The sequence below is a fragment of the Larus michahellis genome, chromosome 1, assembly GCF_964199755.1.
Source record: "Larus michahellis chromosome 1, bLarMic1.1, whole genome shotgun sequence".
Lineage (NCBI taxonomy): Eukaryota > Metazoa > Chordata > Aves > Charadriiformes > Laridae > Larus > Larus michahellis.
Window position 1 is genome coordinate 61,352,282 of NC_133896.1, and position 144,179 is coordinate 61,496,460.

At 44.0% G+C, this 144,179-nt stretch overlaps 3 protein-coding genes across 7 annotated transcripts; 2 read left to right on the forward strand and 1 right to left on the reverse strand.

Annotated features, from left to right (window-relative positions):
* Positions 1–18,653: 18,653 nt before the first annotated feature.
* PAH (phenylalanine hydroxylase) lies at positions 18,654–70,703 on the forward strand. 5 transcript variants are annotated; one of them, XM_074581584.1, is made up of 14 exons: positions 18,895–18,916; positions 19,021–19,067; positions 33,431–33,538; positions 44,328–44,511; positions 51,781–51,869; positions 54,038–54,105; positions 56,885–57,081; positions 57,446–57,581; positions 58,882–58,951; positions 60,595–60,651; positions 61,679–61,774; positions 62,061–62,194; positions 66,524–66,639; positions 67,241–70,703. In XM_074581584.1, the coding sequence occupies exons 3-14, from the start codon at positions 33,437–33,439 to the stop codon at positions 67,282–67,284; spliced, it is 1,293 nt and encodes a 430-aa protein (XP_074437685.1). In that variant the 5' UTR covers positions 18,895–18,916; positions 19,021–19,067; positions 33,431–33,436; the 3' UTR covers positions 67,285–70,703. The 5 variants fall into 5 exon arrangements, with proteins under 5 accessions (XP_074437655.1, XP_074437677.1, XP_074437685.1 ...); XM_074581554.1 differs by having other exon boundaries at positions 18,654–19,067; XM_074581576.1 differs by lacking the exon at positions 19,021–19,067 and having other exon boundaries at positions 18,778–18,916.
* Positions 18,901–20,338, reverse strand: ASCL1 (achaete-scute family bHLH transcription factor 1). Its single transcript, XM_074581611.1, has 2 exons — positions 19,218–20,338; positions 18,901–19,005 (listed from the first exon to the last, which is right to left on the reverse strand). The coding sequence occupies exon 1, from the start codon at positions 19,894–19,896 to the stop codon at positions 19,240–19,242; it is 657 nt and encodes a 218-aa protein (XP_074437712.1). The 5' UTR covers positions 19,897–20,338; the 3' UTR covers positions 18,901–19,005; positions 19,218–19,239.
* Positions 70,704–73,158: 2,455 nt separating the features above from the next.
* LOC141737770 (tyrosine 3-monooxygenase-like) lies at positions 73,159–106,757 on the forward strand. Its single transcript, XM_074572736.1, has 12 exons — positions 73,159–73,356; positions 74,278–74,452; positions 78,177–78,265; positions 82,155–82,222; positions 83,404–83,454; positions 87,186–87,331; positions 92,513–92,648; positions 93,301–93,370; positions 95,046–95,102; positions 98,160–98,255; positions 104,888–105,021; positions 106,598–106,757. Exons 1-12 carry the CDS (start codon positions 73,159–73,161, stop codon positions 106,755–106,757), a joined length of 1,380 nt encoding a protein of 459 aa, XP_074428837.1.
* Positions 106,758–144,179: the final 37,422 nt, after the last annotated feature.

The following is a 144,179-nucleotide window of genomic DNA, read 5'->3' on the forward strand; positions in this document are numbered from 1 at the left end:
TAGCCTCAAGGTCTGACTGACGGGGAAATGCCATGCTGCCTTTTGCTGCTCTCTTTTCAGAGTAGGTGACAGAGGTCACAGTCGCCTCTCTTGTTCTGACTGAGAAACTGTAAATATTTGATACATGCTATTCCTTCTGCATGTGATCTTGGGCTGTGACCTTCTGTGGTGAGCTGTGTCAGGCTTGTAGGAAGATCAGAGCGTATAACAACATAGTAATTCTCTTTTAAGACCTACAACTATGGACGCTACTCAATCAATGAGAGTGTGTTCTTACCTCCACACGACATGCATATTTAGTGATAATACATCTTTTCCCAGGGATGGGTGCCGGTGTCTCCACAGAGAAGTAAAATACAGTATACCTATCTCTTCAACTGGCCCTGGTGCTTCTGCATTCCCATCTGCCATGGAACAGTCCCTGCTCTCAGCTTGGCCTTCAAAACTCAGTTTTGTTTCTGTTTTATAGAAGTACTGTAATTAGAAGATGCTACATTTCCTGTGTTAACATATTCCCCTGCAGAGCTTGACATTAGAGTGAATGTAAATGGTTTCATGAAGTGCAAGATTAAGGCTGTTTAAATAATTGTTGTAATTGAAAATATGTGTATTATTATCTCTCAAGATGTTTTAGATTAAATTAATGAAGTTCACATCTGGAGGAGCAGATCTTAACCCTTTATGTGATTTTGATCCCTTAACTAGGTAATCTGGGGCTTGGATTTACAGTCCAGCCTTGATAACACAACTGTTCTTAGGTTTGAAAAATACTTTGTCTTATCCTTTGCTATATATTCTATTAATTTCTGGATTACAGTACTCGGCTTAAAGCAAAAACTAGCAATTTGATGTGTGGAAAGTCAGAGCCATAGCCCCTTTTAAAACCGACAGACTATAGAAGACCTGGTAGAGATGCCTGTCCTGCCCTGCATTTAGTTAGCAAGCAGAATAAAATATATTAGAAGGACAAGATTGTAATTTCTGGAACATACACCATTGTTCTTCTGCATGACCACATTCCTATTCTTTGCAAAGTCCCTTCCAGATTCTTAGCCATTTTAGCCCCATGACTCCAATTTACCAATCTTTGGCTGTAAAAGTGCTCAAACGACTTAAAAAGAAGCATGGAAAAATGGATTTCCTCTAGAAGGACTGATCACTTGATACTTTCTATTTATTTGCAAGGGTTAACTTCTACCACCTTTCTTTGCAACTGGCTGACGTGCATCCATTTGTAAGATGGACAAAAATGTTGGTTCCCAAGTGAAGACAGAGATACAACCCTGAGCAAGCTGTTCTTCTGTGAACAGGCTTTCTTAGAAATAGCTGTGATCACCCCTGTTTGCCTGTCTCAAATTATACACTCGTGACTTCCAAAAGATCCCATGAAAATGGTGTTTGCAACTGTCAGCCACTGTTTGCCAACAGCCAGCGTAATTGTTTGTTACACTCATTTCAAAGAAATGATCTACTAGCTCAGACTTTCACTGTGTGTTAGTTTGGCAAATAGTCACTGTTATATGTGCCAGTGCTTAAAGTAATTCTGGGTGATTCTGGGGCTGATTTTTCAGCTTCTGACGCAATCAATAGTTTTCTCGGTGCCTGGTGAAAAATTACACACTTGTCCACATTCTTTAAGCTACAATACTTTTACCTAAACTCACTTTTTCTGTCATCAAAGGAGAGGTCTGGCTTAAGTCACTCTCAGATTCCAAAACGTGTTAGTATGTGCCTTGCAGACACGTGTAAAAATCTCTAACTTCCTCAAAACTTGCATCCCAGCACTTGAACTCTGGCCCTCCAGGAGTGCTGAGCCATCACTCAAGACCAGAATCTTTCCTCCTGGAACACATGGACTACAAAAAGCTGCCAAGAGTGCAGCTGGAGTGATTGTTATTCCTCCTGTGTTCATATGAAAGTCATTCTTGGAAAGGAACTGTGTCTACCATATATATTTAATATGAATGCAAACTGATGGTGACCTCAGTATGACATGTCCATATAAACTTAGCTTCTATCTCTTTCATGCTACCAGGTCACTCAGTTTCAAAGAGAATGACTAATTTTCTCTATATTTTCTTTATTGTCCATCCTAACTGTTGTTGCACACTGAGCAGTATGCACAAATATATGAACACAAGCACCACCTGGGAACTTACAGTTTATGAAATGCCTTGGGATGAGAATTCAGAGGAAAGGAAGCCTGCCCTCTCCCTGTGCCAAAATATTTCAAAAGGCTTGGTTCTAGCAGGCTTCCAGGCTGGCTGGATCCAAGGTGGTGTGCTAAGAAACCTGAAGGATAATTCATTTCCTCATCCGTAGTCCAGTTCAACTTGAAGAAGAACATAGTTCATATCAAGCGTGAAGCTGACTCACTCAGATAACTGGCTATATGACCAAATTTGCAAAAGAGCTCCTAAAAAACTGACTAGTAGTTCTGAGTGCTCCAGATGAGATACCTTGAAAAAGCTTGGCTTGCCGAAAGCATTGAAAGCATCCTTCAAGAAAATGAAATTCCTGAAAAGTTCCCTCTTGCATATTCAGCCACTGTGGTTTCAGGCTCACTCATGACCTCTGAAAATCTCGGTCCAGTTCACCTTTAAGCAACAGTTCACAGTGAGGTCAGTAAACACAAGGAACTGAGAGGTGATGACCAGTGTGAAATAAGGTTGACCTCATCACACTGCCTGGCAGGCGGTTGTCTGTCTCACACAACACACATCCCACATTTGAAAGAGCTGGTTCCAGTAGAAAAGCCAAGGACATAACTGTTGTGGTGAGTATGCATCCATCTCAGTGCTAAGCTTTCCACAGAGGGTGGTGGAGGTCTGATGCCAGTGGGGACCCGTGTCTTTCTCCCATTCCAAGTTACTATTCACGTGGATGTGGGGTTGCAGAGCAAGCTTCGCTCACACAGAAAGCAGCGAAAGATTCTTTTGAAATAGCATTCATTTTCAGAATCACGTGTGGGCTCCCAGGCAAACCATTTCCTGTCAATAGACCTGCTCTGGTCCTTTTTTGGTGTTTTGTTATTTTTGCTGCTTTCTGACAAACATGAAGTCAAAGCAGAGGAGTCCCAAACAGATTTGGAGACACCATCTACCTGAGGGGACGAGTACTGATTTTCAGAGGCACAGGCAAGGCTGGGAGCTAGCGGCCATGGCATCCCCGGGAGTGAAATCTGAGAGGTTTAAGGGCTCCCTGCTGCTGCCTTGGCTTCACTCCCTGAGTTAGGAGGAGTGGCTGTTCCTCACAGGCCAATGATCCCACTACAGCAGCAGGTTTTTTCCTCTTTGAGAGGCGGTATCTTCCAGCTACTGATGAGCTCTTGCTGTCCTGCATAACCTCTGCTTCGGGGCTGATAACCACAGGCTAGCAGAGCACCACTGAAAGGTTGTTGACCCCGATCTAGTCCATCCCTTTGCCCTGAAGGCAGTGTCAGCTACACAACCATTCATAGATTAACAGACTTAAGTGCACAGCAGCACTATCATGGCTGTACAGCAGTGTGCTCACAGCTGATTTTATTTATTTATGTATGTATTTGAGGCAAAGATTAGTTAAAAACCTACCAAATAGTGGGACCTCCCTGGTGCGTCGCTGTGGGTTGACTCTTGGCATAAGGGTGAAAGCTCCTATGCAGAAAGGGGAGGGTAAATGCTGCTTTGCTTGAATGTGTTCATAGCCAGAGGTTTCTTACCCCTTCCTCCCCATCAGCAGGAAACCGCGAGAGCGCTGAGCCTTCGAGTAATATATTGTGCATCTCCTATTTGTATTCGGTATTAAAAATGTTTCTTTAAACACTAACACAGGCTTTGAAGCCAGAGCTGAGGAGGGAGGTTGCTGTTGCCTATGGTGGGATCAGAGAAAGCCTTTCTTCCTAAACGGTTTGGAGACATCTTGGTCTTCACTCTGGACATAGACTAAAGTGTGATATATTTGCTTAAGCCTGGATGCAGGGAAGCACTTACGCTTGTACTTAAATCTGGAACCGTGGAGGCTTTCCAAAATCAGAGTCTCAGCACATTATGTACAGGATTGAGAGATACCTTTCATTGTGAGGGTACAATATTACTATGAAGGTTCAGTGTTAGCACAGTGAAGCTCCACCTTTGTTTAAAGCTTTCAGGCACTTCCATAATAATAATAACAATAATAAAAACAATAATAAAAACAATAATAATAATAATAATAATGATGATATTGATGATAATAATAATACTATGATGTGCAGGGCGGATCTGCTACATGCATTCCAATTCCCTTCCCCTCAAGCCAGACAAAAAGGAAACGAAAACCGAATGAATCATTAAAGTGAGCGTGGCTGCAGTGAACTAGTACCAGAGCTGTTTTGGTTATGACTGAATTATTCAGACTGCATCTAATAATTAATAATGAAAACAGGAACATATATAGATTATTCTGTAATTATGTTTCATAAGACAGTTGATATCCCTCTGAAAGACAGTGTGGGTTTTTTTCTGTAGCTTTGTCCTCGCTTTTCCTGTTTGCATCTATTTTTATTGAAAACAACCTCACAAACAAGAACTATGGATTTTCCAAGACGACTCTCATCAGGACCCATATTTTGAATGAAAAAAGTTTATAAAGCAGTTATTCTACAGTTTTTAACCGGATACAAATCCAGTTGAATCTATAAATAAATCCTCATAACCTATTCCTATATGGAAACTGAAATGAAGACAAAGCTTTTGCTTCAAAATCTGCTTAGATTTTCAGATTTCGTTTATGGCATGGGTTTCCAAAGATTAACTTTTCTCTTTCAAACTGCATTAATAGCATTAGGCCTCAATTAATCAGATTCAAAATTTGGAAACAAAGAAAGTATTTTGTCGGTATAATCACTGAGAGGCCATATACCGGGATCTTTTCTTACCGGCCTTTTTAATGATTATTTCAGTCCAGAATTTTTTTTCTTTTTTAAAGAACCGCTGAAATCTAGGCTTTGAATTTTGTAAATGAGCTTGCTGCCCAACGCACTTCTCAGCAAGATAAGGGCAGAATGGCATTTGCAGAAATGCTTAGCTATCTCTCTAACAATCCTGCTTGGTTGTGGGCCCCTTGGTAACAGCTTGGCAAATCTGCAAAAGGAATGCGACTATATAGTTTGTGTGTGGATTGTTGAGTCATTATAGCCTCCAAATTGCACAGCAGATCATTAATCATAGGCCAAGATAGGCAATCACTGCAGAAACCTGATGAAAAGGCTCCAGAATAATGCCTGCTAAATCATGTTTAACATGCAGACCTTGCCTGTGCAGATATGGAAAGGGGGAGGTAAGGAAAAAAATCATTCCCCTTTTAGGAAAGAAAACTTCTACTTATCTTTGATTTGCATTCAGCCCTCCCTCAATAGTCCTTAAGCCTGTTATTTAATTCATTTTGGTGCCAGGTCCCATCACAAAGCAAAAACCCTAACCAGGACCTATGCAGTCTATGACCTCCAAACCCCCTGTCTTTTCTTGTCAGTTCTATGTCATTTGTGCAGTTGAACTCCACCAATTTGAAATGCTGACCTCTTCCATAGACAACCTTATTCTCCTTGAGTGAAAGAAAGGGCCAAGGCCTACAAACCACTCAAGCGAGAGATGGCAAGAAAAGAGAAAAGTGGTTGACTCGTAAATCAATTTCCACAGCCCACCCAAAACCCACACGGACAATAACGACGGTATTTTTAAAAAGTTGTGTTGTTGTGGTTTTCTTAATTGAGATCATTCTCTTTAGAGAAAGTTTCGCGCAGAGTAAAATTGTTTGTTCAGGGTGGAAAATTAGACTAGATCCCGCTCACAACCCACTTCAAATAAGGGTATATTTATATCAGACCTCTGTTCCCACCTGTCATCCCTGCAGAAAAGGATCCCCTCACAAACAGGTCTTTGTCCTTGCTGAAAGAGGTGGCAATATCTAAAGAAAGAGAAACGTTTGGGGCACGAACGAGCGCTCAGACCATGTAGTACCAGGATGTGGGAAGAGCGACGGTACCTGGCTTTGTGTTGCACCATCTGCCCACATGGACATAGCTGTGCAGCTCTGTCTTTGGGCCCCCACCACCCCACACGTGTGTCTGTGGCCTGTACCAAGCCCCTGGTGTACTGTAAGCAGGGAAGAAACATGTGCAAGTATGGGCTGCACCGAGCCAAGCACATGCATTGTGCTTTAGAGACATGCAAGCAAGCATCCAGGCACACAAACCCACCAGAAACCTGCCACCACACAGTGAGGTGAATTTTTAAAGACCCATATTTCACTCCTTAGGGGTCTCATTCTGTCAATGCTACTCGCTTGGGAAGGTTTCCTACTCCTCAGGTGGTCTCACTGGATTACGTCTTTGAAGAGCAGCTGCAGAAATTGTCTGGAGCACGTCATGCCCCAGGCCCCCTTCCCCGCTAGCACCTTTTTCCGAGACCTGGATCCGGCCTCTGGATTTCTTACTGGACAGTCACGTCTCTGGGTTTAAGGCTGGGACATCCTTACACAGCACTACCCATCTTCCCAATGGGAAAGAGCACCCCTCCCCTGCCAGGCTGGTGTGTCTCAGTCCTGCTCTCCCACGATCATAATCCTCTGGAGCACAGGATGACTAGTTAGCTTCTGTCAGAAGAGGCAGGTCCAACCCTTAGGTTGCACGCAAAAAATGAATCTTTTAAGATTTCTCATTGATCGGACTTAGTTTTTAAATGCACCCAAAGCTTAGTGCTGCTTATGACGTATTTAGACAAGTCCATGGGAGGAAAAAGTCTCTGGGAGGAATTAAGTGCAATAGCCCTGCCTTTGGCTCTGCACATCCTTGAGCCGTACATCACTGAAGGTGGTATCACCACATGCTACCCTTTGCTTATTTTTTTTCCTTCAGTATCTTGCATTGGCCATTTCTGGGCTATTCAAACCTTGCCTCCAGCTTCTCTTTGTTGAAACAGAATAAAGGTACCTTGTGATCTAAAAACCCTTAATACCTTACAAGCAAAATACAACATAATGTGTTGTTATGGACACAGGAAAGTTACTCCACCAGAAGAGAAGTCCCTACAACGGCAGACGAACTCCTTCAAGGAACCTGGCCTATTGCATTGGACTTTCTCTAAATTGCTGTGAAAATGCTGATGGGATACAGTCGGTGGGAGGAGTTCCTCATCTGGGAGAGCAGATGCTCCGAAGGAATCTGCCTGTGGAGCCTGCTCAGCCGATGTACCCCCATCGGGTCTGCGCCTGCCTGCCGTGGGGCTTACCGGCTCCGAGCCCTTGGGCAGAAGGGAGATTTGGAGCTGTTTATACCACTTGACCCTCCATCCAGATGACCTTCCATCATCTGGGGCCAGCTGATGCTAAGCAGTAAATTAAATTCAGCGGCATGCTGTCTCACTTCTCAATGGCGTTTTAGTGTGAGAGCCGGAGTCCATAGAGCAGGGCTCATTACACGCTGCTACAGCAGCTGGAGCTAAGGGGACTGTCAAGCTCATTACCTTTCATAATATGCCCACCGATGGAGCTAGGTGTGCTGTAGATGGATTTGTCAGAGGCCAACACTTTTGTCTGGGGGTGAGGCACTGCGTTTATCTGACAGGCAAGACTCCACATTATGCAAAAGGAAGAATTCAACAGGAAACAGATGCATGGGGATAAAACCAATCAATGTTTTCACAGCCTGCACCTCTGAGTGCAGCAGCATCTGTAGCAGTTGAAGGGACATACCCTCTTATTCCTCATCTCTTTTCCTCAGCAAACCAAGGCTTATGGCAAGCAGTTTGCTAAGTTTCACCCCAATTCAATGAAATCCTTACACGTTACCAAAGTCTTCAGCAATAATTTTGTTCACTTTCTTAGCCAGCTCTGTGTATGCCATTGTCTAGCCCAGTAAAACAGAGATGATTTTGCTCCTCGATGTCCGAAGTAATGCACCAAAACCTGTATTTAACTATGCTTATTAGTATTCTAGCACACGCTTCCGTGGAAAGCTAACCTTGCAACACCATTTTGTTTGGAGTGTGGTGCAACATATTTCAATAATCAATGTGCATTCACCTAATTCACCATAATCCAGGAAAAAAAGTCATATGCCTGTAAAGGAGAGAAAATAGCAAAACTAGAGAAGAAAACTGGCCTTGCCCAGGCTCCCTGGCTAGATAATGCGTATTGCCAATCTGTCCATTAATATGTAGGTCTTTTGGGAAAAAGAACCTCAGATGTGCAATGATGATGAAGTGAGAAGAACAAGGACTGTAGTCTTGCTGGCTACTGTCCACACAGTACAGCAGTGGACAGCTGAACTGGCAAATTTAAGAATAACCCATTTGTCATTGCAGACCGTCTTCCTGGGAGCTTTGTTGCTTAATATCTTGAAGGATAAGAGGCTGTTTCTGAATTTCTGAGCTCATTAGCACTCATTGGTTATGGCCGCTGGGTTACCGATGGTGTGCAATGTCTCTGCTGGCGTATAAAGAACAGTTTAGAGATCTAGGAGGAGGCAGACTTAAGGGAGTGCCGTGACTTTGTCCTCTCTGTGCCCCTTGATTCACATTTCACACACCCTTGTTAGAAGAAGTAGACTGTTGTATGGTAGGTGGGAACCTTGCACAAGCCCATCACTGAGGTAGCCAGTTTTAATTTCCTCTTTTCTTAAACAGGGAGATGGCAAGGATATGTGTGCGTTGTCTCAATTACAGCCGTAGCAGCTAGCAGGCATGCATTTAACAGTGGTGTTAATAAGGCACATGCTCCTGGTCGTGTCTCACAGAAGTAGTTGCGCAGCTCTTGCTTCTTTTCACGCTGTGGTGGCATCTGGCATGGCTAGATCCTTGTTTGGGTTATTTAATTGCTTCTTTGCCTGCCTTATGCAAACTACATTTGTAGCTAGGTCTGACGTGGGCTTTTGGGCACTCGGACCCATGACTGCAGTGCATTTAGTAAAGCACTCTGCTCTGTCCTGTAGGCAGTATTTCACATAGTCATCCAGTGACTTTATTCAGTTCGCTGGTCCCCAACATTATTGTCACTCTGCATCATTTACCAATACAATTTTCACAAACAAAATTAGTCATTGCAATGTAGGTGTATGGAAGCCGTCCCACTCTGGAAGGATTCATTAAAATTCCCATAATAGTCTCCTTGTCAGGACTCTTGCCTGCTGTCTGGGAAGTATTTCAACAAGTCTGTCCTACTGTTGTGTTAATTAAACATTGTTCTATTTATAAATGCTCCATTGGTCAGTAGCAGTTCCCCACACAGAGAGTGAGAAGGAGCAGTGGTAACTAAAAGTGATGTGCCAAGAAGACAGGATTTGGCCATGCAGAGAAGCCAAGGGACAACCCAGACTGAGCAAAGTGCCCCTTGTGGACCTCTCATTGTCCTCATCACCTGCCCCTGCAGCCGCGGTGGTCTTCGGACAAGAAACTTTGGAGCAGAGGAGGAAGGGAGGAGGTTTACTCACTGCTTCTGCCAGCAGCTATTTTATTTGTGTTTGTCTGTACATCATGATCCCTTCACGGTGCTTGCCACGGGGTGTTGTAGAAGGTAGGTGAATGGAGGATAAAGCCATCCTCCTCCTCCTGTGCTTGTCTGATGCTCCCTCCAGCCTCCTCTACCAGCCACTTGCACAAACACCTCTCTCTTCTGACACATGTGTGGACACGAGGAGAGGGAGCTGCAGGAGCCCCGGGATGCTTCTTGCTGCGACAGGATCAACTCCTGGAGCTGGCACTGCCTGGGTCTTGGGGCTGTCTGCCCAGTGCTGCTCTGTCTGTATGATCCTATCTTCCTCATCAACCACGCTGCTCTGTGCTGACGTCCTGCCCAGCAGGACGTGACATGGCTGTTTGGTAGGGACCCACTCTCTCTTCTGTGATTACTGTGAATTTCTGCTATAACATCTTGTACTGCATCCTGTGATACTGCAGGTCCATGCCATCCCCCTTTCTGCACATGTGGGGGCAATAGCCAGCTTTTTTACATATAGGAGATGATAGCTCCTATATGCTCGGTGGCCTCAGAGACAGAAGGAGGCCACCATCCCCACCAGCAGGTCCCTAAGAGGCAGAACCCAAATCTTTGATGAAGCCCACGGGGATTTAGAATTCAGGTGGGTAGTGTTTGCAATGAGATGCTTCTGAACGTCACGTCTGTGCTTTCTCCTTGGTTTGCTGGTCTCTTTCCACCCCACACTTGTTCTCGCTATATCATGCTGGTGAGGGATGTGAGAGTGCCTGGATGAAGATGTAAGCAAATAGATGCTTACCCTGGAAGCTGGTTCAAGGTGTAACTTTTGAGCTGCTGCAGCCCCAGATATGACAGGCAAGAGAGGCTAAAGAGCAGACCAAAGTGGCGGAGAAGGAAGAAAAAATTTGACAGCAGAAAGTGTAAAGTGCTGTCAGGCTCATCCATGGACTTACATCTGTCTAGAACCTTACCTGGGCGCTCAATCCAACTTCAAATCATCAAGCATGCAAAATCCGTGAGGACCACATGAAACATTGGGTTTCATCTGAGTAGCAGCACAGTCAGTGAGAGATGTGAGAGACAAGTTGACCTTTTTTTTTTTTTTTGCAGAATATTAAACACTGTAAATCTCCTTGCTGAGTCAGGGCCCATAGCCGAGCAGACCAACCTGATGTGCATTAAGGTAACCTAAAATGTGGTTTGCTACGAAATTTAAAGCAGGATGAAGCAAAGTGTGTCCCACTGCCTATTCTTCAGCCTCTTGGGTCAGCAGCTCCAAATGCAGTTTGTACGGCGTGGAGGAGTATGCGCAGACACTGATTAGAAACTTCGAGTAAAAGTCTCAGGTCTTTAAAGAACACCCTTCGTCTGAAAGGCTCGGGGGGTAATTAATAACCAGTGACCCTTTGCTTGGTAGACCAACAGCCTGACGTTGTCCCATATATTGTCTGAAAGCCGTTGCTGTCCCACGGTGACACAGAAGTGGATGTGGGAGAGGCTGTAGGTTTTGTGTTGACTGGTTATACCATCATTTGCTGGTGTACCCGCAGAGATGCAACAGCGAAGATCTCCAGTACAGTGAGACATTTAAGCACGTGCTTAAGTGTTACCGACACTTAAGCAGGCAGGGTGGCCTCCTGCCTTGCTCAGCGAAACCCCTCATCACCTTGCAGGCCCTGGGCAAAGCAGGGTGTGGAACCTCTCCACGATATTGCCCGGGCCATGTTTGTCCTGGGTATGATGCAGGACTTTGCTCTCCCGCGCTGTCAGTTGGGCACCTTTCAGGAGCACCGTGTTCACTTCTCCGACTGCACACGTGAATTATTGTTTACTCAATAACAAATCAAACAAATTCCCTCTCCTATTCAAAGCAAACCGCAATGATAAAAGAGGGCTGGTTTCCAATATTACTAGCGCCGATTAATGTCTTCCCTTCACATTGCTGTCTTTATTTCACATACAGGTGGCTTTTTTTTCTTTTATCTTTTTTTTTTTTCATTTAGAAATGTCATCGCCGCTTAATTAGCAATGCGTTGTTACCTGAAAGTAAAAGCAAGCTGGCCATATGGCAAGGTTTTAATCTGCACTGTCACGGTATAATCCTGTAGAAATGGCTTCCCTTTTCAGTCAAAACTGCATTTCACACTTTACTAATATGGGGCTTTTCCTTTCCTGTTCCAGGGTAATATAGACCTGCCGGTGCAGCAAGTGCAAATTAAAATAGCTCGCAGCTCCCACCAGCAGCAGGAGGGGAGAGCGAGCGAGAGAGAATGGTGTGGCTGGGGAGGGGGGGAGGGAGGAGGACCCCATCCCAAAAGGGGAACGCAGGCTCTTTCTGTAATCTGCTTCTGTGAAATTGGACCGAACGAGTTTGGGCTCCATTTCAGAAGACAATCTCCACCCCTATCACAAAGGCCTAGGCTACGCCACTGGGGCTGGTTGTAGAGGTCTTTCTGATTTTTATCTTTCCTTCCTCAGTGCAATTAGGAGTTTATAAAAGCAGAAAGCAAGAAAGCAACACGTTACTGCAAAATAGGAGTGACCAGCAGAAAACCTGGGCAACTTGGCTGCTGCGGTTGTTTACAGGGTCTAAAAGGGTTGAAATACACAGCCTGGTGGGTCACGTTTTCAACAGAATTTGCTCCCAAGCAGCTTCCAGGTTACATAAAGGACAACGTACAGATGTTTTTTCTGATGTTTTAGGGGAAGTGAAGCTCTTCTGGGAAGAATATGTGACTGCCCCTTTCTGAGGTGGTAGACAAAGAGCACAAACAGGATTGAATCCCGCTCACAATGGGGTGAAAGAAAATATGGATTGTCTGCCCCCCAGAAAAATAAACCAGATTATTAATATGCACTGGCTCTTCCCAACAGCACTTTCCATGGGAGCAGACTCTGGAGCAGTGACCCACTCGCTCTTGACAGCTTTCTCTCCTTCTCCCAATGCTGCATATCCCCGGGCACCTGTAGGGAACTACTCTATTTAACATTTGTGGGTCTCAGCCTAAAATAGATTGAGACAGGAACAAATCACAGCCAGCATGGAATCCAGGTAGCTTCAGTCTAAGATCAATGCCTTGTCACCAAAAAAAAGTATTTTTCCTGTAGTTACCCTTCCCTGCATTTTCACCCAACCTCTCCCCTCGCAGCTAGCATAGTAAGTAGCAGGTAAAGGGAGAAAAGTGACTTCAAGAAACTTCTTCCCTCTTCTTCTGGTTGCTTGTGTTTGCCCAGGACAAAAGTGTCAGAGCCAAGGAAAGTACCAGTGCTCAGCGGGCATCCTCCTTTACTTACATCCTTCTGAGGACACATCTGGCTCCAAAGCTACAGGAAACACCTGCCATTTCTGAAGGGGGACAGCAAGCACCATATTGCCTGGATGCACCGTGCTGCTGCTCCAGGGTGTGCATGGGATGGAGGGATGGGGCTCCCGTCCCCAAGGCCAGAGCTCCTTCCTTGTGGGATGTGTAGGAATCACTCAGCTCTCTAATCATGGGCAAAGTCTGACTTGTCTTTCTTTCACATGTTGTCTGAGCAGTGTTGCTGTGTCCCTTTACCGGTATAATCCCCTAGAATGCCTCAGATGATGACATTTGGAGATACTCCTTTTTTTCCAATCACTTCATATTTTGCTGTAATTTTATTTTGTCAACCCACATGTGAATACAATACACAGCAGTACTCTCCCCTGCTCGTCTTCCTCCTTCCCCCCCATAGAAGCTGCACAGTAGTGATCTGATCCTTATCAGATATTAACACACACATGTATTTGCAATGGGACAACAAAGGCAACAAGGGGGGAAAAAAAAAAAGGATTCAAGTGGTGGTCTGAGTTTTACTTACAGTAAAGAAAGGAGCAGAGCTCTCTTGTAATTGAGATGCTTGGGAGAAATCCATGCTTTGGCCAGGAAAGTCAAAGCCGAGATGTTCACTTACAGGCGAATGTAAGGGAGGGTTTAAATAGTCTGGTGTCTTTGCCAGTAGGTATGTCACTAGGGGAACGGGCTCAAGCATGTGGGTAGTAGGTCTGGGTAGTTAAATCTGTACATTTGAAATATGTTTTCCTAAAAAAAATCAAGGTACCTCTTGTGCTATACATGAGCACAGCTCATCTGACATGAGGTCCTTCAGCCCAGTTGTGGATCAGCCACACTGGACATCTGCACGGCCACAGACACGGAAATTTAGAAGTGCGACTTTGGAGAGAGCAAAAGGTGGTGGCAGCTCTGCTGTGCTGCTGTTTCACCAAGCACCTCACAAGTGCTTTGCAGGACCGATGGTGTGAGTGCATGTGGTGGTCCTGAGAGGAGCATGAAACAGAGGGATGAATATCAAGAGAGAACATCCAGCTGCAGGTCCTTTCCCCTTCTTTTTCCAGCTTTTGGATGAACTGCAAAGCCGAGGGGGACTGTTAACAGCCTGGGCCTGTCCATTTGTCTCTCTCTCTCCTTCTCTGTCCCTAACTCCCCCCCACCTCCCCTCCCGCAGCTCCGGAGGGTGGAGGTGCGATTCGCTATGCCAGTTTTTTATTTCCAGCACGCTTGACAGGCTGGGCGAGGAAGGCGTTAATGTTTTCTGACAGGCCCCCTCTAATTGTTGGAGCTTTTCTTCTCTGCCTTTTCTGTGAAATTCTGACTTAGGCGAGCAGCATAACAAAATGCTATGGCATTGAAATGTGCGCTTGCACTACACTGGGCTCGGGGAAACAGCATTATTCATGAAGATTTTCAGCTGTTTTTGTCTTTTAACTAACCTTTGAGTTTGATCAGAGGCTAGCCGGGCTCCCTTTCTCAAAAGGCGGTCTTGGCAACCCGACAATGGAGCCAAACTGTTTTCCCTGTTAAAGAGATAACTATGCCGTTGAGTTGGTACATGGGGGAAATTAATCTTCAGGCGCATACAAATGATAGCTTTACCTCGGTCTGCAATCGCCTGCATGGGATTATTAATAGGACGAGGGTAAGGAGCAGGAGAAATTCAGTGTGGGGCAGGGAACTTAAAAAAAAAAAAAAATCCCAACCCCAAACCCATCATCCCTTTTGATTGCATAAAGCCTGCGATTGATTCCTCACCACTTGCCTTTTGCAGCAGGAATTAGCCCTGCATTGTGCGGCCTGACACGCTAAAAGCGAGCTCGCTTGGGAGCAAGAAGTTGCTGTGCGCTGGGACGGACCGGAGTGGCGGCCGGGGGGACTTTGGGGAGGGGGGTGTCGCCCTTCTCCCCGCTCCCCTTCCCAAGAGGCGGGGAGGGGAGGGAGACGCAGAATCCCCCCCTAAACTTCAAGGCGAGCTAATCCCTTGAATGCACTGAGTAATAGGCGCTGCATTATGGAGCTGCGCGCAGCGGCGAGCCCCCCCTCCTCTCCGCCGCCCCCCCGGCCCCGGCCGTGCCCGCCTCGCCTTGGGCAGGTGCCCGCTCTCTCCTCGCCTTCTGCCCGCCCCGCGGAGCGCGGGTGCGGAGCGGTGCGGAGCGGTGCGGGCGGCAGCTGCGGGCGGGAGGGTGCACGCCGCCCCCCGATCCCGGCGGGCCCCCGCCGCGCCGCCCCCGCCGCCGCCGGGATAAAGGGCTGAGGCGTGACACGCGCGGGGGCAGCGCTGCCCGCTGCCTGCCCGGCCCCCGCCAACCCTCCCTTCAGCCCCCACCCCCCCCGCCTTGTCCCCCGTGTGCCCGCACACAAAAGGCAGGACCTGCGCTGTGGGGGGGTGTGGGGTGTGTGGGGGGAGAGAAAAATAAAAGAGAAAAGTGGGCGGGGGGGGGGGGGAGAAGGAGGGGAAGAAACAAACTAAATTTAAAAAATAAACAAATAAAAAGGAAAAAGGGGAAAAAAGTTTTTTAAAAGGGAGGAAAGCCCCCAGGCCCCCCAAAGCCCGGTGTTTGCGGGGCTGGGTGCGGGTGGGCGCCTCGCTTCGAGGGGATGGTGGGAGAGGCGGGCTGGGGGCAAGGGGAGGCTCTCCGGGGTGCCCGCACCCCTTTCAGGGAGCAGCCCCCCCCCCCCCCCCCCCTCCGCTCTTAACCTGAGCACCGGAGGAGGGGCGGAGGCGCGGACGCTCCTCGGGGCTGCGCTGTCCCCGCCCGCGGAAAAAAGTTTGGGCAGCGGGGGGGGGGGGGGGGGTGTTGTGGGGAGGGGGCAGCGGCGGGAGGAGGGATGGGGAGCGAGGGGAAAGCCCACGCCGCAGGGAGGGTCCCCCCGGCTCTCCCCTGGCTCCGCGGGCGCGGACCTCGGGGTTGGGCGGGCGGGGTTGGGGGGGGCAGCGCTGCCCACCTCCGCGGCCCAACGGTGGGGGTCTCGCTGTGCTTCCCCGTCGCTGCCCGAGGGTCTTCATTTGGTGCGGGGGGGGGGGGGGCGGGGAGCCGGGACGGGACGGGAACACGCGCACGACTCGGGAAGAGGCATTTGTTAACGGGACACTTTTCCATCATTACAATAAATACATACATAGGTAAATAAATTAATAAATCTGTGGCCCGGCAACCTCCGTCTGCATCCATCCCCCCCACTCCCGTTTCTCTTTTCCCCCCCCGCCCCATCCCTGAGTAGCTCTAAAACTTATACTGTGCCCAAAGAAGTCCCTGATTTATGGAGTTTACTAATGCTAACTGAATACTGTCTGTCAGGCAGCGCTGAAAGGCTCTCCGCACTAATACAAGAAAAGGCTTTGTGTTGCTAAGCGATTAGAGCAGATGTAATGAGATTTACCCCAATCCTGCTTTGCCCTTTCCCTATCTTCAGTAAAATTGTGTGTGTGTGTTTTCTTTCTTTCTGCCTTTCTTTCTTTCTTTCGGGAGGGGGCTGAGGGGAAAAGAGAGGGAGGAGGTGGTGAATTTCTGGGCCTGCCTTATACATTGTAGCGAACAACAGCGTAACTTTGCCTTTAGTTTAATGAGTCTGGATATTTACTATTCAGAAGTGAGCAAAAAAGAACACCTGTCTACACAAGGAAGAGAAATTTCGCCTTTGTAACAGAATGAAACATTATCCTAATGTTATATTCATAGCTATAAATTACTCGCTACGCTTTCTTTGCATACCTTATCTGTACACTTGCAAAAGTGGGTAAATAAAAAAGGAGATGCTGTAAAGGGAGAGCGGATGGAGGCATATAACGGTTATTATTTTCATAACTAAACATTAGTTCCACGAGCGGTTAAAACAATGAGTGTTTGTGCTGAAGTAATGAGGGATTTCTTGACCCCAGCGTGTCCCGTCCCCGTCCCCCAGTCCCGTGTGTTCGTTCCCCCCCCCCGAGTAAATCACATATTGATCATTTCAGGGCGTGGGGGGAGGTTGTGAAGGGGCAAATGTGTGTATACTTTTAAAGCCATGCAGAAATTGGTTGATACCCACACGTACATGTGTCCACCTATGCATATGCCTCTGTGTGTGTGTGTGTGTATATATATATAGTTACACATACACACACAGAAAATTCCGGGGTGCTCCAGCAAAGTTTTTCCCTCCTCTTTTTGAAAAACAGCGCATCCCTCGCAATTCGACGGCACATTTGTAGCAGAGGAGGCTAGACCTTTTTTAACTCTGTACGGCACACTGGCTCTCCCCGGTCTTTGTTGGTTTTTTTTTTTTCTTGTTGGATTTTTTTTTTTTTTTTTTGTAAGATGCATTTTGCGCTTTGCTTTCCGCTTGGCTTGGTGCACGCAAACTGAATTTGCAAGTGATGTAGGAGCCAGGCGAAAAGGAGAAGGCGAATTCTGGTCACGTCCTTGCTAACTGACAACAAGCAGGCTAGCCAAAAAAAAAAAAAAATAGCGTGAGGGGGGGAAGAGTCCAATTTCTTTTTGAGTCTTGGTAATTGGGTACTTTTACAGGCAGATCACGCTATTTGGGTAGAATAACAAGCTTAGAAAGACCAGTGTCTCTAAGCTGCCACCCATTTCTACTACTTTATTTATTTATTTTACTTTATCTCCCTTCGCCTCTCGCTTCCCGTCTTCCCCCGACGGTTTTCTTTACCCAGCCGGTACCTTTGCAGAGGCAACACAGCAGCCCGTGTTTTGGGTGGCGGCGGCTGTGCCTTCCCCCGCGTTTTTCTGCCCCGTTGGGTCAGAGCCGCGGAGGAACGGGGTCACAGCGCCGAAATGCGGGATGGAGCGCCCTCTTTTTTAGGACTTGGGCTTTTGGAGGAATTCTTTAATGTGCAGTGATTTCAGGAAGGACAATGCAATCATTAATCACCCCTCGCCTTTGGATTTGGATACACATTTGCAACACAGAAGGGCAAGAAAACAATGGTGATACCGCTAGATCTTTGCATATTTATATAGAGATAGATAAAGAGAAATATATGTTACATCCATCAGATACAAACACTTCATATGCAACTTAGCTGCGGCATAACATCATTTAACATTTTGTCCTTACATTCATCGTTGTCAATGGCAGAAAGAAAAAAAAATTGCATGCAGTAGGCAGCCGATCATTTTAATTAAAAAAAGTTTTATTACGAAACTAGTTTGTATAAAACAGGGTTATACAGGACCTTTGTAAGTTTGTAATAAAACAGTAAGAAAAGGCAGTGGCATAGGGGTTTTCGTTTGTTTGTTTGCTTGTGTATTTTTTTTTCAAAGGCAGCATGTATAAACAAATGGCTACCATTTTGCGTTTGGACAATAGCTGCATAAACTTTGTTCACTTTGAACATTGTTTAATAACATTATTAATACATTAACAAAGTTTCTATAAAGTAAGACACGTTGGTGCTAAAGTACATCTGGAGGAAATCCAAGTCCTTTACAAAACCACATACAAAAATGGCAGTTGTAAGTTAACGTCGACTACAAGTCTAAACATGAAGAGGTAATAAGCATTACATATTAAAAAAAGTATCAAGATATACACATTTTAAACGATTTGTACAAAACCTCTATAAATCTCTCTCTCTCTTATGTACAAAAATAGCTTAATATATCCCCAAACTGGGTAGGATAGATACAAATAGATTTTCTTATAATAAAAAAATTCACAAAAAAGATTGGAAGCATTCTATGATGGAAACGAGAGGGAAAGCTCGGAGCGAGGGGAAGGAGAGGAGCGGGGACGTGGGGACGGGGCTCCAGGGGCTTCTTTGAGTACAGCATAGCTTAATTTCGACATCTCCACAAACATCGGGGAACTAACTTTGTCCACAGAGTGATGAACGCCAGTCTCTGAAGCGCCGCGGCGGGGTGCGGAGGAGGAGGTGGGGGGATGCTGCCTGGCTGCTGGGGAGGGGGAAGAGCTCCTCCGCAGGCCGAGGAGCGCAGCGCCCTTCCCCGCGGCTCCCCCGCAGGACACCCGCTCCGCCGGGGCTCAGTCCGGGGCGGGCGGCGCGACGGAGTGCAAAGGCCGGCGGGGCTCCGGGGCTGGGGGGCGGCCGCCCTACCGCCCCCGCGGCGCGCAGCGCTGTGCCCGCCCGCCAAGAAACGTGCCCGCACCGCCCTCCGACGGCGGGGGAGCGGGAAATGCAACAGGTTCTTTTTTCTGGGTGGATTTTTTGTCTGTCTTTCTGTGTGTGATATATTTTTATTTAATTTTTTTTTTTCCCCTTTTTGCAACTGTCCTGTAACAATAAAAGAGAGAGGAGATCAGAGCCGCGCCGGGACCAGCGCACCGGAGCCGCTCGTAAGTACCGCGGGGGCACCCCGTCTGCTCCCCCCCAGCCCTCCCCGGCGGCTGCACCCCCCGCCGCCCCGCGTCGTCCCCGTCCCCGTCCCCCCCCCGCCCCGTCCCCCCTTTCCGCGAAGCCCAGTCCCTGCGCGGGCGCGCACCCACCTGCGGCGGGGGCCGGCGGCGCTCAGAACCAGCTGGTGAAGTCGAGCAGCTCCTGCTCCTCGGGGCTGAGCGGGTCGTAGGAACCCTCGTCGGAGGAGTAGGAGGAGACGGGGGAGCCCGCCATGGAGTTCATGTCGTGGGAGTAGCTGGGCGAGATGGTGGGGGAGAGGACGCCGGCCTGGAAGGCGGCGCTGACGGCGTCGTGCTCGTCGAGCAGCTGCTGCAGGGCGCGGATGTACTCGACGGCCGAGCGGAGGGTCTCCACTTTGCTCATCTTCTTGTTGGCCGCGCCGTTGGGGACGTGCTCCCGCAGGGTGGCAAAGCCCAGGTTCACCAGCTTCACCCGGTTGCGCTCCCGCTCGTTGCGCCGCGCCACGGCCGCCGGCTGCTGCTGCGGCAGGCTGTACCCGAAGCCGCTGAAGTTCAGCCGCCGCTTGCAGCGCATCAGCTCCGGCGAGGCCGAGCGCTGCCGCTTGGCGGCCCGCGGCCCCGAGGGCTTGCCGCCCGGCGAGGGCTGCCCGCCCGCCGGGCTCAACTGAGGCGGCGGAGCCCCCGCCGGCGGCCCCGGCGGGGCGGCGGCGGCGGCGGCGGCCACGGCCGCGGCGAAGAAGCAGGCCGGCTGCAGAAAGGGCGGCTGCCCGGCGCCGCTGGCCATCCTGGCGGGGCTACCGCTGGCCATGGGCGCGGGGGCGTCCTGCGAGGCGGCGGCGCCCGGTCCCCGTCCCCCCCACCACCAAAAGAAAAAAAAAATATCTAAAAAGAGGGATAAAAAAAAAAAATAATTTGCGGCGGTCGCTTAAAAAAAAAAAAGGAGAGAAAGAGGCGACGGAGGGCAGGGGGAAGGGGCAGCGGCGACCAAAGGGAGCGGGCGGCGAAGCCGGGCGGGCGGCCGGGGATGGCGGGCGGCTCTGCCCGCCCCCCTCCCTCCCTCTCGCCCTCCGTGCGGCGGCGGCGGCGGCGGCGGGGAGGCTCGTGTCGCTCGCGTGTGCGCGGGCTGCTTTGCAAAGCCCCTTTTGCAAAAAAGTGGCTGGGGATTGTGTCTCTTATAAGGGGGCGGGCGGGGGGCTCGGCCCCCCCGCCTCTGCCACACGCGCGCGCACACACACACACACACACACACACACAGAGTCGTGTCCCCCCACACCCCCCCGCCGCCCCCCCTCCGCGCTCACACACACGCTCTGCACCTTGCGCCTTACACACACACACACACACACACACACACACACACACGACCCCCCCCCCCCGCCGCACACACGCGCGGCCCCGCCTCCCGCCACCCCCCCCCCCGGTGCCCGCTCCCCCCCTCCCTTCCTCGTCTCGTCCCCCCCCCCCTTCCTCCCCCCCGCCCCTCGCGGGTTTGTTGTCGCAAGTGCGTGCGCCCGGCGCGTGCCGCGCTCCCGGCCCTGAGCAAACACCCGCGCCGGGGCGGCGGCGGCGGCGGGCGGGGCGGGAGGCGGCGCGCGTGGGCCGCCGCGGGGGGGGGGGGGGGGTTGACGGGACGGGACGGGGCGGGCTGGGAGTCGCGGCTCCGTGGCGAGTGCAGTCGGAAAACGTGGGGAGCCCCTGCCCGAGGGAGAGGGGTCCCCTCGCGGCGTTCGCTGCTCCGGGGTGCGCTGCTGCGGCGGGTTCCCCGGGGGAGGCGGAGTGGCTCCCGGGGGGTAGGCGGGGTGCGGGCGGCCGCCCCGGGAGGTGCGGGGCATCCTCTGCGCCGGCTGCCGCCGGGGGCCTGGCGGGTTAAGGGGGACCGTCGCGGCACCTGGTAGGGTCGGGGAAGGGAGGACCGCCGGGCAGAAGGAAAGGGAAACTTCTCCGTGTGCGGGACCGCGACAGGGCGGTTTTGTTCTGGTCCCTGGGAAGCACCGGGATGCCCGGTACCGCTTCCTCCGCTCGCCAGCGGCTGCGAGCCCGAGTCCCGTGAGTGTCCCCGGGGCTGCTCCCCTCACGGCGGCTGGAGCCTCCTGTGCTGGGCGCCGCGCAGGCCCCGCGGGCGGCCTGATGTCTCTATTAGCTTGCGACAACGGCGGGGGAGCCGGTGCGGGGGTTACGGGGCGTGCTGCTCGGAGCGGCAGCGTGCGCAGCCTCGGGAGAAGTCGCCTTGATTTACCCCCCTGAGACGCCGAGTGCCAAGGGGCTGTCTGGGGAGAAAGGATGAAAGCCCTCGGGGTGGTGGATGTCACCCATAGGGTCCGAGTGACACAGTACTGCTACCGGCACGGGGCGGGGGGAGAAGGTTTGTCTCAGAGGGCGGCATAAAGTCTGGGTGTGCTCAGCAGAGCAAGCAGATGTGGGGTCAGCTCTCCGCTGCCAGAGCCCGTTTCCCAGGTCACACTGTCCGCCTGCTGGTCCCAAGGAACTCTCCAAGCCCCTGCTGCTTTCCATGGCACCTTGCAAAGTGGGAGCAGGTCACTACCTTTCCAAGCAGGCGATGGCATTTGCTTGTAACTGGGGAGTTGGGATGTACCTGGGCTGTGCAGGGGAAATTACTCCTGCTGCCTGGTGAAGTCTCACCTGTGGCTCAGGGCCAAATGTGGAAAAGCAGGGCTGAGGTGGTGAGAGCTGCCATGACTTGGTGGTCACACTGACCCTTGGGGTAGTTGGGGTGTGGGCAGGCTGGGAGACATGGCCAGGCTCAGCAGCAGGGCATGCTGGTGGCCCTGCTGTTGGCATGAGCGGCAGTGAGGACCTTCTCTCCCTGCTCTCCTGCCTTTCACTTATCCACACATCTGTGCAAGCTTTCACACATTTTCTGCCTTCAGCTCTGTCTCATCTCCACCTCTCTCTGCACCTCTCCACTCTGAAAACTCAGAGGTGGGTGCTCTGTAGCTCCCTAAAAAAAGCAGAGCCATGGTATGACAGTCTTGCCATGGGTGAGATGATGGCTCTAGGAAGTCCTTGGCAAGTGGCTTTCATGCCTGGTGCTCACAGCAGCCCCAAAGCATGGAAGGAGGAGACCTGCACAGTCCCTCTTCAGGTTTCAGGGTAAATGCGTGCAAAAATAAGCCCCACTCTGCTGCTGGCCTCCATTACATCAGGCTGGAGCTGTAAAGATCACTTCCCACCTGCCACTGGATTCCTGACCCTGGCTGGGCACATGAGTTTAAACATTGATAAGCAGCAACATCAGATGGCAGAACCTCAAGGCGCACCTGCTAACGAGTCTTTTAGAGATTTTTACTGTGGCAGCTTTTAATGCACATACATGATGAAAAAGGTGAAGTAGTTCTGTCTGGTCTAACCTCTGCCATATTTATTTCAGGGCCCCCTTCACTGGTCACTGAGTTTCTTTCTGATTTTTAGCCTGCTGTCTTGTTGCATGTGAAACCTATTAAATGATTTTAATCTCTCTTGGGCAGGACAGCCAGACCCGAGCAGGATAAAACATTTGTTTTTATTTTCTGTTTAGGGAGCTCTCCCTCTTTGGTTCCAAGTCTTCTGGATGGTTTGTTCAACATCCCTTGTCTGACATCAGAATCCTCTGCGCTGGAAATAGTTGTTGCATCATCAGCTCCACGTTGTGACATCACAGGAGTAATGAAGAGTAATAGATCAGTGCTGCAATTCAAATCCCAGTGCTTTGGGAAGCAGCAACAGAATTATCAATATAATTGCAGCCCTGTAAACTATATGCATATTTAAACAGAGTAATTCTTCTGGAGCAGCTCACTACCAGAACTGGCGTGGATACACCACGTAGGGAAATTCCTGCCCTTTTTCCCTGAAATGGCAGAATGAGACCGGAGGTTTTGGGTCCCTCCTTCTCGAGTCTCAGAGGGCTCTTAAAAAGGCAAAAGACGCGAGTCCCAGAGGTCACCGAGCGTAACTTGCATGTAATTTTGCCTCCGTGGCTCTGTCCCCGCTCGGCTCCCCCGGCTCCGGGGCCCGGGGGCTGGGTGAGGGGGGAGGCAGAGCCTTTTCCTCCCTTCGCCCAGCACGTCTCTCGCCATCCCCTGCCGCCGGGGAACAAACTCACCCCTCGCCTTGTCCGAGGTAATGCCAATCTTGCCAGGTTCCCTCTCCACTCGCTGCACAGACTAAGGGGTCGGGGGCTGCCAGATTTATAGATAATAAATATTGTTTCAAGGTCCCCCGCCTCCACTCGCTCGTATGCACAGTCCTGCACCTGCACTTTGAAATTCTTAATTCTAACATAATGATAAATAGCCCTTGCCCTTTTCATTGGGCTCCCCCCCCTTTTTTTTTCTTCTCCTTCTTTTTTTTTTTTTTTTTTTTTAAATCTTGAACTGTCATTATTTTATAGTGGCTTTTTTGTGTGCCTAAATTGTAGCCACACTCATGAGGTCTTTTGAAGTCCTTGCTTTTTTTTTTTTTTTTTTTTTAAACTTTGGTACGCCTTTTTTTCCCCCCTTTTCTTTTTTAAAGGCCATTTACGTTATGATTAAATGCCGTCTTGGAAAAGCAGAACGAAAGTCGTTAATCTATATAGATCTTCAAAGAATCGATACATTCGGGACTTCTGTAGGATTTGTTACACTCCATTTTGTTACAGTAGGCAGCTCGTCTGGATTTGGGCACATGTGTTTCTCTCCCTCCCCTTGCCCTCCCCCTCCCCTTTCCAGCTTCCCCCCCAAGACTGAAAATAAAGTAAAAGGTCTTTCATGGTAAACAAAACCAGCTTATTCTCCACATAGAACACATGAATAGCTGGAAAAAAAACTTACAATAAATGGTGCATTTTTTTCTCTGCTGGGTATAGCATTCAAGATCAGTCCAGTATTCAAGAAGCAGTCCATTTTTTGCTCAGCAAGAGAGTTTAGAAAAGAAGCGTGGGGTCTATTCAAGGATCTTTTCCCCCTTCACAATTGCTGGGCTTTATGAAACCTATCTTCCATGCCTTGTCAGAGTATTTCTGGGGACCAATTAGTGCTTTGTTGCAAGGCTTCTTTGCTGAATCTTTGAGCAGCAAGAAAAAGCTCTCTTGAGTCTCCCCTTATTTTGACTATTTCAGTCATTACTCAGTGTAATAATTAATATGACAACTGGACGCTGAAGTTTGTATAGAAACACCTCGGCTGCAGGAGAGAGCGTGCAGTGGGTGGTAACAAGCTACAGATCAGACCGAGAAGCCACACACACAAGGAAGAAAAAAAAATGAGAGGGAGAGAGAATAATGAATGAAAAGAAAGAGAGAAAGAATAAAGATAAATAAATAGTTGGCGCAACCTGAAGAAACATAATACAGACTTGGAAGGGGGAAAAAAAGGCAATTAGGAGGGAGGGGAGGGCGACCCCGCAGAGGTAAACTTATTTTGAAACAGTTTCTATGTGAATATAATTTTCAAAACTTTGCTACTTTCAGAAGGCAGGAAAGCGATTTTTCCCTGACGTCTAGCCCCTTCGGCTCAGTAATTTTCAAGGAGCATCTGCCTACACTTTTGCATACTTAAAAAACTTTAACGTCTTTTCATAAACGTCCCTTCACGGAAAGAAGGACTTTAAATCGTGTTCGTGAGTAATTGTTGCCCATCTTGCCCAGGGCGGACGGAGGCTAGTTCTTGGGCTAGCGAGTTGTACGAGTTTCTTAGCGTTGTATCGTGTACGAGAGGAATAAAGCCTGTGCCCGGAATGAAGAATTGAAAATGACGTTTGACCAGGGACACTGCTGAATTCTTCTCCAAAGGCGTCTTGGGATGAACACTTATCACTTTGCAGACATTTCTTGGGCTGCCAATTAGGGCATAATAAATAATTAGAGGTTTTAAGCATATTAGATACAGCTCATGCTAATGAGCTACATCAGGTCTTGTGCTAACCTGAAGTGACAGTTTGCATATAAGGCTGCAAAAAAAAAAAAAAAAAGAAGAAAAAAACCCCAACGAGCAGCCGCGGCAGTCGCCCCCCCGCCTTCGTCCCCGTCCCCAGCTCCGTCCCCGCCCGCTCGCCCCTCCGCCGCTCCCGCGGGTCCCGCCGGGCTGCGCGGCGCCCCCGGCCCTCCGCGCCCGCGGAGCGGGGGCCTTCGCCCGCCGGGTGTCCCCGTTGTGCGGACACGCGTCCCGCGTCCATCACAGCCCCGGGGGATAAATCACACCGAGCTGCCCCCCCCCGCCCCCCTCCCCCCCCCCCAGCAGCCGCCTCCCCACATCGCCACGTTTTTGGCTGGGGGGTGTGTGTTTTTCCCGGCGGCTCCGCCGTGTCAGTCCCCAGGCAGGAGGGGTGGGAGGGGGGTTTGGGTGATGCCTGCCGCAGCCTGGGAGGCGGACAACCCCCAGTCCCCCGGGAGGGGAGGTGGGGGGGACAGTCCGGTGTCTGTGTGTGTGTAGTCGCCCCCCACCCTTCCCCGGCTCCGGTTCGGCGGGCGCTGCCGTGAGGACACAGTGCCACCTCCCGGCCACGCCGCGCTGCGGAAGGAAGAGGAGGGGGGAAACGCATCTGGGGAGGGGATGGGGTACGGCCAAAAAGCATTTAGCAGCGGCCTGCAGGGGGTGATTCTATGATTCCACGATTTTATGCCGGGGAGTCCCGGCTCTGCACGGATGGGGGATGCGGTTGGGCGGTTTTGCAGCCGCGACGCAGACCGGGGCGTGGGGAAATGCAGCCTGGCTGGCACGAAACGGGGAGCTGCGGCACCCGCACAGCTAGCGATATCGATAAGGGGACACCCTCCCTACTCCCTGTCATCTCACACACACACACACACCCTGAGATACTCACTGAACCCTCATTTGGGAATTTTTCACGAGCTTCTGGTTTTACTAGAAAAGCTTCTCTCCATTTCTTACTGCTCCCTCAAATCGACTGGGACATCCTGAAGTGGCAGGGCAGGCAGGGACCTGTAGGCCAAAGACAGTCCCAGCGTCTGTGCACGGGAGGGGACATCCCTGCCCAAACCAGAAAACACACAGCTCTGGGGAAGCTGCTGCTCTGCAAATACTGGCTAAAGGCAGAGGCGGGAAAGAGCAGTCTGAAAAGCAGCCAAAGTCCATGGCCCTTTGAACTTGCAGGGGAACATGCCAACTTTCAGTGCTAAGAGCCCTCTTAGTTGTGGCTGAGCAGCACAGCCAGGAATGGATGTGTATGGAGGGGTGCGTGTGTGTGTGCCCCAAGAAGGTGTGTGTTTCTGAGGGTGAAAAGGTGTTTTTAGATGGAGGCGATGTGGGACGTCAGTGCATGTCTGCATATGGTTGAAAGGAGTTGGGTTGCACAGTGCTGCAGCAAGAGCCCAGAGCAGGATTAGTGGACCCAAAGCTGAAGTGCTCACCCACAGTATGGAGAACTAGACACAAGGGGCAACTTGAAGCCCGAGTGGGACATCCCAGTTAGCAATGTCACTGCAGGGGGATGAACCTGTATGCTGAACTAGTACTTCAAAGAGGACAGGGAAGCTTAGACAGCTTGGACTCTGAAATGGTCCAAGGTAACCAGCACTGATGCAATTGTGTGTTCATACTGTCATGGCACTGGATGGACACACACACACCACTTTGTTCCAGAACTAGAGAATTTGGGAATTCCTCCTGGCAAGAGGAGGAGTAATTGTTGCCCATCTTGCCCAGGGCGGACGGAGGCTAGTTCCTGGGCTAGTGAATTGTACGAGTTTCTTAGCATTGTATCGTCTACGAGAGGACTGGCTGGGCACTCCCAGCCAGTGCCTTTTGCTACCAGGCAACCTCTGACAGTCCAGGCTGATTAAACAGTGAACTGGTGGCAATACACTGGTGATATTATTATGATTACGTAGCAATAAGAGTAAGAGATAAGCTTGCAACACCAACAGAAAAAACAGGGGGGGGGGGAGGAGGAGGAGGCAAAATAGATAATTACGAGGATTTGGAATGAGCAGTATTTTGCATACCTAGTATTTCACTTTGCCTTGCCATTACTGTCAGGGTAGAGTGAACAGAGGGTGTAATATATAAGATAAAGCATGGAAGAAAGGAAAAAAAAAAGACTAAATGCATGTAAAAGCCACAGAGAAGGTAAAAAGATTGATCAAAGGGTAATGAAAAGAGAAGGAAAAAAGAAAGAAAAAGGAAGGCACAAAATATGACAGAAAAAAAGTAGTTCATGACTTTGTATGCCATAGTTTCTTTGGCCAGCTTTAGGACATGCATTTCAGCCTTTTAAAATCTAGTTGAAAAATACACCAGGTAGCGAGGCATGGTGTGTGGGGAGAGTAAACACGACCAGTCGCTGGAGGCTGTCTTGTCCTGCACAGGGACTATTATAATCAATGTCACCACCCTCATCTCACTGTTTGGTTTTTTTTGCAAGGTGGCCTTCAATGTCTCTGTCACGGATAGGACTGTGCCTGGTGCAGCATAAACACAGGACACAAAATACTGCCTCCTGTGCTGAACTTATTGGCTGAGCAGTTCAAAAATAGTAGTTTTTAAGCTGCTGGAAATTACCAAGGTTAACCTTCCTTCTCTCCTTGCCCCAACCTGCTGCCATGGTGTCAGCAGGACCCAGTGTGTTATGTGTGTATCACATTCGGGGGCCTACCTTGACCTGCCAGCCAATACCACAGGTTTGCTGGTCACTTCAGAAAGTAACTTTCTACCCCCACGTGCAGCCTCAGGATGCACAACAAGCAGCTCTTCTGAAAAAGGTATGTATTCACACCCAAATCACTGAGCTACTTCAGATGTACATTATACAGTTGATAATTTCAGTGGGTTGGATCCTGACTCCACAGTCATGGGGTTCAAATGGATTTGGACTGAGATCCCCCAAAGTGGCTCCACTCAGTTTCCCTACTATAATGCTGATCGGATTTAGCAGCTACTGGATTTTTTCAGTACCGATAATTCACGGTAGGTCTTTGGTAGTATTCACCAATCTGCGTTTGCACTAGTGCATGCCGTAGAACTTTCCTCAAGGTTAAAATAACTGTAAAGAGATGATTTCTCTATTCCACAGAATTTATCTTCATCACAAAAATATTGCAAGATTACCTGCCTGACATAGTTTGTCTCAGTACAGGCTTCGTCTTTCCAAATAGCAAGATAGATACTTGATCAGATGTTTTTGTTTGTTTGTTTGTTTGTTTTTTGTTTTACCTGTCCTCCTGTGTTGGGCTACAGCTTTCCATTTTTCCCTCAATCCGTTTGATGACTCTTTCCAAACCAAATCTGGGCTCTTTGGTACCAACACTTTACCAATGTTTTCTGAAATCTTTTACACTCCCCACCCCGGTCCCCTTGTAGGTGTCCACAACTGACACTACAGACAAGCACACCTACATCTGCATCCTCCTGCCCCCTAGCTCTGACCTGCTCTTCCCTGCTTCTTTTCCTCCTCTACCTTCTTCCCTTTCTCCATGTCCAGGCTCATATCCCAGTGTGAAGTTCATGCAGCTAACTCCTGTTTCACGCTTCCTTTACACCGTGTCTTTCTCTCCAATGTCTGGTGTGTGGAGTGATGTCTCCCGCTCTCTGACCTCTTGGATGCAGCCCAAAAGGTCTTACTAAAGGACAAATCCCTCAGCTGCTGCGCTGTGCCACAGCCCTCCCTGGCTCATGTTTGGCATCCAAAGAGCAGATCCTGGAGAACATCTGATCTCTGGTCACGTGGAGTGAGCCCCGGTGGGAAGCCCACCTGAGGCTGAACACGCACGCAGCAGTGGGAATGGACGGGAGGAAGGCTGAACGGGAGACGACACGTTGGCGTGCAAAAATGAAAACAGCGGCTGATGTTGATCAGGAGGAGGAAGGCTGTTAATTCAAAGCATGCCGCTGGTCCACGTTGGACGCAGATAGAAACAACATGCTGGAGAGCCGCTAAACTCCAGGGTGGGACTTCCAGGGGCTGGACTGTGGCGTGGAGAGGCTTGTCCATGTGCCAGAGGTGGGTGGGGGGGGGAGTGTAGGGAGAACGCCCCCTTGGCACGGTGTCTGGGGGAGGGAGCTGGGTAAGGGCGGGGGGAAAGGGGATGGCTTTGCCTCGCTTGCTGCACTTTAAATACCTTTGCACAGAGTTCTGGCCACTGTAGTAAGGTCAGAAGGCTTCACCTGTAGCGGCAACGGGGCCCCCCTGCGTGGGTATCACTGCCTCTGCAACATGGACGCGCAGCACTGCAAAATGAATGGTGACCCTTTCCAGGTAAGAGATGGGGTCTGTGTGACCGCTCTTCTCAGGGGGAGCTGTGGCTGCCTCTCTCCTGCCCTCCCCACCATGCTTGCCAATCTTGTCCCCTGCTCTCTGAGAGGCAGTGTGACACAAGATGGGAGAAAACAACGCGCCTGTCTGGATGCTTTGCAGCGCCTGGTTGCCACCGTTCTTCCTCTTGGCAGCCGGCATACTTGTCTGTTGTTAATTGTGCTCGCAAAAGTGCAGCGGGAACGAAAATGAACATTGCAACAGTATCCTTACTCATGTGGCAAAGAGAAGAAGCAGCAGAAAAACCCAGCAGCTAATTAGAGGTCCTAAACCCGTGTGTTTAAAGGAAGCTGTCTTCTTCTGTTAAAGGAGAGAAGCTGAAGTTACATGCTCTTCTGATGGAAACATTTGCTAGATTTTGGGACTCCGATGTCCCCTTTTTTAATGTTTACTGACTTATTTTGAACCCTTTGCTTTGGGAAATACAGGAAAGTCCTGAAGCCCACACCTTTCAATTGCAGGCACTATAGTTACCACCGGGGCAAGCGACGTAACCCGAGGCCAGCGTGGTTAATTATTAGGACCAAATTTTTCATGTATGTGTCCTATGTAATGCTGCTGCAGCCAGAGACAAGCTGCAGAAAGTGTGTAAAAAAGGGCTTCACTTTCTACAGACCTTTTTAAGAGCGGAACAGCTAAGGAAGCCCAGTTTCCTATTGCTCTGTGTGCTGAGGCTGAACGCCCACAACAATTCTCTAGAGTCCCACCTTGCTACTTTTCCAAGTTGTATAATTGCTTGGTCCCAATGACACCTATAGGAGCTGAGCATCTAAATGGCTTAAGAAATCTGACTTGGAAACTAGTTCTGTTTTCAGAAGTAACTTAGGAATCTTATTTCCTTTGAAATATTTTCCCCCTTCTTTTTTTTTCTACCCCCCCCCCCCCCCATTTTGTATGTCTAGTAAGTCTGGAATTTATGACACAGAGGTGAAAATTTTCTTTCACTGAAACGGCAAGCAAAGCTTCATCTGGCTTAAACAGTGTTGGAATTGACTTTGAAGGGCTTTATCTAACCAGCTCAGAAATAGATTAGAAGGCTGACACGTCCGTGTTATTGATCTCCAATACTGCCGCATGTGTCAGAAGGGCAATATCAATCTGTTTGTGAAGTGGTTAACTAAAAATGTGGATTTGCCTTGCGCTCAGGTAAACCTGTCCTTGCATCTACACATCACCTATCTTTGAGATTGTACCACGTCAAGGAATGAATGTTCATGTTTATCAACTGGTTCTTATTTTACTTCCTGAAAAAAAAGGAGCTGTAAGAAAATCAGAGCTTAATTTATTCCACACTACATCTATAAACCACATATACATGTTATACAGGCAATATTTCAATGACAATGAAACAATTTGTTCATAACCACAGTACTAAGACAACAGCAGAACTGCCTCAAAGTTGCAATTCCTCTTTATATGTTGAAAAACAAGAAATTAGAATTAGAACTGAGAATGCATAAACCGTGATCAACAGTTAAATTGTGCATAGGTACTACAAAAAGCTCAGCAATAAATGTGAGTGCCTGTGTTTATGTTGATGTGTATTACCTCCAGAGTACATGTTGTTGCATATTGTCTCCAGTGTGTATTGATGTATATTGCCTCCATATATATTGACAAGAACGGGGTACCAGGGAAACCATCATTTTACTCTTATTTTCCCTTGCAATGAAAGCAAAGTCCAGTGAACTGACTGCATATGCAGACATGCAAGAAATTAAGCAAGTATCACTCTGCAGAATTAGTGCCTACTGCCTGCTGCGATGTGTCTTGCTTTTAAGCACCAACATAAATAAATTTACAAGAGTGAGAAAATGAGTGAGGACAGATTGAGTGGCTGATCTCAACACATCAAGGCTAGTGACCAACGAGAATCTGCCTGTGCTGGAAAGAAGGTTTTAAAGGTTTTTTTGGGTAATCTCATGGTATAAAGAGATCAATTGACATCACAATTACCTTGCAGGACTTGAGTCTTGTATTATATCTCCTGCATGTGTCCAAACCGCAAAATCTTCCTTTGTCACGTAGATTCAAGTCAACCTGCCATAGAAGTTGGTCCTCATGGCATGCATTGGCAAGCGTATTTTAAATACATAACTGTATGGCTTTCAAAACGGTTCCAATGAATACCAAGAAAATCAAATTCCATCAGGAATCAGGTCCATCAGGCAGACCCTGGTGTAGCACAGTTCTGCCCTTAAGATCAATTTTGGTTGTGGTGGGGGAAAACAGAAAGACAAAACAATGCATGGAGAGTATTACAGATGACAGTTTTGGTCACACTGTCATAAAATTTCTGGACTACTGACATCTGGTTTGCCTTTTGACAGACTCTTGTCATTTTTTTCCCTTGTGGTTGCTTGAGGTGTAAATGGGTTTCATTAGCCAGCTGCCACACCACTCCTGATGGCTTTTCCTCTTGGTTCCCACCATGTAAGAGCTGGGCCACCTCCCTGGCTGGATGAGGATGCAGGAGGCACAGAGATGCTGCGGGAAGTGTCACAGCTGAGCAGATGACAGCCTTCCCTCTGGTGCATAAAATCAGTATTTCTACTACAGTTCCCACTGGAGGATCCCCATAAAGGTGGAAAATATTTGGGTAACCTTTGCAACCCCTGGAAATAAAGCCAGATAGAAAAATCTGTTGCCAGTTTTTGGCAATGAATTCTCAGGTTAGCAGCAGCCTCAGAGACAGCCTGAAACATCAGCAATTATTTACTTTACAAAAGACGACTGTTCCTTAAAACACTGCCTCAGAAAATGTAGTCCCACCAAGAACTTTATGGCTTCAGGGCAGCTGGATTTGATTATTAATTTGTCTGCCACAAAGGCTGTCTTTTCTGAGGGCAATATTTGGTAACTGAGACTCTTTATACTCTGATTTATATGTTAAATCAAGCAATAGCTATAATGAGGACAGACTCTGACTGAAAATACCTTGAGACAAGTTTTGGCCTGGGGCTTGTTACATCAGTACCTTCTGTGTTGCAAATATCTGGTGTGATCTTTGAAATACCAACCAGGGGCAATTTGCCCAAGGCCAGAAGATGTTAAAAAAAAAAACCAACAAAAAAGGCATTAATGAGACTTCCAAAAGTTTGTGATATTTGTGCATCAAATTTACTCTGTCATCAGAAAAATTGAGCTATTCTGGAAATCTCAGCAGGAACCTACCTGCCGTGTGAGGTACTTGGACAATTTTGAAAATCTGGCCCCACTCCAGCACTTGGTTTCCTGTCTCTGAAGTGGTAAAATAGCACTTGCCTACTTAACAGGGGGTAGTGAAAAGAAACACATGTACAGAGACGTACTAAGACATTCTGGTTATGAGAACCATGAAAATAATTAAAACAAACATTCTCCTTGCTTGGGAATACTGGAAATTGTCTTTTGGAATTTTTAGAGCTGAAAATCAGTAAGAGAAAGGGAGCAAGCATAAATGAAAACATGTTTTGCCCTAACTGAGTCTTCACTCACTGTGGGATTTAGGGAAGGTCTAAATGTTTGCACCAACATTTTCCCTTTTTTTTTGTTGGTTGTTGTTGCTACTTCATTTTTAAAGGACCTTCCATATCCCTTTGGCGAATACCACCTCTCCTGGGGCTACCTGGAAGGTACAAGCAGAACTGAAGGGAAACACAGATCACGGCCTGCATCTCTGCACAGAGCTCATCTACGTTGCTCTGCTTAATCCTGAGTGTTAATGAAAAGAAAGCCTGAGGGAAGGTCTTTGTACTGCAGCTGAAAGCAAAGTGCAGTAATGTTTCCAGTCATCCCTGAGCTTCGTACATTGTAGAGGTGAATGAAGGCAGAGATGATATTAGACTATTTTCATGTCCTTTTTGACTACCTGGCTTCCACATGGGCCCTAGTTTGAGAGACGGGGTTTTGTGCTTCTAACAACATAAATCAGAGCAGCGCCAGAGCTGCTCTACTTCTGGCAGCAACAGTTGCCTTGATTCCCACTTCAAGACTTCAAGCAATTTTATACCCTCTTTACATTACTGATGCCATGCAAAAGGGAAATGGAACAAAGCAAAACTGACTCCTAGGGTTAATGTAAATCTTTTTTTGTTGGTTTTCTTTTCTTTCAGGAATCTATGTACATTGAAGAGTCCTCAAATAAAGATGGTGTGATTTCTTTGATTTTCTCTCTGAAAGAAGAAGTTGGGGCATTGGCTAAAGTTCTGCGCACATTTGAGGTAAATATTTTCCTTCAGGAGACCTGACCAGGTCTTTACGCTTTTGCATTGCAGCAACATTTGCTCGGAGTATTTGTAGTCATGTTTGTGATTCCACTTCATTGCCATAATGGCGGAAAGCAGCATGCATTTCTTTTCTGGGGTTAAAATCCCTTAAAGTCTTGGAGCAGAAGTAGCCCTTTTAAGTTACAATTTGATTTCAAGCTTTTAAATTAAAACCTCTACTTCTAACTGATGTGAGGGTGGGAAAAAAGTATTTTCTCCACTTAAGAAGGAAATATTCCACTGTAACTGCTTGAGTAAGAGGCAGAAGTGAATTGGGCGGAAACCTAAGATTGACATCTGAGTATGTGTATGTGTGTGTGCACGTGTATATGTATATGCATATGTATATGTATATAAAGGCAAATATAATGTGCATGTGAGCCATGTGACTCATAGTCCACATGTTGCATCAAATATTTCTACTGGGGGAAACTACCATCCTCTTAGCCCTTTTCCACCTCAGGAAATCTGATATAAATATGCCCACCATCTCCCACCAGTAGTACTTCTACAGAGGGGGTAGAGGGTACCTACAAAACAGCATCAAAATGACACACTTTGTTTACACCAAAGCAACTTGTACCGACTGATTTGGAAAGCTTTTGGGGAAACAGGGAGACATTTACCTTTCAGGACATTGTGTGCCTATTTATTCTTGCAGAAATGTTTCCCAGATGTCATGGATGCTGTTTAAAAAGCATGAAATCCTTGCAATTCAGGACGGTTGTGTCGCAACACACACAGAGCTGTGTACTCTGTGCTCCCATGCAAATACACTGTTATATTGGTTTTGTGACTCCTTTTTTTTTTGTTGTTTTAGAACATCATCATGTAGTAGTTGTGCCTGAAAGCAGCTCTTTCTACAGAACACTGTAAAAAGTCGTGGCCTGCATACTTTCCATTTGTAAACTGAATTGACTAAGAAATGAAAGGTTTGTGTGGCATTAGTACAAATGAAAAATAATTATGAGTTATAGGACATATTTGATTCATTAAGATGAAGGGAAATTCATACCAGTGACAGCAGAGCTTGTTTAAGTCTGTGAATTGTCCACTGTAATACAGTCCTGCAAAATGTCCGTATGTTGGTGGCATGCGTGTCTATAAGTGAATTAAGGAGGCGTTGACATTCTCTAGTTAAAGGCATTGCTCTCTACTAACCAAGTTGCTGTCAGCTTGAAAGGAAAATCTGCAGGGGAGCTAGTATATGGAAGAGAGAAGCAGCCACTTCTTGGATGTCACTCTTCTTGCCTCAAAGCAGGTACCTAAACTAGACCGGCCGAGTTATGGTTTTCCCCAGTGACCCTGATGGCAACTGAGGGGATGGGGCTCAGCTAAAGATGTCTGCACTGGTGGCTGGGTGGTTCCCCATCCCAACGAAGCCAATTCTTTCTGTGCAAACTTGCAGTCTCCCCCAGCACCAAGGCTTGACAAAAGACCTGGCATAGCCACTCTTATATCAATTTTACGTGCTGCTGGCAATGCAGCAGGGAAATGGATGGGTAGCTGGAAGGAAAAGATTTGATGGTAGAAGCCTGACCTGCAGCTTCAGCTCCTCAGGGCTGTCATTAGTGAACTCATGAGCATGGGGATGTGTAAACCAGAGCACCCCTGGGGCTGTTCTAACTCAGTGCAAAGGACCTCAGTCCATGTACAGCTGTGTAAGACTCAGGGGCATGCATAGCTGAGATAACCTCCACCCTTTCCCACCTGTGCCATAACCATGGTGCCTCAGAGACACAGGCTTTGTGCTCAGTGACATCCACAGCAGAGACAGGGAAGGTGGTGATACGCAGGTGAAGGGTGGGGACCAGAAGGAAGACCTTGAGAGGACTTTTTCCTTTTGTATCCCTTCCTTGCTTAATAAAATCCACTGTGAGATGCAGATTAGCTACAGGAGTTAGTTCAGGCTCTCTGTTGGTGGGCTTCTCTGGACAAGAAGAACCCTTGCCTTGTCCCCAGGGTTTCTGTTGCCATCTTGGTGTTGGCCCGGAGAAACGCAACGGGTTTGTCTCAGAGGGGAGGCACAGAGGAGAGACAGGAGATGTGGGGATGGCTGCTATGGCTGTCGTTGCCTCACACAACCACATGAAGTAGGAAAAAGGAAGACACAAAAACCACAAAATATGATCAGACTGTTCCCTGGAGTGAACATGGCATTGCAGCCGTCAATCCCCGCAGAGGGACAAACCTTGTGCAGCCACTGATGGTGATGGCCATGCATGGCGCATTTGGAGCCCATCTGATCCTTGCTGAGGCTGGGGGCTGTCCAGGCTGCCAGGGTCTCTCTGGGCACTCATGCGTGGGAATGCAGGCGGAAAGCACAGCTCAACCCTTCTTACTCTTGGGAATGATTAAAGGACAGTGCCTCCAGCACTGGCTTTGAGGATTTTGCCTCTTCTCTAGCCAATATGCAAAACTACTCTGGGACATGAAGGAAGGAGGAGGAGGGTTGAGAGCTGTAAATATGAAAGCCTTGAAAATAAATCCTCTCTCAAGACAGGGGAGAAAGCATGGAAGCAAGATCCAGACTGAGACACAGGGGACTGAGGGGATACCTAAAGAAAGGAGAGATCTCGTGGTGCCATCATCAGCCATGTTGCCTTTTATGTAAAGGTGTCTGTGTGGACTTGGGGAGGTTTATCCTCTCCTTGGTTTAAGAGCTGGAGAAAAAAAACTCTGTTACTCTGGGAGAGCTGTTCAGTCACTCTTGTGTCCCTGACTGCAATGCAGGAACAGCTCCTCATTCCCAGGTTCACATCCTGCCCATGTCCTATTTCTGTGCTGGGGTGAAACTTGGACAGGCATTAGCCCCCATCACAGCTTGATCTCCATGGAGAGCAAGAGCCCAAAGGGAGCTGGGCTGTGCTCCATCCTGGCCCTGTACCTGGATAACAGGAGGTCCAGAACTGCTGGCTCATGAGGCACCATGGCTGCTCCCCAGTCTGTAATCTGTACTCACCCAGGAGGCAAACCTCCCAGGGAAGGAAGTAGTGTGCAAACACAGCCCAGATGAACTGGGTAAGCCCTCATTGTGGGCCAGGATGGACTGAAGGTTGTGGAGCCTCCTATCCAGGCAGGTGAAGGCACAAGGCCAATGACTACAGAGAGAGCACTTATGGCACAGAATTACATTCTGTAACTGAGACAGCAAGTTTAAGAGAATTTCAATGTGTTTTGGGGAAACATTAAAGTTTGTCCTACTCAAACATCCCTTAGGGTTGCTCATGCAGTTGACAGCTAGCTTCATGCTCTCACGCTTGTTTTTTTGCTCAAAGACCCAAACTCTTGTTCTCTGTTCACACAAGTTGCACACAAGTATGTGGCTACAGTGACAACTGTTGTTTTTTTCTATGTAGCTTGAAGGCTTTTTGTCTGAGGAATCTCCTCTATGTACTCAACTCCTTATGTCTGCCGGCTTTATGTCCAAAATGCGCTTGATTTTATCCCCTTTTTTCTTATGTTTATTCTTGATTCATATTCTCTCTAATGTGTTTCAGTGTTGGGCCAATGCACCGTGTCCAAAAAGAGCAAGCAGTCTGTAGGGAAGAAGGGCTGGACCCTCAGAAGGGCAGGCACATATTTAAAGAAAGACTATATGGCTTTTTAAGCTGAAAGCATTTCTGTCTCTAAAAGCAAACCCAGACCATGTCTATGGAAGGGTTCAACATCCACTTTGGGTGGGAGGAGAGTCTCACACACACAAAAAAGTAGCACTCAGGAAGACCTCCCCCAAACACCAGACTTCATCAAGCTCCTAAGCTCTTCTGACCACTGGGTCTTGTACCCTCTCTGTTTAGCAAATCGTTGCCTGGCTGTGTGAACCTGCTCCTCCTGGACTGCTCTGTACCCAGGGTGCCCTGTGCCACTGTTGGCAGTACAGTCCCTGAAGTCCCTTCTCCACCTTCCCCGTGGAAAGGCAGTGTCCCCAGGGCCAGACTTGCACTCTGACATGTGCTGTAATGTAATAGCTGCTCAGTCATGCCCAGCAATAAGCAGATTGTTAAAACTGAATCCACTTTACTTCCACCGTACGTGCTCTCCGTGTATATTGGGATGTGGTAAAGATTCATTTTCTGCTTATCAAACCCAATTATTTTGCACTTGAAAAGCCTATTTGTCCATAACCTTTATCTGTCCTAGTGTGCATACAGTTTCCTTATGGCTTCTGCTTGGGCAACACCTCTGTCCTCACTGCATGGTCGAGGGTGGCCATAGAGATAGCATAAACCCACCAGCAGAGACTTTATACCAACTTGATTTTAACAGGACCTGCTGAACATTAAGGCTCTGCTTGGTGCAACTCTATTCTGTTTATTTGTCTCATGCTATTACAGAAGATGATAGCTAGGAAACCAAAACTCGAGTAAATAATTTAGTCTGAAAAAGAACATCACATGTAAGTAAAATATCATGCTTAAAATCAGGAAGACAGAATGGACACTGTGGAATTACATTTCTTTTTTGGTTCGCTGGACACATCAAAAAGATACAGAGTGTAAGTCCAGGCCAGAAAAAGACAGAAATCTTCCAGGTTTCTTACCAAAACGGAAAAAGCAAAGTGGAGCATTTCAGGTTAATCCAAGTATTACACTTGATGGGAATGTTTATTTTTCTATGTAGTAACAAAAACCTACTGAAATTGAGATCACTTTTTTAAACAACAGCAAAGTCCGTTCTGAAAGAAAAACAGTGAAAAGAAAAGAAAAAAAGTTGTCCCCCCCTCAAAAGTTGGCATTTCCAAAGTTACGTGCGTCATTAAAAATATCAGAACTAAACATTTCAATATGTAAACAGGATTGCCCTCGGTTTTAATTGAAATTTTTCCACATGAATTTGTGGGTCAGTTAATCTCCTGTGAAGTTCTTTACAAGTAGTAGAAGATGCGTCAGCTGTAGTATGTGGCAAACATTGGGCTGGAATACATTACAAGCTTGCTCAACACGTTCTCAGAGAGGAGGCTTCCATCTTCTCTTCGCTGACGTGACCTTCCCAAATACAGAGCAGGACTTCAGTACAAGGTCCAGCCGTCAGTGGTATTACTCACAGTGGGTAGGGCTCTAGCTCAAAAGCAGCCCTATGGATTTGCACTGAGTAGTACTCCTGCTCCCACAGTAAGTTGCTTCTTCGGGGGAGGACTGGATGGGAGTAACAGGCTGTACTAAATGAGACGCTGCATTTTTTATAATCAACAAAGACGACTGCTCTGTTTTTCTGTTTAGGAGCTTACTTTATTCAACAGAAAGTCCAAAGGGACTGTTATCTCTTTGTCCCTTGGGAAGGTATTGGCTCTGCAGTGTTTTGGGTTGTTTCCAAATCAGGAGAAGCGAGCAGCCACTTTGGCCAGGGGGTGTGTTGGAGATGTCCGCAGTGATAGGTGAACAGGCCTGGCATGCCTCTACCAAGAGACTTTTTTTTTCATCACAGTATGCATATGCACAGCTACAGTCATTTTGTTAACCTGAACTCACTGCTCCAAATCTGTGTCCTCAGTCTGAGCTCTTCTCTTTCCAGGGCCAGGAGAGCAGGACTCCATGATCTAGTAAACCAACATGAGTTTAAAGAGAGGAGTGTCCTCTTGCTAGGTGCTTTTGTGGTGCCAAATGCTGTCACATATGCTTTTTGTTTTGTCCTGCTCCACGTGTTTTGTGGCTAGATAGTGCTGAGTGCCTCACACTGAACTTTAGGGTTGGAGCATAATTGCGGAGTGATGGACACCAGGGGCTGCTCTAGGGCCAGCTGCCCTCTGGAGATATTTTCTGGCTGGGGCCAGGTCTGGGTCCCGTTGCTTCTGTGAGCTTGTCATGTGAGGAATACCCTAGCAGGTGTGAAGAAGATGGGGAAGCACCTTCTTCAGCTGAGAAGCAGGCCCTTAGACAGTAAAGCGGAACCAGATATTTGCCTTTGGGAAACTACATCTGAAGGCATCGCTGTAACTTCCTAACTCCCCTGATCTCCTGTGAAAATTAGACACCGAGTTTCTACTTGTGCTTCTGAAAGTGTCCTCCTTCAGAAAGCCCTGAACTAGCCTGCGACAAGGGTTAAAAGAACATGCCACTTTTTTTTTCTTTTTTTTTTTTTGTATCAGGAAAGTGCAAGTAAATCCTTGTTTTGGGAGATTTCACCCAAGTTCTCACTGCATGTTGATCAGCAGCACAGTAACACTGCCGATGGTTCTTCATCTGGTAACAATACGGGGTCTCCTGATGAAGGCAAACTTGCTTAATGACAACAGTCATGAATGAGAACAAGCCGCTGATGGATTTCACAGCTGTACTTAGTTTTAGCAACCATGTACAGGAGCATTTAGTAATGCTTAAACAGAAGGACTTATGAATGCCATGGGAAGTGTATTCCCAGAAAACATCCATCTCCACTGAATGCTTCACCATGTAGCTATGAAAACACAACTTTTCTTTTCCAGTGATCAGGCCGTTAAACTCTCTGAGGGTAAGACTAAACTCTCTTGGCGGTGACCTCTGCAAGACTGCCGACATACTGTAACACCAGTCTGGTTTGATCCCACCCATGTGGGGCAGCTGCAGCGCAGGAGACACTCAGTTGGGATGGCATAACTGGAATAACCTGGGGAAGGGGCCGGAGCTGCTTCACAGCCTCTGAGATGGAGCCAAGGCTGAGAACCAGCACTATGGGGTATGGCGGGAAGGGAGATGTGCAATCTCCTCCTGCATTCACCATTGCCTCTGCTGTAAATTGATATCTGTATCACTAACCCCTGTCATTCAAAAATCATGACTTACACAAAATGGACTTTGTTCTAACTTGAGTTTTGAGCTCTGAGAATATGTCTTGAGACTTATTTCTCTAATGGGGAGTGATAGAGACACAGTTACCTTGGATATCCAAATAATGGAAGTTGAGATTTGTCACCCTCAGGAGCGGAGGTTTAAAGAAAAACAAGCAAGAAATTTGGAGTGACTTCTGCTAACTTCAAGGCATCTGGCAGTACCATACTCCTGTGATCTCCATTAGGTGTTACACCTCAGCCCTCAAGGGAAATTATGTTCTGAATTGCTAATACTTGCTAAAAAGTATATTAGAAATGGTCTGCTATGAAATAAATGCAAGGTGAACAGTTACCCCTCCTCTACCAATAGAGAAGCACCCCAGCAGATACGTGGTTGTATGATAGATCGTGCAGGAGAAAATCAACCTCTATTCTGGTCATAAATCTGAGAAGAAGTGGGGAAGCACCAACCTGCTGCAAGTTCTTTGCAGCTGCAGTGGATGATGGGGTGAATTCATCAAAGGCACGCCTAATCTCAAGCCATGGGCTCATCTGATTCCTACCAGCTCTAAAATAGGAAAGGCAGAAGGCACCAATGTTAATAGTTCAGGTTTGAATCCAGCCAAAAACATGTGACAGTTTTCAAAACCAGTCAGGTTAGGAGTTAGGTTCCATCAACAAAAAAATAGCTCAGAAATCATGAAGTCCCATAAAATAAATACAGAATTTTTATTAGCTGTCTGTTGAGGACATTCATTGTCAACATTTCAAGCTCTAATAAAAAAAAATGCAGAGAGACTAAAAATAAGCAACTAAACCAAAAAAATGCCCCCATTCTCCTTTCTCAGGTAACCATTTGTCTCCAGAAGTTGGAGCTTTAAATAAAGCGTCAACTACTGTGGGAAACCTGAGTCAATTACAAGATTTGGCAATACTGATACAAAAGTTTTGAAAAATGTGAAACTATGAAGATTAAACACTAGATGGAGTAGTTGGACTAGAATGAAATTGAGATTTGTAAAGCAACTCTAGTAACAGAGCCACTGTAAATATTTTGAAATTCGGGGCTTAGTAGCAAGGCACGGCATGTGAGAGCATGTTTCTCCAAGAATGCCAGTTCAGGGAGCTGGACGAGTGCTGCTGAATTCTTGCTTTGACAACAGTCACCAGAAGGCTTCTCCCTTCAGCTTCTCTGCCGCAAGGTCCTGAAGCCTCAGCACAAAGAGGTAATAGGTCAGCTCTGCCCATTGCTGAGCTGCAGGCACCCCTCAAATAAACAGCAAACCAGCTTCACGCTCTGCGGGAACCTGTCTGCTTATCTCGGGTGTAAGAAAGGAGGCGACTCTCTCCATGAGCTCCTTCCTCCTTCCCTGTCTTTTTTTTTTTTTTTTTAAATTTTTCCCACTCTCTTAGGTTGTGGCAATACTTTGGGAGGCATTGATGCTCCTGCTGCCTTAAGCATGCCTTGTGCCCACCCTGCAGCTTGTCTCCTCATTCCCAACACCTGCATCACTCCTTTCATTTTGTGGGCACCACTGTCTGTGCAGTTGCTTGCTGAGCCAGGTTGGAGAGCTGGTACAGCAGAAAAGTCACCTAGAAAAAAAAACAAAACCAAAGGATATTGTTGAGGTACCCGTGTGATCTCTCAAACAGCTCTGCTATCTACAAGGGGAAGGATGCTGAGGCAGGGATGAAGACTTGTGGGAGGGGGAGGGAAGCAGGAGATAACTGCCACTGAAGAGAGGTCCATGTTATCACAGCCTCTGCAAGAAGTAGAAAGCCCACCAGTGCCCAGGACCCCATTCCCCCATGAATCTACACAGAGGCAGAATACAACAGCCCAACACATCCATGCAAGGTGAAAGTAAAGCAGCACCCCAGTGTGCCTGAGCCGAGACTTTGACAGGGGGAGATTTCACACGTGCTCCCCACCTTTGTGAGGATGGCCCTGGGCTTGTCCTGCCAGCCCCAGGTTACCGCACTGCACTCCATGGTGCGGCCGCAGCCAAGGGGCCGGCAGCACCCCGCGCCTGCTCTCCGTCAAAAGCTTTCCAGCCCCGAGTCATTTGCCCCACCTCCCTGCTCCTCAACGAGTGGAGGGTACAATGTGCGGTCTGTTTGTGAAATGGGGGTTTTGGAGGCCTAAAACAAATTGTCCGCGGGGCCCAGGACAGAGGCGGCCATTCTGTCCCCCCCCCGACGGCCCCGCGAGGGCAGCATCTCTCAAGAGCAGCAGTTGGCGAATGGGCTTTTGACCTTTTCAACTTATTGTATTGGTATCTAGCCAAACAATTTAAGTTCATCTGTAGTGTGCGACACTCAGGAAACAGAGGAATGACGTGCATGCTGTTTCCTACCAAGTAATAAACTGCCTTTTGTGGTGGAGTGAATGAGGCTTTTGCCGCTGATGGCCAGATGCCCCCCTGTGCTGTGCAAGCACTGAGAGTAGCAAAGAAAACTGTAAAGGGCTTGAGAAGCTCAAACTGGAGGGAGGTACAGATAAAAAGCCTCCCTCTTTCTTCCCTGTAGGTCACAAGTAGGTCCTCACAGCATTTCTTCATGGATGAAATCCTGACCCCACTGCAGCAGGGGGTTTGACCGACACCAGCAGGGCCATCATTTCACCCCGTGTAGTTTGGGGTCTTCTTAAGCCCGAAAGCAGCAAAACAAAAACTTCTCCAGGGCTGACAAGTGCCGTGTGTCAGCTCCTCTGACTTTTCTGGGGTTGATCTTCAGGCCCAAATTTCCACCAGGGGTTTGTCTGTTCCTCCCAGAGGACAGAAGCCCAGACCTGGCCTCAGCATGCCGTGGCATGGCGACAGTGCGAGCCTGACAGGAAGGTCAGGCGGTAACATCAGCACCAACTGAAATCTATTTAAAAGGTTTTTTTCAAAAAACAACCAAAAAAAGAAAGTAATATTTTCATATTCAAATTACTGTGCTTTGAAAACATTTGAGCTCAGATAAACTGAGGTAGGTTTTCCTGGACTTCTGTTTCAGTGACTGGGAAAACAGGATTTTTAGCTACTTGTTGCTTTACACATTGACATGGTGGCATGTCTGAGATCAGGTACCCACTGGCCATAGTCATAAAGACTATAGTTGCCAATGATCCTTTTCTTCAGAGCTAGGAGGCACTGTTGCTACTCAGTGAAGATATTTGGAGATGGAATTTGAATGTCTGTGCTAAAGAAAAGACTTCTTTGCTGTGAGAGCGATCAGATTCTGGAGCAGTTGCCCCGAGAGGTTGTGGTACAGATACTTAAAACTCGACAGGACCTTGACTGAGCAGAATGTTGGCCTAGAAGATCTCAGAGGCGCCATCCAACCTTAGCAACTCTGTGATTCTGTGATGTAGTGATTCTGTGATTTAAAACACCCACGTTTTTATTTGCACAAACCTGGGTTACCTTTTTGGTGTAGGTCTACGTTTCCCTTTGGATGTCTGCCCAACACCTGCTCGCAGCCCTGGAAACTGTGCAGGTGGCGTTGCAGGTGACTGTGCGGTGGCTTGGCAGAAGCTTATCTCACAGGGTGCTCAGCTGCTTGCTTTTTCAACCTTCTTTTAAGATGCTCATAAATGCAGCATTCACTTTCTATTGAGAGGGTTCTCTCCAGGTGGAATGCTTACTTCCCGTGTTGATCCCCATGGACAAGCTGCCATTATGTACTTGCGGTACTGGAGTCACCATTTACAATACAAAGCCTGTTTGCCACTTGTACCCTGCTTCCACCTTTTTCAAAGGTTTGTGTAGTGCATAGGCTTTATGTTGGTGACCTGCACAAGGGTGAATCCCTCATCCTTCTCATTCTTTCTTTTTGTCTCTCTCCTTGTTCTGAAAGCCCTCAGTTCAGTGGCTGCCAGAGGCAAGTTTCTACTTTTGAGTTATTTGGATTGTATAGTATGGGTTGTTGATTGACACATGAATTTTAGCTAGTCTTTATGTCATATTTCTTCCCCAAGTCCCGTGGGACCAAAATCTCTCTTTCTTACAGGAAAAAGGTATAAACCTGACCCACATTGAGTCACGACCCTCCCGTCTCAACAAAGATGAGTATGAATTCTTCATTAACTTGGAAGGCAAGAATGTCCCAGCGCTGGACAAGATCATCAAGTCCTTGAGAAATGATATCGGCGCAACAGTCCATGAGCTTTCACGAACAAAGAAGAAGGACACTGGTAAGGATACACTGACAGTGATAATATTGACAAGGAATATTTACATCACATACTAAAATGAATTCATTTTCCTGTAGCAAAGGAGTTCCTCTTGGATCTGTATGGCTGCATTTCTGTTCCTTTGCCTATTTCACCTATTTGTAAGCTTTTTCATTTGGAGATTTTCTCTCAGTGTAAACTGCCATGGTCCATCTTTTGCCATGCTTTTGACTAGGTCTCCTGGGAACTGATGTTATGCTGCTGTGTTGTCATCTGTCTGCTTGGTTGGCAGCACTCACAGTCTCTTAAAGACAGTCTTGTTGTGGTAGCTTGTTACACTACCTGCAGAAGCTAACAGGGATCAAAGAATGATTGGAGTTACAGGCTAAAGGCTCAACTTGTAAATCTCTAAGCAATGGTTCAGGAAGCTGTAGGTGCATCTATTTTCTACTCTGAGCCTCTTCCCTGTTTTAAAATAAGCAGCATTTATATACACAGCTTTTTGGCAAGTTATGCAGGGTGGCAACTTTTGTTCTTGATACACACCTGTAACCTGAAGGAGTAACAGGGGTGCAGGTGGGACCCATGCCACCACATTTAATACAAATTGGTTAGCTTATCAAGCCCAATGACATGTCCCCTGAATCTCTGACTACCATCCCATAGGCTTTGGACCACTGAGCACTGAAAGCCACTACTGGGCTTGTACACTTTTATCCTTTTCCTACGTTATCTGCCCACATGAGAACTTAGAAGAAGAGAGACAACGAGGATCGCTATGTGGGATGCACTACATCTGTCTAGTTACTGTCTGCCCTGACTCAAAAACTGCACATAAACCTGATCACAATTTAAAGCATCAAACTTTTCCAGCAAAATCTGCAGCTCTATGCATGGACTTGGCTTGTAGATGGTAGATCAACTCCCCTGAGAAACCCCCCCGCTGCCCACTCTTCTTCACACAGGTGCATGTGAGTCCAACACCACCCATCTGCCTCTCCACTTTTTGGGCTTGTGGATGCCCCTCACTCCTGCTGTTGAAACTAGAGAGGCTCTGCCACCCACTTTGGTCGGAGCAGGAATAAATCTCGATTCCTGCAAGAAATCCCAGGGAGGTCAGTTGTAATTCTGCCTTCAGAGGGAAATAAGGAAAGACTTTGTGAGTTGTCCGTGCTCCTAATACCGAGAATTTTGCTGGAGTTGAGGCTTCTCAGTACAGTGGTGGCTGCATAGCATCCAGTGTGAGACATACTTGAATGCCTCTTCAGATAACAGATGTGATTTTAATAGGATTTCAGACTTTAAATACTTTAGGTCTGGATCTTCCTCTTCCTTCCTAGGAACAACATGAAAGGACATTAATACCTTCTTGAGCTCAGTGCTGGTAATCCTTTTACCATTTCCTTTGTGTCCTACCCATGACATTACATTTGAAGATGAAAAAGAAGAAGGCAGATACTCTTTGGAGTCTGTTCTCTCCATTCATAAGACGAAGGGACAAAAGGTTGATTAGGTGATTTATGATCACATCAAATCAAAGAGGTTCTCTTTTGGGGGCTGCTTTATTTCCAGAAGAAAGCTACAGGCCCTAGCAAGGCTTGCCATTACTTTCATTTTTCTAATTATTATTAAGAAGTTAGTAATAAACTTCATTAAATAATAAATCTGTATAAGCATAGGTCAGAGTCGGATAGAGATGCAACTCTCAAAATCAGCCAAGAAAGGCTTGTGGGTGAAATTCTGACCTCACAGAAGTCAAAACTCCCCTGGTCAGCTGTAGGATTAGGATTTCACTGCATGTTACTGGGTTGATCAAAGGTTTTTTAAACTAGATTATCCTGTCAGTGCTGCAGAAAAGAACTTGATCCCCTTCTGTCTGAGAGGTTAACTTGTGTTTGTTTGTTAGTTTCAGTAATTCAGAAACAGTATAAAGTGGGAGCAATTTATTGCCAAGGAAAGAGAGGAAGATTGATATTTCTTTTTGCTTTTTTGCTCTTTCTCTTTTTATTTTTTTTTTTTTTTTTCAATTTCAACTTCTCTCATGAGTAGTAAGGGTCCAGTCAAACTGAAATCCCTGAAGAGCCATATTTTGAAAGGTCGAACAAGCCCTGCTTAGGGGATGAACTGTGGGTGGCAAATTCTGGGCTGAGGCAGCTACAAGGGCAGAGTGAGATGGGAGCAGCCTGAGCTGCAGAAGTGTGGTAAGATGCTGTCCTTTACCAGTGGTGGCATTAACAAATAACAGGCCTCATGGTGCCTTTTAGATCAGCTTGCCTTTCTAATGTATCTTCCTGGCAAATCTGGTCATAATCCACAGATGCACTTCTGTGAAATTTTATTCCTAAAATATATAACACGAACAATATGCCTCCAGGGAGCAAAATCTCAGAAATGTGGTTTATGGAGATACTGTCGCACTCTTCTTAGTGTGCAGGTAAAGTCTGGGAAGGTTTTCTCCTGGAGGCAATCTGGGCTTCCATGGGACGGATTCTTTCACTGCTGCCTAAAGATGCTCTCAGCCCTTCCTTGCTAAGGATTCATTTGGCTCATGCTCATTATTTGAGAAAAAAACCCCAAACATTTTGCTCAGTTTCCTGTAGGAAGTGCCATTCTTTGGCAGTGCACTGCTTTGCGGACAGTCAGAGGAAATTTCTGTATTCTGCCCCTTCTGTATAGTTCAGTGTTAAACACGTGTGTATGTGCTTTATTGGGCAAGGGATAAATGAATGGCTTTTTCAATTATTTTTTTTGTCTGGTCACTTTAACTGCTTTTAGGGTCTTTTCTCAATTAAATGCAAAATATAATGACAGATGCAAACAGTTTAAAATACCAGATTTGGATCAACAATGTAATTTTAGCTGAGAGCAGGCCAGCAAAACACTCTAAATCCAAAGGTAGTTTTAGAGCTTCAGATGAGATGGGCTAGCAGTCACTAGGCCAAAAGCCCTTTGTAGAGATGGAAAGACTTATTGTGAAAACACAGTGCATCTCTTCATGGCTCTTTTTGGAAACAAGCTGTGTATCTGCAGTCCTCTCGGAGCCTATGAATAAACAAAATTAAATATTATTCTCTTGCAACATTAGGGAAATGCAGACAATTTATTGCATTTCTGAGACAGACTGTGAGCTGAGGTTCTGTAGGGGCCTTGTTTGCTAAACCCTGAGGCTGGTCAAAGCATTTGGGACTATTTAAAAAAGGGCTAAACCTGGCCCTCGAACTGCTATAAATTGCATAGACCTGTCTTTGACCCTCCTCACAATGGTCCGAATGGAGGAGTTCTGCAGAAGTTCTCGCTGCCCCTGCTTTGCTGCCTCTCATATAAATGGCTTATTAGCATTCTGCTAAGCATTTGACCCCATGGTAATTTGGTCACCACTTGGGTGTCCAGCACGATCCCATAAATGCTGCTGTTTCACTTACAGACAAATCAATATTTATTACTGATCAGCCCACGTTTGCTCCTCAAACCTTCACAGAGGCCCAGTGTTGCAACAGCTTGCCCTGGCAATTCATTAATGGCCATGCAGACAGACAGCGAGTCTGGTGAACGGGCTGGAGGAGGATGCTGCAAACAAAATATGGGATAGATTCAGCCAGGGGGTAATTCGATTTGATCTTTTAAATAGTTGCTGGGAGGGTTGGGGACAGCCTCCTGGCACAGCACAGCTAGGCAGAAGACTCAGTAGCCCTTTTGCACCCTGGTACCTGGTGCAAGGGCTGTAAAGACTTGGTGCAGGGCCTGCCCTGGGCTGTGCTCAGGACCTTTGGTTCTTGTTTCCATGAGAGCTGAGAAGGCTCAGAACTTTCCAGGACCCGACTTAACATCAGCTACGCTGGTGCAAATAGCACCAAGCATCCTCAGGATTTCCCTTTGGCAGCCTGCCTCTTCCATCCAGCCCTGCGAGTTCAGAGCTGCTTTCTCGTAGCTACCGCCGGTCTCTGGGGGGACCTGGGAGGAAAGCAGAGATCTGCTGAAAATATGTCAGGTACCTATAGGGGCTGCATGCCTAGAAGATAAAGTGCTGCTCCTACGTAGGGGAAATACAAGCCACTCCTCTCCATGCCTGGGGCTGGCACTGCATCAGCCCGGGGGTCAGTCTGTCCCAGAGTTTATCATGACCTCTGCACCAAGTACTTTGGGAATCTTGAGAATAAAATATATTTAACAAAAGTAAGTCATTATTATATATCCATTTTATCCTTTCTTGAAGTTGTAATGATTCAAACCCTGCCCACCTAGACCTTTCTGATTCAGGGCAGCAAAACCCTACAGACATCACTGCTGAAATCCTCTGCAGACTTCATCCCCCACCAGTGTGTCTGCACAGCCTGGACCCTCCAGGTCATGGTGCATCCCTGAGAATAGCGGTTATTCCCTCTAACACTGACAAATCCTTTGCTGTGGGGCTGCCAGACAGTTTTTTTTTTTTCCAGTGCCTGATCCAAAAACATGTTATCAGTGTGCCTCACCCCAAGCAGACAGTGGGGAGTCTGAAACACAAAACAGTGAAGCGATTGCCCCACCATCATGCAAAGCTCAGTGGCAGAGCTAGGAGATAAACCTGGTGCCCGGCTGCCCACATAGAAAATAGGGCAGGGTGGCTGGGTGTGCTCACTCTTCACGTGATGGGAGTAGTGACTCCTCTCTAGGACTCACACACACCTTTTCCTACTCACTAGTTTAACTCAAGGGGTTGGAGGTGCAGGAAGGTTGCTAACAGCCAGGTGAGAGAGTATTTCTGGAGAAACTGGAGAGCTGGAGGTACACCCAGCAAATAGTCATTTAGAGATCTTCCTGGGGCTGCTGCTGCCACCTAGTGACTTGTTCAGGTCTGTCTTTTAGGGCAAAGCAGAAGAGCGCGCAGCTCGGAAAGTGGGGGACCAAAACCCACCTTGCGGGAGAAGGGGAGGCACAGCCGGGAGCGTTGTCGAGCCGCCGGGACGGGTCTCTGCAGCCCGGGTAGACCGGGACCTCTCCCGGCTGGCAGCCACCAGCTGCCTGCTCTCCCTGACCTGCCAGTGGGAGTGTTGGATGGAGCCAGGCTGTTGGTGGGACAGTAGGTCAGGGGAAGTGAGCACTCTGCGTGGGGCTGAGATTCAGCCGCCCAAAGCGTGCCCCGTAAATCTGCTGCTGTTGCTCCGGCCCCTCTGTGCAGGTGCCTCGCAGAAACCCAGCGCCACAAGTGCCCTCCGTGTTGTTAGGCTCAGCAGAAAGCAAGGCTGAATAGTCCTGGAGACAGAGTGATCCTCTTATCCCGTAGGTGGTCCATCAGATCTGGGATGAGCCCCATCAGCAAGGCACTGCAGGGAGCTCATGCAGCAGCTGCCGGCTGGGGATCAGGTTCACTTGGCACAAACCCCAAAATCAGATGGGGAGGTATGGCTGAGTGACAGTGCTCCCAGCTGAGCAGAGCCACACAAGGGAACGAGCTGTTTTCCAAGCACTGACTGAGCAAGCGACATCCATTCATGCAAGAAAGTCACTAAACGAACTGCAAACATTGGTAGACTGCGGAGAGTCCCTGGGCTTGGATCAGCAGACCTTTGGGTGATATTAGCCTTGAAGTCCGTGTTGTTGACTTGTACTCAGTGTGGGGAGCATAGGGGACATGATTGCATGGCCTGAACATGGGGTACATCTGTAAATGTAGGTCTTGTGCCCTTTCCTTAGAAAAAATATGGTAGAACTGGAAGTGGTGTGGAGAGACGTGATGAGAATGCTGAAGGTTCCTGTGCCTGAAAAACACAGGCAAAGTCCCAGCCAGGAAGATGGATGGTAGACAGAGGATCTGACAGGGAGCTATAAAATCCTAGGTGTCCTGGAGGAGGTGAACAACAATAAATTTTGTTTGTATGCAGGAGCTAATTAACATCAAAGGAAATAAGTTTAAAGCAAAAGGGAGTAATTTTTCATACCATATGTAAAGAAATGATAGAGCTCAGCGCTGCAGAGTCTGCTGGAGATAGATGTGTACATGGGCTCAGAGAGCAATTAGTTCTATTTGTGAGAAGCAGGGGTCAAAGGCAGCTAGGGTCAAAGGGCCAAAAATGTAAGAATAGGGCAGCAGAAGGGAAACCCAAGCAAACTGAACCCAGCAGCACTGGCAGCTCCCAAGATGTGCCCAGCTGCCAGTGGTACCTAGTGGTGGTACCTACTGGCGCACTTCCTGAAGCAATGATGAGGCAAGGGAGGGGAAAGGGCCCACGGTCCCTGCACTCCCTCCACTGAGTTTCCCTTTCTCAGTGTCGCAGAGGGCTGGGGTAGCCAGGCCCAGGGGTGGCTGACAGGGTGGTCTCTGGCTTGGTATGCAACTGGATCCTCCTGGAGGAGATGGAAGAAGGGGCTGCAGCCCGGTACAGCCATTATATGTGTGTGCTAGGCCTCTTGCTGTTGGGGGAACAAGTGGCAGGGGACTGCCTGGACTGCTGGGTGAACTCACTCGTGGCTCCAGGAAGGAGGTCTGACCTGGGATGACTGCTCCATGTACCTCACAAGCTGCAAAGAACGTCTCCTCATAGTGCAATTGTCATGAAGACACTTGCCTTCCTCTATCTGAACACATTGTATCTGGAAAGCTCTGTGGTTCTTCCTTGCCTTCCACCTTATGTCCTTCTGCAAAGGGAGGGCCACACAGGCATTACATGCTGTGTAGTCAGTGTGGTCCCATTTCATACCCTGGCTGTGCTGTAGGCAGTGTGTATAGTGTGTGAGTTACAAGGCAACAGAGAACCAGGCTCAGAATGTTAATTAAAAGAATGCATTATTGTATAATGACTGCAGAAATACAATGCTCGTCTGAGGTATTAGGGTGCCATTTATCATTTTATTTCAGCATCCTAGCTTCAGTGAGGCCACCAAGTAGGTCTTAGAAAAAGATTTTCAGAGGGTCCCTTCTTGGTGTGGGATTTCTTGCTGGTCCTTTGAAATCACTGATTCTAGCTACTGCGAAAGGAAGGATACTCTGGAAAAAATCCTACATTTTGGTAAGCGAAGACACCAGCATAATAAACAGAAAATCATAAACATTACAAGCCAGCTCTGTGCCAAGGGCTAGACATTCCTGATGCTCTGTATTCTTCCAACAGTGCAAACCAGCTAGAAATTCAAGACAACTTGCACGGTTTTCTCTTGCCTCCTACTACAGGGAAAGGTCATCGCTGCCCAAAGAGTTTAGCCTGTTGTGTATGTTTGTTCACATTCATGATTAAAAGATGTGAAGACTCAAAGAAGGCCCCAAATCAGGTAATGAAGAAGCATACCAGTCTCTCTTTCTTTTCTGTTTTGCAGTGCCATGGTTCCCAAGAAGTATCCAGGAGCTGGACAGGTTTGCCAATCAGATCCTAAGCTATGGAGCAGAACTGGATGCTGATCATCCTGTAAGAAATAGAGCTTTATTTTTTATCAGGAGAGATGTTATTGGCACAGGTGTTTCTCTCATTTACATTTGCTCTTCTTTAAGACAGATCTAGTAGACTAAGTCTATAGACTAAGTCTGTATAGACTAACCCCTTGTTATAGGACAAGAAGGGTACCACATTTATAGGGTTAGAATCAGCCCAAATCCCTGGTTATCAAGTAAATCAAACCAAAGGTTGCTTTAATTTGAGCAAATACCAGGAGACCTTAAAAATCATAGTGGTCACCAGACCACAGGGCCACCACAAGGACACTTCTAGTTTTCCCAGGTGACTGATGTGGTGACTTCAGACTCATTTTGTGAATCACTAGTAACAAAAACTTCAGAAGCAACATATCATCGCCCAGAGATAGGAATACTGTTTTTTTCATCCTTGATTACATACACACGATTGAGTTTAGTGCCTTGTTATGTGGTTGTTAAATCTGACATGATTCTTGCATGGCAAGACACAACAAAAGAAAAGGTCCTTGTTTCAAAAAATTTGTGGTTTAAATGGTAGGGTCAGAAAGTTTTGTTCGTTGGCCTAGCTGATAAAAAAAAAAAAATTATTCAGTGGTTTTTCAGCTCTTCCAGATACAAGAATACTTTCTGCCTCTATTCCCTCTCCAAGCAAACAACAACTTATTTTCATTTGTCAAAACACACTGAGTTCCATGCAGTGCAACAGAAATTGCTGCTATTAGTTTAATTGAGATAGGGTGATTATAAATAAATTACATGCAGTGCAACAAAAATTGCTGCTATTAGTTTAATTGAGATGGGGTGATTAGTCATTCACTACCTATTGCTTAATTCGAGATGTGTTATGTATCATGTACAATGATTCATGATGTTCAGTGTGGTCATATGAAAAGCAGAATGAAAGGAGATACACTGAGTCAATGGCCCCCTTGTGTGTCATGTGGGAATAGACCAAGATTGTATTTGAAAAAAAGAAACCAACAACAACAAAAAAAGGATATTAAAAGGAATGAAGCCTCTCTGCTCCAGTTCCTAGAATTAGTGAACAGTTTATGCCTTAAAAAGGAAACCCAGCTGCTGGAGTAAGTAGGTGTGACAGTACATAGAGTGCAGAAAATGAGAAATTAAAGGAGCCTGTGTTTTTGGTAGTTAAGTGATATAGGATTTAATCACAAATACGTCTATGCCAGGTTAATCTTGGACAGCACATTTTTTAGGCCTTTTTGACTCACGCTCTTCAATCTCCACTCTTATGTCAGCTGCCTCCTGTACTTGGTTGTGTTTTGTGTCCCCTCAGTCCAGTTGTGCTGTGCACCACTGAGATGCATTCACGAGCTGCCGCAGTGCCCAGTGAGTTGTTGCTATTTGCCCCACAGAAGTGTGTCCTAGCTTGGAAGGAGACTTCTCCGCTCTAGGTGGAGAAGACACTCCTAACCCCAAGGAACTTTTAGTCTGGGATAGGAGAATGGTTATCCTAGATGAAGATTTAGACATTATCTTTCTTATCCGTGGTTTTATTGGTAATTAGCTGCAAAGGTCAAGCTCCCAACCACAAGGTCTATTAGACATTCTCTGTAGTAATTAAACCATCTCAAATGGTTGAATTTGTAGTGCAAATAGGGCTTTTTGGCCTGCTAAGTGCCTACTGTTCTTCTGACAGTTTGAAAATGAGCACCTTTAAGTGTGGTTCATGCTGAAAATCCACCTAAAAAGTCTGACTGAGTTAATGAGGGTGTTTCTAATGTGGTTTAACTCTGCTCCTCTAGATAAGCCCAGCTGTGCCAGGAATTGCAAGAAGCTTCATGACAAACCAGTAGGACATGGTTAACCGAGTGCTGTTACTTCAGCGCAATGCTCTTGCAACTTATTAGCGCTCTAAAGGAGCTTGTTTCCCTTTGTTGTAGCAAGGGGAAATGAGAAAATGAAAGGACTTTGGGGGTGAGAGGTGCTGCGAGGCTATGGCTGAATGGCTGCTCTGGTGGCCCCACAGCCAGGAAGGAGTGGTGCCCTACGTGAGTGGAACTGGGCAGGATGGAGGAAAATTCCCCATTCACCCTGCTGCACTTCTTGGACTGCACCAGCCGTGCCCCAGGATGCTCGGTGAGAGGAAGTCTGTTCACCCCTGTACTTACACAGGGACTGACCATCACTGTTTCTCTTTAGGGGTTCAAAGATCCTGTGTACCGGGCCCGGAGGAAGGAGTTTGCGGATATTGCCTACAACTACAAACAGTGAGTGCTTAGGGCATGGGCAGAAAGCAAGCCCACATCTCCTGGTCTCTCCTAGGGCTCTCACCCTGCTGGCAATCCCACAAGCCTCCTCCTGCTGTTGGCTTTTCTCTGCCATGTGTTTAAATCTTCCTCTTCATCCATTTATCCTCAAATCACAGTAAAACAAAAGTAAATTGTTCCAGGCACACATTCAGAAGAGAACATCGCCTCCCTTCTTTCCCCACAACACCCCTCTTCCCCAGCTTTGTTGTCTAATTGATCAGCAGACTCCATTGCTACTACAAAGACCTGAGCGCTGAATAAAGCCGCTTCTGGTATTCTCCCCATTAAACCAGGGCTGGAGGAGGAGTGCCTATCATTTACATTAAAGCAGGAGCTGCATACACTATTAAAATAATGAATAACTTATGGTTCTGATGCTAATCCAGCGCCTGATACTCTACTTTTATCATGTCTGACCCAGCTGCAATCAGCAATTTGGGCTCTCATTTCCCAAGAAAAATAAATGAATAGAGATGATAAATTCAGTTAGAACAGGCTTGCTTGATTGCTTTCAGTGATCAAATCTGGAGGAGATAAAATTCTGTTCCCAGAGCCACTCACACATTCACATCAGTACTACTGGGCCTGATTCTTGCTGAGACTGGTAAAAATTGTAATTGCAAAGGATAAAGTAACATATGTTATACATTTAGGGCTCCACTTTGCACAGCATTGTGATGAAAAGAGTCCCTGAGCCAAAGAGCTAATGATCTAATCACAAATGAGAGACAGAGTTGGACTGATTGATGGAAAGCGAAAAAAGTCAGGTGAAAAAAGTCAGGATCCCAGTTTATAGCTAGAAAATTTGGATAAGACTTTGTGGCCAGATGTGGACTCATTTAATGCCCACTTATAGGTATTCCACAGAAGATTTACTTTTCCTGCATAATAGATAGCAAATTCTGGTCTCTAGTTTGCAGGCTTTCACTAAATCCTACACAGAAATCAAACAAAAAACATGTTAACCACCCCCTGCCCCCAAAATCCAAACTGAAACCATCTTATATTCCAAGATGTAACTTAAGTAATATTTAGTCTGTTATCCAGATCCTCAGGCACATTGGAAACAGAGCATATACAGACCTACACCTATGTCCCAAAAGCACTTTTGTGTGAAGTTCTTGGACGTTCCAATTAGGTCTTTCAGTAATGGAGTAGATAAGTAGGGTGCGAAAGCCTATTTCTGGGGCTCCTGGAAAGAAGGCCTGTGTTTTTTGTGACTTTGAGTGTTGATTCAGGAAGGCCCAGATGGATCTGTGAAGCCTTTGCCCTGGGTGCCACACCTGGCGGACATGCCTTTCAGGGTCTACAGTGGGGAGAAGAGGTCAAGGGGGTGTCTCCAGCATGGAGGGACAGAGATGCAGAGAACTGGGCAGGAGGATAGGGACAACCAAAGTTATTGGTCTTCATTGGAAGTATCTGAAAAGGCAAATATGTTTAGCTTGTGAAGGTGCTACCGAGCTACAAAGGTGAGGTGGGTCTGTGGTTCCTTGTCTCGTACTCTTCTTCCCACCATCAGTTTAATCTTCTGTGTCCCTTCTTTTGCACCTATTTTGTCCTCTTTCCTCCTGCTGTTTGTCTCTCTACTCTGCCTTTGCTCTTTTGCCTTCTCTCCTGATACATTTACCCAATGTCTTTGTTGAATGCTCAGTTTCCCTGACTTCTCTTTTCTTTGCTTTTAGCTTGCCTCTTCCCTCTTCCTTCCTTTGCTTCTGGCCCTGTTGATCCCTGATTTTTTTTTAATTGAAATTTGAAAGGCTTTTAAACCATAGCTTCCCCCTGTAACCCTGGAAGGTGGTTGAGGATTACTTAACAGTGCTATAGGAACAACAATCCCCCAACAATCCTCATAATTCAACATGAAGTTTAAAGCTCCATAGATCAAGGAGGGCTGATACAGAGAGACAGAAAATGACAGCTCTCCAGAGGAGCTGCCCTGAGGCTCAAGGAAAAAATGAGGGAGTGGGAGATGGTGGGGTGTCATCAAGAGTTTAACAATGGGTCTCTGGGGCTTGTAAAGCTCCAGTATTATTCCAGCAGTGATGTTAACCCTATTAAGTTACTTAAAACCCTTTGATTTCTCAAAGCTGCTGGATTCACCTATGGCCCTATCATTATTGCTAAGGAATTGACTATTCACAGGAGGCCAAACTACATTGCTTGTAATTGTCTTATTCCTGCTAGCTCCAACATGAGCTAAGCACATAGAGGCCTAAGGGTGGGATTTGACTGAAAATTACTCATTACAATTATAAAAAGTCGAACTGACTGGAGTCTGCATCTATTACAGCGTGAAGCACAGATCAGAATTTCTCTACCCATCCAAGAAACAGTTTTCTGATGGTTTCCCTGTTGTAACCAAAACAATTAATGTATTGTGTATTAGAGCAAGAAATACAACAGCTGCTCCATATCTAGAAATGCAAATAAATTGAAACTAACAGCCAGCAAATATTTTTAGAAGAACATCTTGATAAGCCAAATAAGCACTGATTTATTTTTACCATAATAATGTAAGTCATTTTCTAAAGGCAAGTATCTCAGATGAGGTCAGTAGAGTCCTTCCCAGCCTGTGCCTAGGGGCAAGTGAGGCTCCTTTTGCACCTGCATATCAGACCAAAGGCATCTCCTCTCCTGCACCAGCAGCTCCTGGCCAGCCCACGTAAAGCTCCTGAGTATGATGCTGATGGCATAGGACATTTTCTCTGTTGCTGGAGGGTATTCATTTTTGTTCCAGTGGCCAACCTATTCCTCGAGTCACCTACACAGAAGAAGAAAAGAAAACATGGGGCACTGTCTTCAGGGAGCTGAAGAGTCTTTATCCAACTCATGCTTGTTATGAACACAACCACGTGTTCCCACTGCTGGAGAAGTACTGTGGCTATCGGGAGGACAACATTCCCCAGCTTGAAGATATTTCAAAATTCTTGCAGAGTAAGTTTGAAGTGTATGAAAGAACCAAATCAAATTAAAGTCTTCAGCTGTCAGTGGGGGTGGTGCTTCCAGAGATGGTAAAGCAGTCCCTGTTTTATCACAGGCTCCCTGTGGTGCTTGGGCACATCACTCGACCTATGTCTAAGGTCCCTCTCTAAAACTTCCATGCGTACGGTGGTACAGATGCTTAGATACTGTGATGGTGGTACACATGGGTAGAAAATTCCCTGCTCTTTCACAATTAAACTCTGTTTAATGGGGAGAGCAAAGAAAACAATTAACAAACTTTTTCCACTGTGAGTCCAGATAAGGATAAATCAAACACACTAGCTGTTTTTAAGATGCCATTTTTTTATCCTTTTAGCCTGCACTGGATTTCGCCTGCGTCCTGTTGCAGGTTTGCTCTCCTCTCGGGATTTCTTGGCTGGGCTGGCATTCCGAGTATTTCACTCTACACAGTATATTCGCCATGCGTCCAGACCCATGTACACACCAGAGCCGTAAGTACTTTGGCACAGAAAGTGTGTAAAGATGAAGCGGACTAATAGCAGCATCAGCCCAACTGATAATAACCATGTGGGACTCTGAAGCACTCCTGGGAACAGAGCTAATGGAGACCAGCCAAACGGCTGCTCTCTTCTGAAAGCATATTCAGAAGATTTCTAGTCTTTTTAACAAGCTGTGTCCTCTTCTGCAAGTTCTTATGGGACTGATCAGACAGTTTTGCTACTGAAAGCATGCTTGTGTGGTGACTGGGACACGATAGAGCAGTGTACAAAGACATTTAGCTTAGCTATTAGCACCCAAACAGTGGTGTGAAATCTTGTGCAGGAATGACTCAACATGTTGCAAGCAAGCTTCTGGCAGCAAGATAAAGGAAGCCCAGATCATTGATCCCTTCTCTTTTTCAGTTTTATGCTGTAATGTTTCTCTCTGTCCCTGGCCATTGTCCTTTTTCACTTGCCATTTTCATCCTCTGCTTTCTATTTTTATGGTTTTTCCTCCCTTCCCTTACCATTTCTTTGCTTCATGCTTCTTCCCACAACCTCTTTTCCACTCCATTTTTCTATCCCTCATTCTTCTGATTTTCCTCCTTGCTTCTGCACACCCCATTCTCATCCTGCAGAAAGCCAGGCTGAAATGTCTGAAGGCCACAGATCTGGCTTTGCTGGGAGCATCTTATCCCTCTCCTCTTTCCATCTTACCTAATCACTTCTCTGTCTTTGAAAAATCTAGCAGTCCTTAGGTGAGTTCTTTCCCAAACATCCCTGTCCAGCTGCCAACTTCAGCTTGTGATGGAAATAGTCCTACCTGAGGAAGGGTGAGCTTCCAGCTCTCAGTGGGAGCCTTTGAGCTTGAACAGGGACTGGAGTTGACCTCTTGAGGTACATGTAGACACCATGGTAAACTGTCTTAGTAGCCTCACCTCCATCTAAACAGGTTTCTTGTCCTTGAGACTGAAAAGTCCATGTTTTCTTTGGTGGGGTGTTTTCTTTCTGGGCTTTCCTGAGGTGGGTGGGCAGTTGAATGGGTGGTTTTCTTCCATAAGGAAAAACAAATAATGCATCATCCTTCCTCTGAGGGATGTATGATGATAAAAATACTGAAAATCCTGGAGTGTGCAAGCTTTTCTACCACAAGAATAATTTCAGAGCAAAATATTTTCCCATGAGTCCTGAGCATTGTTTGCAAGTAGGAGAAAACGCACTACACTCCTGCCTATGTGCAGACTCTAGGGCATTCATCCAGCATTGCTGGACTTCTAAATTAAAGTTATTCAGATGTCATGTTTTCCTGCAGTGATATTTGCCATGAGCTGCTAGGACATGTGCCTCTTTTTGCTGATCCCAGTTTTGCTCAGTTTTCCCAGGTAAGTTGCTCAGTGGTTTTACTATTTTTTATAATTGAACACACTGGAGACTAGGTAACTCAGAAGATGAACTAAGAGCTATGAGGGGTGGGGTGTTTGTTAGCGTATTGTTTAAGAGTGGCTGAGGCTGATTTATTTATTGCTTGAAATCTTGACACAAGTCACTTAGGTGAACTCATGCACCCAAACTCCAAATGTCTGTTCTGTGTGAGTTGTTTTTTGCAGGCAAACCCTTTGTGAAGCCATCATCTGAAAAATTTTTTGTAGATGTTGATCCTACTGAGCAAAGTTAAATGCCTCATGAGTCACATGAATTATTGCCCCACCCTGCAGTCCAAATGTTAGGGAAAGTGAAGATTTTTCGTTGTTTTCTATTGAAGCCACAGAGGAGGCTGAGTAAAGTGGGGAACTGTCCCAGCTGCAAGTATGGGAGAAGGCTGGAGAGGAGCTTTCTCTTTGGTGGTGTTAATGTCTCTGGAAAAGAAGCCAAACCTTGGTGAAGGAGTAAACTTTTGGCTGCATCTTACCAGAAAATGTGAAAAGACAGAAAAAGAGAAAGTCAGAAAGTCAAAAAGACAGGGAGAAAGAAAGAAAGAAGGAAGGAAGGAGAGAAGGAAGGGAAGGGGGAAAGGAAAGGAAAGGAAAGGAAAGGAAAGGAAAGGAAAGGAAAGGAAAGGAGAGGAGAGGAGAGGAGAGGAGAGGAGAGGAGAGGAGAGGAGAGGAGAGGAGAGGAGAGGAGAGGAGAGGAGAGGAGAGGAGAGGAGAGGAGAGGAGAGGAGAGGAGAGGAGAGGAAGAAAAAGAGACAAAGAAGGGTGAAAAGAAGGATGGAGGACAGAAGGGTGGAAGGAATGGTGGAAGGAAGGAAAGAAGGGAAAATGGACTTGATGTAACATCTTCCTCACAAGACAAAAGTCGACTTGATGTAGTTAGCAAGCATTCAGTATTGCCCTCAGGCTCTACCCTTTCCAAAACTGGAATTTCCTTCAAAATAAGCCCTACTGCACCTTGGCTTATTAGGATTTGACATGGTGATGGCTGCTCCCATGCTGTCGGTATGGGTGTGGGGCTCTGATTTTGCATTGAGCAAACCAAGTAAGGTACCTGGTTCTATACAGTCTTGTGTAGGCATCTTCTGAATCCAGCTATTGCATGCCTACTGGGAAAGTCTCCATTGGCTCCTAAGGTATGAATAAGCTCTTTCAAATCATGCCCTGCTATTCAGAAAAAATAATTAATTCAAGGCTTCAGGAAAACTCCTGCAATCAGGGCCCACGAAAACAAAAAGAAGTATTTAAGGTGTGGGAATGTGACTGATTTACCTCCTTCTGACCGTATCATTCTCATGGGTGTGCATTGTAGACTTAATAAAAAGCCTGTCAAAGCAAGAGGAAAATTTTATTTGACCTCAATGAGCTTTGCACCAAGGATCATGCCTTGTAAATGACATTTGGACAGGACCCTTTGTTCATTTCTGGAGAGATTTCTGGTTTAAAATTGATGTTGCACGATAGGAACATGTCCTGTAAACATTTGTGTGTGGTAGTAAGCGATGGTAACATTTAAAATGTGAGAAATTACATAAGACGAGACAGGAAGAATGTTTGCAATAAACAGCTTGAAGAATAATGGTTTATTGTTACAGGAAATTGGACTGGCATCTCTGGGAGCTCCGGATGATTTCATCGAGAAACTCGCTACGGTAATTTAATAAACGAAGGCTCAATTTTCCAAAGCACCCTGTGTTGTCTTAATTCTGCTGCCACTGAAGCCACTGATAGAACTCCCATAGAGTTGAATGGGAACAGAGTGAAGTCCATGATTGGAAAACCCCACCCTGAAACAGTTGCATTAAAGGAAAATAACTTTGGCACCCCTTATTCAAAGTGACAGTTGTGATTAAACACAGAAGCCCAAACAAGATTTCCTCCAGCACAAACATATTGGGCAAGAGATTATATGTTACTACATCACCACAGGAAATTTCAGGAGGCAGCTTCAGTAGCTGTTCTACCTATAAGCGCCCCTTCTCTTCCACCCTGCTAGGCAGATAATGTCCTCTGCAGCCAGTATGGCTCGCCTGAATTCTATTCTGAGACTACTGAGACCCAGAATTGCAAACTTCAAACAAAAACAAGTATATGCCTGTGGTATTAGTGTCCCCAGCGCCAACACACCTGGGCAAAGCAATGCACCATCTTTGCTGTTTCTGATATCTTCTGAGCCAGAACAGGTATCCCTTCAAAATGACAGACCAAGAAGTCAAGCTGGGCCACACACCACCTTCCTTCAATATTGCACTAAGAGCCCATTCCCTCTCCTGCTGCTGCAGCTAGACGCCCTCTATGTGAAACAGGACACAAACTTCTATCAACTAAAGTTCAAACTTCTATCAACTAAGGTTCAAACTTCAACTGGATTGGCCAGCCAAAATGGAATTTAATTGCTATAGTTTCATTGTGTCTGCTCTGCTGACAAATGTAAGCACAGTAAAGCACAACTGTGTTTGTCAGGAAACAGAACTGGTTCCCAGGCACACTGAGTCTAGCATTGTGCCCCTTCCAGGAGAAGAATTTCAGTCTGTGGGGACATTTATTGTATTTATATAATTGATATTTGACACATGGCAAAATTTTAAATGGAAATGTGAACCTTAAATGTATTCAAATCAACGATGTGCACCTACTCTGATCAAGTAATCATATGTTTCTGTCTAATTTTCTTGCTAGGTTTATTGGTTTACGGTGGAGTTTGGACTATGTAAGGAAGGTGATTCACTCAAGGCATATGGTGCAGGGCTGCTGTCTTCATTTGGGGAGCTGCAGGTGTGTCCTATAGAATAAATTTCAAAGTTACTGATAATTGCTCGAATTTCTCTTCTGAATGTCTTCAGATCCTTATTTTACTTCATACGTCATACGTAGAAGTAGCACAAAACATCATATTTAATTGAAATACTTGCTTCTTTTGTAGTAAGTGACATTGTCATTGTATTCCACGGGAGCAACTTTCCTGTCTGAAACTGAGTGGCATTCAGTAGCGCTGTCTTTCTTTCACAGTAAATTCAAGCACTTTTTAACCAAAACAAATTTCTTACCCTTTTGCTCATAGTATTGTTTATCAAGTAAGCCTGAGATTCAGCCTCTTGTCCTGGAGAAGACTGCCGTGCAGAAGTACCCTGTTACTGAGTTCCAGCCTGTCTACTATGTTGCTGAAAGTTTTAAAGATGCAAAAGATAAGCTAAGGTAATCCAGTCATTCCATATAAGACCCAATTTCTTGTCCATTGCCAATACCTTGGATCCCATTGCCATAACAGGTCTTGGGTTGACAGTAGCATTTTGAGAGGCATTAGAAAAAGTTGAGTAATGCTTAAAAAGATTAAACAGTTGTTACACTCAAAATCTTCTTATGGGCAATAAGGGGAAGATACCTTATACAGGAAGCAAGGAATTTGTGGTTAAGACTTTAATCTGTATAACCAAAATGCAACAAAAAATTATTATTAGTCCCATTGCAATGACAGAATCATAGAATCATTTAGGTTGGAAAAGACCTTTAAGATCATCAAGTCCAACTGCAAACCTAACACTGCCAAGTTTACCACTAAACCATGTCCCTAAGCACCATATCTACAAGTCTTTTAAATACATTCTAATGCTTGACAACCCTTTCAGTGAAGAAATTTTTCCTAATATCCAATCTAAACTTCCCCTGGTGCAAGTTGAGGCCATTTTCTCTTGTCCTGTCACTTGTTACACGGGAAAAGAGACTGACACTAACCTCGCTGCAACCTCCTTTCAGATAGTTGTAGAGAGCAATAAGGTCTCAGCCTCCTTTTCTCCAGACTAAACCACCCCGGTTCCCTCAGCCACTTCTCATAGGACTTGTTCTCTAGATGCTTCACCAGTTCTGTTGCCCTTCTTTGGACATGCTCCAGCACCTCAATGCCTTTCTTGTAGTGAGGGGCCCAAAACTGGACACAGTACTCAAGGTGCAGCCTCACCCCTGCTGAGTACAGGGGGAGATGATTTCCCTAGTCCTGCTGGCCATACTATTCCTGATACAGGTCAGGATGCTGTTGGCCTTCTTGGCCACCTGGGCACACTGCTGGCTCATATTCAGCCAGCTGTTGACCAACACTCCCTGGTCCTTTTCTGCCAGACAGCTTTCCAGCCACTCTTCCCCAAGCCCGTAGCACTGCATGGGGTTGCTGTGACCCAAGTGTGGCACTTAGCCTTGTTAAATCTCATACAACTGGCCTCAGCCCATAGATCCAGCCTGTCCAGATCCCTCTGCAAAGCCTTCCTACCCTCAAGCAGATCGACACTCCTGCCCAACTTGGTGTCATCTGCCAACTTACTGAGGCTGCACTCGATCCCCTCATCCAGATCATTGATAAAGATCTTAAACAGGACTGGCCCCAATGAGCCCTGGGGAACACCACTCATGACCAGCTGCCAAATGGAATTAACTCCTTTCACCACCACTCTTTGGGCCTGGCCAGCCAACCAGGTTTTTTACTCAACGAAGAGTACACATATCCAAGTCATGAGTAGCCAGTTTCTCCAGGAGAGTGCTGTGGGAAACCGTGTCAAAGGCTTTACTAAAGTCCAGGTAAACAACATCCTTTCCCTCATCCACTAAGCGTGTCACCTTGTCATAGAAGGAGACCAGGTTTGTCAAGCAGGACCTGCCTTTCATAAACCCATGTTGACTGTGCCTGGTCACCTGGCTGTCCTGTACATGCCATGTGTTGGCACTCAAGATGATCAGCTCCATAACCTTCCCTGGCACCGAGGTCAGACTGACAGGCCTGTAGTTCCCTTGATCCTCCTTCTGGCCCTTCTTGTAAGATGGGCATCACTTAGGGTCAAAGCTAGCTAATTAATGCAAAGCAAATCTCTTTAACAATACTACAGTTAAAAGTTCTTGTATAAAAAATCCCCTAGTATCCACTCCTTTTCCTCTGACATTATGCTGACCCTTACACTTTTTTCTGTGTCTTAAGTGAACAGTTTCAGTCTAGTGGTGGGGGATGGAGTTGTCAAGTATTCAGCATCTTGAGGTCTTCAGAGCAGGACTGTGATGTTAATGAATGGAGTTTCTGCCTCTCTTTTGTGAGGGGGTGGATGATGTTGATGCTTCCTTTCTTCACCCTCAGTCCAAAGTTTCCTCAGGGATATTTTGATGTTTTCTAACATGCTTTACATCTTGCTTTTTCTACATTGATCTGCAAATCTGTGTTATTTCTGATATTAAAATTTATGTTAAATATTTTTTTCTTTGTCCCTTTTTTTTTCCTCTAAACCATTTTTTTCCTCAGCTTCTAAGTTTGCTTTACTGTTAATAACCAGCCAGTGGGGAGTTGATGATAGCCCAAGGACCACCAGCATCATCCTAGGCTTGTGCCTTTAGGACCTCTGTTTTCAGCTCATGCTGGTACTCCTTTATGCTGCATCATTGCTTTAGGATCAGACTTAGTTCACCATGTACAGGGTAACTACTTGCTATTCCTGCATGTATAAAAATTATTAACGACAGGCATTATAGCACACAGTTATTCAGAATTAAACAAAACTGAAACTAATTAGGTAATAGCTACATGGTCATTAGCCAATTGCTATTACAGCTAAACAAAACTGCAAGCAAACCTAATAAACCCAATCCTGAGGCATGTGTGGTTAGCTTAATACAGAGCCTCCAGCTTGTTACCAGCAGTGTGTTTACAAGACTACAGGGCTACACAGTAAATCTTTCAGTCATCTGTGACTGAAATACAGATTCAGTTCCAGTTCAACAAGACTTGGAAATAATGGTCCAGGTTCAGTTCTTGTTCTTGAAACAGGAATGGCGCAGATTTTGTTTGGAGTTCAGCTTGGGTTCCACCTCACAGCAATATTTCTATTTCTGTTTAAAAAAACCACCACCGTATTTGTGGATGTTAACCAATACACTGGGGGTTAGCCTTGGTTCACACTCCACAAATTTTTCACTTGGAGATACCACACAGGGACTTGTCTCAGACCTGCAGTCTCCTCTCTCTCTCTCTCTCTCCCCGCCATTCACAGATAAACACATACCGAGACTCAAGATATTCTGCTGCCCCAGGCTCCCCAGCTCCAAGATCTTCCTAGTTACCTTTCCTGCTGTTTCCTCAGTCATCATAAGCCTGAAGCCTCTCCTTTTGCCCTTTTCTCTGGGGTAATACCTGAGAAAGATGGCCTTCTCTTCTGGTTTGTGCTATTAAAACCCTGTACGTGGTTCCTGTCTTCTCTGTATAGTTCTCTAACTGAGTAGCAAGTTCCTTGAGAAAGTGGAAGATGGTGCCTTACTCTATAAAAACAATCTTGGAGCTTCTTTTATATGGTTCAATGACCAAATTGGAGAAGTGATTAAATTGAAATAGAGGTCTAGCAGTTGGTTCAGTGCGTGTGTTTGTGGCTTGCACCTGGATATGTTTGTTTGCGTGTAATAGAAAACCTCCCTGAAAAATTATTCTGCGGCTGACCTAAAATATTTCAGCTTAAGGCACTCATCTTCTAATTAGGATCTTACCTTCAGTTGAGATGTAGGAAGACTGTCTTCTAATTTTTTCCTCCCCTTAGAAAAAAATGGACTGGTGCCACTAAACACTTTCGTCCTAGCCAACAAAATATTTTCCACTGTCACACCTTGTGGCCTGCTCACACTGAACTCTGAGACAATGGCCTTAGCTGACAATAATTAGGACTAAACTGAAGGAGCAATGTGGAGGTGGCATCCAGCACATTCCACAGTTCTGGGCGTATGGGACTTACCATGCCGGGTCACAGTCTGTATAGTGGGGCTCCATAATCAACTCCTGCGTGCTTTCCTTCCTCTTTCAGCAATAACTTCGGTAATCTGAAGCAGATATATAAGACAGTATCCTGCTGGGGTCTACAAGGAGCGTGGAACAATAGCTCTCATCCCATTCAGAGTCCTCCTTTCCACAGTTCTGTGGTTATGCAAATTAATGCTTTCCCAAGATACTAAAATCTTAATGTTTCTGCCATGGAATTAACTATTTTGCAGCAGGGAAGGCTGCAAATAAGGGGTGGCAAGAATGCTGCTTCACTCCATTGACTGTCTCCTACTTTGCAGTGACCTGGAAGGCACTACCAACCATGCCAGAAGTTAGAACTTTGTTTCCTCCTTGTTATGTCAGGATGGCATGGGTACTTGACCTTACTTTCCCAGAAATTGCAAATTTGGATCAGCATTCCTGTATTTTGCATTATGGAAAGGAAAATGAAATTTTCAAGCTTGGCAAATCTCGATAACTACATAGTTGGCCTACACCAGGAGCAGTGTTGCCATGCCAATAGCATAATTAGTCCTGCTTGGAAAAAAACAAAGGTAGTAAAGACAAATCCAGATTCAAGTGTGTTACAGAATGCTGTATGTCTCAGATCACTCGGCAGGAATTTCAGTTATTTCCTCTTGCAGATTTTCTTATTCTCCTCAGCAACAGATGCACACACCAAGAAAAGACTGAGTTACTGAAAACAGGAGATTTGTAAGTTTGTATGTGTTTTTGTATTTTTGCCTCAGGAAATTTGCTCAAACGATCCCTCGCCCTTTCTCTGTTCGGTACAATCCCTACACTCAGAGGATTGAAGTCCTGGACAATGCAAAGCAGCTGAAGAACTTAGCCGACACTATCAATAGTAAGGAACCACAGATTTGTTACCTTGAATTCCTCAAAACTTGGATCAGAATAGCAACCACAAAGCAGATTTCCTCTGGTTGCATTTAATGCTCTGAGCCTGAAAAAAATCAAGCGGCACACATCTCCTTTCTGGTGCAAAAATTGCTTTCTAATTCTAGCCAAGATTCAAAAGAGCTTTTCCACCTGACTGCAGCTTGTTACAGTTTTAGCGGAGGTGCTAGCAAAGGCCAGAAGGCCTTGTGGGAGATTCTGATGTGTGGCTCTAGCTGTTCTCGGTAAGGAAGGAAAGGAACAGCTTGGCTTTAATTACATTTTCTTTTGCCACTCTTGCCTTTTTCCTGATACTTTTTCCCCCTAACATTGGTTAGCTGGCTGAGAGCCAGCACATCTGGTCCTGTGAGCCATCCTTGTGTCGCTGATGAAGGCAAAGGGCTGACTCTGAAGACCTTACTCCACTAAGGCCCTAATAAATGTGTCCAATCCAGCACTTCTTTGTTCACCTTATTCTTTCAGGGAATGGATATAAAGGGTAAATATATACAGGAGTGTTAGAAATGGGCTAGCTATAGGATTAACCACCCTAATTATTTCTTTTGCAGGTGAGATGGGGATCCTTTGCAATGCCCTCCAGAAGATAAAATGAAGATTCACTGTAACTTGCTAATCACTGGCTACTGACTAGAAGTTGCCATGTGCAAATGCCAGTATTCATCTAGCCTCAGTCTATTATCTTCCTGTGTACTGCATGAATGCTTATGTTATATATCTTAATTACTATAGATTAGCAGAGAAAGAGACACCTGCAAGTGACCCTTGGCTCTTTTGGCCTTCAAACACTAATCCATTTTTTCTCACTAAAGCATAAAAATTACCTTAGTTCTGGGAATTTGTGGAAAGTCTCCACATCTGTTGTGCCAAAGAAGAAGGAGATATCCACTATGCAGAGCTATAGTCTGCTGTAGATGTAAGGCTGCATTTCCATTCTAGGCCCAGGGACAGGACGGCAATGACTAACAGGCTAATCTACTTCACTTTCTCCCATAGTCATTCTTCCCTCAGTCCTTCATATTTGTGCGAGGTTCCCATTGAGTCCCAAACTCTACATGTTTCGGGGGGTATACATATACCTCTTGATCCTCTGTACCTCTACTTTTACACATAAGCACCTCTACCCTGAAATATATATTTTTTTCCTAAAAATGCAATGTTGCCATTGATCCAAAGCACAGATGCTGTCAGAAAAGACAGCAAGTATTCTGCAGTCTCATTAACAAAGATTTATCACCATGAATAAATATACTATATTTGAACAAGCACCAATCCCACAAAGGTTTGTGCAGGCCAGGAATGCTGTATGCTGTGATGTGTCATTGGTTTTCAAAGCAAAGACTCTGAGGCTGCCTATCCAGGGCTTGGAGTCTGTGCCTCAATACAGTACCCACAAAAAAGCCCCTTCAGAGGAGAGTTACCTAAAGGCAAGTCCGTGTGCCTTTTTGCAGTTGGATGTGATGTCAGCCTGTCAATACTTTGTGCAAGCAAGAAACCATGCAGATGTCCTAAGGACAGGACAGGACGTCAAGGCGTTGTTAGTCCAGACTCAGAGCTGTACTGGCTGTAATGTTGTGTAACATCATGGATTCAGAGATGATTCAGGAGCAGCCAGCTCACAGAAAGGGGAGGCGTCTCTTAATAGACATACTCAGCTACTCACCTTGGAAGGCTGACATGTGAAGGCTACCTTGTGTTGGGTGTGTCCTTCTCTGAGAGTGCTTTATGCAGCACTGCTACAAGGTATCTCCTGATTTTCTGGACACACAATCCAGAAGGTGGATACCAACAATTTGGAAATGGAGAAGAAGTGGTTCTTACAATGCAGCTGAAGACGTCAGAGCCTTCCAACTCCTAACTCACTGTGTCTGTGGCTAGAGTCACCACTAAAGCTAGGGAAGACCCAGGTTAGCTGAGTCCCAATCTGAGTGCATTCAAACCCAAACACTGTATCTTTCAAGACAGCTCCTAAGTCATGATACTTTTTGGAGTCTCCTTCCTTCTCCAACTTGAGCTTAATCCCTCTTTTTTGGTTAAAGCATTTTTATTTTTCCTGGAGTATAGCTTGACTGAGGTAGCAAATGGAAGCAAGGGTGATTCCAGCTTAACCCAATGGCTGAGCCATGGAGAGAGGAAACCTTTGCCATTCAGAAATCTATTTCTGTATTTTATCCAATAACTTTCACTCAAAGCAGCTAAATGACCTCTTAGGCTGGTCCACACTGTATAATGCCTCCCTGTAGCTCCCTAGTTGAAGGAGGAAGGAGATCAGCACTTGTACATCGGAACTGAATGGAGCAAAGCAAAGCAAAGCAGAACAGTATTTCCAGCTTGAAACAGTTCTGCATCACGATACTAACATGATTCAGGAATCACATTTCTGTTAGAAGGTCCAAAGATGGAGAGGGATTCAAAGGTCCACAAATCTCACACCTACTTTCATACTACTCTTGTATTTATAGTTTGAAAATCAATGGAGTTTTAACGTAAGCATCATCCTTTAGGAAGATAGGAAGTACAGCTGTTTCCATTATATTTATGGTGGGTAATAACATTAATCTAAGGATACCAGCTGCAAGCCTTTTCAATAGACATACACTTATGCAAAATGGTATCATTTTGGTGCTTTGAAGTAAGCTTTTTAATCTCTGTGTCTTTTTTCTTCCTTTTTTTTTTTTTCATGACAATGTCTGTGTAGATCTTTCAGTCCTGCTTGGCATGTATTTTAAGTGTGAAGTAGCCCACTCCCTTTCTCTCTTTATATAATAGGACCCATAAGGTAACTGTGTACCACAAAGAGACAATTTCATCCCAAGGGTGCAGTCTTTCAAACTAATCCTCAGACAGCTTTCCAAGCTCTTCTGCTTCTGGCTGTTGTTATGAGTGACAGCAGCAGTAAATCTATAGTGATATTGAGAACCCAGGATTCATGGTTGTGTTTTATGTGCAAGTGGAATTGTTAAAGAATATTGATGGCACAAGTCTGATTCTGTGTCCTTTAATGCAGATTTAAATGAGCAATAACTCCAGCCAAAGCAGCATAATATAACGGTTCAGCGAGACTGAGAGACAAGAAAAACTTAAATGCTCAGTATTTTAAAAGCAGAGGAAATGTACTGAAAGTAGATTTTCTTGCAAAATAAATTAGCTTGTGCATATGTGCTTTAAATAGTACAAATAGGTTTCATTTTAAGTAGTACTTCTTAATGTTTGACTACTTATTTCCATGCTAAAGAAAGGTAAAGGTGGGTAGCAAAATGCTTTTTGCATTATCTGGCCAGTGTAGGTCCTCTTTGCAATGTATCCACACAGGTTTATCAGAATTAAATACCCCGGTAGGGAGAAATGCCCATTTGAAGTGGGTTCCAACTCAAAAAAGGCTGTGTTGGACTGGTTGAGTATCACTCATCCAAACTAGATGATGGAGCTTGAACATGAAACTGATATTAAAAAGAAATAAATCTCTTGATGTAATTACCTCAAAGTGTACGGCAAAGCCTTGATTGCTCTACTTCTTTGTATGCTATTCTGACTAACCTATCCCAAGCTACTCTTTTAAGAAACCTTCCTCTCTTCTATACCATTCCTCTCTTCTATCCTACTATGATCACATTTTTAAAGTCTCCATTTCCAGCTCTGTTTCAGGTGACCAAAGAAACCCTTTCATAAGGCCCTTTTCCTTTGCAGTGACCTTGGCTGAGGTCAGCAATGGTGATGAGGGAGGAGTTGCCAGCACAGGTTACACAGGGAGGTGGTCTCCTCTGGCTGTCTTAATATGCCTAGATATGACAGTAGTCTTGGAGTAGGGATGCTTTATTCCCCAAAGGATGCAGAAATTATTGGAAGAGGGATTAAGCACAAGAGGACTCCACAGGAGAGCATTCTTTTAAAGCCTGTCTCTTCACTGCTTCAAACCACACTAGCAGTTGGCAGAAAAGACTTTTTAAATGTTCAAATGTAACCATTTAAATTAACCCAAATAAACAGAAATATTAATGCTGCATCCATCACAAATGAATAGTACTGTGCTCATAGAGGGTGGAGATATTTGCAATGGGAACAGATGAAAAAAGGGCAGGTTGGTTGTGGCAATCAGCCATGTTCTTTTAAAGCCATGTCCATTCAGGGGCTGTGTGAGAGGAGATGAGCCTATTCTTGGGGTGGGAGATTCCCCCTTCTGCCTGTCCCCATGGGAAAGGATGACACACTGTGCTCCAGTCCTTGCATAGCCCTTTAAACTGCAGCACCCACCCTGAGACCCCTCCTCCTACTCTCCCAGAGGTCCCCAAAAGAGCTGAAAGCAGGACTCGGGGATGTCTCAGCAGATCTGACTTATATCATGGGTGAGGTCTTCCTGGGCCTTCTCCAAGTGTGGATTCAAGGTGGTATTGCAGTGTCCTCTGGCTGAGGAAGCACATTTCATCAGCTGGAGAGTCAGGGCTCTCTGTGCTGGTTCTGCAATGGGCTACAAAGCTCTGGCTAGACTGCTTCAACTGTCACACTGGCTGATGAGTCCAGTCTGGCTCTGTAGCAAAACCTCAATTCTCAGTAGAGAAACCCAAAGACCATTTTGCTTAGTGCTGTACTAGCACCTAGAAATGGGACTCTGACATTATAGCATAAAGAGTGCCACAGGAGCGCAATGGCCCTGCTCTGCCAGTATTTGTGACCAGTGCCTTAAACATGCACGGCAAGCCCTAGGGCTTTCACCTACATGTAGCTGGAGTAGGAGACCTTGTGCCATTTGACATTCGTGCCATGCCTGTGGACTGGATGTGGGGATACATGCACCCACCCTTCATGGGAAAGGCCATCTGGACTCAGATAGTCAGCTCAGCTTTTTCTCCCGTGCCCAGCCTTGCCACAGCTGTTGGGGGAAAGTGGGAGTGGAAGAGCCTTTTCCCCGCCTTAAAGCTCACTTTTCCCCCCACCCCGTTCAGTTTGTAGCTGCAACTCTGTCACCCTTGCCCTCCCGGAGCTCGCTGGGACATGAGCTGGGCCAGGGCCGAGGGGCGCCCGGGGCAGCCAGCGGAGCGGAGGGTGCCGCAGCCCCGAGCCCGTCAGGGTTCAGCACCGCGGACAGCGGCTGGCCCTGCCCTGCCCGCGGGCGGCGCCGAGCCCCGCGGCGCCCCGGCCCGGGCCAGGGCTGGGCACGGCCGGGGGGACACCTCTTTCCGGGCTGGCACTCGCCACGTCCTGCAAAGCCTGCAGTGCCCGAGGTCTGGATGGGTCGATGTTCCTCAGGACGCTGAGACCCACCTGTTGGGCATGGTGCTCTAAAATTTGCCTTGGGTTTGTCTGTGTCAGACAGGCGATGGAGGGGGAAATTGAGACCTTCCCAGTGCTCCGTCTTGGGCCAAAGGAAAACACGGTGCCATCATGGTCTCTGGAGAACAAAATTTGGCTGCACTGTCTTTCTTCCCTGGCCAGAGGGAAGGCAAGAGCAATACAGCACCGGGCTGTGTGGCCCAGTCAGAATCAGCTAAGGGGCACATCAGAAATAGCTCCACCTGCAAATGGAGGACAGAGAGGTCACCTTCCCTGTGGGCCTGCAAGATGACTTTCAAGGGTATTCCAGCACACTGTAACTTGGGGCATTAAGACAGAGGTGCTCATACCCAGAAACATGTATATGGATGTCAAAGGATGCCATGCCCTGGGAGGAGCAGAGCTGAATCCTCCCTGAGCTTGCCCTGCCAGCTGTGAGAATGATGTGACTCTGGACTTTTTGAAAGTTTATTTCACTGGAGCAAAAATCATGACAGAAACAAATTCCAACAGAGGAACTTAGCCTGGAGGTAGCTCTCAGGTCTTGTGGGGCTAGGGTGGGACAGGCCAGATCATGTGGGCAGGAAAAGTTCAGAATAGGCGATGAACTTTGACTCTGGCTCAGGTCTCTCTGGCACTCCCACAATTGTGTCTGTGCAGAGAGGACACCACCTGGATTGGGCTTGGTGTTGCAGAAAGAGCATTTTTGGTTCCCTGTGGGCATGGTCAACACAGAGAGAGCCCCAGTGAGATAAGAGAGGTTGGGGAGGAAGGGCAATCTCAGACATTATGCAGGGCGATCCAGACTGGGTGATGTAAATGGGGCTCAGGCTAATTGCCTCTCCACAAAGGAGCGCATCTCCAGGGGTGTACAGCTTGCAGACACCTTCAAACAGAGCAGGAGGGCCACGCTTTGAAGTTACCCAGAGGAGGAGGGTTATCTTGGGCTCTTGCGCATATCCTACGCAGGCAGTTTCCCTTGATGTGTCTGGCATGGCCAACATAAATGTCCCCACACCTAACACAGTAGCAACCACCTTGCTTTGCTGCTGTCTGTCAGCTCTGATCTCACTACCCACATAGGCGCCCTGCATCTCCAGTCCCATCACATCCCCTGGACATTGCTCTGGGAGAAGCACTCACATCCTCAGGCAGTTTCCACTCAACATCTGTCAATTGCAATCTGCTCCACTGTCTCCCAATGAAGACCAACTTGGTGGGGATCTCAGGCCAAAAGGAAGAGGCCAGCAAGGAGAAAGAGATGCATGCCATAGAGTCCTTGAACAGGCGAGGCAGCCTGGACTCCAACAGGGAGGATGGCACAGCCACTCTCATCCTGACCTTCGCCCTCTGCAATGTGAAGAAGACTGAGCTCTCTAGGGCAGCCAAAATCTTTGAGGTACAGAGCTCGTCATTCCCTTCCTTCCATTGAACCCTCTCTTCTGTCGCTATTGCCTTCACCCCTCCCACTCTGCATCTCCCCTTCTCTCACCCTTCTCCTGCTCTCTGCATGACATGCCTCCATCTGCCTTACCCCTTTGTCTTTGTACCTGTTTTGGTACAGCTGCTCAGAGAGTTTGGCTGGCCTCTCCGGGTGAAGAAGGGAAGTGGTATGGAGGGAGGGAGCAGCTGGACACAGTCATTTAGAAGAATCATCATTTTATGCAAGGGCTGTTCAGAGCAGATTCCAATCTATTGTTTCTTTCTAACAGTTGTATTGGCCAGCCACCTCTAAACAACAGGCCAGCACTTCAAGCATTCAGATTGTGGGGATGTTAGGAGCCAATGAATTTTCTCTGCATATTTGGCAGGAGATATAGAGAATACAAGAGCTGTAAACCATACAGGCATTATATATTCTGGACACTTGAAGTATGCCTACCAGGTGCTCACTCTCATCTTTGAAAATGAATAACTCAAAAGAAAAGTATTTTATTTGTTACTTATTTTTAATCATTCCCAATTATTTAATGATTATGGTGTTATTATACATCAATAGATCTGCTTTCATTCTGCCAGGGCCTTAAGAGTTACCCAGCCAGTCGTTTGTTATTTCTGAACAGATGAAATGCTACAGTCAACAGTATTTTGTCTTTCATCTCCACCTATCTCTACGTAATTCTATAGTGTTCAATCTTTAACTCTGCCTGTATTTTAGCTCCTTCTAAACTGGGCGTTACTACGCGTCATTGCTTAACATGCGCTTCTTGTTAAGACCCCTTTTAGTCACCTTTTAAAGACATTGCAGAAGTGTATCTAGACTTACCTGGATTTTCAGTCTTTGGAGAAGCTTCATCATATGAGCATCTGTCTCTTGCAGATGTTTGAAACTCAGATCCATCACTTTGAAACCAGACGAGCCAAAAAGCCCAAGAACTCTGCTGTTGATCTCGACATTTTTGTTGAATGTGAAGTTCACAGTGCTGATGTTAGTATCCTTATCACCTCCCTAAAGAGAGTAGGAGAAGATGTGAAAACTATCAGAGAAGACAAAGGTAAGAGATGTATACATCTGTTAGTGCTGTTTTGTTTCTTTCTGGAGTATGTTTTTTAGCATTAGCTTCACAGTAGTAATTTAATTAGTCTGGAAAATAGTGAGCGTGCATTCATTTTTCTTCACTGCATGACTGTTTCCCCTGAATTGGGACCATTCCCATTAGTGTGGAAAGGGAGGCACTTTGTCATAGCCAGCCGTGAGAAGGACAGAGCAGCAAAGCAAGAAGTTGAGGAGAAACTCTAAACTCCCCAATGGTAGGAAGACTGTGGGCTTAGAGCTGAGAGCGGTATAGAGAACTGACTTCTCTGGAGCTCTGCAGAGTGAACACAGATACTTGATGGGAACACAGTGATATAGCAAAGGGTCTGAATGTTTCATTCACTTGTAGCATATTGTGTTGGTTTTGTTAAAAGAAGCAGTAGCTGTCTGTTTATGGTGTCCTGGGTACTGCCATCTGGGTCCAGTAAGACTGGAGGTAGATTGCTCCTTCACTGAGAAGAACTGAATGCAACAAGCTGTAAGAAGCTTCAAGAGTGCAAGAGGGAGAGAGGGTCAGGAGAAAGTCTGCAGGTAGTAGGAGAATCAGGAGATGAACTTCTTGTAGAGAACAGACCCATGGCCAAGTCTGGAGTAACAGAGCACCAGGCATTTTCCTGGCCACCTGAAAAGCTTGTTTGGAGGTTATACAGCTTCCAAGGTGGAACCTTAGGAACAGCATTTCACCTGGCAAAGTGTTGCAAGTGGCTACTCAACTGACTGTCCTGTATTTGAGTCACCATTCCTACCAGTCATCAGCATAAGAAGTGAGTTTGCCAGAGGTAGACTGGTATTTTTCCTGTTTACAGGCAGGTAGGGGATTGGTGAGTACAACAAGCTGTTAGAGACCCTTAAGACAATGCTGAGGGTGCCAGAGGTGCCCCTGATAGATGAGAGGGCTGAGGGTCCATCTCAGAGGTTGAATTCTCTGAATACAGAATTGCCATGAAGTTTCCCACCCTTGACAAGGCCAGGAAGAAATCCCCAGGGAGCTTTCTGATAATACATTCCTGTTTGGACACCTTTGGGTATTGCTTGAAATTCACTTTCAGGCTAGTGATGAGAGGCACTCCATGCCAAGCTGTTATCAGGGACTGTGTGGATATCAAAAAGGTATCACTGTCATTAGGGAAACTGGAGAGCCGAAGAGCATTTTGGAAGTGAAGCAGCATGTCTTTAGGATTTTCTTGGGAGTTGAGAGGTTTGTGCTCAGAAGTAGCAGTTAGATTCAGGTGTGCTGGGGCTGGGATCTACAATAGAAACAAGGGACTGTTAAAAGAGAGTGCGTTTATGGTTAAAGCAGAGGAATATTAGGGACATAGTTTTCTTCACATTTTCCTTTTTCTTATGGTTTTGAACAGCAATCGTAAAAGTAATCAGGCTTATTTTGGATGTAATGGTGCTAGAATTAATACACTTGGCATGTAAATGGCCAGAGTCTTTCCATTTTAAGTTATCTCAGACTTACACACAGCACTCCTTAGTTTGTAAAGACTCTTTTCTGTGTGTTTCAGACTCCCGAATTCAGTAGTGCCCTAAGAAGTTAGTTTGACTTCAAGATGAAAGGGTCAGAGAGTTGGTATTTGTAGCCCTCAGAGACGCCTTAGGTGTGGGCACCAGCAAGAACCGGGGATTTGGAGGTTTTAGCCTTAAGACTCTTTTGGTCCTATTGAGGTGAATTTGGGGGTGCTAGAGTGTCAGAGGACTTTCAGCTCAGCTAACCTCTAGGTCAAAGATTGGCTAGTGGCCCCTTTTACTGGTATATCTTATTAAAAGAGGCTAGCTGCAGCTTCACTTTCTAGTGGGGTTAGCAGATGCCTGTGAGAGCATATTGGTAATTAGGAGGTATCTAAGTTGTATAAACATGCTTACTGATCAGCAAAGATGCAAGTGTGTACATTCTGGCTACCTCCACCACCTAAGGCTCCAGGTCCTGGATTAATCTATTTTTTTCCCATATGGACTTTTTATTCTTTTCTTTGGAGATTTTAGGTGAGCCAGACGGGCCTTTCCAGGCAGTTTGCTGAAGGACAGTGACAAGACAATGCCCTGCCTATAGTAGCTTTAACCCAAATTAATTTGGTACTCAGTTGAGAAAAGCAGCGGTTATCCCTGCTTCCATGAAGCAGAGGCATTTGCAGCCAAACTGGCATCTGTCAGCACTATACCTGTTTTATTGTCTGCATTCATTTCTGTGACCAGGCCAACGGTTCTGCCATGGTCCTTCTCCCCCTCTCCTTTAGCCTGTCTACCCTCTCCCAGGACTCAGTAAGGGCTAGACAAGATGTGTATGAGGGACATACACTGGAGGACTTATGGTCATTTACAGTTTTTGAGGAGATATGGCCATAGATGGAAGGACAGGCATCTTGCATGCAGACCATTGGTACAGCCAAAGGCAAAGCCTCAGCAAAAAATTCTGGGTAGGCATAAGACATCTGTTAGACTAGTATTTCTTCCTTTTTACTTCAGAATTGCCCATAACGGCATGAAAGAATTGGAATTTCCTAACATTGGTGTGCATTTGTAGTCTTGTACCCTTGTGAAATGGCTCTGTCTGGATAGACTATAATAGGGCTAAAGCTAAATTTGCCATTCAGTACAGAGATGCCTGGTCTCCTCTTGTCAAGTACGAGATTAAGGTGACCCCAAGAAGACCTTTTCTGAGCTGTAACACATTAAGTCTGACCACGGTACCAATCTGACCTCAGAAAGCAGCATTAACTTTGTCTTTTTTCAGGTGGTTTTTTTTTTTTTTTTAATTCATTGGTTATAAATGCTGGCACCAAAGTTAAAATGGGCACACTTTATGTTTCTTTTAGTCACCAGAAAAAGGTCCTCGCTTCAGGGGAAGGAAACTATTTGGAAATTCAGCTAATTCTAGAATAATTTTGCCGAATAAAATAAAAATGAGCCAGAAGTAAAAACCCAGAAGTCAAGATACTTCTTGGCCTGTTTTTTCTCTAGAAATTTTGTGTTTTCCTTTTAAAATGTTGTTTTCACTTTTAAAGGTACGAAAATCTAAGACTACTCTTTAGACATGATTACATTTTTTTTTTTTAATTCCAAAGTGTAGAAATAAATTTCATAGAATAATAGGTTGGAAAGGACCTCAAGGATCATCTGGACAAAAGCATGGTCTAGACAAGATGGCCCAGCACCCTGTCCAGACGAATCTTAAAAGTGTCCAATGTTGGGGAATCCGCCACTTCCCTGGGGAGATTATTCCAATCGCTGATTGTTCTCATGGTGAAAAATTTTCCTCTCCTGTGCAATTGGAATCTCCCAAAGAGTAACTTGTACCCATTGTACCTCATCTTTTCCATGTGACTCCTTGTAAAAAGGGAGTCTCCGTCTTCTTTGTCGCCACCCTTTAAACACTGGAACTTGTATTGTGCTGTGTCAAATGACACATTTCATTTGGCCTAAGAGGAAGTGGTTTTGCCTTTAAAAAATGTTTCTACTAATGAAAACTGAGAGATTATCACTGCAAGTCAGTTTCAGATCATTTTTCATCCAGTCTGCCAGTTTGGTCAGCAAAGTCAATTACATACGATATGTAGATATGAATATTCTTAGATATTGATGAAAAGAAAGCTTGTAATCTTCATCATGACTTTTATTTTCTGTGTTTTTTAAAAATTATTTGATCTTATCTCATTTCATTCTTGCTGCTTTCTCTCCAGTGCCCTGGTTCCCCAGAAAAATCCAAGATCTGGACAAGTGTCACCATCTGATCACTAACTATGATCCCAGTTTAGACCACGGCCACCCTGTAAGTTTAATGTCACTATTATTTCATTTTTTAAAAAGAATCTCCCTGTAGGGAAATTTTTGTAGGAAAATTTCAGGAGTAAAGAAATACTCATGAAAGGACAGAAAAAAAGGAAGGATCAGATAAAGGCTGATCTTCAGTGGAATTAGGGAGTACAGAATGAATAACTCAATGAGAAAAGCTTATGGGTCCCCATTCATCAAGGTACATATGATTAGCATCAGATACATGCTGAAGTAATTTCTATTCAACATATTCTTTACTGTGAATTCATATTTTCATTGTTTAGTTTAAAAAAAAATCTCATTTATTACTTCACCCCAGATACATTTGAAGTATGCCCCCTTTGTACTAGCTGGTCTACATAAGAGTCAAGTTCCCCAGCTTTCTGCTTTTTGTGTTTTCTATGTTCTGACCTTTGATATATGCCATATTTGTGTTTTAATTTTGCATATGCCACAAATCTCATTCAAGTGCAGATACACAGAGGATGGTAATGAGGACAAGTGGCAAACAGCTAGTAACTAATAAATACCAGATCCTCAGATCCGTCAGCGGGGAGTATTATCCTTAAACTTGCAAAAATTGTCTAGACAGAAATTAAGATAAAAAAGTGGCAGCTCTCATTCATGGATATAATACCCACACTGAGATTTAAGTGTGACTGCAGAAGCTTAAAAGGTCTAGTGATTTCAGTCAAGGTAAACAGCTGTTGCAGTTTGGGCTGGGTTGGCCAATGACAAGACAACAGATGCTCTCCCCCCACCTCTCACTCCAAGGAGAGGAAGAAGAGAGATAAAGAGATTTATGAGTTTAGAAAAAACCTAAATTACTTTAATGAAGTATTAATAATAAAATAAAAAGGAAATAATGAATTAGATACAATATATATAAATATATACAAAACCAGACCAAGTTCATAGGAAGATATCACCAGCAGGCACTGGGAAAGTTCCAGACTGGACTCAGTGACAAATGGGAACTAGAATACACTGACCAGGATCAAAAGGCAGATGAGCTGACAGGGTCCTCCTCAGACATCAGCCATTGAAGAGAGCCATTCAAGAAGCAGCCCACTGAAGGGAATTCCCCAGAGAGGGGCCAACCTGACCCATTTGCTCCCTGAGCTTTTATACTGAGCATGGCAGATGGGATGGGACACCCGATTGGTCAGTTTGGGTTACCTGACCTGTCCACTCCTCCCCACAGGTGTGACACCTCCATGGGGTAAACAACCAACGCAGCTGACCCTGGCTGCCACAGCAACAAGTGTCAGCAAGAGCCTCTCACTGAACAGAGAGTTGGCCCTGTTTCACCCCAAACCAGGACAGCATCTAAAGTATAAATATGAAGCAAGTTGGAAAGATTATAATCCGAATTTAAATCTGACTTTTCACAAGGTCTTTGGAGCCGGGATCTTAGCAGTATTTATTGATAATACTCGGCAAAATATTGTTAGAATGTTTGTGGCGGGTTTTCCCTTGGGTTCAGGATTCCCTTGGATTCAGCGGGCTGCAGAAAGGGCTGTACTCATAATAGTTTTTTGTGCATATTCTTAGCCTTGCCCTAATCAGAAACTCTAGAGAAGGAAGAGGAAAAATGCACTGTAGAGTCCTGCTCTAGTGACGATACTAGTAAGGCAAAGTACTGGAAACAAACAAACAAACACTTGTTTTTCATCAAAGTTTTCCAACTTTAGTGCAGATGGGATATGAGTTAGGTACAGACAAATAAGCCAAAGGGCCATTCGCTGATTGACAAGGGAGGTCATGGAATTGTTGTGAAGCATTCTGCCAAACATCCCATAGAAGTGATGCATAAAAAGGAAAAAAAGCACAGACTGCACTGAAAAATGCAAGGAAGACTTAGATGGGTGTCAACAGAATCTACACGATTTTGTCATTGCCTTCTCTAAATGTCTGAGTTCTATTTAGACCTTTTTATTAACCTACATGATGTTAATGTTAGCTATGTACAGTTCTGTGTGGTACAAAACCATTTTCCAAGTTTACCTTCTGTTTTTGAGAATCACTTATTAAAGACTAATGCTCTAGGAGAGCTTCATATTCTTATGAATATGAAGCTTCATATTCTCCTTAACCAGGACATCCTTCATTTTCCTCACATCTTTCTGATAGAAACAATCCAAGCATTTGTCATTTTCCTGAGGTAGCTCTGAGGCTGTTTCTCATGAGATAAATGAATGCGCATTGGGAATTCCTTGAACTGGACTAAGTTCCCCTCCTACTTTGCCAGTGTGAGCACTGAAGAGATTAGAGAAAGCACAAGTGGTGCAGTTACCAAAGTATTGAGTGGGGAAAAGTCCACACTGCAGAACGCAATGTAATGTAAAAATACCTAAACTAGCTTGAAACAAGTTAGCTCAGGTGCTGAGAATCATTTGTCTGTGGCAGGAGCAAGCACAGCGCAGGCTCATTTACTGTGCTGCTGAGCATGGCTCAGAAATGGACAAGTTGGAGGGAAGTACCAAATACGCTGATGTACAGGTAGCTCAGCAGAGATTTTGCATATCCATTTACTACCAAATAGGCAGTTTGGGCTGTCCAGCCCAAGAGCTTCACTTTGTTCTTTACCGTCTCTTTAATGGCCAGAAAAGCAAACAGATGACACTGTGACACCAGGCCCTGGGGCACCCTGACACTGGCTGCAGCAGCCCCCCAGGGAGGCTCCTGCTGCTCAGAGGGTGGGTGCAGAGCCCTGGGAACAGCAGGCACAAAGCTGAGAGGTCACAGCATCAACGCTAGTCTGGCCCAATGGCTTTTCCATGTGTTTTGCATGGACTTGTTACAGCTACTGACAAGCAAGGGTGGCATCTGAATGAACATATTATCCATAACACATGACAAAAATAAACATGCTCTCGGGATCCAGTTCTTTCCTCAGATTCACGCACACAATACTCATTAACTGCAGTATTACTGGTATTATTGCTACACTGAAAATTATGTGAATAAACCTAAGGGAGAAATTTGGCTTGTAGTATGCAAAGTGGTTCCAGTAAATTCTGAATATTTTAGAATACTAAATATTTGTACAGTGATGCTGATCAACGCAGCTTTATGAGTTATATTAGTAACACAGTGCCAGATTTCAGATTTTATTCCTATTATGAATGATGTAAAATTCAAAGGAATTTGATTCCACATCCCTATTCATATTTAATAGCTGGAGAAGTCTGCTTGAAGCTCAACTTCTAGTAAACACTGAGGGGCTAAAAAGAAAACTCCGGTACTTAATAAGTAAACTGCCCCTTTAAAGCGATACCACTGAATCTGTCTTTATCATAACATGGTAATAAATGGGCAAGGGGGGATTTTGCTAAAAGCCTGTACTTTCTACAGATTCAGGGGTGGCTTTAATGATTTCCAGCCAGTGAGGAGGACTCCTGAAGTGGAAGGCATCGTGCAGGCGCAGTATACTCTCTCTGGCAAGGTGGTACTAGCTTTGGTACCATCATGGCCATCACAGCCCTATATTGCAACTGTCATGCTTAGGGCAGGGAAGAAATGATTCAGAGATTCAGCTTTTCCCCAGCAGAAGTGACACTCCTATTGCAATTCCATTTTTAATGTGATTTGCATTTAAATTTGACTGTGAGCGTAACGGACTGTGATGTAGCGTTTAAGAACAACTCCAAAACCTTCCCACCAAGCCATGTTACTTTTCTTTCTGGTCACAGGCCCAGAATTTTCATCAAAATGTCGTGGGTGTAACTGAATGCAGACTTTGGCTTACCCTGTTCATAAGGCTCAAGATTCATTGCCTCGGAGAAAACAACCTGTTTGAGGCTTTGTTTTTCTGAATAGCAAATTTATTTATGCCCACAAATCTCTCTTAATGTAAAACTTTGAATTATTTTCTAACTCAGGGATTTGCCGACCTGGAGTATAAGAAACGGAGGGCATTCTTTGCTGACCTTGCCTTTAATTACAGAGCGTAAGTACAAGGCTGCTGAAGAGACACCAGCAGTTCACATGTGCTTTCAGATATCTTTGAGTGCAAGAAATACCAAAGACTTGATTTTTTGTCAATATATCAATGGGGCTATCTTTTAGAAAACAGAATTCAGCTACAGAAGCTTTTGCTCAATATGAAATAGACTTTTCTCACAACACATCAAATATAACTTAAGATAAAAATCCTAGGATTGCATTCACATCTCCTTCAGTGCTGTATTTTGTCTTAGCAGAGGTGATTTCTCAATTCTTCTATTTCAATTTTGCAGTTCCTTTTAGGACTAGCTCCTGAGGCTAATCTTTTTCAAGGAACTGTAAGGAGCAATGTTTAGGAACATATTTTTGACAAAGAAAAGCAATTTCCTATTTTTATTATTTGTTTCAAAAAATGTCTCTAGTCATGTGCATTAGCTACCTAAAAACCTCTCAGGTCTCTTGTGGGTGGGCAAAAACGGTTCTGCCTTTACGTGCAAAACTTCACCAGAATCACACTGCTGTCTGACAGAGTCAATCAGATGTATACGTAGAACTGGTTGTGGATTATCAGGCTCATGTCCAGGAACTGGTGAAATCTCCCAAGTCTTGAGAGGCTTCTATTTGAGTGCAGTTTTCTCACCGCCACCATATATCACAGTTAGTGCAGCACAAAACAGCGCAAAGACACACGCTTCACTGACTCAGAGGTACTGAAGAAGCAACAGTGAGGAAAAGGAGAGGAGACTACCCATCAAAGAAGTTATCGATAGCCACGCAGTGTACGCCTGGCCAGGTCTCTGCTGATGAATTTATGAATCGTTCTCTGCAGTGATACTGTGCTGATCACATCCTCCAGGGATGAACCCTCCAGGCACACACTGCATTTTCATTCCTAGACTGCCTTCAGTGGGGGTAAAGGTAAGCCTGAAGGCCTCTCTTTTCTTCTGTAAAGCAGAACATGGCTCCCTTACTTACTATATCCCTCTGTTTTCTCCCTGCACTGGAACAGAGGAGAAAATGCACACGTTAGAACCTACCAAGACAAAGCTGCTGCTAATCTTGTACTATTTTGCCATTTCTGTCTTCATTACAGCAAATATTCATGGTGCAGGCAAAGAAAATAATACTTGGAAACTGAAGGTGAAACCTGCTTTAGACATGCATTATTTTCTCTCTTCATTACAGAGGAGACCCTTTGCCTCACATCGAGTACACAGAACAGGAGACTGCAACTTGGTGAGTTTGTTACTTATACTCTGACTCCTGAGCCATTCCACTGCAGTCTCAGGAAAGACTGGCAATGTGAGACGGTCATAACATTTTAAAACCATATTTACCCATCTCAAATTTTACTCCTTGGCTAAGCGTCACCTTTTGGTCATTTGTTTTGCAGAAACCCATTCTCAGGGCTGGCCTTAACTATTCACTTTCTAGAGGAAAATGCATTTTCCTGACCATCTCCCTGCCTGACAATCACTTCAAGATATCAGAAGCCAGAAAATACCTGGTGCTTATAGTATAATTTCTTCTAACTGACCTCTAATTAACCATAGCTATGGTGGTGACAGAAAGATCACCTTTCTAAATCTGTTGCCAGGAGAAAATGCCCACTTGCAGGATGGAAGTTCACTCAAAGGATGTGACTAATCCAGTGTTCATAGGACAAACCAGCCTTGCTTGCTCTCCTGCAAGTATTCATTACTGTTAACATGAATAGGCTTTATTCTTTTGAACTGAAGGTAAAGAAAATTCTGAAGTGCCCTTCCATGATACATTATTTACAATGGAAAAAGGCCTTTGATGTCATATGAAATGATGGCAAGTTACTTTTACATGACTGCAGATTTCTTCACTGGGGCTTTGGGCTTTGTTTCTCCTGAAGATTTGCCACTCAAAAAAACCCCCAAAAACAAAAAACAAAAAACCACCCAAAAGCAAACCTCAAAACCAACCAACCAAACAACCCAAATTAATTCAAAGTATGTTTGCAGACATTATGTGAAGTATGTAGCAAATTTGAAATAAAGCAGAGTTCTTATTTCATATAACTCTGTTTCCACTTTCTCCCACTGAGTTTAACAAATCTCCGTAAGCAGCAATAATTACACATCTCTGTGATAATACAAACATAAACATGTCCAAATGTCCCAACTAAGACCACAGTCCCAGGATTGTGCAAGGTGCCACATGTGCTCATAATGAGGGAATCTTTGTTCAGAAAAACTTATAATTTAAATGGAGAGAGCCTAAAGGTGGGAAAAAAGGAGGACGATGACAACGTTTTATAACTGTGGAACTGAAAAAGCTAGAGCTTAAGTGATTTGCCCAAAATTATACACAAAGTTTATGTCAATGCCAGGAATTAGATCCATACTCTAGATGTCTCGTGCCATAACCTCAACCACAGGGCCACCCTATCTTTTTCAGTGATTATTTTATTTTAAATAAAATCTACTCTGCCATAGAAAGCTTGAGGGGTGTTGCCTTGCATCCAACTCATCCAGGCGATCACATTTTTATTAAGCTCTAATAGGTTTTTATAGCATCTTTCAATTGTTAAAGATTGATGGTCGGTGTCATGCTCATGATTGCTACCACCAGCCAACAATCTTGGCATGGGATGGTGTGTGGGAATGTCATATTTAAGAAAATTTAATTTTGTGTTCTTTCCTGTTTTTCCCTTTTGTTGCCAACCTCCGTCATTCCAGCCCTTCTCCACCTAGAATTAGTCCCACTGTGGTAACGGAATAGGCCTTTAAAAGAGTATCTGCCCATTTCCCCAAACAGCCAGCCCCAGCAACCCAGGTTGTCTTGTTGTGTAAAGCTGTTCCCAAAATTAGACCTCCCAATGGTTATCACAGCCCCCTGGGGCTGTGCCCTGAGGTCAGCTGCATTACAGCACAACTTAATTGAGCACTGTGCAATTGAACGGGAAATTTGTAGCGCAGACAAAATTCCCTTGGTGTTCACTCTGAAGAGTTGTTGGATGCCTTCAGTTTGTAGCAACATGGTTATAAAAAAGAAAACTAATCAAGTGAAGAAATATGACTTTCAGAAAACAGAGGGTACAGATGATCCGAGTTTCTGTTTTCAAGCAGGCTTTCTGGAAGGCCCTGAAACTAAGTAGTCATAAAAGATGTCGTATGGGTAAAAGCTATATAAAAAAAAGGGAAAATCTAGGACAAAATTATGGGGATGCACCTGTCACATCTTTATAATAAAGCTGAATAGTGCCACCTTTTTCTAAAATAATAAGGAAATTTATGTAAAATAAGGTGATTGCCTTTAAAGTCTTTCAAACGGCTAGCTCCATCCTTCGTTACGAGGCTCCTTTCTAGAGCATTTCATAGCCCACACTTTCAGCAGCTTTTCTTTCCATCTCTGGACTGAAGTACCATCAAGTAGCAGCCTAATAGTCCTAGCATCTCCATATGGTGGAGATACTACCTTAGGGCAAGCTAAATTGTTGTCTGGAAATATCTGCTACTCTATTGACTTTGGAGTGGACTTAGATGGTTGCTTTGGAGGTATGGTTGCTTAGTGAGGAGCAACACTTGGCTTCGGATAATTCATCAGTGGTCTCTGAGTCTGCCTACGTTTCTGTGGTAGTCAATGTTTGGCCACAGACTAGAATGATGCTTTGGTAGAAGAGACCGTATGTTCAGAAGTGTAAACAAGCCTGCCCTCTCTAGACTTCAGTCGGGGGATGAACTGTGTACTGGTTCAGATCCTATGCGATTGCACTGAAGTCAGTAGTATTCTATGGGGAAATAAGCCAGGGCAATGCTTGAACTCTAGTCCGCCTCATTTTTTCCTAATTCTTCTATGGAAATGGCCCAGTCTCCTGCGGCTTTTGCAACAGTGACAGCAGCCACTGTTTCCCTCTGTTCTTTTAAATTTTTTTCCTCCTAAAGTTTCCCTCCCCCCGCTTCATTCTGGTTCATTACTCCCACACTGTGTAAGACATTCGTACAAATGAACACAGTCATTACCAGGGACTGGCTATCACCTCCATAGCAACAATAGCATCACAAAAAAAAAAATACAATACAAAACCAACAAAAGGTCATTTTCCGTAGCCAGCATTTCCAAGAATGATCTCAATTTTCATAAAACGATATTTATAAAATTGTTAACACCCTAGGGCCATGTCTGAACAAAAATAACCATTTCTATAAGGTTCTTTGCCATCCTATTACTACTTGTTTATTTTGCAACAGCTAAATATATTCCAAACCACAGCTCTAAATCCAAGCTCCATCAAGTTTGGGAGAAGCTTGAAGCCTGTGCCCAAATCTGGTTATATATATTTTTCTTCAGCTGGTCTCTTTTTGTATAATGGGCTAAATGCTTCAAGAAGTTGGCATGTCTTTCAAAAACGTAGCACATGCCAGGCATTTTGAACCGCAAAAGTATGAACCTCTTTGCCTCTCCAGATGTTACTCTTCAGTATCAGAAAATGTGCTTTTTTTAGGAGGAGGTTTGTAAGAGTCAAACGTAGACTAGGCTTCAGCATGGAGATGGAGGGACTGGCATTTCAAGTTGTATCCTCTCGTGGAGAAGGAGGGAATACCTGACTCGTTCCATCCCTAAACTGCATTAAATAGTGAGGGCTACGGCCTCAGCTTTCTCCCTGGGATTTCCCTGGCAACTCCAACACACTTATACCTAAGCAAGAAACACTTCTGAATCAGGATTAGGGTCCTGTTACTTTAAAGGAGGGCATAGGAAGGCATGAAACAGGTTTGCTGAACAGAACCCACCTTCTGAAGGAAAAGCAAAACAAAAACCCCTTATGCTCTGCTACATCCACCCAGCTACGGGCTTCCAAGCACCAGGTGTCCTGAGTTCAGATTTTCAGACTGTTGCCTGTGCTGCAGGTTTATTTCTCTCTGTGGAGCTGAAGATAGGGCAGAGCAGTACTGCCTTATTGAGGTGGGTCATGCTGTACGGCTTTTGTTTTTCAGGAGAGAAGTCTACAGGAAGCTGAGCAGCCTTTACCCTACTCATGCCTGTACACAGTACCTGGATGCTTTCCAGCAGCTGGAGAAATACTGTGGCTACCAAGAGGATAACATACCTCAGCTTCAGGACGTCTCCAGATTTTTGAAAGGCCAGTCATTACGAACCATGGTTTACGTTAGGGTTTCCTGTGTATGTATATACACCACATACACACACAAGCCATCTCGTAGGACACAAGCTGGTGAGAAGAGCCGATTCGGTGTAGCATTACCTTGTGCAAGATGAGCTGTAGCACAGAACGTTAATACCAGGCATATCTAGGGAGCAAGCTCTGTTTGCTCTGTGAGTGGCTGCAGCTGCTGTAGCACTAACAGCTAATTCCAGTAGTAGCAGCAGTACAGCCATAGCAGCACACTGCTCAGCATGACTTCCACACACAGGTATTCTATGGGTTTGGCTGTATTTTATCCTTCTGTAGCTATGTTGCTAGTAAGACCCAAACACACGTACAGGTATATACCTCTCAAGTTCAATTTTTTTCTGATGCATGAGACAGGATGGCAATGTGTGCCAAAGATGATGATTTCCCAGAGGTCCTGCTACTCAGTCAGCAGCTGCCTTGAAACAACACTGCTTCTTTCTGTCTCTGTGGCTCCACTTGCCAGACTAAACTCTTTGGTGCCTACTGCGTGGCTGACAGGAGAGCAGAAAGGCTGTGGTGTGGGTCTGTAAATGCATAAAGATGTGGCCTTAGATGAAAGCACATGTAAGACTGCTAGGCTGACCTACCTGCTGTTAGCTGGGGGCTGACTAGCAAAGGGCAGGAGAGGGAGGGAGCCTGCATTTTTTTGATGAGGCCATGGACAGCGTGGATTCCTAAGGCCAGGTGCTTTGGGTCAACCATCTGATTTCCTACCTTTATCAAGAATGACTGAAGAAAGGCAGTCTTTAAAGCTTCTCTGTTCCTAAACAGTGACAAGGAGATGTGCCAGAGAGTGGAGGACAGATGATCACTAGGCTGAAATCAATAATAAAAAGTATGGCTTAACTTTACATAAACTCAATTTAAATACAATATTCAGGAAATCAAGCAACCTACTCCCTGTATCAGTAGGTGATGTTAGTAAGCTTGCATGAGCTTTCTGTTGCTGAAGAGGTTTTTAAAGACACTGACGTTTTTAGGGAAGGTTAAGATGTTTGATGACAAAGTATTTATTACACCTTTAGTGTAAGGGAATGGAAGGCTGGCATGTGAAAAGCATCTCTCATGAGCATACCAGCACCATCACATCCAGCTGCAGGAATTTTTCTGTGTTTGCATTATGTATTTTCTCATGTATTTTCCCTTCTATTCATCTGTCCTTCTACTTCCCTCCTATAGTAACTGAGATGATAAATATTTTTTCTTGTGAAGTACTTGATCTCATCTCATTCACACAGTAGCTGACAGCAGGGAGCTCCAGAAATCATGTGATGCTGATATGCAGATATACAGATATACAAATTCTTTAAGAAAATCAAGGGATTTCAAAGTGGGAAAATTTAGGATAATGTGAGAATATCCTGTCATAATACAAGTTGTATTGCTCATGTCAGTTGACAGGATTTGGTGCCTGGTGTCTGGGCCTGTTCACTTCTTATGTAGGCTCTAGTTCTAAATTTTCTCTATGCCATACAAATTATCCTAAGCAAAAAAAAAAAAAAAATGCAGTAAAAATGGTCATTCTGAAAATTCTGCTAATAATGGTTGGAAAGATGTTCACGGTGAGTTTCCACTCATCTACTATAAACACAGGGTGTCTTGTGTAAGATAATTGTCTGCACTATTCTATTCTATTCCGAACAATTGGAATGAGAACCAGGCTATTAGGAGGTGTTCTATTCCATCCTGGAATGGATGTCTAAGGAAAATGGAAAGAATGGCTCTCGAAAGCACTGGTCCTACCCTTCTTAAACTGTAGATAAAACCCAGATTAGTTTAGCCTAGAGGCTTTGTAAAAGATTACTCATAGATAGAACAAAGTCGGTTTGCTCCTTACAACTCATCAACCAACTGTGTGCTTAGGCTCTTTCCTGTATTACGGGTGTCCAGTGCTCACCCAACCAAACCTCAACCAAACTACAGGCTGTGAGGTGTCTCCCAAAATTCCTTGGCATACAGTGGATGTGTTTCAGCTACTATAACCTATGTGGAAATGCATAGTGCAGTTCCTCCTGTTGTTGGTTAGCTCTGTGTGAGCCCTGAACTGTCCCACCCTCCCGGTTAGGACATAAATCCCAGCACATATCTGGGATTGAACACTGCCTCGAAGGATTAGGCCATTCTTTATCATAGGTGATGATAAGTCTTTGTATAAGTAACCACAGGGATGCAGAGAGAGAGGAGTATCCTGAAGACAAAGTGATCATGCTATACCCAGGGCTGGGTATAGCATTTGGCTGAGGGCTCACAGCCAAATAAACTTCCATTGTCTCTTTTACTCAGCGGTATCTGTGAACTCAAGCAAGCAATTCTTTTTGACTTCAACACAAGTTGAACTAGAAGATCCATCTAGTGTTACCTGGCCTGCTAGTGAGGCTCATTTGAACAGAAATGAACTCTGCATCATAAGTATTTCATAATTACTTAAAGGGAATCTAAATGGTTAACCATTCAACCATTTAAGATGGCAAGTGCTTTTCTAAAGGGTTAACTAAACGAACCTAGGCACATCATTCTTTCGAGGAAAGATGTTTGTGTTTAGGCAATCATTGTCGTCCACAGCTGGAAGAAATTACAGCTAGTGAACTCCAGCAAGCTCACACTACAACGCACAGGCCTGTATACAGGAGTTTTTTAGGCCAAGAATTAAGCGTTACAGATCACTTTAGGTCAACTGCCCAAGACCTTCTCTTCAAGTCATTCTGGTTTCAGAGATCTTTGGACAACAGGTCCAATCAGCCACACCCCCCATTCTCTACTGATTGCTGGTTTTATTGTGCAGTAATGAAATAGAAATTCAGATTTTGCAGATGCTACCTTCAGCAGATAACTTTTTCCTATGGCTTTTCAAAGCAACTGGCCAAGTCTGTTCCATCAGCAGACTGTCTGATTCACTGCCCTATATTTAAAAGGGCATCTCAGGGAACATAAGCTGTAATTTTAATTTTGCCTCCTGCTCCTCCAACATGGATGCTAAAGCAATATAAATTTCCCTAGGCTTTTTCATAGTCCTTCCAAAACGGAGGTACTTAGGGCTTGGTGCTCGTCTGATATATTTTTCAGCTGCTGCACTTTTCACTTCACTCAGACTCAGAATTTACTCCAAAGAATACTGGATTCTGAGCTTTTCATGTTCCTCTGTATTGTCTTTGTATGGCATCAGCAGCAAGGGAGTACCCTTCTGTGCCAGCTCCTGGCCTGTACCTAAGGAGCGTAGCGATGGTCTGTCTATTCCCCCAAACACCTTGCTTTCTTAATTGGGGAGCGGGGAGAATAGGAATCTGCTTTACAACAACTTCCAATTTCCTGGTTAACTCTGAAGCCTTTGCTGAGCATAAAGGCAAAGATAAAGACATAATCTCCATAGGTTTATTTGCTGTTGTTCAGCTTTTACGCAGTTCTGTACCCATTACCTCTGAATTCAGTGCAGCAATAGAAGATAACCATGGCAAATGCTAATAACCTAGTCCCTCATGTTGTCAGGTAGAAGCATTCCTTCCTGCCCACTCTTCTTTTGTCCTGTATGGCTTCAGATGTTTTGTCACTTCTAGTTCTTCCAATGAAGCCTTTTTTTTCCCCCTTTTCTTCTCTCTCTTTTTTTTTTTTTTTAATGAGAAAAGTGCTAATAGCCAGACAGAACAAGGCAAGAAATGCTGGAAGAAACATTGAGAACCAAACCAAAACAAATCTTGTAAATGGCTTGGTTTCTGGGTGGGATTTTTTTTGTTTGTTTACATAAAATAAATTAGGTTCCAGGCTTCATGACACAATAGAATATGGACAGAGAAGGGAGAATAAAGCCATTTCTGATTTTTTTTCAAATGTAGTTTTATACTTTTAAGAAGATGAAATGTCATTTATGGGAGCTGAGAATGCAACACAGATTTTGAATATAGGACTTCAAAAAATTATCATTGGCTCTGTTTTAAAGCAGTGATTTTCAATTTTCTTAGCTTTGCAGACCACCAACATGTTTCCCATGGAAATGCAGATTATGTAGTCTCCTGACCATAGGACTTGTTATTTTGTTAATTGTCTCTCACAGACCTTTCTTAGTAATGTCCTGGGGTAACACTGATAGCACAAGCTGAAATCACTGTGCAAAAATATTGCATTTTTCTGTCCTGTTCTATGGACATATGCGAAGAAAAACACGTATGATCACATCACTGGGAGGCTGTGTAAATTAGTTCTATACAAACATAATGGCGAAAAAAAAACAGAGGGGAAAAATAGGTGAGAGCACTGATGGAAACTCTGACGTTAAATGGTAAAGGGCCAAATTCCAGCACCCTTATCTCTGACGAGGACCTGTTTGCTCTTTCTCCTGCATGTTCCCATTCTAACGAAGTCCAGGCAGAAAGATAAAATTGATAGCAAGTTTTGCCAGTGCTGAGCTAGTTTACACATGTAGAGCATACACTGGCAAAAGGAAATAAAGTTGAATAGTATGCTCCGGTTCTACCTCTGGGGTATGTTGAACTAGGCCCACTGAGGAACAGGATTGGCCAGGCTGGAGCAGACCCATGGTCCACCTGCTTCTGTCTTCAACAGTGCAAGGTACCAGGGGTTTCAGTGTAGGGAATAAGGAACTCTGCAGGCGGGGCTAAACAGTAACCTCGCATCAGGAAAGAGCCAGGTGCTCTCAGAAAAGTGTAGGGGTGGGGTGTGTCCCTTGTCAAACTTCTGTTTATCTTTTATATATGCTATAGAGGAAATGAATGAAAGAGTTAATAAACTAGCCAGGACTGAAAATGCAGGTTCTGTCCCCTACTTGATCATTAAGATCATGTGTGACCTCAGATACATCACTGACATGTGGGACATAGTAGATAAATCTGTCTCAATGTGCTAAAAAGGTAAACTGGGGTAGGTGATACTTCCATACTTTACATCATTGCTGTGTGAATATATGTAGGTTGGATGATTAGGTGATTTAACGTTACAGTAATTGGACCCATGTCAGTACATGGAACTTCGGTAACGATAAGTCAAGATGTTCCTACTATCCGTAGGTGGAGGGAGCTACTGTAACAGAGCATGAAGGCCCTCTGAAACTGCTTACTTGAAGTGTGCCATGTAGTTAACCTTAGAAACTCCTAAATTTGGTCTCACTTGCCTTTGCAGAAAGAACAGGTTTCCAGCTGAGACCAGCTGCAGGACTGCTGTCTGCTCGTGACTTCCTTGCCAGCCTGGCATTTCGTGTCTTTCAAAGCACACAGTATATAAGGCATTTCTCTTCTCCTATGCATTCCCCAGAACCGTAAGTTGGATGCCTTGGTACAATCCCATCCTGAATGTGTTGGGGATGATTGTCTAGGGAGCAACTCTGGAGCTCCATCCAGTAGTCCACAGAATGAAACAATTTGAGAAACTGGTAGCTGGAGAGTTAGAAGGGGAAATCATGCATGAGAGGGTGTGGGTCTCTGTCTCTCTTGCAAAGTTGTCTGGGGAAGGAAAAGACTGCAGAATATCTGGTTTAATCTTTTCATCCTGCCTTCATTTACCATCTGCTGGGGTTTGATTTCCTGCTGTGAAACTCTCCCAGTAAGTGCTGGCCAGACAACAGCAATTACATTTCATGAGAAATTACAAGTTCACACAGACACTTTTGTTGTATGCTGGGACAAAACAGGGGCCTTTCAAAGATGTTGTGACATAGGAGACTAGTGCCTGTGCCATCCCAAGTGAGACAATAGCCAGGGTAGCAGGGGGCAGCTGGCTCCCCGTGGCAGGCAGAAGGGAATGTTCAGTCACGCTCCCTGCAGAGCCAGGCCAGGTATGGGGACAGCTACTGTGGAGCACCCCTCTCTCTAGCTCCTGTTTAGGGTCTATTGGCTCAAGTTCTCCATGGGAAGTTCACGTAGGGCAGGAAAAGAAACCTCTATTAAGTATGAAAGTCACTTGTTTTCCAGAGACTGCTGCCATGAGTTGTTGGGTCATGTTCCCATGCTAGCTGACAAGAAGTTTGCCCAGTTCTCACAGGTAAGAAGCTTGTTCTCCTGTTTGTTTACTCAGCTGCCCCAGACAGCAGGCCAGATGTGCCTCAAAGGCGTGCAGCTCACCATGCTTGAAATGCTATTTTAAGACTTGATTGTGCCTGAGTTGCAGCCTCCAGGGGTGGTGGGCTAGCAGCACCCCGGGGAGACGTTTACTCCAAGGGAGTGGTAGCACTGCTCCCTACGGACATGGTGTAAAAGGAAGGGCAGGCAGTGCTTGTGGGACTTCCCTGTGGGAGGGCCGTGTCAGCCTGCAGACGGATGCCAGTGGAGCCTCTGCGGCGCTGTGTGTTTGAGCTGTACCGACTACGCTGTTCCTCTGGCTTCCTGTCCTACACCACATGAACATAACCAGCAGCAGCCATCGGGCCCCCAGGCTGGTTCTGTCTCTGGATGTACATTTTTATCGCACATGATACTTTAGTTGTGTCCATGACCATGTCATTCATTAGAGATGTTTTTCCTTTTACAACTTGCCAGATTCTCACAGCATTGCTCACACTGGTGAGGAGGCTCCAAAAAGCAAACAGGGCTTCTTTGTACAATAAGGGGCTATTTAGTATGGGCAATCAGTGTCAGACCCAGGTCAACTCAATGACCTCGTATAATTAAAGACTTCAGAACCATGAATATGCCTCAAAACCATAGCAGAGGGAAGAAGATAACTCATATTCTAGGCTTATCAATCAGTGGCCAGCGTGGAAACTGGCAATAAGTGCAGAGAATTTACATGATGTAGGTCCCTGTCAGAATACCTTGAAAAGAAAGCCAGTTCACCTCATATAATGTGGTTTCCAGTTGTAATGACTTGGATACATGCCAGTTTCCATTTTGGTCATAAATATTTGTTATTATCAGATTTGGATGAGTAGTACTTAAAATATCCTGGTGGTCTATAATTTATTCTGGAAGAATAAACACCAGAACTGAAGATACGTTAGAAATAAGAAATTATAGCAATTTCAAAACTTTCAGTCTTCCTCTTATCCCATCTACAACACAGACCATACAACATGGGATCACATTAAATGAATTTTCACATTTCACTTTGTTTTTTCACAAAGTGTCTTCATAGTTTAAATTCACCCCATGAAAATTCTTTTTTGTTCCATTCAACATGAGACAATGAATGGTGAAAATGCCTTAATTCTGTTCGCTTGCTGCATGGTATGGTTCCCAGGATAGCTAAGTAGAGACATCTACAGATTTCTATTGTGAGAATAACAACAGGGAGCACAGATGAGAGTAAACAGAATCCTCCCTGCATGGATCTGACCCACTCATAAGGGCTGTCAGAAAAAGAGTGAGAGACAGAAAGGTAATGGCAAAGATAAAACCCACCTTGCTGTCCTTCCTTCTCATGCCTCCCTATAAATCTCTGCCAGGGACAGTCAGCATTATGGCAAGAGATGGTTAACTTTACACAGAGAATGCTGAGGATTAAGCACTCGTCTAATGTGTCTCCCAGTGGTATGTAGCTGGGGGCCAGGGAGAGGTAGGCATCCTGGAAGCCATGGAAGGTCATTTTGGGTGATAAAAACAATGAATAGTTCGTGCTATTCATGCTAGAAATGATGTCGTCCTCCCCCTTCCCCTCTTTCTCTCCCTTGGGCTGAATAATCACACTAGTGTAACACTGCCTGCCTGCTTACTTGCTTTAGGATATTGGACTGGCTTCTCTTGGATCATCTGAAGCGGAGATTGAGAAACTGGCCACAGTAAGTACAGATGGCAGTTTAATATCAGAGGCAAAACCCAAACAATTCACTGCATATCCCTTACTGTGCAGGGAAGGCTCTTCTCTCGTGTCTCAGATTAGCCACAAAAATGGGAGCATCAGCAGGATTGTCTCTTTGCCTCATCCACAGGTTAGGGAGGTGCCGGAGCAGGGGCTGGAATACCTCTAGGGGAGCCCAGAAGCACATGGAAGTGCTTATACTTTTTGCTTCTATTAGAATACACTGCTGAAGCTGAGTTTCTACAATTTCAGCCACAGGAGGGGCCCAACTCACTTTCCAGATTCAACTAATAGGCTGGATACCCCATGTGATTTCTGCATTTTCTCCTACACAAGGTGCAGGGGACCATCAGAATTTGGTGCATCCTGTATTCATTAGTCTCACAAAATAGATGAGCTCTTAAAAGCAATTTGACAGCAGGTACTGTCATTTGGTTCTGAGTCACTAGGCTATATACATCTGCCCAAACAACTCACACAGCCCCTTGCTGCCATCTTAACTTGTTCTGAAAGTGGACTGGAGGCCAGACGATTTTTTTTCTGATAATGGCAGCCGTTTCCCAGTCTTGATGATTTTTTCAGGAGAGGAACCTTACCCTCACTCAGCTGGGTGAGGCTCATTTGGGAAAGGGAGTCAATGGGAGGAGACTATCACTCCTGAAATTTCTCACCCAGCCCACAGCCCACTCATGGGGAAGTGGAACGAAGCATTGTGTGAAGGAGATTATGGCTCACCTAAAATCTACCTGCATGTATCTGTCCTTGGGTAAGAACTAGGTAAGGCTAGCAGTATTTTTAGAGGTGGGAGAGCAAAAGGTCCCATTGCTGGATTTTTTGTAGCATCATCCAGGCCCTGAGCTGGATGTGAGAGGACGGTGTGTGAAGAGGCAGTGACATTTCCACATTTCCTCTTCAATTACCCCTCTCCGGGTCCAGAGAGGCTACAGTAAGATCAAGATCCATGCTTTTGTTAGGTTAAAAGCATTATGGGTCCTGGAGAGCCATTTTGCAACCTTATCCAGGTCTTGATGAGATTGGGTAAAGGCCAGTGGCTTACATATCATTCCTCCGCAAGCACTCCTCTCTGACTCTGGACTGGGTAGGACTAGATTAGAGATAGGGTTATGGTTAGAAGAATGATGGGTTCAGATTTGAAATTGTCATAGTATCATGTAAGGTTTGGGGAGGCAGAATAAGGGAACCTTTTTGAAAAGTCTACCTGCAGTTTAGGATCTGTGAGAACACAATTTTGTAAGCGCCATTCAAGTATTCTGAACAGTAAACGTATTCTGGATTAACATCTCAGTCTTCAATTGTTTAAAAGTTAGACATCATTCTGGTTTTATTATTTAGGTTCCTTTTCTAGAAAGTGAAGATAGAGAAGAACCTGTAATGTATTATCTCCTGACATAGATGTCTAACATAAATTCTTTTTTCTCTTTGGAAGTCTCTGTCATGCTCTGCTCATTATAAAGAGAATGTAGGTAACTAGCTTAGATGATATGACAACATTTAAGCTAACTAAAAGTTTATTTAAAGAATCTCAATTTTGCTTGTTGCTATGGTCTATAACATTTGTAAGACAAACTTTGAAATGCCATTATTTCATTCAGTCCCTGGACCTCTCTAGGCAGGTGGATCCATGCACAAGAGAAGGGAGATTGCCAGTGTTCATGTCATCCGCAGAGTGCCACTACTACCATGACCTGTACCCTGTTAAGACAGTGAGAGCCGAAAGAACCTCACTAACTACAAATCTCACAGGATATCTGAGAAAACACTAAAAATAATTCCTCCTCCTCCCATGTCTCATTTTCCAGTCAAAAAGTCCTTCTGGAAAATGAGGAGATACTCGAAAGATTTTTCACTACAAATAATAAGAATCAAGATTATTAACACACTAACAGTGCATAATTATTAGTTGAACTGTAGAGAAAGCAGCTCAGGACTCTGCAGAAAGAAAGATCCTGACTTGCTATTTCTTTAGTGGTAAATTTGCAGGCTAAACCCAAGTCATCAAAATTATAAGACATACGAAAGAGGGTGGGAAAAAGAAAAAGAAAGTAAGAGGCGGAATAACATAGTGTTTCACATTATTTTATGAACTGCCTCCAGTTCTTTGAGAAGGTTGCTGAGAATGCAATACTTATGGTTGAACTGAAGTTGAGGTACAGTCCTGTGTATGAGGCAGCAAAGAATTATGTATCCCTAAAAGGAACCTTGAAGAGTTGTGACACAAAGCCGTATTCTTGAAATGCCTCATGTTCCATGTTTTTCATTTGTACAACACTTATCCAGCAGCTCAGGGGCCAGGCCATGTCCACAATTGGTCCTCCACTGTCCATTTCCTTAGATTCTATAATAAGGGAAGGGCTAACAGGTTGGCAGAGCCAAGAGTTGCTTTTATCCCACTGTTTTCCAGCAGGTAAAGGAAGTATGGCCCTAAGCGTGCTTTATTGCAAGAAAAGCCCAGAGACATGTATTGTTATTTTCTGCTGGAGCATGACAAAGATGCTACTGGCATAATCTTAAAGGGTACCTTGCTGCTAAGGGATAAGTCTTTCTTCAATTCTTCTGTATGCTATCACATGGACACATAAGGAGGGAATCTGTCCTTTCAAGTACCTTTCCTAGGGTCTTGACCCCTCTGTGGGGGTCTACCTGTCCTTCTGGGGACTATGGGTTGAAATCTGTCAGCTTCCACTGACTATAATGAAGGTAATAGCTTGCAGGGTAATTTGTAACGTCTTTCAAAGAAAGAAGGGGATAGGACTCTATGGCTTTATTTACCCATGTAATTATCATTAGCAATTTTTTTCTGGGAATGGGAAGGATGGCAAATTTTGAAAAAACATGTGTTATAATCCGCATTAAATATGTTGAGAGAAAAAATAATTTTCTTGAAACACACAACTATAAAATTTGAAGATGCAAAGACATTAAGGAATAAGGATAAAAGAAAATGAAAGGAAAAATGAGAAGCTTAAAAATGAACTGCCTGTTGAGATTGTTTTTCACAAATTGTTCTTATTACCAGCTTTATTGGTTCACTGTGGAGTTTGGTCTCTGCAAGCAAAACGGATCCATCAAAGCTTACGGGGCAGGACTGCTTTCGTCTTATGGGGAGCTTATGGTATGTGTCAAACATATCGTATTGAAAGATTTCTGTAATGCAGCTTTCTAAACTCTCTGGTAAAAACAAAATACTGTTTCCTCACACAAAACTATGTGATTTAAAATACTGATTTTTCTCTTGCGAGGAAATTTCTTTGCAAAGAATTTCTTTTGCCCAGAGGCTACTGAATAGGGGAAAAACTACTGTAGGATTGTACCTGTCTTTCACCTAAAGAGGTGAAATGCAACAAAAGCAACCAACCCTATAAAGTATTAGATTTGCTTCTTACTGCTCCTGTCCACTAGTAACAGTTGACTTTAATGTACGTTAATAAACTCATGTACGTTTCTGAATTACTCACTAGAGGGCAATATTATGCCTATTATGAACTCTGCTATTTCCTCATGCACATAAGAATCAGAAAGGCACTGGCTGACTGGACCAAATAAAGTGTGGAGAAACTGTAAATAGCATGGACACTGATAAAAAGATAACGCTTTAGAATTTTACTTCCTAAATAAGTTTCGAAACTAATCCCAGCTCAGGTTTTATGTAGATGAAAATCTGCGTACATAGGTTTGATACTGCCCTTAGGGGTTCCCCCTCCTTCAGACAAACAGTTGGTAGGGGAGATATTAATTAATTCTGAGTTTTGCAGAGCACTGAAGCAGGTGATCAGTTTCTAAGTGCAAAAGCCCTAAAACTGGTATCAGTAGGTCTCAATTGCTCCAGGTTGTGCAGACACTGGATGATTTTTTGGAATTAGTAAGAGCCAAAGGAAAATAAAAAGCATTCCTTTCAAGCATTTTTATAAACCAGAAATAAATTTTTTCATGGGAGATAGATACATTTTAGGCTTAACATATAGACACAATAGACACAACAGCTTGGACTCCCATAATTGGAAATAGTTGGACTATTATGACAAAAAAACCCATTGCAAAACTCTGCTAACGGTCTACAGGTGACCCCCCTTCCCAGTTAAGTGTCGGAAGGAAGAAACAACAATGTAACCGAAGACATTTTTAATAGGAATCCCAACAGAGGGGCAGTTGAGACTTAACACAGAGAAAGGGGAACTCTCCCAGACATCAACCTCCATTTTGCCAACTGCCAAGTTTAGCACTGGTTTTCTCCCAACACTTGCAATTGGGAGAGTTTTGTGAGAAAACTCTGTGGTATGTGATTTGCAGAGCTTTCTCTCTTCAAAAACTGAGAGATCTTCATGCTCATTAGCCCTCCAGAGAAACAGACATGCCTTCCTTTCTGCATAGCAACCTTATCTTGTTTCTGACTGCTCATGAACGTGAGCTAGCACTATCGTGGCACTCATCTGTAGAGCAGTAAAAGGTATTGTTTTGAAACAGCAGATCAATGAGCTCCCCTACAAATTAGGTTCCAGTGCAGTGCATTTGTTTCATGTGTCTGTCTGTTCTAGGATAAGGCTGAAGCTACTGTTTTTCTGAGAATCCTTCAGCACTTGCTATATTCACAGCAAACAAACAGAAAACTTAGGCTTGTTTTTTTTTACCTGGTGAAACCTAAAAGATCCAATATCACAGTACAGTTCAAGGCCTGAGTACTTTATAGTTTTACACTAAATGCATTTGCACATTAAACAGGGTACTAAAGGGCAGAGGTAATAATTTCTCCAATACTTATGTAGCTTTCATAGTAATATGCACCAGAGAATCTATCTGCATGGCTACCTCCTTTTGCATTTGACACTGATGAAGGTAAAAGTTGCGTTGGAAATGCTCACTTTTGGTGCTGGAGTTGAGTGTACCAGACTTGTGCTCTCTCTCCTCTCTTCCTAGTCTCTTCTTCACCAGACACCAACAAGCTCTTCTACTTTTGATTAAAGTAGCAGACAAGACCTGCTTGTTCACAAAACTGTGCTATATAACACAAAAGTATAATTGCATCTCAACTTCCCTACCTCTAAGGTTGACAATGGAAGTAGCAACTGTCCTTGAGTTGATAAATGGCAGATTCTTGTCATTACTTTTATCGTCAGTAGTTGTCAGGTAATGCTGCTGGATAAACTTTTGATACATCTGGGTCCACCTAGGTCTTCATCCATCATATTACTGAAATTACATGCAGATGTGATATTTATAGTCAATAGATAACAAAGAAGGATTCCCACCCTTCCAAAAGTGTGTTCGTCTTGCATGTTACACCTCAGATAGTCTGAAGATGAGCAAGTAGTTCACCAGCAATGCTGCTGTGTGCCCTGTACAACCCCTATGTGAGCCCTGCAAGTTCATCACTCTAGCTTTTGGGACGCCAGCTTAATGGGTTCTGTGCACTTCATCTTGAGCATCTGAAAATTCTTGTACACAAATTAATTATACCCGTTGCCTTAAGTGCTGAAGTTTCCTTTTACGGTTGATTGATGCATCTCACGGATTTTATATGGAACAAAACTGAAATACAGATATGTTTCCATTTAATCATTCTAGTCTGCCTAAGCATCTGATTGTAACTTCAGTATAGACATTGGCAGCGTGAGTAAAGTGCTGAGGTCCTATGCCTAAGCACCTGCTAGCAACTTGAAAATATATACCAACTGTTTCTTTTACAGCTGAAAAGAGGAAATATGTGCAGTGTAGTGTCTATTTCATAGAAGGGTTTTTTTTTTAGAAAAACAGCAGTGGCAAGGCCGTTTTGTTAGAGAATATGAAGATTGGAAGATAGCGAGGTTCATAGTAGCCTTCAGTTTCTTGCAGAGCTCATTTTGCAGTCTTAGGCTGGCTCTTGAGAGAGCTCTAGATAACTTTTGCTACTGCTTGAGAGAAAGCCATTGTCCATCCTGATAATTATCTGCCAGTCTTCTCAGTATCAGCTCAGATGTGGACTTGCAGATGGAGGCTCCAAACTTGATTCCATATCATTTAGTGATCAGCATATTTGTCACAGGCAGACTCACTGCGACTCATGTGACTGAGGAGACACACAGCAGCAAAGGAGGCGTTTCCTCGCCACTGAAGGCTTCTGAATCAGGAATAGCAGGATGATTTGGTCTCTTAGGAGGCAATAAAGGCATGAGTTACTAAGGCGAGGTGGTTGGCTGCAAGAAGATAATGTCTAACCAGCTGGAGAGGGTTACCAGCATTACATCCAGCTAATGTTAGGTGAGAACTTAACATCAGCAAGGAGCCTAGGAACATCCCTGAACTGCAGTCGGCTGATGGTCTGTGGGTGTGTGACTGTAACCCAGGGAACCACGTCCTGACTATGAAATCTTAAAAATGTTTTCCTCTTCTCCACAGTACCCACTCTGACCAGTATGAATTCAGTTTCAGGTAGTTATTTTATGTGGATAAACTGATCCTGCCCAAATTCATGAAAGGCAGGTCCTGTTTGACAAACCTGATCTTCTATGACAAAGTGACCCACTTGGTGGATGAGGGAAGGGCTGTGGATGTTGTTTACCTGGACTTTAGTAAAGCCTTTGACACCATTTCCCACAGCATTCTCCTGGAGAAACTGGCTCCCCATGGCTTGGATGGGAGCAATCTACACTGGGTAAGAAACTGACTGGATGGCTGGGCCCAAAGAGTGGTGGTGAATGGAGTTAAATCCAGTTGGCGGCCAGTCACAAGTCGTTTTCCCCAGGGCTTAGTATTGATGCGGTTTAAGATCTTTATCAATGATCTGGACAAGGGGATCGAGTGCACTGTCAGTAAGTTTGCAGATGACAGCAAGTTGGGCAGGAGTGTCGATCTGCTTGAGGGTAGAAAGGCTTTGCAGAGGGATCTGGACAGGCTGTATCGATGGGCCGAGGCCAGTGGTATGAGATTCAACAAGTCCAAGTGCCAGGTCCTGTACTTGGGTCACAGCAACCCCATGCAATGCTACAGGCCTGGGGAAGAGTGGCTGGAAAGCTGCCCAGCAGAAAAGGGCCTGGGGCTGTTTGGTTGACTGCTGGCTGAATATGAGCCAGCAGTGTGCCCAGGTGGCCAAGGTGGCCAACAGCATCCTGGCCTGTATCAGGAACAGTGTGTCCAGAAGGACTAGGGAAGTGATCATCCCCCTGTACTCAGCACTGCTGAGGCCCCACCTCGAGTACTGTCTCCAGTTTTGGGCTTCTCACTACAGGAAAGACATTGAGATTCTGGAGCAAGTCCAGAAAAGGGCAACGAAGCTGCTGAGGGGTCTGGAGAACAAGTCTTATGAGAAGCAGCTGAGGGAGCTGGGATTGCGCTTGTTTAGTCTGGAGAAAAGGAGGCTGAGGGGAGACCTTATCGCTCTCTGCAACTATCTGAAAGGAGGTTGTAGAGAGCTGGGGGTCGGTCTCTTCTCCCAAGTTACAAGTGATAGGACAAGAGGAAATGGGCTCGAGTTGCACCAGGGGAGGTTTAGATTAGATATTAGGAAAAATTTTTACACTGAAAGGGTTATCAAGCAGTGGAACAGTCTGCCCAGGAAAGTGGTGGAATCATCATCCCTTGAGGTACTTAAAAGACAGGTAGACATAGTGCTTAGCAATACGGTTTAGTGATGTTTTTTATCAGTGTTACATTGATGGTTGGACTTGATGATCTGAAAGGTCCCTTCCAACCGAGGCAATTCTATGATTCTATAACTTGGGACAAAGGCAGAGGATGAGAGGTAGACCTGAACGCCCTCTGCATGAGACTTGCACTTGAATCCTCGTTATCTAACAAATTATTTAGTGACAGCACCTAGGTATCAGAAGGCAAAGGATAACCATAACCAAGTCTAAACTAAACAGTTGTAATGGGTCTGACTGCTGGCCAGCCTTGCCTCCTCTGAACTGTAAGTATTCCTCCCCAACAGCTCTTGGTATTGCACTGTTTATTTCACTACGTTCTGTCAGCTGTTCTACATTATCCAAAATGCTTCTCCTGTTAACACTCAGCTGGACTCTGTCCTACATACTGTAAAATCTTATGGCTCATACCACACTTCTGGCAGCACTCAGCACTACACATGCTTTTCTTGCAGCACAACAAGTACTTAACTTGTAGAGGACTTAAAGGCCATCCGGTTTCAAGCTGAACTTCCACTGAAATCAATGGGATTTCGGTTCTGCTTCAACACTGACAGTGTAGTGGGACCCCTGTCAGATTTTGAGTTTCTAAAATCTTTTCCCATTAGTCCCCAGAGCTTTTAAAATTACAAGAGCAGCCTTATGTTTGTGTATACCATCCATCTTTGATTGTATGAGTGCTCTCCAAGGTTTACTCTTCATTTAGACACTGTGAATGAAGAACAGGGAAAACACCATCTTTTAGCATTGTCTTGTCTTTTTTTTTTTTCTTTTTTTTTAAAAAAAGGCCCTGTATTAATTTCTTAACCAGTTCTGCAGCAAATTGGCCTACTGGTTAAGGCAGGCCTCCAGCGATAGAGAGTTCAGGCTCGATGCATTCAAATATCTAAAAATGTGCTTAAGGGTCCTTGTCTGAATTTTTCCAGATAGCTGATTGAGCTCTAATCTTGTGCAGTGTGACCCACTCTTACCAGTTTATTACAAGTACCAGGGGAGTTTGTGTTTGGATCATAAAAAAGTGAAGGGAGCCTTCTGAAGACGGGTGAAGAAGAGAGAAACACAAGCAGGCAGACTTCAAAAAAGAGGTTGGTGCTGAAAGACTGGTGGATGGTGCCCACTGTCCAGGACGAAGGCAGAAAGAAACATTTTGATGCTGAGTGGGATGAGTTGCCCATTTCCTTTTTGTTTGTACCCAGGACACTTCATCAAAATGGCCATGACGCTCACCATCCTGGCTGATTGGAGCCAGCTTTGAGGCACGTCTAATGTGCAGTTCAAATAGCGCTGGAGCCGAGCTAACTTTTAACTAGCTCACTTGGGTCTCAGGGGCAGACAAACTGTGCGGGAACTCATGTTGAACCTGAGCTGCCCTGCCTTCCCAGGACCCTGCGCAGGTACTAAACAGCAAACACCAATACCTACGCAATCACGCTGCCACCAGCATCGCTGCTGGCTGGTTTAAAGGTAGCGCCGGTATGTCTAAACAAATGATAGATGTGCCCATGGTGGATGTAAGTGGTTTCTGTAATCCTACTGTGTGCCTGAGGGGAAAATATAGAAGAATCTGAGAAGAATGTAGAGAAGATCCTCTGTGGGCCCAAAACACGAACATGCACACACAGAGTACAGTTAGGCTGCTTAACTGGCATGGGAGCTGTGCAGAAAATACCAGGAGCATTCTGTCTGTTCTTCAGTGCAGCAGGAAATGTGATATTTGTGACATGGGCTGCCGACTTGGAAATAGTGCTGCACAGTAGTGTGAATCTTCTATGATACTAGTTGAAAAAAGGAAGCATGATATTATTTTTTCTTCTAGATATTCAGATTTTGGGCGGTGGCATAGGCTTTTCCTTCCCTGTCTGAGAAAGTGGCTGTGGTACCCAATCGTACGTCGCTGTTATACAGGAAAAATATCTTCCTTCTTTCTTTCTTTTTTTTTTTTCCTTCTTTTTAAAAATTAATTTTATTTGGTCTATTAACTGCCACTTATGAAAAGCAGCTTTCAGCTGTCAAAGACCAGGAATTGATATTGCCTTTAACAACTGCACAAAGAGCATTTCACAGCCCAGTGGGCGCTAATTCTTGCTATGTTCATTCACCTGCTCTAACCTGTGTTTTTCCTGCTACAAAGTACGCTTTATCAAACAAGCCAGAGTACAAGCCTTTTGATCCAGAAGTGACTGCAGTTCACCCCTACCAAGATCAAGCCTTCCAGCCCGTCTATTTTGTAGCAGAAAATTTGGAAGATGCCAAGGCCAAGCTTCAGTAAGTAAAGTGTGGGTATTTTCACTGGGCGGGGGGGGGGGAACACCATCCTGAATCCTAATCTCAAATACATCTACTACTACTGCAACAACCATGCCACGCCATCTCACCACACACTGCATCTGCACAGTGGCTTTTTTACAACAAAGTTAAACAGGAGATTGTTTATCTGATAAAAGCCTTATAGAAAAACGCAGCTATATACTGCAATGCCCTGTCCCATGCTTCATCTTAGCAATGCCTCATTTTGGCAGCTTTTGAGATAAATTCTGTAGCTGAGTAGTGAGAGTAGAGCACAGTCCCACAATGAGGGTGCGTCTGTGCTAGTCCGTACAAATAGGAACTCGTGAAGAACTGATTTACCCAAGGTCACATGGAAATTTTATAGCAGACTCGGGAATTAACATGGATCAGCAGGGGGCTTAAAAACAAGATTGCCTTTCTCCTCTGATTATATCTGCACAAGAATGCAGAATCAGCATTCACAGGCAATCTAATTTCTACAAAGTAGCTGACTGCAACCTAAATAACATTATTTCAAATTAGCTTGAGGTGTTTCTAAGTGCATTCCATTTACTATCCGATGTTATGTGGTGAGGATTTTTGTAATATTTTTTTTTTAAAGTAAGCAGGGCTTAAATTCTGGCCTTCATCTCCAACAGTTAGAACAACACAACCGATTCCGGCTGGAGGCAGGAGGCTGGTTGTGAAGCTACTGGGGAGCATGTAGGAGCTGAAATGAGGAATTTATTAGAGGAAAAGAACCTGAGCCAGACTTACTCCCCCCACCTCTTCCCCAGAAGCACTGTCTGCTGGGGTTATAGCAATGGCAAATTAGGCCCCTCATCTTAAATCTGAAGGTTCACATGCAGTTATTAACGTGTGTAAAAAAGTGTCTGAGAACCCACTGAGAGAAGAAAGAGGCGAGCCTGAAAAGAACTTACTAGGACAAGGAATACACCATTCTCAGACTTGAAGCTTTTTCATACATTTTTTCAAGATAGTTGCTCAGCCAAAGCTGCTCAAAATAACCGAAGGCACAAGAATCTGTCAGAACGGAAAACATAAGGCAACAACAGTACAGGGGGTTCCTACCAGCATGTACTTAATGGAAACATTGTCGAAAATGGCAAGCAATCATGTTTTTTCTTTCAATAGAGGCGGCAAAATAGCCTAGGATACCTAGTATCAACAGGTTTTTAGAATTTTACTCAGAGAGAGCTACTCCAGGTTATTTCTTGGAAATGAAGGCAGCAGACATGCTGTGTTGCTGCATTCCTCAGCTTGTGGTTGTAATAACTCCGAATTGCGTTAACGTAGAGCTGTAAGAGCACAGACAGGTCTGAGCCAGCCACGCCGAAAAGCAGGCACTGCAGACCTTTTGGGCTGCAAGTAGTTGCGCCCTGGGAAGGATATACTCCGCCAAACAAAGTTAAGGAGTAACAGTGACTAGGGTGTCACAGCAGCCTCTGCTCCCCAATAAGTCCGTGCCTACATACCAAGAACTCAGGTCCTGCAGGTTTTACACTTTGGGAAGTGGCTACTGAACTAGCAGCTCTGTCTTCTTCCCCCCCAGAGACTACATGATGAAGATCAAGAAGCCTTTTTCTCTGCACTACGACCCGTTCACCTGCACCATAGAGGTTATGAACACACCTCAGAAAGTCCAGAGGGCACTCAGTCAAATGAAAGAGGAACTGAAAAACCTCTGCTTGGCCCTTGAAAACCTCTCTTAAAACTACAGCAGTACATCTCACCTGGCACTGAGATACTTGTAGACGGTTCCAGCACTTGAAGATTTAGTGATGAAGTTGTAGTTGCACGCGAAAATCTTTAACCTGCAAAACAGCTCTGTCAAGCTAATCTTTTCACTGAGATTTAGGCTGCTGACTTAGCCACATTAATGAGTTTCTATTGAGTATGTTTCAATGACAAACAAGACCAAATTACTCCAATTTTTGGTAGGTGATATGAGCTGCAGTTGCTTCGAGTGTATTTATCTGTTACTATTGGACCTTTATTACAGTTTTTTTTTATTCACCTGCCACCCTTCCAAGTTATCTGTCCCAAAATAGCACAGTAACTCTTCAGCCACGCAGTCTTTTACTTGCTGCTTAAATAACATGATAATCTTTTAGGTTGGCTAGTTGCCTACATTTAGCAGTCCTTGCAGCTAGCTCATTTCTGCTAGCAATTATGACCAGCTATTGTGCTCACAAACTATGAACGGTTCCCTTACAATGTGCAAATGCAAGAGTTAGTAAGAGGAACCCTTTACTTCTGCTCACTATTTATTTTTTAGACACTCTTCTCATTCATTAGCCTTCAAATATGGATAAATAATTTCCTGTCATATTTGAGATCGCAAAATCTTTGTCCATAAAAAATGCAGAAAATAGTAGACCCGTGATACTGTGGCACTGTCACATACAAGGATGCCTAATTTGAAAAGGAAATTTGGATTCTGGGAAGCAAATTTGGGTGTAAGGAAGTATTTTCAAAGCAGCATTTAAGAAATAGAGTCCCATTGTTTTTCCATGAGATTCAGATACTCCTGGAGACCTTTAAAAATCTTTGCTTCTTATTGATGTCATGATGATTGTAGCAATAACCAAAAGGCCAAATCTACTGAACACCTAGTGTAAAACCTAAGATCAGCCACTAGCAGCCATACGGCCTTGCTATGGAAACAGCACCAGACATGTGCTCCAACTCATCTTGCCTCCCTCTACAGTCCCTCTCTGAGATGTGTCTGAAGTTTACCTACACTCTGCAGGTCACATTTCCCAGAATCAATCCCATAATTGCCTTTTCCAGACTTTCATGCTCTTCGTGTCCCCTTCCTTCCTCTACTATCCACAAGGATTTCCTGTCCTCTTAGTAGCAGCACAAGCAGATGGGCTTGATGCACATTACAGGTATGGCATAAGCAGGGGCAATGTGGATCTCATGGCTCAAGCTGCGTGACAATGATCCACAAATGTCAATGTAGATTTATCCTGCACAGCTTAGAATCTCTACTTATTTTTTTCAAAAGTATATTTAGCAAGCTTGTCCACTGCTATTCACTTGCTGCCAGCGTACATGGTCTGAACGCTGAGGTAAATGTGAGGTGGTTTGGCTCTTGATGGGAAAGGAGTCATCATCTCTGCCTTAACTGGTCACTGTGGGATAGGAGCATGTACACAGAAAGTCACAACAGAGCAATTCAAATGCTGTTACTTCATACAGAGCTTATCTCACTGTAATTTGTCCATGTGCCAGGCTCTAAAGAAACTGTCTTATTGGAAGTTAATGTGATTTTGTCTCTTAAATCTTCATGTCTATAAGCACTTCAGAAAATTTCCCCACGGGCAGTAAATAGAGTATTCAAGATCTGGGGAGCTGCTGCAACTGCTCCATTTTATTAAAATGTGGTGATGCCTGAAAAATTTGGAAGTATCTTTGCAAAAATGGCTATGAGACCCCTTCCTCTCAACAGCAGGAACAACCCGAGTTCTTTCTTTTTTTTCATTTAAGTCCAGGATCCTTGTATTCTACTCCAGATGACACTTCCATATCATAAACCCTGTTTTGCTAGAGATTCAGTGACAGAACTGAAATGAGTTCCTTTGCTTCCAGTATATTTCTGCTGCAATGGAGGATGATCTCTCAGCATACTTTTATGGATTTAATTCTACTTATCCTGCTCATACACACACACACACAAATACCATTTCCTTTCAGAGCAATTTGTTTTGTTACATATTGTAATAATTTATCTGGCTACTTCCTGCCAATTGGTGCATAGGCAAAAATGCTTGATAGCTCACAACAGATTGTTTTCAGAAGTATTATTTTCATCAATCAGTTGTTTTACAGTGAAAATTGAACCATGTGCTTCAGTTTTGTGTGTTTTCTTTTTCTTTCTTTTTAAGTGGAAGATAATGCCAGAGCGGAAGAGCTATCAAAATATTTTCTATAGATGGACTCTGTAAGCCATAGGGCCTTTTTCATGTATTCCCTCTGAAACAGTTGAATGTGGAGTTTAGACTTGAGTTTGGCTATTGCTCAGAACAGACCTATATTTGGAAGAAATGAGAGACCTGATGGATTTGTTTTGCCCAAGGCCTCACACTTTCCTTGGAGGGACTCCAGGCCCGCCCACACACCCTTGTCTTTTCCAGTTCCTGTAGCAAGGAGAGAAAAAGAAACCATTTGGAGCCAGATTCTCCCACCCTTACACACGCTGAGTAGTACCCGATCTCTCGAGCAATCCCAGCGACAGTACTGAGTCAATTTAAGGTGCTGTACACAGAAAATAAGAGCAGGATTATAAAAATCTCTGTGCGTGTACTTGCTTTTTCATTTTCCTAATGACAGTCAGCCGGCATACACAGCTAGGGTAGGCTCCAGTGAAGCTTAACAAAGCTTCAAAAGTGATTAATTTGGCTACTTGAACTTTTAAGAAGCATAAATATTCTTCCAAAGGAGGCAAATCTTTCCCTCCTTAGTCAGGCAAAACCTACCCCAGGATAGCCATGTTTGACACTCCCCCCTAAGGAGGTCCAAATTCTTCTCTTCTGATTCAGTGTAGCGACAAAGCAAAAGCCTTCAGGGTTACATCCTTATGAGGTACACTGGTCATGCTGCTCTTCCAATAGTCATTCTTCCATTTCCTCACAGAAGCCAAGAAGTACCTCATGCTCCTGTCAGTCTAAGGCAGGGCTGATGGGGAAGGCAGTGATGGGGCCTCCTGATGAAAATAATGGCACTGAGGAAAAAGCACCAACCAGTAAAAATATGTCTTTTTGTCAGTTTGCATTTCAGCAGTTTCACATTAATCTTGCACAAGAAGGCTCCAAAGCCAAGTAAAACACATCTTGTGACTTGAAACTGAACTGATGAACTCCCCATGGGTCCTTTGCTTATCCCGATAAACTTATTTTTCCTAGATGGAGTGCATTTAGAGCAAAATAGTGTATGTTATTAAATCTGTATTGTGTTGTTCTGTTTTGCATGGGAGAGTTAGTAAATTCAGTTCATGGGTTTGGGTTTGTTTTGTTTTTTGGCTAACCAAGTCTGTCCTCTACCAATTTTGGTCCACCCTCAAGCCCCCAGCTGCTTCACTGCCTCCCTGCAGATTTACTAGGGATGCCAAGGGTACCACTGTGTAAGGAGAATACACAGTTATGCAATTTGGGGAATTTGGCAGGACAGGAAGAGGAAATTTAGGCAGGCCTCCCACCCACTCCCATGAGAAATAGTATTGTATTACAAGGCAGAGCTGTCTTCCTCAGAAAGACCTTCTCAGTCACTTCCCTCTGGTACCCTTAACATTTAGACCTTTATACTACCTGGTGAATGTAAACCTTACTTAACCAATTATAGAAATACCAGAGGGGGGGAAAAAAAAGAAAGAAAAAACAATACCTTCAAAGAAAGGAAACTTCATTACAGTCAGCTTTCCTTGTCTCTGCTGATCCATGAAGGAAGAAGCAAACAACAAAAAAAGGAAACTTCCATGGAAATGATAGTGTATTCCTGAAGAAACCTAAAGCATGAAATTGTTCCATGTACAACTACACACATGAATATCACCTTACAGCCATGACTGAAATGCTGTATCTTACCCAGTAAATCATGACCATCAATTAACCGTGCACAGAAGTGTTACATGACTGCTTGAGGCAGGAAATGAAGCTACCAGGAAAAACCCTCCGGTAGCTTTGCCTTATGCACGTACTGCAAAAACCAGAAGGTTCTCTGGAGCCTGCTTCCATAGATATCCTACAGCACGGAGAGATTCCAGCTGGCAAAGAGACAGAGGGGTATATAGATACATCCCCAGTAATCTCACCCACCACTAATCAGGAGTTTATACGTGGGCTTTGAGATTTAGTTAGAGGACATTACTTTGCAGCATTCTCCAGCTGGCACATGCTCAGAGGCTGGCAGAAAGGGTTACTGGCTGTATCGTATTAAATATACATTAACTTTGGGTAACGCTGGTGGCTGAGACCCAAAGTCAAAGAAAATCTCTGGCAGTCTCTCCCACCACAAGAATTCCTCCGGGGAAAGAAAGTCAGACTAGAACAGGAGTCTGGCTGACAGCTGGCAGAGCAAAGGGACAAGCAATGGAAAGGACTGGTAGATAGGCCTAAACCATGTTTGCTTTGCATATGCTCCTTCATTATATTCAAGAAACATTTCTGGTTTTTACATGGTATGTGGGAAAGCTGAAGCTGACCAAGACTTGCTGCCCTGCAAGACACAAGAATCCTAAATTTGAGTGAAAGCTAGAGGGGAAAGCAAGCAGCTGACCAAACACTACCTCCCCAGCAGAAGACTGTAAAATTGTTATTGCTGTAGCTGTATGCTGATAGCTGTAAGCTTTCACCCTGCTTAACTATTTTGCCATGAGTTTTCTTTTCTCCCCTTATTTTAAATGTTATTTATTGTTCCCTTTGACTTGTGTTTGCAAATGGGGAAAATTAGATCACTGAACATGAGAAAGTTCAATATTATTTTCCCAGGGTTTTGAGTGAAACTTGTGCAACAAGTGGACCCTCTTAAACTTAAACCTGGCCCTTGCCAAAAGCTAATAAGACCTAGAAAAATGGTTACATTTGGGTAAAAGAGGTGACAGCTACCAAAACAAAGCCCTGCTCCCATCCACAACCAGTACTGTTAGTCTTCAAGGTACGTCTTTGACAAAATGACTCATGATAGTTTTAACCATAAATTTCTAAATATAAACCGTACAACATAACACCTGTCAGGTACAGTAACTAGAAAAATCCTCCAGTTTGGAAGTTCCATAGCCGAATTTACTGCTTTGTGACAATTTTCTATACCATTTACAATTATGTGGGGTTTTTTGTTGTCACTGAAGTTGTGGAGTTTGAGCATGGCATGACATAAAGCAGGATACACTGTTGACTTTCGTGAAACCAGTTTGACCGATCCCACTTACAGACTCAGAATCAACAGCAAAATTTCTGTTGAACATGCTAATAGCTAAAATGTGGAAGTAAAAATAAAGGATCCATTTACAGTCATATCACTGTGCAGCATTTAGTAGTTTCCTCTTACATTTACTGACAGAGAAAAAGCCTTCAACTATCAGTATTATAGAAATATTCCTTGAAGTGGTAGACTGGCACACTTTAAATACTCTGACATAAATAGACAATTAAAATGAACTTGTAAAGGAAAATATCTATTAATTTTTTAATTAACAAATCCCATCTTTCAAGAACATCTCACAAGATGACACAGATGATCATCATTATGTTCTGTACAAGAGTGTTAGAAACATTCTCAATAGAACCCATTAAAAAAAAAGGCCTGTTTTTAAGTATTTCCTGAATGAATCCCAAAACTGATGGGTTAGAAATGGAATGTGTGTTGGATGATGATATGAGTTTTGTACAGTGTTTAAGTCTTGTACTTCAGACATTTCAATTTGTTTCTGACTCTTGCATTAGTTCATATTTCTTGCTTTAAATCTGAGTAAACAAAATGATTTCACTCGATTCTTGTGTCTCTTGTGTCCTACAAAGGCAGGCTTTGTAACAAAATCTGAATTTTAGCCCCCTTTATGAAAAACTGTGTTAGCTGCAGGGAGCTTGAGGGGGAAGGAGTTTCATAAATGAAACTTGGTAGTCAGTGTTGCTTGCTGTAAATGTCTTCCAATTATCAATCTTTACCCCTGGGCAGGAAACAAGTCAAAAGTTCCCAGAATGGGCTTTCTATTACAAATGTATCATCCAACAGTGCTATCAAGTGCATACACAGCTTGGTAATAATTCCACCCCATCACTAATGTGGTAACGGCTTTATGATGATATCACCTGTTTGGGTTACGGGCAAATCATTCAACCACATTTTCTTAGTACTTTGTGATACATCGTCAGTTTCTGCATTGCTATCTTACTTGGTTAAATGGAGTTAAAGATAGATAAAAAAACCAAATTTAGGTGGAGAAAATTGACTTTTGTATTGCCTTGACATCTCTATTTGTCCAGGAACCAGACTGAAAACACGAAGCAAAGAAGCAATAGAATCCTGTGGAAAACAACACAACATCTCACTCTTTAGTACTTCAATGGCAAAGATGGGCTGTACAAAGATTTTCTTTATTAATTTCTGCAAATTGTTATTTACATTACAGCAGTTTACTAAAGCCTTTAGGTGCTAAGTTAACAGCTGAAGAAACTTAAAGTTATTCAGAGGACAGTTGGGCTTGGTATGATTCTCACTGATGGCTTAGTTCTGTATCCTAAGCTGATATAAAATGGAATTAATTACGCCACCAGTTTCAGAAGAGCTATCTTAGGCTACGTTACATGGCCCACTATGTTACCTGAGAATTCAGGAAAAGAAGTTCAGGTTTTGTGCTTTCTAATATATCAATTTTGAGATTATGGAATCCTGTTTATATTTGTGTGCAAGACAGAGTAAGATAAAATATATCATTCAGGAAACTGGGAGCAAGGAGAAATAATTTTTTACTTAAGGAACCCAACTCACAGAAGTAAGGAAAAATGTACTCCCGTAGCTGAGGACACCAACAAAAACCAGCAAGAACCGTTTTGCTCTGAATTCCTCCTACAGCACCACCACGGAGTCTTCTGCTAGAAAATTCCCTCCAGAGAAACAGATTCAGCATTTGTCACATTACCATTCCACTGTCAGTAAAGAAGTTGTTATTTTTGGCATGAGATGAAAATCTTTAACTAGCAAGATCTCAGTAGATGAAATTAACATATCTTTAAGATTAAGGTCTTTGGTACACAACTCATTTCTCCACGGGACACTGCTATTTTACAGTATAGGTCAGTGGAAGAGAGGAGCAAAAGGACAGCAGGTGAGCATAAATGGGAGTGGGTCCTAGATTCATGGTAGTTCCGGGTAGCAATTTTGCTGTGCTTGAGCGAGGGGTGAAGAATCTGTGCTCTGTGCTCTGTGACAGAGCGAGGGGTGAAGAATCCTGGATTAAAAGACCACTCTTCCATAGAGGGGAAGCTGGGGCCAAAAGGGAGCTGTGATGCTTCAAAGGCAACAGGAGAAGTAGGGCAGGGAAAAGTGCTGAAGAGAACACAAGGATTCATTCATGTCCCACAATACCTGTTGGACTGTGGGACCAGTATGTTATCCTGAAAGCAGAATCAAAAGATAGAAATGTTTTTTCTCTCTCTGACAAAAAGGGAACAAGAAGTTGTACACAGGAGCATCACTTCTATCAGACCCGTGTCTAGAATAAAGAACATGTTACTGAACAGAATCACAGAGGTTGGAAGGGTCCTCTGGAGATTGTCTAGTCCAACACCCTACTCAGAGCAGAGTCAACAAGACCCGGTTGCTCACTATTATGTCCAGTCGTTTTCTCAGTATTTCCAAAGGATGGAGACTCGACAGCCTCTCTGGGCAGCCTGTCTAGTGTTTGACCACTCTCACAGTAAAAAAAGGTTTTTACATTTAAATGGAATTTCCTGTATTTCAATTTGTGCCCATTGCCTCTTTTCTTTTCACTGGATACTCCTGGAAAGCTCTGTCTCTGACTTCTTCATTCTCTCCATCAGGTATTTGTACACTTTGATAAGATCCCACTGAGCATTCTCTTTTCCAGGCTGAACAGTCTCAGCTCTCTCAGCATCTGCCTGTATGTCAGATGTTGCGATCCCTAAATCATCTTCATGCTCCTTCATTCAACTTGCGCCTGTATGTCCACGTCCTTGTACTGGGAGCCCAGCCACTGGCTGCAGCACTCCAGATGTGGTTTCACCAGTGATGAGCAGAAAGGAAGGATGACCTTCCTCCATCTGCCTGCAACAGTCTTCCTAATACAGCCCAGGATACTGTCGGCCATCTTTGACTCAAGGGCAGATTTCTGGCAAGTCAACTTGTTGTCCACCAGGACCCCCAGGCCAGTGGACCTTTTCTGCTAAGCAGATTTTGCACTTCGCTGGGCTTCCTGAAATTCCTGTTGACGCATTTCTCTAGTGAAGAAGGCAGTGAGTTCCTCAGCCTTGTCCATATCCCCATTCAGCAGCATGCCTACATTTCCCCCAGTTTTTTGTTGCAGATATACTTTCAGAAGCCCTTCCTGTTGCCCTTTACATCCCTCACCAGATTCAACTCCAGCTGGGCTTTGGCCTTCCTAATCTCATCCCTGCATGATATAATGTCTCTGTATTCCTTGTGGGAGATCTGACTCTGATTCCACCTCTTGCGTGTTTCTTTTTTGTGTTTCAGTTTTGTCTGGAGCTCCTTGTTTCATCCATGCAGACCTCCTGCTGTCTTTCCTTGGCTTCCTGCATGTCAGGATGAACCATTCTTGAGCTTGGAAGAAGTGATCCTTGAAAAAACGCTCGAATTGTCTTATGAAAATGTAGATGATGAGGGACATGAGACAGAACGAAAGCAGAAACAATTTTATGCCTACCATTAAAGCAGTAGGTACCATGTTAGAGACCCAAGTTCATGTGCTTGCTCCATTGGGCTCTTATTTTTCCGTGGGAAGAGAGCTACTCTAATAGCAGAGTAATTGAGGAAAGCTTGCTCTGTAATATCAAGTAAACTGCATTTTTTGAACATGTCCTCCAGACATGGAAAACCTTAGTTTGATTTTGTTTATCACAGCAGACCACAGAGAGAATTTGGCATCAATATAAATCTCTATCTTTAGCTTATTGACTAACAGGAGGCTCAGTCCCTCAAAAGCTTTTGCCTTCAGCTATGTAAGACCCAAATTAGACCATGCCAATCATCTTTGGCATGTAATTGAGATGTCTGAGTAACACTTGTTTTCCAAATCCCTCTGTAGTTCATGTGTGAGGAGGAACATCAAGACAACATATCTGTCCTGATTGTGCAGAGTTTCAGACCTGCAGGGGGATTCCTTCAGTTTTAGGGAAAAGGAAGATAAGGTTTTGAATACACCTCTTCTCTTGGAATTGGGTAAGTGCCATAGGGCACTTCATCCTGATGGGATGAAGAGGCTGTCAATAATATTCTTATTAATAACATGTTCACTAGCTGAACTTTTAGGTGGTGTTCTGATTTCTATTCTTCTCTGAAGCACAGCATCGAAATGCAAGAGAGCTGCTGTAATTACAGCATGTGGAGAGGAGACCACGGAGGAGTTGGAACTACAAGGTAATACGCTGCCAAAGGACTTGTCAGCTGAGCTAGCGGGCAGAAGACAGTCAAGGAAGCTGCAGGGAGCTCTGAGTGTTGCAGCTGAGAGCAGGCAGATCAGAGGAGTTGCCTATATAAAGGCATTGGTACTGCAGCATCATAGGAACATGATTTCATTCCTACTTGCTTCTCTCTCCATCGTAGAGGAGAATCAGGCTGTCATATCCCTCTGAGGGGTACCCTTTACCTGCTATCGCACTTCAGAGCTCCAGCAGATTTTCACAGCCTGTTTGGCTTCTCTCGGCTCCCCAGATCCTCAGCTGGCTCATTCTGGAGGATGCAGGCTATACTGTCCTCGTCAGCTGGGCTGCCCGCAGCCACCTTCCCCAGCAGCGCTGCGTTTCTCTCACAAGGACAGTGTCCCTGCGCGTCGCGCAGCTCAGTGCTATTTACCTTTTGTCCACAAGGTGGTAGGGCAGCATTAGCATTAATGTAAACATGGCCCTGTTACCTGACAGACTCCCACTACTGGACAAATGTTGACAAACTCCCTTCCTTTTGTTAACTTTCTAATTAAAGAACAGCGTGATACAATAGGCCAAAGACATATACACGGGGACAGTAAATATTTGGGAAAATAAAGAAGAGAGGCAGAAATCTATTCCATGCCCAAAGGGTTATTTGGAAAGAATGAGTAGTAGGGATAAAACCATGTAACCCAGCTTTGAGATTTTGACTTGTTTCCAGAGCTATTGAGGCCAGCTATTATCAAATGCTGCTCAAGGGGGATGAAACTGGCTGGGCTGCAGCGGCCCCTAAAAATCACACTTGAGTGACTTTCTGGCTGCAGAGTGCGATTAGCTAGAACTTGGCCTTTCAAGGCCCACCAGAAGCCATATCTAGCAACTTGTAGGACCATGTGTTGGTCATCTCTTTAGTGAAATATTCGGGTTCTTTTCTAAAACTAGTTTAGGTTTCAGTTTTGCCTTTGGCAACACTACTACTGGCTTCAGACAGTCCCATCTACAACCTCCTCCCACTTTCCACTGCTCCCACCACACCTGACAGCAAGACTATGACAGATCAGGAAACTACTTACTCTCCCTTACATATATTGCTTTTTTCAACCAAATTTCAGAGGTCTAGTTCACAACACAGGCTCATGAACAGCTATGCTGCCACTAAAGAAAGGGCAATGTGCTTGCAGCAGAGGGCCAGGAGTGGAGTTAACTGGAGTCAGGCCCGTGAACACTTTTTATCATGGGCCATGATAACACAGACCATGTGGCTGTAGTTACCTGTGGTGAATGATCTCTCTCGCCAGGATTTGTGTCTTATTTTTCAGTCTGTTGTACCAAATGAGGTAAAATGTCCTTTAAAACACATATTTGACATTAATGTTATGCAGATCACTACTTAGACAGTTACTTAAAGTATTTGTTAATTTTTCATACCATTATTACAATACAGTCAAGTTAATGAACACTTCATGAGGATTCATACATGCTCAAAACCTCTTCGTGCTCTTAGGTCACAAAATTAAAAGTCAGTTTGAGAGTGATTTTTAGTTGTCCGTCTTTTGTTCAGAAAATCAGAGCATTCATATAAACCCTTTGAGCTGACATCCTACCCCCAGTGAATTGTGCTCAGTCCTGGGATATGTAAACTAATCAAGAAATGATTTTTGCTGGAGAGGAAGGGGTAGGAAGAGAGCTTTATCTCCATAATTACTGTGGTCTCTATCTTTCATATAACGTCATAGACTGCCTAATTTGATATCTCCTTTAGCAGGTTACCAAAGTGGCTCTAACATCAAATCCAGGCTGCTAGGCTTCTTACGCAGGTTTGAAAGGACAGAGTGTATTAATGTCAAAGAGATCAAATGAAGATTTTCAACCCAGTTGGTACCAGAACCTAGTACTGGAACAAAATTCCGTTGTTTCAATCTATTTACCAGTAATTCTAGGTGGTCTCCCATCAAAGTGCTGGAAAGTCCTCCTTAGTGTCATAGTGACTGCCCACAATCCTTACAACCAAGACAGTGTTGCACAAATTATGCAGGCTTTTAGTTCCCAAGGGCATTACTACATACCATGGGTCTGACTATAATTCTTCATCTGTTACTGTAATTGTAGTAGGAGGCCTTTATTTATGTCACAGTACCCTTATAGTGTGCTGATAAAGTTTTATGAAGTATTCCAAGGAACGGACATAGCTGTCTCCAAGAAATGGAACTGCTGTTCCAGTCTAGTGAAACTATCCAATTGAGTGAAAATACTTATATTGATGGAAACAATTTTGCCAGTATGCTCATGCCACCGTTGGGGATCTCGCACTCCTGACAGACAGAGCCTGGCAGGAATTTGGAGCATAGATGGGGCCTAGATCAAATAAACAATTTGGAGTTAGAAACATATAGCAATGATCCTTTCAAAATGCTTTTATTTACAGAAACATTCAACTGAAATAAAGTCTCTTAACAGGAGGTCTTGATTACTTTTCCATTTCCAAACCACACATCATAATGGGGATGGAATGTGGTTACCATAAATTGTTGGTTTACAAATCATCACTGACTTGTTAGCAACAGCTAGGATGTTAGAGTTAGAGCAACAGTTTGGATGTGATAAAATAGCAAGAGCCCATTTTTCATGGCATCGTTGGAATGAATATAAATGAATTCTTCCCAGAGATTCATTGTGGTGGTTGTGGTAAATAGCAAACTGCATATTTCCTGCTCATGTTGAAATCAATGGGAGTTTTATTATTGGCATCGGGAGAAGCAGGATTTGACCTTAATAGAAAAGAGAAGAGGAAAAGAGAAAAAGATGAGGAAAAAAGAAAAGAAGGAGCCTGAGAGTTCTAAAATGACTAGAGATTCAGATGCCTAACTGGAGACACTTCAAAAGAGGAGTCAAAAAGCAGACAATACCAACAACCTGACATGGGGGCCCCTTTTCATTTGGATTCCTTTCCAAATTTTCCTTTGAATTCTCTGCTTGTGAACTTTGAAACTGAGGAATAACCAATACTAGTCACTGCTGAAAATGCAGATTTTCAAATTTTCCTTTTTCTTGGAAATGCTTCTGCCTCTCTAATGGCACTGAAGAGTTCTCTTATTGGGTTTTGGATGAAGCCTACAAAAATCAGCAAAGGCATTCTTTCAGGGAAGCCAGCACAAACTTTCTTCCATGCTTCTGTTTGAGTCATGACACAGATCACTATCAGTCACTTAACCTTGCTCAAGCAAAATCCACATCTGCTAATAGAAAGAATTAGCAACTCTTGCCTCTGTGATATAGGCAAATCTTTACAAGAGAACTCCTGCATTAGAAATAGAAGAAACAAGAAGTTCTGGCCCAAAACAGATCACTACTCTTGCCTAACTAGTAGACTAAACTACTCAATTTTTTGATTTCTCCTCAAGTACTCCATAAAAATAGATTAAACCAAACAAAGTAATGATGTATACATTCTCACCACACAGTAGAACGCATCACAAACTTATTTGCTTTATCAGGTGTATTCAAAGCACTCACCAAGGTCACAATACCTAAATATAGTTGTTTAAATATTTAAAAGAGTGAATGAAATCTCGTCCTCTAAAGTCAACAGCAGAACTTCCAATGACTTCACATAGACCAGAACAGATGCTTAGCTGGGTAAATTTAATATCAGTGGGGCTAGGATGATCTCTATTAGCTGAGCTTTTAGTACTTGCTTACTTAGATTTTAGCACAACAAACATATAAGCATCCTTCCCAAAATATAGATGCCCTTAAAAAACAGTTAATGGAGGATGCCGATAAAGATATGAGAAGCAAATGCAAAGAATAACTCTTCTACCCCAAAGAAGTATTGGTTTGATTTGATTGATGTTCTGTCCTTCATTACCCACAAATTGCACCTCCTGAAATAAAGGTCTATATCCAAGGACTCTGACCCTTAATGTTCACCAAACTACTTGTCATGAACCTCCTTTTGGACCATCAGACTGGCACACAAGTTCTGAAAATGATCATTCTGTGCAACTACTCCTGAGCACACTGGTAAAGAATTTGGATAATGTATGAGTGTTTCAAACCAGGTCCTGCAACAATGCGAAGCAAGATGAATTTAACCTTTGCTAACAGAAACTGAAATTGCAGTGTGCATTAAATGGACTCGAACATATGGAGAGAGAGAAGCCAAGTCCAATATCACCGTGGTTTTTTTAAGGTAAAGGGCTAATGCCGTTCATTCTTTCCTATCTGATATTATTTATTGGTCCTTTATACAAAATTCTCATTAGCTGCAAGACAGCCCTTTAAATAGCACATGTTGTCCCAGCCAGATGAGGAAGGTTTGTAAAGGAAAGTTGTGTCTAATAAATGTCATTTTTCCTTAACAGAGTCAGACATTGTTGAGCTCTAACATGTAAGAGCAGATGATCCAACTGAGATTATCACAGGAAATCCAAGAGGAATTTTATCCAATCCTTTGAACTTTCAATAAGATTTCTTAACTGTGAAGTACACAAGGAACTATGTTGACTATTGTCATATTTGGCTAGAGACCCCTCGTCTTACCAAAGTATTCTCTATAAAATGATCCTGTATCTCCAAAGCATTTCTGATGTCACTTGAAAGAGACAACAAACACAGTTGAGACTGATTTTGGAGGAAGGATATATTCTGTGTTCTAGAAAATCCTAATCTGTCAAAAAATTCATCCTCCCAAAGGTAGGTAGTCCTTCTCAGAAGATGTACTTAAATTTATTAGCTTCATTTACCTTTTGCCTGGACAACTTATCCCAAATCTAAACACTGGAGTACACAAGGTATCTACTGAAGAGGCACCCATTACTCATTTCCCTAGTCTAATACATTTTTTTTTCTCATTCCTCCAGAGTGCAACAGAGGTCTTGGGTCCAAAACGGCAAAACACATGCATTTCACAACAAGAAGACTTATCTTCCTCACCAGCTCCCTGCTCTGCAGAGGATTTCAGAAACAACACTTTGTATCCAATTTCACTACTTTCCCCCTGAAAACTGGGATGTTCAAAAGAGAAGCATTAGAAGTGGTATCTTGGAGGTGTGTTGGTCTCCTTTTTTGGAAATGGATTTGATTTCAGTAGTTCGATTTAATTACCATGAGTATTTAAACTCTGAATAAGTCTGGACTATGGTTTTACTAGGTGGTACAATATCCCAGGCTCATTATTAATAAAGGTACTGCTATTAGACAAATTTTGAAATTTTTCAGCATTTCTCTACGTGGCAGAGAGAATAGTTTTGTAAGGCAAATTTACCTAACCTAAGCCACCTTCCTTGTGCACTTGTAGCTGTCACACTGAGCCTGCAAGGAGCTTAGTATGGGCTTCTTTGCCCGTCTTGGGAGAGGTTTGCAGACTCTGCTGAATTCCCCACTCCCATGACCAGACTATCCCTGCCTGGAACTCATCTGCAGCCAGAGGCCAAGTCTGCCTCTTTGACATTTTGGAGGACTCAAAGCTCACTCTTAGGATGTCCTAGTATGTGCCACAGTAATTCTAGTTAACAAAGTTCTTGCCTTACCTGCATCCATTGATTAAGAGCAGAGCCACCTCAAAAAGCAGACTTGGGACTCCAGGAATTACTAACCAGAATATTTAGAGGCCGTGCAGAGCTTACATGGCAGACCAAGTTGCCTTTGAAGGTACTAAGACTTGGGCATAACGAAGTCATTTTCTCTATCAAGACATTTAGAGGTAGTTTACCCTAATTCTGTACTTTCTGTATGTTTATTTGCCAGTGACCAAGAAGTTGAGGTAATGATATTCTTTCAGGATTACCCTATTATCCACAAGCACTTCCACATCCCCACTTGCCCTTTTAACTACTGCTCTTTCCTTGGCCTTAATTCTAGATTAGGGAACTTCCACATTTCAGCATTCTGGCGTTTAAGAGAAATATTTAAGTACTTCCCTAATAGCCATAGTTAATGCAGGGAACTACTCACAATCAAGTGGTAGGCTATGGGCGAGGTGTATTGAGACCTCACTTTTGGGATATGCCGAGAGAGGCACTGAGGGGTCTTCTCAGCCAGCACAATCCTGAGAACGCCCATGAAGTTGACAGACTCTGTAGAAACTCCTGTGGAGATCAGAAGATGCTTCAAACTGAGTGGTTCTTAGCCCTGCTTGATGGATATAATAGCAACTGTTCAGGCATCTGGTAGCCTTTGGCTATGTGCTTCCTAAAGAGTGTATAGTACTGCATACTGCTTAAAGAGCACAAAGGCTGTTGGTATGTGGTTTTTAAACAATGCACAAGCTAGACTGTGGTATTCAAAAAACCAATGTGTTTTTAATGTATGTAGACACTGCTGTCACTAATATTTAAATTATAACACCCCCCATACCTTCCAAACTGAGTCCAAAGCACCTATCTTTGCCAGGGACAACAAAGTAACCCTAATTTGGAGTTTCTCGGTCAAGATGGTTTTGAGTCATGACATTTCTTTAAAATAAACATTAGGAAATTATCCAAAAAGTGAGATCACTGCACTTTTTAAAATATCTTCCTATCTCCCAAATGTTTTGCCTAGTATCAGTTAAGTTTTCCTGAAAAATTGTAGTCTGACATAGAAGTTTGCCTGTGCAATTTCAGGTGGATTGATTTTAGCTTGAAAAAGTCAGGGCGGGATTCAAAATCAGGCTCATAATGGAAGATCTTGCATCAAATGAAACTGTGAAAGAAAGAAGCATCTCTCCATCTTGTATTTTCTTTTAGCCAGAGCTAACAATAACTTTGTCTCTGCTACTGAACAGCCGAGCCAAAAAAACAGAAAGACAAAAGCCAAAGACAAACCAAAAAGACAAGAAGCAGAGACAGCAAAGAACACAGAGAGAGGGAAAAAATCTACCCCACATACAAACATTGCTCTGAAAGCTCAAAGATAAGAACAACAGCCTCTGTAAAAGTCAGTTTTGACATTAGGAGATGACAGAAGCAGCAGAGATGGCAAAGCACCTAACCTGACCTACCGTCAAGTAAAGCTAATGAAAACAAGATGGGAAAAATAAGGGAAGTTTGTTACTTAAAAAAAAAAAAAAGTAATTTTTGACACTGACAGCACGCAAACCAATAAAATACTCAGATGTTGGATCAGGTCCATATCAAAGTAACTCAGCCTATAATTACATGACAATCAAAAAATGTCAAAACACAATAATAAAGATATTGTGGAGTGCTTTGCCTTTTGTGGAGCAAGCCCATTCATACCACCAAATAAGGCAAAAAGTTAAATAGGAGTTCAGCATAACAATTACAAGAAAGGAACCATAATGGATGGGAATGAGCAGAAGTGGGAAGAGAAGAAAAAAAGCAGAAATTAATAGCAGTGAGAAAAAAAAAGAGGCTGCGTTGTGCGAGACAGATACCTGAGAAAGAGCTGCAACTGACAGTCATGTCTTGAAGAAATCGCCATATCTAAGTTTGCAGAGAAAGACAGTATCTCCCATCAGTCCAACTAATACCATTAGAAAAAGTACAAGCATGCCTTCAGAAATATGGGCAACCTTCAGGTATGAAATGGAAAAAGGGTTTTATATGCCCTAAAGGTTCTGTGATTTTCCAACAGTATAAGCTGGAGTAATAAACATATCACCTCTTCCCGTAAAACTGATTTTGCCTGTATACTTAGCCCGTCATAGCTATATCAATACTGTCATTGGGAATTCCCAGAACAGAAGGTCAGATATAAATTGATCCAGCTACACTGAAAAAAGGGAATGCATTAGTTGATAAATCACTTCAGGATCTGGCCAACAGCATGCTTAATCCTAATTACTTGACAGTGAATGCTCCCAAATGTGTTCATCATTTATCTACCTTTGGTCCCATTGAAGTGAGCGGAAGTATTAACCTTTCACTTTGGTGGGAGCAGGATGAGGCCAGCCCCAGGTGTTTTGAAAAATCTTACTTATTTCAAAGAAAAAATTCTCTGCCTTACAGGTGTAAATCTCACATCATTTAAAAATCAGGCAACAGAGCACCTGGTTTACCTCCTTGTTTGTAGGTACAACATTGATTATTTCTAATATTTCTTCATCAGACTTTGAACTGTACATCAAATGCAAAGAAACAAAGAACAGGAAGGCTAAGCAAAGTTATTGCTAATTACTCTACCCAATGGCAAATGGAAGGATCAAAAGGCAAAAAACCCAACCAGATAAAACCTCCTATGCCTTCAAATTGCACATTTATACAAAAGGGACAGCAAGCTTCTGTCCCCCAGAAGCTAGTCCTTTTTCTTCCTGCAAAAACCTCATTTAATCTTGGGTCATGAATAAAAATCCTGAACTCCCTGCATTTTATCCTAGATCTACTACTGCAATCAATGAGAGTTTTGAAAGTGCAAGGAGCACGCACTGGGCTAGAGCCTTGGGCTGTAAGATCTAAGTCCTTTTCCTATGCCTGAAAAGTGCCCGCAATTTTATGGGTAACCTATAAAAACAATTGAAGTTATTGCGGTGGTCTTACATTGTTTAGATTGTTTGCTCTCCACTCCCCAACCTCGTGATACGAACAGAGCTTTTACAATGATCTATTGTAGTTGGGGCCAGTCTCGCTGTAGAAAACTCTGTACAAGCTGAAAACTGAAACGTAGTCACAGCTCCAAACAGCTTGGGGATGAAATGAATTCTTTGTCTATCCTGCATCCGAAATGCATCCAAATTATTCTAGTATCCATATATCTATGTGGACCACTTAACTCCCTCTTGAACTCTCCTCAGTGCCTTAAACTCCTTGTCAGCCACATGTGAAAATCTCTACCTCATGTAAAATTTACATTCCAGAGCTTTCTATCTCTGATTTCTCTCATCAATAAGGTTTCTTCTGATCTTGGAATGATGGGACCGAGCTGCTCCTGCCTTTTGCACAGATACTCAGAGTTGTGTGTGGAGCAGAAATGTAATCAGCCCTGGGCCAGAATTTCAGCAGTCCCTTATTTAGTGCATCAGCATGGGGGAAGGGCTAGCCAAGATAACAAGGTAATGTGATTTCTGCTGCTGGCAAGAGGACAGATGTCAACATTGCCTCTCCTTTTCATGGAAACATACCTGGCTTTATGAAGAATAGGTTAGCAAATATTTTAATGCAAATAGTAACCTGAGCAGAGCTGCCAAAGCAGGCTCCAAAGAGACTGACTTGTTTACAGTCTGGACCAGTGCCTTAAAACCTGACGTGCTTATTCAACAGAAAATTAACCCCAAAACGGGTATCATCATTACTGCAGGGAGAAGCTCCAGAAAGATAATATCCTAACTCTCTCCAGCTGAACTCAGGACATTGTCCACTTTTTATCACATCAAGCGCCCTTGTAGTCATTCAGAATAAACAAGCAAATAAAGAAGTGAGGTATATCACAAGTGATAGCTTGGGTCACTGGGACTGCATAGATGTTTGGATGTGGCCCAACCCCCTGCCTTCACTTGAATTACTACTGGAATCTAACTTCTTGCATTGTTTTAAGAGACTAAATTGTTCTCTCTATGTACTTTGGTCATCCCAACTCAGATGTTATCTTTTCCTTTCCCACTCTAGTTTTTGGCTACGAAAAATATGCATGAAGAAGAGTGCTGAGAAGAGCCTTTTTTTCCCAGCTGCAGAGTGTGTGTGTATGTGTCTATGGTACCGTTCTCCTCCAAATGCCTTTGACAAGGATTGTCATTTATGAGGTCATTTCTTTAAGAGTTTACTAGTGATTCTCATGAAAATGAAGGCAGCTATAGGTTTGACCTTGGAAGCAACACTAGTAATACCAAACTGGTATAGGTAAAAAGGGATAAAATAAATTGTTTCCAAAGTTACTGTAAACATTGAGTAATGGATGAAAACTTCATAGGGAATGGTCACTGATCTGGAAAAGTCACTCTGCACAGGTGTCAAATAGCTACATATTTCTTGGAAGATGGAGGGAAAGACTGGTCCTGGAATTATTATGCAAAGGCCTGTAATGCTGGATTTACCAATAGATACCTTGGTCAGCTTTCATTGCATAATTCAGTTGATTTTGAGCAACCCCATGCCAGAACAAGAGACATGATGTGGGACAGGTAAGAGCTAGAGCTTTCCTATGTGACCTGCAGGCCTCTGTGTGAGGCCATGCATTGCCCCACATCCTCCAAGGAGGTCAGTGGCAGGCACTAATGTGGCAGCTGCTAGGTCGAAACAAAAGAGAGTGCTGCCTTTCATGCCCATTACCTGGAATGTCAAACTGCACTTCTTAGGGAGAACCTGATCTCAGACCTCCATATCAGTTGTAAACCAAATTAACTGGATTTGGATTTCATGGAAGTATTCATGGATCATGAAACTTTTTCTGAAACTAGAAAAAAAGGATTTCTTCTATCCTACAGACTACTGCCATTGGGATCCCTAACCGAAGCCATTCATGAGATGTCAGTATTAAGAGATTGCAGTTGTGATCATAGAATGGTTTGGGCTGGAAGGGACCTTTAAAGGTCATCTAGTCCAACCTCCCTGCCATGAGCAGGGACATCTTCAACTAGATCATGTTGCTCAAAGACCCATCCAACCTGATCTTGAATGTTTCCAGGGGTGGGGCATTTACAGCCTGTCTGGGCAACCTGTTCTGGTGTTTCACCACCCTCGTTGTAAAAAAATTCTTCCTTATATCTAGTTTGAATCTACCCTCTTTTAGTTTAAAACCGTTACACCTTGCCCTATCGCTACAGGCCCCATCTTTCTTAGAAGCCCCCTTTAAGTATTGAAAGGTTCTAGAAGAAATGGTGAACATAAGGAGTTATTGCTTGGGTCAAAGGAGGTATTTATTTGTGATGGCAGAGGAATAGTGGCACTCCTGATGATCAGCATGGAGGCATATGACTTACTGTCTCATTCAACCACTCCATCAGAGAACATGTAGTTGAACAAGGAGGCTTCCTGGGGCTGCAGCAATATGTCATTTCTTTTAGGGATAGAGTAACAGTCTCTGTCAAAGTGGTGGACTGTTGTTATGAAAGCAAAACTGATGCAGCCTATAATTATCAGGTCACAGGAAGGTTGGGAATAAGCACATAATCCAACTAGGTTTTCATGAGACCTGAAGCACATACCCACTTCCACTGAAAATACCTGACAGCACCTCATCTACACTGAAAGTGTAATAGAATGCAATGAAAATGGAAAGGTTTCACACAGTATCCTATAAAACTTTCAAAAGAATTGTATCCCTTTTGTAGAATTCTATAACTGCTAAAAACAAAACCAGAAAAAAGAGCATTGCTTCCTCTCCTGTCTGTATTTTTAAAGTACTACCCGTAGAAACTTATTAGAGCCAACCCTACTAAATTCCTTACAATTGTCCCACAAGGGTGGTTCTTAAAGTGAAAAAGAGAAAAGTGCTGGCAGTTTATGTAATGTCTGTTTTGCTTATACAATATGAGAGGTTATCTAGGAAGTTTAACAGCATACAAGTCTCTGGTGGCAAGAATCAAGCTGGAGATATTTCTTTACAAGCTCAGCCTTATTTGTCTGCGTGTCCTCCTGTACACCCTTGTCCCGTGTCTCTCTCTGCTCCTGAGAAGGCAAAGGAAAACCACATTCCCTTAAAAAATGACAGACTGAACTGGAATGCAGTATTTGGATGACTGAAAAAACCCATACATTTTACGAGAGCTGCTTCTGGATCTGTTTTGCTGGAAGAAAACATTTGCCTACTAAAAAGTCTGGTCTGGTTCAAGTGGCATAGTAAAATGTTCCCTAGCTAATCCTTATTCCATTCCCCGCCTTTCCTGTAAGTAGCCCAGGCTCCCTAATCTTTTCTGTCTAAACTCACTAAGGGGCAGAGTTCCCTCCCCTCTCCCTTACACCACACATGATCTGGAACTCTGGAGCTTTAAATGCCTAACTCTTGCCCCTCTTGCCATTCAGTGTATTAACAACTCTGTGCCCCTGTGCTATTTTCCCTCCTCACATGTCTGGTACAAAATGTTAAGCATCCTCGTGACCTTTAAACATCCTGCACAGCTCTCCATCTCCTCTTCACGTGATCCAGACTCATCTCCACCTCCTGTTAGAAAATCCTGTGCATGCACCTGGCTTGATTACATCAGCAGATATGCACACAGCTGAGCTAACACATTTCAATGAATCTACTGCAGAAGCGAACGGAAATGAATACCTCTCCTTCTGTCCGCAATCCAACAGTTGCTCTACTGTGGTAACAGTTTGGCACGAAATTAGAGTTATCTGTAAATCTGTTTTCACTGTTACCTGAATGCTGTGATGTGGAAGCTACAAAAGAACAATACTGACAAGATTTTTGATGATGGCCACTAAAAATTGAAACTATTTCAGTTCCTTGTGGTTGAAACATCACCTCCTATGGGTGTTAAAATTTTTTCTCCTTTTCTACTAGATGAAGTAGCTACATATTCCAGGAGTAATGTGTGAGTAAAACAAGAATTGCACGAGAGATCCAAGATACATACCAGTCGCTATAAGCTACTACAAAATTTGCCTTAAATGCAGACAGCCCAGTAGTTTTATTTCTCAAGATCTCTGCTAGGGACATTGCATTTTTCAGCCCTGTTCTTCTGTACGTAAGTGGGTGATAGCTGTTTCTTTAACCTGGACAATAAGCATGCAGGAAACACCAGGGAGAGGCCCAAGTTCATATAAATGTACATGCACAGCAATACATTTGATCTGTAATCCTGAATTTGACCATAGAGCATACACAGCCCTTTTCCCTTCAAGGCTACAGGGCTCCTGGATTGCAGGGTGCTGTAAATAGCTCCTGACTACTGCTGAACAGGAGGAACCAGTGAACAGAAGTGTGGGTTCATCACAGGCACCAGTTAGCTGAAGGAGAGCAGCAGGGTAGAAAAACAAGTGTTATTAAGAATAAAATGTCTGCTCTGGATTCTTGTTCTGAACTTGACACCAGAGTACCAGGAAAGTCTCTGTGGGAGAGTTTGGAAGACTTCAATTCATGTCTGGTGGAGCAAACAGCAGTTGTAAAATCTCAAGAGACGAGGGCCACCCAGAGTGTGTCAGTTTATCAAGTGGACAGCTGCGGTGTGTCTACAAATGCCAAACCATAAGCATATTGGCAGGGGAAGCAGGAATTGTGGCCAGCACACAGAGAAGTGGCTCCTGAGTTTCTGAATTGCCTGCCTCTCAGAATACACTTACGGTCCAGACCAGCCTGCCAGCTCCGGCAAGACTACCGTGCAGCAGGCCAGTGACATAAACACACCTCATGCCTGGCTTCACAGCCTTTGGGAAGATTTCTCTAATACAGAAGATGGCAATTTGGGAATATTGTAGCACTCTGCCCACCTCTCTGCCTTGGGTAGGGTAGTGAGGTAATGATGTTGTAACTGGAAAGACCTTATACTCTTATTGCTCCTCAGCTAGAGAAACAGCCTTTTGGGAGCTACAAGCAGTATAAAACAGGGACCCTCTGGTGGCAGAGAAACCACTGAAGGATTTGATAAAATACTCTTGGTCATGGGAGTGTGAGCATAGCAGTAAAGCTACTTTTGCACAAACACAGTGGTCTTACCACAAGAGAGCCCTGTGTCTTAAACGCAAAAGGGTCAGTAGTTGCCGACGGCTGAGTTTTCCACCCACAGGAAAAAAAAAAGCTGGAAAGCAAAAAAATTAATCACAAGAGGAAGGCAGAGAATCATGCCTCGAAGAACAACTTGGGCTATAGTTACAAGATAATCAATGTCAACAACAAATGGGAGGCAGACATGCAGTAGATTAAATATTGAATGAAGTGTTATCCAAAATATACATGATATTTTACATCAGCCTTAGGTGTCCTTCAGATGTATATGTAGTTATGATTATTGGTGGTTATAGTAGTAATAGTAACAATATTAATATACCAATAGGCTTTGAAGGGATAAACTCTATTCCTAATGAATTCCTAATGGTGTTCTAGTGAATCCTAATGGATTCCACCTAATCCTAGGGCTTATTTTGTCTGGATTTTAAGCCTCTGACACTGGAAGTAGGGACAGAGGATTATCCAGGCTTCCTAAAATCCTCTAACCAGTGAAGAGTTAGGCAAAGGCAGGGGGAAGTAGGTGCTGCTGTTGCCAGTCCTCTGCCATCTTCAGAGCTGGCTTAGTGGGCCGTTAGATATTCTGGTCTAATGTTTCCTCTTGCTTTCCTGTACTTTCATTGGAGAAGGATACACACAAGCAGACCAGGATGCAATCTGGAAATGCCTGCAGTTGTTCTGAGGATAAGGGAGAGATAAGGGTGTCTTTAGAGACTAACAAAAGATGAAGTCTGCCTCTCCATTGACTCTCCTTTCCTTGTGAAGGGTCAATGTCTCAAAAATCCTTGCAAGTAACATGGACACTCCTTCCCTGAAAATATCAGGAAACAGGCTCAGATACTGGTGGCGCTATTTTAATGGAGCTATTGGTAAAAGTTTGCAGCAATTAATCAAATGTGCCAAACTCCGGCCTATGGTGATGATCATGACTGCAACTTACAGAACAACACAGACTGATTTAAACATATTTCCCAGAGATTAGATGAATCAACACATCAGGGGCGCGTTGGACTAGATGACCTCTAAAGGTCCCTTCCAATCCAAACTATTCTATGATTCTATGATCTCTGCAGTTGCATAGGCATCCTGGAGCTGCAATTTGAGAGATAGGTGTTGGAGCCCATTAGGGAGCAGATGATGATTTGGGAGACCAGGGGACATCAAGGTGTGTGCTAGTAAGAGAATGAGGAACCTCCTACTGTGATTCTGCTTTTCTGTTCCATCATGTTGGTGAGTTTTTTTGTGTTCCTTAAAAGTAGCACTGATGCCTGTTCAAAAATCATACTGCTGTCCCAGGCAGCTCCTGCAGGTAGGTGTGAGGGAAGGCTGGCACAGCTGAGCAGGCACCAGCTGTGACCGTGTGCACAGTTGCCAAGTGGCACCATGGCACTAGGTGAGGACCTGCCACCAGGGCATTCTGTAGTTTGCTGGTTACTTAGTCAAGTGGTTGTGAGGAAGATGTAGCTCACCTAAACAATGTGGTCCTGCTGCTCAGATGGTGAATCCTTTCTGCCCTCCGAATTGAGTGGAAGAGGGACAGTCTGGCATAGGCTGACTCTACGCATCTTACTCCCTGGATCTTTTGTCATAATCACAGAAAAGGATGAAAAAAGGGGGGGAAAAAACCAACCACAAAACTAACCTCAGTTGTTTGACTCTTTACACATAAATACCACACCTATTAAAACAATCTTTTGGCTACTGAGGTCAGAGTGAGCAGTGAATTTTGCATGAAAAACGCAAACAGAAGGAACTTCTAATTTGAAACTTTCATGGCAATATCCAAGCATAGACTTGCAACAAAATCCATCCTATTAGTTACAGTGCACAGCTACAGATTTTATTAGGACAGCTCTAAAAGGACAGGGGGGGAGGGAAAGGGTTGATAATGAGTCATTAACGAGATGCAGCCACAAAGAAGATGACAGCTATGACTGTAGCATGCCTTGCTAAAGAAAGGGAAGTATTAATGTCATTGCAAAAATCTTTGGCAAGCCTCTGTTATGAATACAATGCAATTCTGACCACCCATGTGCAACAAAGATGTATTGAAAATGAAGCAGGTACAGGGAATGGCCACACAGCTGATCAGAGTCTGCCTCGCAGAAGAGAACCTAAACCAACAGGATGTTCATCCTAGCAAAACAAAGGCTGCTGGATGTCCCGATGATTGTAAGTTCAGAGATGTAAGGGAAGGTGTAAAAGTAGATACAGAGAAGAAATTTGAAAATCTAAAGGTAAGAAGAGTGTCAGTGGTTGTAAACTGGCTAGGGCCAAATTTAGGCTGGATATTAGAAGGTTTCATACTTTTGGAAGAATCTGAGTGGAACTTTGGTGCTTCTTTCCCTGCGTTCCCTACTCTCTGTCCTCCGTGGTATCCTCTAGTTGCCATCTACCCAGGCAAACCTGACCCAGGAGCACAAACTGGTTATCTGACTGAACGGTGTCCCCAGCTTCCATAGTTACCATGAAATTACACTCCTTGAGTAGTAGCTGTCCTTCTGTGCAATGGGAGTGAGCATTTTTTGCCCTACCCTATCCTGTAATCCACAGTAGAGTTGAATGGATCATGTCCAATCCCATTCCATAACAAGGCATTTAGGTTCACAAAGCAAAACAGTACTTTTTTTTTTTTCAGATACGTTAAAAAGCAAGTATTAACAGCAAAGACACTATGTTTTCCCCTATAACAACAAAAAAAGACATAATAAGAATCAGATTTTTAATAAAGACATAGAAATCTACATAAGAACTGAAGATAGCCTGGATGCTTTAAGAATACCCACCATCAAGTACAAAATTTGTTTTCTATTAATTGCTCCATACCAACTACTGAAATATCATTCATCCATTCTATGCACTGCTTTCATCCCTACCACACATTACAAAATGTAATACTAAAGATAAGAAACCATCAACAGCAGCTTCACTGCTTTCAATACATATGCTTTCTACTCTTCTAAAAACCAACACCAACATCTGGGTTAATCTTCAGATATTTGCAGTAGCAAATCCTTATCATTAGTCTGAATTCTGGCAAAAACTCATATAAACAGAGACTAGCATAAGAATATTGAAAAGCATTTTATTTATCTGCATGGGACCTTGCCATTTTCCTCATAAACATGGGAACTGTCATATTTAAATATTTCTCCAGTACAGTCATAAATCTCTCTTATAACTGAATGTCTGAGTCTAGCTTTCTCTTTGAACTTTATCTTGCCTTTATGGAAATGTATTGTCTATGTTTTGTTTTTTTTTAGTTTAGTTGCTTGTTTTTAGTTTTGTCTACTGTCTGCGCTACAGATGTCTGGGACTTGTTAAGTATTGCTATGTTACAAGTGAAGACATGATTATCTACAAATATAGGTATATACAAGGATTTACCCTGGAAATATTATACAGTCATCATCCTGATCCCAAGTCCAGTGAAGTCAGAGGCAACTTTTATCCACTCCATTTATTTTCACTTAAGCCTCCTAAAAGAGACTGGCCCAAAGCATAAAGCATAGATCAGAAGTTCATCTTCTTTAGGGGCTCTGATTTGAAGGCTTCATTTAGGCCACACACTACTTACGGAGAAAAACAAAAATGGTGCTGCAACTGAGGAAAAACTCTGCCAAATATACAAGATCATATGTAACACCCCATAATTCCTTTTTTTTTTTTTTTTTATTCCAGATTAGGAACTTCCAAAGAAAAAATTAGATGTCCACTGTTCTAAATAAAGTAGTACTCAAATATGAATAATCAAACTATTGTGTTGACTTATAAAGAAAAGCAAAGATTCTGTCCTGGATTCAGATTTTAACTGATTTCAACGCAGAAAGGCACAGGGAAAGATATGTGTGATTGCAAGTATAGTGCCAGGAGACTTCTGTGTAATTATTAGTCTTAACAGAAGCCCACATAAACAAAACATATGCAAATGTGCTGTCTCAGGAGCCTTGAGTGGCAAGAGTTGACTTAAATGCCAGTGAAACTTTTTGTGAGAGGTCCATGAGAATAACTGGGTATTTTTGGAGATGATATCATTTGTTCTTCTTTCATCCTTAACATTATGTAACCTTCTGTCTTTCAACTGGATTTTAACATACAAGGCCTTACTCCTGCATAAGTGATTAAAAAGGCAGGAATATCCTCCAGTTTCACTGGGATTATTTGTACCTTCCAAATAAATTAGGAAAGATGGGTAATTTTCTCCAGGCTTGATCATTATCAGGAAGCGGTACAGGGGAAATCTGTTATCATATCAGCCCTTAAGCACAGAAGATACATTCAGTGAAGATCAGGTTTTAAGTCTCCCAAAGCACAAGATTATCTTAATCTCAGTGCGCTCTTTTGAGGTTTGCACAAAACTGTTCATTACCTTTCCCATGAATTAAAAACCTGAGCTTTTTTTTCTTACTGTAAAAACTAGAAGTGTGTAAAATCATGGAATCACAGAATGGCAGGGGTTGGAAGGGACCTCTGGAGATCATCTGGTCCAACACCCCTGCCAAAGCAGGGTCACCTAGAGCAGGTTGCACAGGAACGCATCCAGGCAGCTTTTGAATATCTCCAGAGACGGAGACCCCAACACCTCTCTGGGCAGCCTGTTCCAGTGCTCTGTCACCTTCAAAGAAGTTCTACCTTGTGTTTAGACAGAACTTCCTATGTTCAGGTTTGTGCCCGTTACCTCTTGTCCTGTCCCTGGGCACCACTGAAAAGAGCCTGGCCCCATCCTCCTGACACCCACCCTTTAAGTATTTATAATCATGATTTATAACAATTAAAATGCCATATGTTAGTTCCTACTGACAACATGCAAACATGATCACCTGCTTCCATAGGAATATACACAACCTGTATACCACTGACAGTTTTGGACTCATGGGAATGATGTTTTAATGAACTCTCAAACTCTCATGTTTGCCTCATCCTATCACAGATAGCAGGGCAGGGAGCAACTCTTAGACTCTGGGGAACATCATATTTGAAAATGTCAACAATCATAACAAGTCCTCCCCCAAGGCTGGGATTAGTGGACATGGTATTTTAAAAAATGCCCTCTTTTCCATCATCTATAGAGTTGAAGTGTAATGGCAAACTCAAGAAAGTCATTAGAATGTGTTCCATAGGTCTGGTGAAGTTCTTGTGTCTACAGCTTGATGCTATAGAAAAGAAAAAAACAGAAAGAATTTCACTAGAGTCTACTCTGTCCCAAAAAAACTAGTACAGGAATCCAAGAATTTCCCTCATTATGCTGTGGTACTGTTCAAAAAAATCAGCAGAAAGAAGGGAAATGGTAATATAGTGCCATTTATTATATACCTCACCAATAGCGAAAGCCTGGGAAGCCAGCCAGTTACACGGGCAGGTTCTCCTGTAATCTGTATGTTCAATACATCTTCTCTTCTGAAATCTTTACAATTTCTGTAGGGAGGCTACATTTTCACTTTCTCTTCTGCTGTCCATAATCAAATGTTCTAGTGCCAGACATCATTGCTGGCCACAAAAGAATCATAAGTGCATTCATAAGTTCATAAAATGAATGGATAGTATTGCTAAGGGACAAAAAGCTGAAGGAGAAAAAAACCTCTATTAACAGCACCAGAGAAATCCAATTCTCAACAGCCAGTGTCACTCTAAACCCTATTTTACCATAGGACTGTATCACAAGCCACAAGTTCTTGCCAGAGACAACCTGTCTCATTATCCAAAGTGAAGCCTGCTGGGAAACGCTGTACAAACTCTGCTGGCTTACTGAGGTAAGTGCCTTGTTATCCATTCTGACATAAAGGAGGTGGGAGTGATACCCCAGAGAAGGGCTCCAGAAGACAGACCGAAAAATCTGGCGGAAGGAACCAGACAAGCCTGGGGAATTGGCAGAATATATGTGAAATTATTGCTAATGCACAGATTAATAACAAAAGCCCAGAACAGATGGACTCCTGCAGCTTTGGGTCCAATAGGAGTACCATTCTGCACCTTCTGATCCCATGCCACCCCTCCCAGGCACTTTGAGGGCCAGTAGGGTTCTCTTCCGACATACTTGAAGCACATCCAGCCATTGTTGCTTTCAATACCTCTTTGTAATGTGTGGAGCCTTAAAGTCGTCCTGTAGGAAGCAGCTGCTGTATGAAAAGAGAATGAGCTTCCACTGGAAAAAAAAGTGCTGTTATTGAAAATAGTCATTACTTCACCACTCAGCATGCTAAAACATTAAATACAGGAAATTGCCTCTCTCAAATCTAGTATTGCTAGACATATCAAAAAATATACAGTCTTTGCAGGACTCCATCTTTGCTACTCTCAGTTTAAAAATCAACTTGGACCCCCTGAGGAGGAAGCAAACAACTCTATTTGCTTATTTTTGGAGAATCTGTGAGTATTCTTAATGACACGGACACTAGCAGCAAGACTGATATTACTGTGGTCTGCGATGAAGAAAGTTACGAAGGTCAGAATCGCTTCATAAAAAAGCAGGTCATTCTGATGGTGACAATCATGCTGCCTGTGGAAGACCACAGCCTAAGACAACTTTCATGTACCCATCTGTGTGGGTCATCAGAAAAAATGGTATCATGAAAGGGAAAACCTAGCAGATCTCCTGGATCATCTCAAAGGAATACTGTTCCTACAGTACTACCAACACCTTATCCTGACACAGAGATGTTGTTTCCAGTCCTGCTCTATAAGGAATACTTAGCTCAAAATGGTTATTGTTAACTACCACAAAGAGGAAGCCAAAAATTGTGAAAAATGACAAAATCAATTTTTCTTCAAAAGGCACTAAAACTTGAGTGAGGAATCCTTACAGTTTTCTATTCATCCTTTTCTTTTTGGCATGTTATTTATGTCATTTCCCTGGCCGTGTACTATCTTATCTTAAAGCCAAGGAATAAATAAATGCATACACACATATGTGGTAGGGTCACCGAATGTTGAAGAGGGGAAGAATAATTTATCAGATCTAGTCTTCAAATTAACTGGATCTCCTTCTAAAAGATACCATAGCAATCAAAAAAAGAAGAAATATGTTAAATAAAGGAATTCCTAGGGAATAATATATGGCTGGTGTTATACAGGAAGGGCTTGACATGAAGGCAGAAAGATATGAATTCAGCATAATTCAGTATAAGAGGGAGCCAAAATCATTTGCCTTTCACACAGAGAAGACTCTATCCATATGGGAGTTAGGGCATATGGTAAACTTTGAATTTAGCTGGAACCGAGAGCCAGTACCATGGAGTCAGGATATGGCTTCTGGCGTGAGGCGGCTGCTCCCGGCCCCCCAGATTCCTCTGAGGTCTCAGTCCAGGGAGACAGGAAGTCCTGCTTCCCACAGTGGGGGAAGCGTGCTATACCAGCAGCTTCTCTTTTGGGCTCAGGGGTTTTGAAGTGATTTTGCCACAAAGGAAAGCAAAATGTTGCCTCCTAGGTAACTGGGTCCCGCACAAGCCTGCTAAGAAAGACAAGAACACCTATACAGGCTCCGATAAGCTCTGTCTAGCCAGTAGCCTGTCTCTGACAAGAGATGCCTAGCTAAAAGTTCAAACCCGGGGAAAGCACGCAGTATCAAACCCTCGGGTATAGACTGAGGACCTTTTGAGCTCAGCATTTGCTAAAAAGTTGTTGCAATCAGTACTGCCCCTCAAAAAATACAGAACACTGTATATAAGAGAAGCAGAACCTCTGAGCCAGCACGGGTCATTTCCTATGTATAGAAGGTCTTAATAGGAGCAATTGCTGACTTTCTGGGGTACTGAAAAAGAGATCTTTCCACAAATAATGATAATATACTTGCATTTAAAAAAAAAAAAAAAGGCAAACCAAAATGCACCCCAAACTTCCATATGCCCTTGAAATACTTGCTGTAGGAAATCAGGTTAAACAAGCAGCAGTTGTTCTTTCTGCTCTTCTGGCACTAAAGTCTGAGAATTTCTGATATTTGTTCACCTTTTCAACATCAAATATGTAGAGGGGCTCAAACCTCAGAAACATATTTTATCAAGAGTCGGAAAATGGTTTCCATTTCTTTACATATAACACAGTAACTCGTTTCAGTCTTTCTTGCATCTGATCACTATTATTTGTAAGTCAAGGGCCCAGACTGTAGCAGGAAAAATAGAAGTCACTTTAATCTATACTGGAAGAATGGATATTTGTTCTAGTCGACAGGCTGGCAGGAACTCAGAAGAGCAATATATGAGACAAAACTCAGAAAAAGGTTATTTATTCTCATTCAACCGCAATGCAAATTTCCTGATGAAGCTGGAGTTTTGGAATGCTTGACCAGATCTCTGTGAACCTTATTACCAAGGTTGAAATTATCATGAATTACTGTTGTGCTCATTAGTGTAACTTCTTAGAGACATTAAGTCACCTACTGGCTGACCTTCTGGAGTAGTAGATTTACATTACCCAAGACTCAAAAAATACCAATATCAGCACTTAAACACAGAAGATTATTATACAAAGTCTGCTGAGTTAAATCAAAATATTTAATGTATCAGTCTCAAAGACCAGCAATGATTTATTCACACCTGCTCCAAAAAAACCCTTATTGATTAAATTTTGGTAAAGTCTGTTTCATTTTCATAGATTTATGCCAGGTTAAAGATCACAGTGATCCCAGATGGTATAACAATAATAATAAAAAAAAAAATTTTAAAAGACAGTTTATTGTTGGGTGCAGGCAGCTGGCCAAAGAGACCATTCAAGTAAGGACTCAAAGCATTTGAAACATCAGTGTCTACTTCTTATTTACATCTGAGAAAATGACAGTACAGGAAAGATGAAGAATGCCAGGGGTAAAATCTCAGCCACACTAAGGTTAATGACACCAGAATTTCAACCCTGAAGAATTGTTTTCAGTAAAATCTCTCCCAAGGTTTTGTAAAACTTAAAGTCATGTGGTTATGCCAGTTACGTACATTTTGACAGGCAAGAAGTTTGCATAAATGTTTGAGGTTTGGGGCCAGATTCATTTGAAAGTAAGTAATACAAAATTGGAACAATTAGTTCCTTTTCTTCCAGATCCCAAAAGTTCAGGCAGTAGCTGGAGAATATCGGATCTGACCCTTGTTTCCACCTTCACATTGTAAGTTCTAAGTGTACCAAAGAAAACAGTGCTGCTCTTCATTATGGCATTTTAACAGAGCCTTTCAATAACTAATTACAAAGATTTCCTAGTGATTTTCCTTTCCACTTCTTTTCCTCAGAATGCCTGATGTAACTTTGTCTTTAACTTACCCATGCTAAAATAAACATGACTCCCCTTCCCTGCTGTTGGTTTTTAAAATTCTACAGCTTTAATCTCATACAGTTCCCTGGCTTTCAAGCTATCAGGTGAATTTTTCTAGATGTGTACAGCTATAGCTCCAGTATATTTTGTTCTTCATTTGTGTTGGACATGAAATTTTACAGTTTGGTGTTATGCATTATGGAGAGGCTGGAAGGGAAGGTTGTTCTCTTTGCGCTTGGCCCTGAGGCTTGGCAGCAACATTGCAAAATGACTTTATCCCCAAACCAGATGTTCAAGTTGTTTTAATAATATCTTATGTTTCCTTCACAAAATAAAACAAAAACTCACTGTATCAGAATGTTCCAGTGTTATAACAATGCGATGTTTGCTGTCTGCATTTTGCCCACCAGATGGTAGCACTGAAATGAAATCACAGGTTTTCTTATCAAAGCACTTATCATTCTCATAGTTTGGACAAAATTCCTCCTTTGTAATATCTGTAGGACCTAATTGCAGGTAATTTCCTATGTCACCTGTATCCTACTAGCTACTGTATTATCTGACAACAAACACAATAAAAATGTAAGTTAAATGACCTAAGATCGGCCCTCTTCTTTCATGGCGTAGGTGTCACCTAGTTCACTTGCAATTTATGTCCTCCTTATGTCTTTCTCCTCCATCTTAATTTTGTTACTCATCATTATAAAACAGACTAGCAGAAGGAATGGTATTCACATAATGTGACTGCTACTGCTAACTTTAGCAGGCACTAAATTCAGTAAAACTGAAAACACAGTGTTGATTTTCCTAGGAAAACCTTGTTCTTGGTTCAGAGAAGACTAAAGACAACCAGAAGACTACTAAAAATACAGACACAGAGTAATCCATGTGTTGCCTTATGCAGAAGTTACTTTTTATCTCCATGTTATCTGCTTTTGTGGTTTATTCCTGGACTAAAGATACTATCCTGATTCACATTTGTAGTAAGAACATTGCTCAAATGCCACAATGAACAACTTTTCTTACCTCATTATGGCTAACAGGCAGCACAGGATCCACAGGTACTAGAACGTCTACCCAGAATTCTTCAAGTATGTCCGTGCATATGACTTTTTGTTCAGAAAAGAGCTTTTAATCACATTTAGTGAATTTAAATTCTTACTTTTTCGAATGCTTCATTGAAGTGTCACCATTAGTAGAGTTTCCCAAGAAGAAAGACTTTATAGAAATAATAGTGATTTTTTTCACTTGACTTAATTACAAGCTAGTGACTATCTAGTTTGGACTTAAGCAGAGTACTCACATTTTGTGAAGAAAGCATATTTTCAGTGAAATTTGAAGCAGGACCCTTTTCTCTTAACAGGTAAGTTTGTTCTTTTTCAGGGCTCTTGCTGTGCTTAAATGGCCACATCTGCATGATCTGCGTCATTGTTTGCAGATCTTTACCTAATATTGTGAAGTTTCAGCAAACACACCTTAGTCCGCAGGAAGGATTATTGTCTCACATTCCACCCAGAAAATAAAGGCCTTCTAGAATACCGAAGCTGACAGCTGTCAACTATTGCAAGAACAAGACTTCATGAGCTCTATCTCTACCAAAAGAAATGGTTTGCTGCATTTCTATAGCCTTGTTCTCCTACAGGCACAGGCTAATGGCCTCTTGTCAAGGAGACCTCTTGGACTATATTTAATTTAGACTTTAATATTTTATCTCCTTTGCTGGGGTGGACCTGTCTAGAATTAAAAATCTTGAGAATAAAATTCCAAGGAACACTGGAAGTCACGAGTCTTCTGACAGGATCAACACAAGTCCCTGAGGAAGGAGTTTTAAATGTAAATGTCAAAAAAAAAAAAAAAAGGCAGCTTAGCAAATGGTTTGATAGAGGAATAGAGGAGACTACAAGTGTCTGGTAAGTATCTTGGTACTGTACCATTTTAGGTAGCTACTGGATTTATGCCAAGCTTTAGAAGTGAAATGAACCTAGAGTGGAGCAGGTTTAAAATACTTTGAACCTTTGCCATCAACCTGGAACTTAAGCAGTATTACTCAATTTTCCATATCTTTTTCTGAACTTGGTTGCACAGTAAGAAAATTTGAGGTGGTTTTCTATAAACTTGGGTGGGTTTTTTTTTTTTTATATATATATATATATATAGAAACTATCTGAAGTGTTGTTTTCACTAGGTTTTGACCCCAAACCAGGCAAAAACTTGGTCATTTCAGCTGAATTTCCTTTTGAGGTTTTGGATTCCTTCCAGCCCTAAGCTCACACTCAGTCTGCAAAAGGTTCATACATGCCTTCTTTGTGAACCTGCTGAGTTTACTCATCTCTCATAGTCAGAACTCAGAGGTTCCACCACGAGGTAAAGGGAAAGGATGCACGAGGGGTGAATGGCCCAAGCCTATAGGCCCTCAATGTGCACAACTTCCATTAATTTTGTTGAGCACGCCATGCATGGAGCACACCTAAAATCATCCTACCCCTTTGGCAGGACAGGTGATGTCACCAGACAGGGACTCAGAGTTCAATTCCTGTCTCTGATGCAGATTTCCCCTGCAGTTTCAGACAAGTCAGCCAGGGAAAACATGGAAATGAATGACAAAACTCTCATTGACATGAGGCCAGGACTTCATCTTAATCTGCTTGCATTGTAGCTCTTGATCTTTCACCTGAAGTTGTTTTACTTCATCCTTCTTTCATCATAGTCATTTGGACATAAAGCTCTCTAAGTTAAGGGCTGTGTCTTAGTATGAGTCTCTGTACAGTACGTAGATCAGCGGGAGCTGATCTCAGGTGGGGTCTCTAGGTGTTCTTGTCATGCAGATGACAGACAGTAATAAATGGGAAGCACGTGCACTTGTCCTGAATGGAAACAGATGGAGAATACAAGTCCAGAGGATTTCATTTGACAAGATCACAGCCCTGCACTCCACTGTTAAACTCTCCAACATCCTGCAAAAGTGCAGAATCTTCCTGTAGACTCTGCATGCAGGAGAGCAACACTTCTGGCACAACAGAAGGCTGTATTCATTGACATGGTATTCACATTAAAGGTTGGGTTTACTCAACGTTTTATTTCGACTGAGTGGTTGGATCTAGGTACAAAGGCACAAGTGACATAAGCCAGTAAAACAAAATAATTTTTTAACACATTAATTATAAGTTTACAAAGCATTTTTCACCTTCAATGTTTTGTGGACATTAACTAATGCCAACAGGAGGTGAAGAGAGACTTGAAAGCCATGTACTTACTTCCAGGTCTAGTTGTACCTAACCTCCAGGTCTCCCCATGAGAGCGTCTGCCAATTTGCATGTTGAGCACTTGCACATTTCACGCTAGATTCACGTTGCTTCTAGACTGCATGTCCTGCCTACACCTCCATGATTCAATACATGTACTTTTCATGAGCATAGCCATTAGAGAAGATGCTAAATAAGTAACACTGCCTGCTTCAACATATAATATTCTGCCCTAGTGCCTATAAGCATGGGCATGGAAAAGACCCCATATGTTACCACCAGTATAAATGTAGCACTAGTACTTTTCAGCATGGCAGGCAATGGTTTCAGCGTATCCAGATACAGCTCTATCTTCAGTTTAGTTCCCCGTCCCCCTTCTCCCCTCCTGCCAAGATTCATACAGGCACTTCTATTTTCACAGTCCTCCATTCTTCCATTGCCTGGAGGTTCTTCTGCTGTTCTGTGTGTATCTTGCTGCTTCCACTTCAGAAACGCAGGGCTGTTCTTCCAGCAGCTTTCTAACTCTTTACCTTTTCCTCTCTAAAGGAAGCTGCCCTTGGTCTAAGCTAAGGAGTAACTGCATCCTCTCTTTTAGAGAGAGGAAACAATGCACTCGTTGGCTGCATCCATGCTAGTAAACTAAATGTGCTAAGTAATGTTCCCTGGCCCACAGCACACTTGGCACAGAATCGGCTGCCTCAATCCCATTCACTTCCCTTACCCGCCAAACTGGGGCGAGTGCATCCAAACTGCCTACTGGGAACTGCCCTTGGCATGCACAAACTCCCAAGCCATACTTGGGAACTGTCTAGGAGAGTGCTATCTGACCTGGGTCAGAGTGTTGCCAGCATCCACGCTAACAATTTAATAGAGAAAAGTGGTCTTCAGCTCTCAGGAACATTCCCTGGCATCACTTAATTTGCTAGAGTCAGTCTAGGCTTGATTCCTGTGCCGTTAGCTAAGCACGCATGGTTGACAGTATGTACAGTCATAATCTTCTAGTTTCTGCATGCCAAATCCTCCAGTGATGGGTATGGCTAGCAAACCTACAAAGCTAGAGCTTCAACAGCATTGACAGAGATAGAAAGATCCCTCTGTCCTCAGTGGGATATAAACAAACAGCAGGGAAAAAATAAGGGGGGATGAGGGGGGAGAGAATGGCCTTTTACCCCAAAATATTCCTCCTTGCAATTCTTTGTTTTTTTTTCTCTGAGCTCCTGACTGTCTTCTCATTCCCATGTGTTTTCTGTATCCCCTGCCACTTCCTCTGTGATCTTTTTTCTTCCCTTCACACCTACTCAAAGCTATTATTTCTGAATCAACTTTGACACACATTTCTCAAATCATTACTTTTCTTTCCTATGTTATGTTTCTCTATTTTAAATTCTCTCCTACATATTTTTCCTCCTTCCTCACAACTACAAAAATCTCTTCTGTTCGATTCTCTTAATCCTTTGAATTGTTTTTTTCCTTTAGCTTTTAATCTTGATCATATATTGTTTAAAATCTAGAATCATTCTTGGACTTCTTCCTAGTCTCACAGTTACTCGTTGCCTTCTATTGACATACTTTTCCTGCACCCATTCTTTAAAATTCACGATACCACAAAAATCTTTCCTGTTTGTTTCATAACCATAGCCTCATTCCATTGTCTCTTGTCTCTTTGCCCCTTGACTCTTCTCCCAGACTTTCCACTATCCGTTCTCAAATGAAAACAACAGTAACCATGAACACCAAAGTTGTTCACGGCCAAGTGAAGTAGGAGAGAGTATTTCCATTAGTATCAGTGGGTTTTGTCGTGGTGGGCAATGGTGCCACGCAGCTGTTTCTTGCCAGCTGTCAGGTTGGAAAACTTGGCAAACTTTGAAATTTCTAGCAAGGCTTCAGTGAGACCCTGGCACATTCACAGCCTGACGCCTGATTTTCACTCCAGCAGCGCCAATGGTAATTTCCTGTCCTTCACTGGGGGACTGCTTCAGATGTTTCAATCAG

Excerpts from the sequence above, each read along its gene's own strand:
- PAH (XM_074581554.1), top strand. The coding sequence starts at position 18,654 with ATGCTGCCTGGCTGCTGGGGAGGGGGAAGAGCTCCTCCGCAGGCCGAG. Across the intron at positions 19,068-33,430 it reads CCAGCGCACCGGAGCCGCTC|GAATCTATGTACATTGAAGA; the intron begins GTAAGTACCGCG and ends CTTTTCTTTCAG. Across the intron at positions 62,195-66,523 it reads GATGCAAAAGATAAGCTAAG|GAAATTTGCTCAAACGATCC; the intron begins GTAATCCAGTCA and ends TTTTTGCCTCAG.
- LOC141737770 (XM_074572736.1), top strand. The coding sequence starts at position 73,159 with ATGAAGACCAACTTGGTGGGGATCTCAGGCCAAAAGGAAGAGGCCAGC. Across the intron at positions 74,453-78,176 it reads AACTATCAGAGAAGACAAAG|TGCCCTGGTTCCCCAGAAAA; the intron begins GTAAGAGATGTA and ends CTTTCTCTCCAG. Across the intron at positions 93,371-95,045 it reads AGTTTGCCCAGTTCTCACAG|GATATTGGACTGGCTTCTCT; the intron begins GTAAGAAGCTTG and ends TACTTGCTTTAG.
- ASCL1 (XM_074581611.1), bottom strand. The coding sequence starts at position 19,896 with ATGGCCAGCGGTAGCCCCGCCAGGATGGCCAGCGGCGCCGGGCAGCCG.